Genomic DNA, 107,380 nt, shown 5'->3' with positions numbered 1-107,380 from the left:
CACTTGGCTCTTCAACAGCCTACCCTGGGAATGGGATTCAGCTTACAGACTTGGATATCTACCCTTGTGTGACTACATGTCAATGCCTGCACATGAACTTTATGTTCTGATCCCCATTATAGTCAACAGGGATCTAGTTGATAAATATAGATATTTACTTTAAGGTGAGCTGAGCAGTTTTCTGCACTCTGGGTATCTCACCCCGTAGACTAGAGCTTTATTGATAGTAATGGGAGCTGGACACCTTCTCTACAAGCAGACATCTAAAATGATGTGTCTGAATGTGGGAACTGTATCCCACCTTGAATGTAAGGGGTACACCATGACATTTTTGGAAATTTCAACCCATTTTTTCCCAGGTGAAAGCCCATAAAAAAGATGGTTCAGGATGATCAAAACTTTCAGTAAACATGCTAACTGCTTAAATAAATCAAATCTGGAATGCATTCAGCTCTAGCATCCTCTTGAAATGTTGCATTGGAGGAATCACAGTAGTCTCAGTTGACATTCTTGTGGAGACCAAAAAATTAGGCTGAGTTCAGGATAATTGTGCTTCTTGTCTGTTTCTCAGTACAGAAGGCTTGCTCTTTCAAAAAAGAACATTTAACTTGGTTGAACCTTGCATTATAAAAAGCTGTGCTTGCCCTTGTTCCCTTCTGATGATTTTCATTTCACATGCCAACATGTGTTTTGAAAATATTACGAGTTTAAAGTAACCAACAACACTGAAGAAGAGTGGTGACTTTGGTAAATATTATAGACTTACATTTAGTGATTTAAGTATTTACATGCAGAAAAGTTGTGTGGCTTGTTGTGTCAATGGTCACAGACACAATAAGAGACTAGCTAAAATCCACAGTTTTTAAACCATATCTATTATTTTCTCCTGCTTTGATGGTTTATTTTGTATGAAGCCAGAAATGTTACTGTGTTGGACAAAATTGCTGCTACTGATGTCTTCACTAAAATATCTTTACTGAAAAAGAAAGACTGCAGTGCCACAGGCAAGACTTATCCTACCCATTAAGCTAGATTTAATACAAGAAAATAATTAAATTTATCTACACCTATGTAGCATATTGCCACTGTAACTGGCAAGAGAGTTACAAGCTGAGTAGAGAGTCAAGGGGAGATATATATCTTGTCTGTCTTTGTTTTATTTCTAAGTATCACAGTGACAGCGTAAAGCATATGTTATAACTTTAAAAATCCATATAGATAAGTAGTAGGAGAGAGAAACCATGAAGTATTTCTAAAATGCTGCTGTCCTGATAGCCTCAATATTTCTATGGCATTGACTAGAGTTCAGGTTATTTTCTGATGGTTGTCACCTTGCGAAGAAGGAATCTCTTCCTATGGATTTCAACAAGAAGAGCACCTTACACTAAACAGCATTCAGGGAAGTTTTCAAAATGTATTTAAAATTATGTTGTGGATGAATTAATTTTTATATAGCTACAAAAAGGCAATAGCTTTTCATATATCATTTCATTAAATAATATTCTCCAAATGGCTAGATCATTTTTATACTCTTCAAAATACTACAGTCCAAAATCTTTCCTAAAAATGTTGCAAAATGAAGGTTCAAAGTAACTTCTTAAGATAGCATTTGAAACTTCAATCAGAGGAGACAGGAACATGGAGGTTAAGGAGGGCTGTTGTATTATCAGCACCTGCTTTTATGTGCATATCCTGAGTTAAAATAAATAGAAGTTCTTTCACCAGAAGCTAGAGGGTTCACAAGACAGGCAAACCAGACACTGAAATGATTGATTCAACCTTGATTCAAGGAAGCGAATGTGGGGAATTAAACTGTTACTCCACACAAAACTTCTCTTACATTATATCCCTTATTCCTGTAACTACATCACTCCCCTGGGCTTATAACAATAGGAACTTTACTCTAAATCTTTCAGAAAACAATTCTGAGGTGGTCTAGAAAGTTATGATTTCTTTCCTTTTTTATCTGGTAAAATCATAGAATCATTAGGTTGGAATAGTCCTCTAGGATCATCAGGTCCAACTGTCAACCTGATACCACCACACCCACTAAACCATGTCGACATGTGCTACATCAACACGTTTTTTGAACACCTCCAGGGATGGTGACTCCACCACTTCCCAGGACAGCCTGTTCCAATGTTTTATGACCCTTTTGGTAAAGAAATTTTTCCTCTTCTACCACTAACTTGCGTGATCTTGGACAGATAATTTTCTCCTCACATTTACTTTAAAAAAAGAGAGGATTTTATTGAAGTTATTGAATATTTACCTATTTATGAAATGGAGTTTGTGAAATACACCTTTCCTGATCCACAGAAGTGCTGTGAGAATACAAAGAAAGGGTGGCATGCCCAGGTTCTACAGACAGAAAAGTTAGATGTGACCTGGTACTAAACATCAGGCAATATATGCAAAAAAAAAAAAAAAAAATCCAATAAAATTTTCTTCTCTTCTGATAGGGTGAGATGGGTGTGTTAAAGCTCTGGAATACAAATGTTTAATTGGGAGTGGTGGTTGCTCACAAGAGATAATCTAGCATTTCTGTGGTGTTAGCAGACACGTTAAAGCCAAGGTTAACTTTCCCATTGAGCAAAAGAACATATTAGTATGAGTCACACTTGTTCAGATTTTGCTGAATGTTATGGTGTATGAAAGAGGCTGCTGACCTTTCTCAAGAAAGCACAGAACTGTACCAGGCAGGTCAGGAAAACCTTGGCAAATCTGGAAGGCTACAGCAGGACATAGCTTCCGTTTAAAGCTCGGACATTTTGTAAAGCATCGTGTAGACCGTGGAAGAGCTACTAGTGCATTTTATGGAAAAAGTCACATTCCACCCTACATTTGCTCTCCTGTTAAAAGGGAGGAAAAAGTTCTCCACGGCTGAAGCCAGCACTGTTTCTTAGCTCAGTAACAACCCTGCCACGACGGTGAAACAGTAAGGATACACCGGGGGAAACACGGTAAGAAAAAGCTGAACAAGTTGGTGAATTATCAGTATGCAGGGACACGCACGTGTACCAACATGCTCAGCCTGACTTTGCAGCAGCCAGCGTTTGCGGTCTGGGCTCTAGATGAAACATGCAATAAAAATGTGAAGGGCAACTAATTAAAAAACTTGGAACACTGCACTGAGGTCATTCCTGTTTACCTCCCGCTATGAAAGACATGCCCTCTGTTGCATGCTATATAGTAATAAACATCCCTATAGAAAGGCACTGTGGTAACCAGGATACCTCCTGCTCTAATTCCTGGTGCTATTCTTTCTCCCATCTCTCCTCAATCTCAAATAACCCCTCCTTTCCTCTGCTGCTGCCCCCACCAGCCTTCTTGGGCAGCTACGGGCAAGGCTCAGCTGTGCTTGTCCCTGCCTGGTGCTTCTTAAAGCTCACTGAGGAGAGGTGCCCTTGCTGCTGCTCAAGCAGCAAGAAAAGGCAGTCAGAAGCCCAGTCTTGGCTCTGTAAGAACTTGCAGCACGAGCCAAAAATCCCTGGTGTCAAAGGAAAATCCCAATGTTTGCCTCCCCTCTCTGATAGTGCTTGGTATTCACCCATTACCTGCTCACAGCGGGAACAATTTTGTTCTTGGAGCTGTTATTACTCACATGCCTAAATTGGTAATATCTTGAGTTTTGATGATGATTATCATGTGAGACTAAAGATGTTTCGCAAGTATTACATTATTGACTGGGTTTCAACTTCCTAGTGAAGCAGCAAAACCTTTTATCTCCCTTATTTTATATCAAGAAACTGAGGAAAAGTGTCCGAGTATATGACCAGTTACGTCAATCACAGTAAAGTAAATCTAGCCAAAAAACGCTGAGCCCTAGCATTGAGCTCCAGCTACAAAATCAGGCATTAAAACTCAAAAAGTTGTGGTAAAAATATAATTAATAATAGAAAATATAAAAAATGTAATTCATATAATGTGGTAGAAAATAGAAATAGACAAGTGAAATTTTGGGATGTAGTGTCCCTCTTACAGCAAGGCCCTTGAGGGTTATGGGCTGGTGCAGGATCTGCAGATAAGATACATTTGACGACCAGTTTGACCAATGTTTAGTCTGAACTTTCCTACTAAATCTCATCTCTGTTTAATGTGACAGTTAGCAGAATCAAATTACACTTAAACCTTCTGATATGAAATTACTAGCAAATAGACTGGAAGTTTGTATAATGGATATAACCACTAACTGAGGGATAGACAAAGGATAGGTGCCTTCCTCCACTGAAGGGGCCATAAATAGATGGGGAGAGCACTACTGATTTGTTGGAGGTGTCAGAAAATTCTAAAATAAAAACACAGTTCCTGTTTCTTCTTATCAGTTAGAATTTGCAATTATTATACAAGATGCATGGTACCCTCACACCTTTATTCAGTTACTGTTGACTGATTTTTGTATGCACAGAGCAGGAACTTCTCTTGAGCCAGAGAGAAAACTTTAAGTCATGTTTCTGAACTGTCTTATCTGTTTTCCAAATACCTTACAAAATGCACTATCACTGCTCATCAGAGGGTGCTTTATGTTTAATATTTTCAAGAGATTAAAAGGTTATGAACCAGGAACCTGCCCCTGACATTCATACAAGGTGACAGAAACAGGGAGTGGGGTTAATTTCATCTTACCTTTCAGTATAGAAAATCCACCTTCTGCCGTGCACGTCATACCATAACGAACAGTCATAGCAAAACATTGTGATGAATAGGACACACTCCTTTCTAACATTAACTAATTAATACAAACAAACCACTGGCAGAGGGGCTGGGCAAGCTGCACAGAGGCTCAGCTGTGCAGAAGATAGAAGAGTTGCCCTGGTGTAAAACCCCAATATTTAGAACTCAATCGTTACCAGGTACAGCTCAGCAGATCTTGTGTTTGACCAGGTTGATGCGTACCAGCAGGCAGAGAACTCAAAGAACAATCCTCACGTTGCATTGGATTTTGTTGTGTTGTAGGTCAGCCCAGGGGAAGGACACTTCCAGCCTTCTAAGCGGAACAGAGTCTGTAACATCACTTCAAGGTGATGTAAGGGTGTAAAAGGTGACAAAAGGCTGTAAAAAGTTTAGGGGTATGAGTTTGTCTGTCGTCTCAGTTATTGTCTTTCTAAAAAGAAATTTTAGACACTTTTCTAAACTTGTGTCTGTCACAGGCCACAGTTTTAGCTGACACAGGCACACTTTTGTCTAGGAAAAAGCATAGGGACGTGCTTTGGGAGGTGGGGAGAACAACATTTCAGTTTTACATTTTGGAAATTGGTATAATTTCTCAAATATAAAACAAAACCTCCAGAGCTACCTGTGAAAAACGATGTTTTTCTTCTTACCAAAATCATCTTTTCAGGGAGGTCATATATAGTATTGGTAAGTTGCCACCCATTTCATAACAAAAAATTAATTTTCAAAACTATATGGAATATTTTGAATCTTAGTGATAGTGTGTGAATGTTTGTTGGGTAGAAATGTTAGAAAAATTATAAATTACTTCTGATCTGCCACAAAAGATGTCTTTGTCATATAATTTAATATCTATAAGGATTATTATTTACTTCTTTATGCTCAAATCTTCTACATATTCCGACATGTCTGTGCTTAAGAAATGGGAGTCTGAAACATACAGTAAAGATGAATTTCCTATCATTTCCTCCAGCACCTGGGAAAACCATGCCCAGGAAAGTTGGGATTGTTTCATGTTTCCCTAAAAGGGATTCACAAAGCTGTGCCTTCCCCTTTTCAAAAGAAGTTATCAGTTCACAGTTGTCCTTCTGACCTATATTCACTGAACCAGAGTCCAGCCAAATTTGACATCTGCTGTATAACACTTGAAACATTTTTCCTATTGTCAATGTGACATTTCAACTGGAGTTTTCCAAAAGACACTAACATTTTTTTTCATTCCTTTCTCAAATTATCTCAGTGGCTGATTTCCTTCTTTCCAATGTCTGGGTTGGCAGGATCTTATCTGTAAGACTGTAAGGTTGACCTTAGTGTCAAACCAATTTTGAAACGACAGTGATTCTAGGCAGAGGATTTCTGAAATGCATGCCACTTCCTGAAAAATCAAATATCAACAGACGTAAAGTTATTATTTTTACCTGACAGACTTTAGAAGTTTTCAAAAAACTTCTATGAGTCACTAAGATCTCCTTTATTCCATTTTATATATATTTAAATTATTCCATTATATATATTTCATTTCTCTCTTCAGAGGCATGCAAGATCCAGTCCTTTAACAGTTACGTTTTATAGAACATGTAATGATGAAAGGCCCAAAGAAGAGGAAGACAACTGAGGGCTGTGACAGGGTTTGCCGACATTTTGCAGCCAAACATTTGATACAATTGGTTGTAACATGTACTCGAAAATTCAGGGTTACACGAATTTTGAATACAGCATATTCGTTGGCAAAGCAGAGTAAAATACAATGAGATCTTTCTAAAATAAATTACTTTTCTTGATTACACTAATGATTTCTTATGTGAGGAAGACGTGTTAATTCTAGAGTGTCTGCTATTCCTTAAAGCATTTGCACACTACATGGAGAAATGCAAGTCAAACTGGAGCAGGTGTAGATTTGCACAAATATTGTGAAGGAATAACTGTCCAAGCAAAGGGGATCAGCATGAAGCTTTGTTTAAAGAAAAAAAGGTTAATGTGAAGCAAAAATTTTCTCCGGGATCTGTTTCACTTTGTGAAGGCAGCTGTCCACCAAACAGCCCTAAACATGGCCAGATTGCAAGCTGATGTTATGTCAAGTTGACTTCACGTCAAGCTGATTTTATGTCTTGCGAAGTTGGGTGGATGTTTCCCTGCTGGTCACAAACTTTCTCATGCTTCAAGATCCTTTTCCAGGTGGACCTTTAGGTTCCAAAGCAAAATCCTTATGGATGACCTTGCCTTTAGCTATAACTCGTAGCTGTAGATGTTGGAAGCACTGTGACAGATCCAAACACAAGTGCTACTTAGAAGTAAGTGCTACTTAGAAATTCAATCACCTCCTGATCCAGCTTACTGGATTAATGGAAGTGGCCTTGATACGTAAACAAAACAGAATAGTTTGGCTTTTTAGCTAAACTTGATACTCTCCCACACATGTAGTTTTCTTAATTTTTGCCTGTAAGCTGCTATCAGTAATTGGCATTAGTGTATTTATTAGTTTCAGTGCATCAATCAAAAATGACAAAATATTAATTTACCCTTGGGAAAACAAAGGAGAATCATTCATATAAAGCATTAAAACTCCATTTACTGTGTGGAGTTCCTGTCTCGTGGAATATTTGTTTCTTAGCATTTCATGCCCTGCTCGGCAGGTTAATCACATGAGACCTCACTGGCACTGCAAAAATCATAGGGCTTTCTAACTTTGAGTTTATTATATATTCAAAGCCTGAAAGAAGATAAAAACCATGGAAAACAGACTCCACTGTGCAAGTCATGTTAAGGGGAGATGCACAATTCAGAGACCTTGCAAACACACCACAGACTTTCAGGAAAATGGTGAAAAACCTTCATAGCCATGGGAGAAAAAAAACCTAACAACCCCCAACTAATCAAAACCAATGGACCAGAAATGTTAAAGCAGATAGTGCTTTTCCTGAAAGTTAACTATTTACTGCTCTTACTTTCACTGAAAGGCTGATTTTTTTTTGGATGCACCATTCAAATGTCACTTATTACTGTTATTAAAGGATACTGTACTCTATGTGATTAATGAAAGAGGCTGCCCGGGGAAATAGTGGAATCACCATCCCTGGAGGTGTTTAAAACATATGTAAAGGTGGCACTTTGGGACATGGTTTAGTGAGCATGGTGGTGTTGGGTTGATGATTGGACCTGATGATCTTAGAGGTCTTTTCCATGTTTCTAAACACTTTTGTATTTAACAAGTATCCATGGCATTTGAAGTCTGGAATTTTCTCAAAGCCTTCCAGTGCCTCCAAACCATAACAAGACCCATTCTCTTTGATGAAGCTCATTAGAAAGCAAATTGTGCAGCCAATCAGTGAGAGGACGAAGCCTTGCACTGCTTCTCTGACGACTGGATCCTTGATGGGTGGCACTGAAGTCCTGGAGCCCCATCACTGCTCTGGACTCTTCATATGCTGATTGAACTTAAAACGCAGAAGCTGGAAGCAAAGGATAACCTCTAGGACTCTGCCTTCCTGTACTGATAGCCTGGGGGTACAGCTGGAGAAACCAGTACTGGAGAGGAGCGGTGAGGTGTAGTTCACACAATCCTCTTACTGGCAGGGCTGGCTGGGGCAGCTCCTGAGAGAGGATCCAAATTGAAAACAACCCTTCTCTTCCATGGAAAAATGCAGCTTCCTGCTGGCCAAAACAGTTTGTAAGCTTTTATCAAATCCTACATGTACTGCTGCTGCCCCCTCAAAAAAGGGAAAAAAAATCAGAACTGGGATTTCAAATGCAGGATGTTTTGATTTTCTTAAATTCTGAATTATGACTTCTTACATTTTTCACTCTGACTTTTTAAAAGAGATTTCTTTCCTTTTTCTCCTCAAATATAACACTCTAACACTTTGTTCTGGGGAAAGACGTCTAAACTTTTCTTCTCCCTGCTGACAATATTTTTTAATCTTCTGGGTTGTTTTAATGATAGAACATTAATTTGTTTTGGCCCCAAACCCTAATTATTGCCCCAAACCTGTTATTGTACTTTATCCAAATGGAAAGAAGGAGAAAAATTCCACCATTTGGTTTCTTTCCAAAATAGCTTATCAACAGCTTATTCCCTAATTATGGAGAGCAAGGCTGGGAGTCAACCATTGTCACTGGTACCTGCAAGTGCATTTTGCACAGGCACAGCAGACTGTACTGTCTGCTATGAATGGCTGTACCTTTCTTTAGAGCTCATAAACTCAGTGTCAGTGCAGGAGGAGAGGAGGGCTTCTTGCATGGCAGGTCTTCCAGTCCTACTAAACAAACTACCTTCAACTCTGGAAATGTCTGCAATAAGAAGCAGCAGTGATGTGGGAATAAGCTCCATGTCTGCTTGCACTCAGCATTTAATCCACCCGGAGGCGGGCAGGAACATGTCTACTCACTGCCAGCAAAGCCACATCACCACAGCTGACCTTAGACAAGTGCTTATTCTTGGATATCCCCTGTCACAACTTCATTGCTGTTTTGCCCTAATTTCCTTATTTTCTCTCCCTAAAATGAAGAACCTCCTCTCCCTACCCTGTGTTAACGGATTTATTTAAGTCATACAGCTCTATGTATTGCATCTGACATGAAAAGGCTGGATACTGGTTAGGGGGTCTTTGTGCCACTTCAACAGAAGTAAAGAAAATACAGTAACACAATTCCATCGTCTTCAGCAAAAGACAACTGGATTGATAAGAAGCAGCGGTCGATCTGTTGCCACCAGTTCACAGATCCTGCCAGCAAACACTCAACAAAAGCCTTTGTTCTAGTTTTCAGAAAGAAATTAAGGCGGCCTGTTAAAAAATAATAAAAAAGTAAATGAATAACCAATCAAGTCACCACAGTTCCTAAGTCTGTGATTTTATCTCAGAAAAAGCTGGCAATAGTTCTGTGGCCATTTTATTTTACAAAAGGAATTTGGAATTTAAAACTTCCTTAGAACTTGCACAGTCAATATTTGCAGGAAACAAACTTTCAGCTGAATTTTGTTCAGCCTGTTTCTGCACATGCGTTATGTGCTAGTGACACGACAGCAGCTCCAAGAGGTCATAGACAAACTGAGCCCATAATGCTACTTGGCCCTTTAGCTTTGCTCTCCCATCCTAATGCTGGCCTGATGGTCAGGTCTAGCAAATTGACTGTGACCAATTTTAATTTACAAGATCAGGGTGAAACGTCTATCTGGGCAGAGGAGCTCCCAATGATTTGGAAGGGAATTGCAAGAGAGAGGACTGCATACCTGTGTCATTGCAGGAGATGTCTGCCTCTCATTCAATACTTAATTACTTTTACCTTAATTCACTTTTGATTCATGGTAAAAATTAATTCACCTAGGAATTCCTACAGTGAGGTGAGCTAAAATTTGTATTAACCTTGCTCCTTTGTGCCCGGTTTCTCTTTTTACTCTCAGAAAAACTTATCTTTTTGCCCTTCATCTTCATGTTGTATCATTCATGGTGATGAATTTTCTCCATGCTGGTACGCTCCATGTTTTGGACTAACCCGTATTAAAGCCCTCTGGTGACTTAAAGCGTACCTACAGAAAGAGGCCTGTTTTCCACCTCACTCTGACACTGCCCTGACACAGCCCTAGCCCTGTGACATTTCAGCACGCGGTGTGACAGTCTCCGTGGGGCGCGAGGCCTCTCTTCCCCGCTGGCGATCCAGCTCGCACAGCTGCCACCGGCTCCACAGGTGGGGGTGCGTGCCAGCGCACATCTGCCCCGCAGCTGGGCTCTTCCTGGAGGACCACAGAAGCCCCGCTTGCACTTTGCTGATCGGAGCCTGGGGACCTCGTGGTGAGTTGTCCCCAAATGGGACAAAGGTATTTCCCTAAAGCCCTCCCGTAAAACCTGTGTGAAATGATATCAAACACCCTACGAATGAAAGAAAAGTCAAACCTATTAAAATCAATAGCTATTTATCAAATCAAACGAAATCAGATAGAAATGAAGCCTGGGAGCTTTCAACAGGGGAATTTTTTTTAGAAGCCATGAAAGCTACAGCAGCGCTGGAGCTACTTTGATCTGCAAGTTACACCATGTGCAGTTGTTATTAACATTGACTGAGGATCATCTCTCAATTAAGAGTTTATGCCTCTTGTTAACCTTTTATAATTGTTTACCTTATTAGTAACGCCACCTGTAACAAGACAATGTGAGTTTATGACCAACTATGGTTAGGTATGTATAAAAACCAGACTTTGAACCAACACTCACCAGAGGTGTCAGGGGCAGAGGAATAATTTTGAGGAAACCACTTTAAAATCTCCTTCCCTTGTCATAAGGCGGCCAATGCCATATGTGGTGGGCAAAAGCCTGTATCTTTCAACACTATCAGTTTTTTAATAGTCCACAGCTTCTCTACTTAATCATTCCGCTTCCTCTCCAAAAGGTTAGCGATACTGCTGGTGTGGAAAAGGACAATGAGTGAACGTGACGTTCTGGAAGTAGCTTCATGAAAGATTAAGGTCAGGTAGCCTCTTAAAAATGAGGACTATCCTGCAGGTAGTCTGCTTCTCTTCAGAGTTATATTATATAAATTAACAATCACAGCAACAGAAATACTTCTAGAAGAACAGGAATATTAGCAAGAATTTGGAGAACTGTTGCATCTCTGAGACTCTGTACCAGTACTGAAAGTGAGCAGTAACTGCTGACTGGGTCCTGAGTTTTCGATGCAACATATTACTGAACACTTTTAAAGTAAAAACATAATTTCTCTAAAAGTGAACGTGAATTCCTGAGACAAAAGAATCTTAGACATGAAAAGTCCACTGGAAAACACAGCAGGAAAATGATATGTGGGACGACAGTACTACAAATGAGAAAAAAGTCTGTTTTACCGTAACCTTAGATGGTGACAAAGGATGAGTGAACTCAGGTTACCGAGTAGCTGTAGATCTGGATGTGAACACGAAACAGCACAGCCAAGAGCAATCTCGTTGGTGAGTTCTGGTAGTTTACTCTTGATGCTGCCTCCCTGTCTGGTTTTAGGAATCGGAATTGCAGTTTATACACATGCTCATTACTTGTGACTAATGAGACAGCACAAAAAGAGGTTTGGCATCCTCCCCTGGGTGGTGACCACTGTGAGAGAAATGAATTATTGAGAGCAATTTGTGTCAGAGTATCTCACAAATACTACTGCTGCAAAAGAATTCATAGCTGGCAGATGACAATCCTCTCTGATGATTGCTTTTGACAAAGTTTCCTTATAAACTTGATATCACAGCAACAGCTTTTTATGGTAAATTAAACAGACCATTTTACACTGTGCTAATAAATGTGTCCTAAGAAGAGGTCAGGCTTGGCTGTTATCTTCTGCTATAGATAAGCTGTAGATGGGACAAACATACAGTCCTAAAAAGCATGAGCATGACTCATAATTTTGTTTCTGCTTTTATGGAGCAAAACCTGGAAGATGGCCAGGGCATATCAAGACTATCAGAGATTAGCTTTAACTTCAACAGGGGTTCGTGCCTGCAGAGCCAAGAGCTCGCTGAGGAGAAGGGACATGGGCGGCCAGGATTAGGAAGGCAAAAATGAGCAGGAAATGAGTGGAGGAACTTAATTAGGGAACCACGAACACCCAGCACACAGGGATCTGAATGCAGTGGGGTAACTGAAGCCACACATACCCCAGTGGGCTGAAAGCTCAGCCCAGTGACCGCCGTCTTGGTTGCAGATCCAGCCTAGCTCTAAGGTTGCATCAACAGAGTGCTTTTATGAGGTGGAGGGTGTTTAATGTGCCTCCTTCCCCTTCCACCTCCTCGTCAGCAGGCACGTGATTCATTTGTTAATAATGAACAGCCACCAGTGACCACACCAGCTCAGGGCCCCAGCTCCAGCTCAGAGCCCTTGTCCTCAATGCCAGCCACTCCTTAATGCTCACGCTGGTGCCAGCCTGCAGTGGAGGGCTCTCCCAGCTGAGGAAGCTAAGGCGCTGCCAGAGCAGAGGGGATGCACGTTTTTCATCTGAACTGGCAGCTACCGTAGGGGCAGTCAGACCAAACCTCCTCAAGGCTGCGGGGCGGCAGGATGTATTGGGGTCTTGTGGTGAAAAGTGCTGGGTTGCTGGTGGTGTGGGTGGCATGTTCCTGTGAAATATAGCAACAGTTTTACCATAGCTGCTTTGAAATCACTGGGGCTTCACCACAGTTAAGGAATTTAGATGTATTACCTGCTCCAGGATGGAGGTGTAAGGTTTTGAAAACCGCCAAGTATCTGAGGGACCAGCTTTGAGTTTCTTCTGGTTAATAGATGCCATAGGGAAGTTTCAAAAACTCCCAAACCCCTTATATCCCTTTGAAAAAATCTCCCCCATCAAGTCTAATGCTCATGCAAACTGGAAAGCTATAATAACAGCCCCTATAAGGGAGACTTGCTCTAGCTAATCATCATGGCTGTGTCTCCTTCCTACTTAGTTTGACTCAAAAAGCTGTGCCAATAGCTTCTAGCAATACGGCAAGAATGGAAAAATACTCTTCATTTCCCTTCTCTTCATTTGGCTCATTGTCAACTACATGGCCAGGGTATTAGCTTTCTTCTCTTGGTGTTAAATATGAGGACTGCAGTTTACTATAAACCCATAAAATACTCATTTAGACTGTAAGAAAGAGTTAATTTTTCCCAGACAACATTAGGTCGTCTGCCCAGTAATTCTTCAGTAAAAACTCAATAATATTTCTTCAAGAGGGCTCAAATTGAATTTTTTTCTGCTTTGATCTGAACTATGGTCATCGCAGCAATGCTGATCTCAGCTACAAATCTGTATCCACACCTGGCCCCAACTTCAGCTGGATTTGATCAATGGGATCCATGCAGGAGGGGTGGCAGAGGTCTGCCAGGCAGACGCACGCAGTGGGAGTGAAATAGTGACGACTGTCAGCACTCTCCTTCTTCAAAGGGCTCCAGAACGGTGGATTCTTCATCTGCCTTGAGAGGCTGGGACTTGCTCTTGGGGAGTTGATTTTTTTTGTGTGTGTTTTGGTTGTTTGTTTTTTTGTCAGATATTCAACTTTGTCATTTGGTCTCCATAAAGTTTTTCAACTGAAGAGGTGAGAAAAATTTGGCTTGGGAAGTTCTTATTTCTCCATCCCTCCTGACTTCTTGATGCTGAGCTTTGTTTTTTGTTTGAAATGCATTACTTTTTAATAACAATTTAGAAAAGAAAAAATCCCAGCTATATATTATAAATAATAGAATATAATATAAATTCTACAACATAACACAGCATAACATAAGATAAATAGTATATACACAATATATTATGTATATTCTCTCTTCCCCCTCCCCTTCTCTCTCTGCCCCCCCCCCCCCCCCCCCCCCCCCGGCCCATCTCTCATTTATGACCAACTGGTGATATGTAACGTAAAAAAGCAATAATATGAATATTCTTTCCAGGTGTGGAGCTATGGTGTGAACAAACACTGTTTTGTAAATGTGAGCTGCGTGCATCAGGGACAAAGTATCTCAAACAACATTTTCAGAAGTGACCAGTGATTTTCCTGCCTCGTTTTTAAGGAGCCTTGAAAATGCTGGATTCTTGCCAGGAGAAAAGTTGTTTTAAGTCCCTCTTAGGCTGGCCCTCTGGAAATCAAGACACTCTCTAAATCTGTAGCCACCTTCTAAACTTCAGGCCAAGATATGATTTTGTTTAGATCAAAGAATTTCCTTGTGAGAGAGACTTCCCGTGTCTCTGTAGCAAAAGGATTACCAGCGTGTTAACTAGTCTCCTATATCACAGTGTGGCTGAGTACACAAGGCACCGATGCACGGTGATTCATGTCCCAAAATGGCAGGACAGCATTACACAGAGCTTTCCCTGGAAGTCCTTCTTGGCAGAGGGGATGTTGCTGCTTGCATTCAAGAAAATATGTTGAGAAATACTTAATCCTCGAGGAATCACATTGAGATATAGTGAGTCACACCTATGTTGGGAACTTCGTGGAGAAGGGAGATGGGAAGGACACACCAGAATGGAGGACTGGACTGCTTGCTGCACCTGGAGTAGGGTGCTTTGTGTGGGATCCCAACGTGTGTTTGTGCTGCTCCTGGAAGGACTCCACAGCTGGACTGTGTGCAGAGGCCAAGAAGCTGAAAAGCTGCAATTAAATCCAAGAGAAAATAAATGGACAGTCTATCTGTTAAGAAAGAGGTGGCTGGGCATTCCCCTCCCCTCCACCGCCAGGGTCACAAGAGCACAGGTCTCGTACGAGAACCAAGCCGTGACTGTAGGCTGGGACTGTGAGATTTCCCTTCGTGAGCCGTACCCACAGCCTGAGACCCCTCGCTCTGTTTTAATGATGCGCTTTTTCTCCAGGTGACAGTCCCTGCAACGTGCAACTTCCTCTGCACAAGGTTATTGTTTTGGGGCAGTGGAAGGTCTCAAAGCACAGGAGCAGGACAAGGAGCCAGAACAGTCCATCAGAATCCGTTTTCCTTCTTCAATGCTGTAGCAACTGTGTAGCATTACACGTCTGAGCCTCTTCCCTTGTGTTTCCCTTCCACTGAACACCTTCCGCTTGTCTTTTGCTTTCCCACATGTGGCTTTTGTCCAAATTGGAGGCCTCACATGGATGCCAGAAAGTCAATTTGTGCAAATGAGTTTTTCCCCCAAAAGAGGCTTGCGGTTCACCAACAAAATGTTGCAGTCAGGAACGTCCTTCTTCCTCAGAAGTGATCGCAGTAGACTCTGGTTTGGAAATGAGGACACCTTTTCAAGTCGTGACTCAAGGCCACATTCTTCTCAGTACAGACTCAGGTAACAAAGACCAGATCTCACTTTGTGCTCCAGAGAATTGCTTTAGAAATTACGGTGGTGAAACGAGTGAGACTGACCACAGAAGAATGTAATCATACTGTAGGATTATTTTGTTGCATTGCCTGCCCTCTCTGGCTCTTTCTTTCGAACAGTCACAGAGGTGTTTCACAAACTGATTTATAAACTCCATTATGGTAGTTATTACAAAAAGTTGTACTGGGAACACTTCATCAAAAGTTCTGCCATGGTCCATGGGCACAGTAGACAAGCTGAGTCAAGAGCTATTTTCTTCTTGGCTCACTATTGTCAATGGTCCATGACACTTGGTGACAGGATGTGGAGTAAACTGTCATTTATCTCTGATCCAGAAGTATAGATGGCACGTCTTTCTTCTCTGTTGAGACTTCGTTTTGAGTAGGGTGTTGGAAGAAAAGTGTGAATAGAATTACATTTTTATTACATACATTAATGGGATGCAGCAATGGAATGAACATTACACTACAATAATTACATATTTTTTGAATAAGGAACAAGAAATACCAAATGATCATGTGGAAGGAGAAGAAATGAGTTAACCTTACTAGCCACTGGATGGCACAATTGCTCTATTTAACTATTGCAAAACTGGGTTGTTTTTTTCTTCAGATGCAAGTGAATAAACAAACCAACCCAGATGCAAGGTAGTGATTTACAGCGTAATAAACCAAACTAGAAAACCAAAGTCATACACCAAGTAGGAAGTACAGTTTGTCATTGCGCAATTTATGATGTTCCACAAACGCTACTACTTTGACAGATCAGTCAACCAAAACAACTATTTGAGCAATCGTCACAACACTGAACTTTGCTTTCCCTCCTGTTTATGCAGCTCCACTGTCCTCAAATTTGTGAAAAAAAAAAAAGGAAAAAAATAAAATGGTGGAAAACGTAGAAGTATACAGGTCTAACAAAATGAAATTAGGCTTCCTGATCAAATACTTATTGTTTTAAAAATAAATTACAATTAATAGATCTAAACATTGAAATTATGGAAGTGTCCCAAATTTCCCAGTCGAGTTTTTTGGAACCTCATTGCCTATTTTGTTTCAAGGCCTCTATTTCATGGTGTTGAGTGTACTGTAATGACTTTACTTTTCATTCTTGCTGACATTCTTTGGATCCAGAACTTTTTTCCTCCCTTAAGGAAAAGTGAGGAAGATTTCTATAAGGCATAGCATGGAAGGCTATGCCATATGATGCTTACCTCCAATGAGATGTTACTAGTTACCCCAGCAGTAGTCCAAGAAAAAAGCAGTCATAAAAGGCTGATATTCAACCTTGGTAGTACGATAGTAAAACACAGCAACTGCAGCAGTGTCCTTTTGATAGGTTTTACTGGCAGCCTGTTGCTCAGATGGGACCTCTCCTCCCCAACTCTATTTTCAGCTGTGATTTTGACTGTTCATAGGGAGATATAAACCCAGCGACAACTGCAAAGTGGGTGGGCACCGTTGTTTGCCCAAATCAACTGCAGAAAAAAGCTTAAGAACTGCTGATTTGACTTTTATTGTGGTTTTCTAAAAAATAACAATTAAAAAAAGCAGGAGAGAGATTTGCACGATCACATCGCTTTTCAGTTGGCCAGTTGCCTTTAATAACTTCTGAAAGAAGACAGCAGCCTACAGTTCTTAAATGCAGAAATTTCTCTCGGTTTGGGACGGAATAAAACGGTACATAGGGACACAAAACATGGATACAGCAGTGCCCCCTTACGCTTTCTGAACGCTGGCTATTGCTAGCCTGTTGGCACACCAGCCTGACGATGGGTGCATGCACTGCTTCAACCTCTGGTCTGCCAGCCAAATAAACAAGGACATGAAGGAAGGTGCTGGGGTTATTAGGGAAAGTTGGGGAGGCTTTTGGTGGCTGGAGAGCAACCAGACTTCATCAGATGCATGACTCATACTTTTTTTTTTACTTGTTTTAAAGTCTGAAAGGCACAATCAGATGCATAGTTTCAGATGCACATCAAAAAAAGAGGAAATAAATAAGTAATGATATCCACGAAGGTTGAAGAAGCACAAAGCCATGATGGAAAAGCTGAGAGTAGCTCCAAGGGTTTGCATTTGGAAATGGTGGCATGTGGCCAGTTCCAAATCCCAGGGACGCCGCTCTTGCAGCAAAGCAAATTCTTTAATAGGCATAATTCAAAACCAGAAGAATAAACAGTATTTGTATGAATAGTTGACCAGTTCATGTGTGGAGGAGGGATCCCCTTGACAGGGAAAAGGAGTAGTACCCCTGAGACCTGAAACCACTGGATGAAACTGAAAAAAACATGTACTTAATATTACCAAAGACTCCTACACAAACCCGAGGCATGAGCATAAAGCAAGATCTCACTTCTCTGTAAGGAGAAGCCCTGGCACACCACCAGTCTCCAGTGCACAAGCTGGCTCTCCTATAGAAGGCATATGAGTTAGGGATCCGAATTCTTTCTCCTCACAACATTTAAAATGCAGAGAAAGAGGCAAAGAGGAGTATCATACACTAACAGAAAGAGCAGCAGCTGTTTTGTGTGGGCGCTGCTGCTGCTGCTGAGCAGAGGGACCGGGATGATGGGGCACTGGTCACAGTGCCCAAATCCTGAGCTGGGGCTGGGATTGCCCATGAGGCTTCTCCTGAGCTGGCCCTCACTGGCCCTGGCCCCCCAGCACTGCTATGCTGCTCTCATCCCCCTCCTGGTTTATCAACCAGCTGCTACAGAAAGTGGGGAGGAAAGCACGGTAGGTCAGAGAGGTCCAAGTGAGGCGTTTTGGCTGGGTGGGTCCTACCCAACCCTATACCCTCCTGCCCCCTTGCTGCTCGGCACACATCTGTGCCCATCTATGTGGCCTTACTAAAACAATGGAGAGTGGCTTCCCACCCTGTCACTCTGGGCCACCCACCAAATGCCCCCAAACCAATGCTCCTCCTGTCCACAGCATCCCAAACGGATCATCCTGACTTCGATGGACACCCGCGGCAGGGCCTGTCTTTTTGTTTGGGGCTTGTGTCGCCCACAATGGATGAGTAACCAGTGTCTTGGCTCCTGCAGTGTATCTAAAAACCTGACTTTGAACGGAGTTAAAGGTACACACGGAGTTATTTGGACCTACTGAATCCACAGGCAAAATGAGCAGTTTTTTGGTGTCTCTGAAATTAAAGCTTTGTGGATAAAAGCCTTCCATTCTTTACATCCGGCTGTTACTTCTCCATAGAGAATTTAAATTAATTGTGAAGAGACTAGAGCCCATACAAGAAATATATTGTAGGCCCCTAATTTATTCTCAGAGCTTTATTGATGCCACAGCCCACAAACAGCAACAGATCCCTTCATGTGAATTAAAGCTTATATTCAGTTACAACCATCTGTTTACAGTGCATAGCTTTGAGGCCTGATTCATTATGGCATAACTCCAGGTTTATAAATGGCATCTAGAGTAACATTAGAACGATGCTTGGGTGAATCTGGCTTTTTGATGTTTTAATAGTTTGTTTTTCCTTAAGTATCAGAGTTGTTATCTGTTGAAAAGTAACAGCTCAATGTAACTTTCATGGCCACAAGTCCACCAGAAGAAAAGCACTGCAGGTCTCCTACCACTGCCTAAGAAAAGGACTGTGACTGTGGACTAAGAATTGGAATATGTTACAAAACAGAAGTGTTGGGCAATAGGTTTGGGATAGTTAATATTTTTCGTGCTGTGCTAATCTGTCATGTGAAGATTTAAATGTGTGATAGCATCTGTACTGGCAAGCGTCTTTCATCTTTTGCTCTGAAGCCATGTACTCCTGGTCACTCAAACAGCACATGTCCACCTGAAACAAACCAAGCAGCTCCCCAGGAGGGGAGACTGCCTTACTCGTGGCACACTGCTGTTGCCTTTCCTGCAAACTCTGTGCTACACAGTTTACAGTGAACAACCCCTGTGTCCTGGCTGGAGGCACAAAGGGCTCTTCTGACATCAGTGGCAAAACAGTGCAAAGGAAACCAGTATGAGCTGTCCTTAAGGTGGCTACCTTCTTGGGTTGCAACACTGAGTTTCTCGGAAACCTGATGAAAGCACAGCAATACTGATGCAAGAGATATGCTATTGATTTAAATCCTGCCAGATTTCGCCCTTCCCTTTTACTATCCTGATGCAGCGTGAACAACTGTGAAGTGGCAAGTGAAGAACCTGCACCTTGCCACTATGGAGACCACCGGTCTCAGGAGTGGTTTGTGTTCCCAAGTTAGCCCACACCCTATTGCAGGATTAAGTTGTAAGAAAAAAAAAATTTAAAGTGTCCTTTTTCTCTCTCTTTTTTTTTTTTTTTTTTTTTAAGAACTAACATCCCACATTCAGGTACCTTCTGGGATCTTAAACTTAAAGGAAATATCATGGGTTGAACCATGCATTTGCCGTCATCGTGACCTGCTGATAAAGATGTGGGTCACTGGTCACCTCTCTAAGTCTCGCCCTTGCAGACCCTGCCAAGGAAGTTTACATTGACCCATTAGCCAGGAATACTTGCAAAGAGACCAGGTTTTGTCAGATGTAGCTTTTGCACTTGTGCTTGAAAATGTGGGAAAATGTAAGCCAGTAAGCTGATGACATGTGTTTCTATAAATATATAGCCCATAAAGTAACTGAGAGCAGATCTGGTTTATTTTAACTTTAAACACTGCAAAGTTAATTGCAACTCTATTTTTTGTTAGTTCCAATTCATACAGGTATATACTGCATTATAACTTCAGTTTCAAGGAAGATTAAATTAATATGAGTTGGTTTAGAATTGAATTTATCTTAAAGAACTTAAAGAATGTTTTATTGTAGCCATAAATACGTCCTTCACAAATCAAGTTAATAATGCATGCTTTTGGAAAATATTTGTCTTAATCTTAATCTAAGATTTCTACCTTTCTCCTTGTTTATTAAACAAAACGCAATCTCAAAACGCCAGACAAGGCACAGATGCAAAAGTCAAGTTAAACTCAATATTACTTTACTTTAGCCTCATCCTTGGCATTTTTATTATATAAAATGGGAAATTAACACCAGATTGAGAATTTTTTTTTTTTTTTTTTTTTTTTTCAGTTTCACTTTAGACTGTCAATCAGTCAAATTTTTGACAGGAAAAGAAAACCATTGATAAAAATAGACATATATGTAGTATCTTGTCCTTTTTTTCCCCATGAAATCAATCTACCTTCACTGCTGCAGTATCAGAGTGCCTTCCTAAAGTTATCATGAGTGGCATTTTGCCTTGTTTATAGAAACTCTCTGTTATATTCCTCTGCTTAATATTTAAAATAGCTTGGAGCCTGCAATATGATTCTGAAATGCAATAAAATAGTTGACAGTGGATTAGGCTTTCTCATAATCATACTTTTCCCTGACAAACTATTTTTTTATAAACTCTCAGTCAGCAGTTAAGGGCTTAAGTCTCTCCCTCAGTTACAGTCATCCCTGCAGTTGTTTTTACCTCAAAAATTTATGAGAAGTGTTTTCCCCTTAGGATCCCAATTTAGTAAGAAAAATGTTACTGCTGCATCCCAATAGTTTAGGCAATATTATAGATGATTAGAAAGAGAAAAACAAACAAATAAAAAAGAAAAAAAAATTCTGTGTGACCCTGAGCAACATGCATACCCATTTTATGGTTTCTGTTGTATCTGTTCCCCGTTTTTACAGGGAAAAATGCGATGGTTTTTCCCTGGTCTGTTCAGTGTGTGTTAGTAATGACTTGTGGCCATACAACCCTGGGCTACAATCTCCTAATATCTTAATAGGGTCACGCCTGCTTGGTGCCACAGTGAGTGACAAGGAAAGTGAGGGTTTGGGAGGAGGTGGCCCGGGGTCCCCGTCCCTGGCAGACCAGTGGGGACAGTGCTGAGGCGACGTGAACCAAGCACTGGCCACCAGCATAGAGGTGCCTTGCTCTCTGCTCAGCTGCCGGACTGTGAAAGCCGGTGTGTCACTGGTATTTTGTCTTGTGGCATTACCATCTCTCTAGTTAGATTCTTGCAGCAGTTCAGCCAACAGATCCTTTCTTTACAGCACCCCTTCCTCAAGCGCAGCAGCGTGAGGTGGCGGTGATGTTTCAAGACGAACACGGCTGAGCTTAGCCCGTGGAGACAGCCACGTCTTGGGACAAGCCTGACACAACCTTCGCTGTCATTATTCCACCGAAGACAGAATATGGCTTAACAGTAAGTTACTAAGAGTATATTTTAACTTCAGAGTTTGCAAATACACTTAAGGATCTTCTGAGCTGAAAATGTTGCAGTTGTAAGCAAGGTGTTGCTGTAGTGTAAAAGCAGTCCCTCCTGCGCTGCAAAGCAGAGACACTTGCTTGTTGGGCATGGTTGGGGAGATGAGATACTAGACGATGGGATATAGCATCTCTCCCCTCTCCCCAGCACTTCCCAGTGCGCCTTGTGAGTGGCCACCTGAATAAAACATGGGTGTGTGAGTGTGTAATCTCATCCCCTCCTCTCCCTGCCCTCTGTCCCTGCCTTCAAAAGCAAATCAGACCTGTTTTCACACCCGCTGCAAACACCATGGCAGACAGACAAGGCCAGGAGTGGTTCAGAATGGCTGTAAGGTTCAAATCTCAAGTTTTTATAGTCATACATGAATTATTCTGCATAATCACACATATCTCAAAAAAGGGTGTAGATGCCAGCTGCGTATATTTTATTTTACTTTGCGAGCTCTATGAATGCAGTCTGTACCTGGCCTTGGACACTGCATTCGGAACAGATCTCATGTACATGTGAGACTTTCCTTGGGAATTTTTTTTACACTGGTACTCCATGCTTTGCTGACATATGGTGGACGTCAGTCTGTTGTGAAGTTTCTCATACACGTGCAATATGTCCCCTTTAAATTCCCTATAAATTAACAATACCCTTCACAGTATTTCTAAATTGCAGGGAGAGAAGTTACGCTTTGCAGCTTTGTGGACACGGATGGTGTTACCCTGGCGTAACGGACAAACTTCAGGTTAATGAGGGAGGGACGTTTTCCATAGGAAATGTGAGAATGGACTATATGAGGAACATTTGGCACTTCTCTGATATGTCATATATATTCCGCAAGCTTTTCAAACCCAAATCATGAGTGGGAAGAGAGCATGAATTACAGAACAATTGCATAATATTTGGTCTAATATTGCTGCATGACAGTTTTGGCCTGCAGCGATCTTGTCAATTTGTATTTCAGATTACCCGTGGTCTTTCTCAAGAAATCTAATTAAGACTTCAAAGATGTTCCCACTAAATTGAACTCTATAACTGCAGCAACAGGAATGACATCAGAACCTTTGGAAAGGAAAAAGACGAACACTGCAAGAAAAAAAAAATAGTAGGAAAAAAGCTTTTAGGAGGCTATTGACCATGGGCCAAACTATGCCCTCAGCTATGCATATGCTATTCCCATTGAAGCTAAGGGGATTTCTGTATGCCTCAGAGCAGAATGTGGTCCCTTGCTTTAGATGGCAAAACTCTTCCAGAGCCAGATGAGAAATACACATTCAAAAATCAACATATGCTATAAATTTCATTGTATTGAGTTTCCCTGTATAGCTATTTCTTCAGTCAAGAGGACCTGTCTGCTTTGTAAAGGAGTTTGAAAATTGCAGCTTTTCCTTCCCAGCAGATTCTTAGTAAGCTGTTGCTAGCTGTACTGCTTACCACTTGCATACAGCAAGCCACTTGAAGTAAATGCAGGTAAAACAGGAGGGAACAACAATGTCTTCTTGGGAGTTAACTGGGCTCCACATTTATCACAGACACACAGACTTACTCAGTTTGGAAGGGACCTTGTGAGGTCTCAGTTCGACCTACTGTTCAAAGGAGAGTCAACGCTGCATCAGATCGGTTTGCTCAGGACTTTTACAGTTGGGTTTTGAAAACACTGAAGGACAGAGGCCCCACAGCTTCTCCAAGCAACCTCTTCCAATGCTAAGTTACCCTCAGAATGAAGATTTTTCCTTACATCTAGTCTCAAACTCCTGTTTCAACTTATGTCCATCATCTCACCATGGACCTTGGTGAAGAGGTGGGCTCCATCTTCTTGATAACCTCCCCACAGGCCCTGGCAGGCTGCCCCGTGCTCCCCTGAAGCCATCTTTTCCCCAGGCTGAGCAAGCCTAGCTCCCTTGGTCTCTTCTCACACTGGGCAAGTGCCGCAACCCCAACCATCTCGGTGGCCCTTCACTGAATTTGCTCAAGGTTCTCACCGTCTTTCTTGTATTAAGTACTAAGTGCTGCTAGTAAAGTAGTACTAATGAGTGCTAAGTAAAGGGGGAAAATTGTTTCCTTTGTTTTACCTGTTACGCTCCTGTTAACACAGCCCAGGATGCTGTTGGCTTGCTTTGGTGCCAGGGCTCCCAGCTGTCTCACATTCAGCTTGTGTCCACCAGGACTTCCAGATCCTTTCCGGCAGAGCTGCTCCCAAACCAGGCAGACCTTGGCCTGGATCAGTGTAAGGGGTTAGTCTGCCTCAGGTGCAGGACTCGGCATTTGTCCTTGCTGAATTTCATGAGGCTCCTGACAGCCCCACTCCTCCAGCCTGTCAAGACGTCTACCTTAATCCTGACACTCACCCCGTGTGGAAAAGCCTTAGAGATTCACACTGTGGAAAGTATCTTAATAGATTTCCGCTGACTCTTACTTTCAGAGTTAGCCCAGTAGTCTTTTCTTATTATTTTAATTTTCCACTTCTTGGGATTCAACAAACGTAGGAGTGAATTTGGGCCTGAGCTGTGCCAAAAGCTGGAGGAATCTCTGCCAAAATTTTTACGTTCAGAACTTTAGATTATGAACAAAGCCTAGGAGTGAAATAAGGCTTTCCCAATCCCAAAAGACCATTTTTAAGGTGATAGTCACTATAGTAGATGACATGATAATCCTTGTTTTAACTGTTTTCAGATGCACCCTTGTCTTGTCTCATTTTAATTCTTGTCTTAGAAACAATCCTTCCTGTTGCCATAGTTGTGTCTAATTAAAACTTTAGTTCAGGATTCAGGGAGTCTCACTTACCAAATGACCTGGTTATCAGGTGATATCATTTACAGCAGGACAGTTTATAAACCCATATATAAAAACTTCATTTTCTATGGGACTCAGGCATAATCCTGTAACTCTGGCTCCCAACCCTTGAAACCTTCTCAGATTTCTAGGCCCTTTCTGTAAGATCTACAGGAGTTTGAATCTAAGTTACCCAACCACAGATTAAGGTTGGTTTTTTTTTGTGCCGCCCCCCCCCCCAATACTTTTACAGAAGTTCTGAAGACAGGAATGGATAGATCCCAAAGGTTGCAGAATCAATGCACAGGAAACCAGGCTTAGACACTGAAGGAGCTGTGCTATGAAGCATGGAGAATGGACAGAGAAATTTAGCCAGGAGATAGCAGATTTGCTGGGTAATTGTTGTGATGATGTGGGCACCTTCCTTCCCTATTGTGGGAAGTTGTGGACTGGCTAGTAGGTAGAAAAGCTAAAAAGAAGTAATAGGCCGAGCCAGAAGCTAAAGAACTTTGTTCTGTTATGGGAAAATCAAAAGTATTGCAATCCTTTTAGTTGCAAGGGTTACTCAATCTCACCGTCTCCTTAAATAAAAATTGTTTCCACATCCTTCTTACAACTCTGCAGGTTGTAGAATTAATTCAATATCACATTTAAGAAATTTTTGCTTTTCAAGAACCCACTGTATAGAGCCAAGGTGCTAATTAGCCAATCAAGTAGCCAACCAAGGGCATTCAAGGACAGCAACCCAGTCTGGGAAGCCTTTGGAGGGGGGTGAGTGAGAGGAGGCCAGCCAGCCACAGGTATAAAGCCAGAGGCAAGGTGAGGATGCTTTCCCCTGTTAAGATCAGCTCCAGTACGGAGTGAGTAGGAGTCTAGAAGTGGCTGGACAAGACTTTTCCCTCTTGTAGAGAGACAGGAGCAGAAGAGGTTGATGGCTTTCTGGTTTTTGTGCTATGGGGGGTTGATGGAAGAAGGAGCAGCTGGCTAAAGAGACTGCTTTAGGAATTGCTCTTGCACCTATTCAGAAAGGTGAAAGGAAGGAAGAAGACAAGAAGTACTTTTCCTGTAGGGAGAGAGGGAGACTTATATGAGTACTGCCCCTGTGGGGAAGCCAGCACACGTGTGTATGGATATCAGGGTAGGATAGCTGACCCAGAGGAAAGTGGGCTAATGGAGACATTCCTTGAGGACACACTGAGGTTGCTGAACAGTTTAGTCATCAAAAAAGAAATTTACTTCTGCTGAGATCTAGGCTGACAGAGGAGATATCTAGGAATATCATGCTAGCAAGTGAAAGGAAACATGCCTACAGTAACAGATTTCTCTTACCTGGATTATATATATGTGCCTTCTCTTAATGCGAGTGCCCTTCCGGAATTAGGATGTGAAGCAGGAAGGGAAGAGGGGGAAGATGCTCTCATCTAGCAAACAGATGTTCAGACATAGAGACAAACATACAATTTACCTACTTAGTGCAAAGCTGGTAAACCTTGGAGGCAGTGGGTTGCAACCGGTAGTATTCAGCTGAGCATCAACCATGTAAAGAAACGGGAAGCTAGGAAATTCTGGAGGCAAAAACTTTTGTGCTCTGAAAAAAGGCTGGAGACCAGGACTTTGGTAGGAACTTTCTCTGAAACATACACTGTACCTATGCAGGACTGGAGAGAGAAGTATAAAGGCAAAGCTGTAATGCTATGAGGGTGGTATCTGGAGGAGATTTCTGCTTCACTAGGAATGGGGCTACTTGCAGACTAAGCAGAAGGTGTGAAGAAGAGAGAAAGATTCTCCTTGAACCAACGGAGAACCAAGCTGCTAGCATTTGCATTCAAGATAGCTGTGAGTGATCAGCTTTCCTTCATTCAGTGATGTCAGAGCTAAACATGGTAGGACGGTAATTCAGTATAAGACCTCTGTTAAGGAGAAAGACATGAAAATTCTGTATCAAATGAAGTCATACCAATGTTAGGAAGTGTTATAAAAGGAATAGGAAAAGACTGACATCATTATGTTCCTGTGTAAACAGGTGGTTCGTCTACGTTAATCTACAACTGATTAAACAAACTAATCAGATGTAGGAAATTCCTTCAGCTGAAAAATGGAGGCTGGGGGAAACTCAGGGAAGTAGTATGCTCTTGGAGTTTGCTTACGCGTCCTATGGCAGCTCGTCTCCACTGTTGGAGACAGCTACACTGGGCTAGATGGACACTAGATCTGAAAAAAATCTGACTGTTCTGGGGGACTGATATAAAAAGTAAGTACTTTTGTCAGAACTTGTTTGTGATGCTGTGAGAGCACTCATCACTTCTGTACCCCTAAGGTAAGGAAGGCACAGTGCCACTCACCTTCCTTGTGAATGCTCTAAATGAAAACGTTATTTTAACGTCGTGTAGGGAGGCACCCTGGGGAAATGAAGTACCTGAAAAATATAATTCCAAAGGACATCTCAAAAAGATCTTAATTAAAAAAAAAAAAAAAATTCATAGAATCACGATCAGAGACCTGAAACAGAATAGAATCATAGAATCATTCAGGTTGGAAAAGACGTTTGAGATCACCAAGTCCAACCATCAACCCTACTCTACCAAGCACACCCCTAACTGTATCTCCAAGCACCACATCTAAATGACCTTTAAACACATTAAGGGATGGTGACTTAACCACCTATTCCAATGCCTGACAACACTTTCCGTAAAAAATTTTTTTCATAATGTCAAGCCTAAACCTACCCTGGTGCAGCTTGAATCCGTTCCCTCTTGTTCTATCATAAATTACACGTGAGTAGAGACCAGCACCTACCTCTCTACAATGTCCTCTCAGGTAGTTGTAGAGAGCAATAAGGTCTCCCCTCAGATTCTTCAAAGCAAGTCCCTCATACAATAACCCTTAGAATTAGCAATATTTCAGCTATGTTACACCAGTGACTTCAGGAGTAGCTGTGTATAAATTGACCATAAATTTTATATCCAATAAAACTTCAATAACTCAGGTGTTGTAATCAAAGAAAAATTATAATACTCTCTTCTTCACCAAAGCTTGCTCAAGAATCACAATTCCCTTCTCTTGCTGGTTCAAAGGACATTGCAGACTTCACTTTGCTGGCAAGCACCTGTGTTGGCCTAAGGAGGCAGCAGTAACTGGGCAGTGACCAAGTAGGGAGTAAAATTTGGCAAGGTAACAGCACTTGAATTCCATAGGAATTAGGTCACCAAATGTATCGAATAGCTTAAATGATAGCAATTAAACTCAGTAACACACTTTCCTTCGAGACATTCCGAGTGATGTTAACAGCTATTTGTTAAGTTTTCTTTTTTTTTTTTTTTTTTCCCCCAAAATAACTGAGTACGTTAACACACTTGACAAAAGCCAGCTAACCAGACAAGCAAAATTCCTGGGCAGTACAGGAATTTACAGTAAATTACACATTGTATTATTTTCAGGTAGTTCCAATGAAAACTATTTTTCTGGTGAGTGAAAAGGGGATATATAGAAAATGTAAGAATACTCCACAATAGTTGCTAGCATAAATTCTTTGTGATCCAAGAGGGAACATCAACTAAGACAATAAATAAAGCTTCTTACGTTTTGGCTTGCCAAACAGGTTCTGTAAGCTATCACTTTTTTTGAAGAAGGAATATAACACATGTTACATTAACATTCCTAATCTGTTATATATCTGATCTCAAAGGGGTCCTCATGGACTTGACGTTTGAAGATGCTCAGCATGTTCACTCCTAACATAGTCTTCAGCTGAACTGCAAGAGCCCAGCGATTTCACAGAATTGAACCTTGGACAGAATTGTTGAAACCAAAGGTTTAGGTTTCTTTTTTTTTTTTTCTCCACTGGAAATTTATCTACTTGGTTTTCACTTTAGGCGGGATGAAACACTCTCAGTCTGTCATGAGCATAAATCTTCCTTCTGAGAATGTCACTTTTTTTGGTTTGCAAAATGATCTGTCTGACACATTATCTTTTCTTTCTTTTGACCTAGTGATTCTTTCCTTTTTAAAAGGCAAGACCTCACTTTCAAAGGCATGAGGAATACCTTGGCTAAAGAAATAATTCACTTATTATTTTAAACATCATGATTAGAACCTATTCGTGAACAGAGGATCCCTGTGTAAGGTGCTGTGTCTGTCTTCCGTGCTTTAGGTTTAACGTGCAAGGCAGCAGGCAAAAAAGGTAAAAGTGCAAAGACTCAAGGAGATGAACATTGGGGAACACTTCAAGTCACACTTTTAACGTGATAGCAGCCTAGCCATTAACCAAAAATGGGATATGTATAGGAATTTTTAAAGGAAGATCCTGCTATGCATGAGAAATTAGGGGAGGAATCCCATTTTAAATACAGAAAAGTTATGTAAGGCTTTATCTGTATATATAGTACATGTAGCTATATAATTTGGTCTGACAGGCTATTTAGCAATCGGAGATAGACTTCTTGATGCTGAGGAAAAGTTAATTTGGATGGAATGAGCAGACATACACACACACATAAAGATACATATGAAGAAATATTTACAAATGACAAAAATTGCCATCAGAATGGTAGTACTGGAAAGGAAATGTGTCTCTGGGTTTTGCAGGTTGCATACACCTTGCAGAAGCTGTGAGGGTATCAGATGTAAAGCTTACAGCAGGAGAACCCCTGTGGGTATCTGAGGACTGGCTGGTTCAACAAGAAACGGCCCTGGCTTCTTAATATTGGAAAGGAGCAGAGGAATGTGACTGCATCTGACCAGGTTCAGAGATGCTCTTTTTAGCTTTGCACTACAGACTTTGACTTGTTCTTGTCTCCCCCAAAATAAAAAAGGTCTCTTCATCAGCTCTTTGCTGATGAAGCCCTCTGATTCAGTGTCTGCAATTTTCAAAGCAGGCACAGTGAGGAAAATTTTCTCTGATAGCCCAATTTAGATATGGAGAGATGCACAAGAAGATGAGAAAGATGGGAATTTTTTTTTTTCACAGGAGCCTGGGTGTAGCTGCAGAATGACAGAAGCCAACCTTAAACACTTCTCAAGACAAGGATAATCTAGAGAGCACCATAATTAAGTTGCAGAAGTCTCCGAAATTCCTGCTTTGTTCAGAGCAGAGTAAAGTGAAGGTGTGCCTAAAAATTCTGTGGAAAACCCATCCACTGACATGTCCCCTGTCTCCTCAGCAGTTCAGCCACATATCTTACAGCCTTGGTGAAGCTTTCAGAATAATGCTATGGTCAAAGGCTAAAGAATCAGAAGGGGGTTTGTGGGAAAGGTTGCTCTTGTGAGAAGTTTTGAGAGCAGAGGAACCCCACTCAGGAACAGGTCCTGGGCTCTCTAGATTGCTGAGGCATAAACAAGAGGCTTAAGGCCCCAAAGGGGGACTTGGCAAGCTGTAAAGCCGAAAGAAACACATCACATGCACCGATTTCAATAAGCATATGTGACATAACTTGGCAATATTATGCTTTTGTGGTTAATCATTCAGTTTTATCAGCTTGCATACACATCATCTTTATCAAACAGTAACCGTCCTTCATGAATCATGCAGTTCAAGGCCAAGAAAATAATCAGAGGCCATGTTATGCTCTGGGCTGAGCAGATGATAGAATGGTTTGCAAAAAGGAAGACACTGCTTTCTGCCACCCACCACAGTTTCCCCGGGATGAGGGGCCAGGAGATGACTCTTTAGTGCTAATAAATCAGACTGGCAGTCTATATCTGGGTAACGTGAATTCTGTACAGTCTAACCCAACTTGGACCACTCCAAGACTCCTAAGCAGAAGATGAGCAGCCAGGAGCCCCTGCACTGCACTGACAGTACCTGTGCTCTAAACACAGCTTCAGACCATTTGGGTTTCTGTAAAACTAGATTTTTTATTTAATTCATACAATACATTTAGACTGTTTGCTTTTAAACCCAGGGCAGCAGGAGTGTATTTCCAAGGTTCTTGTCTTTGTTGTAGACCTGAAAGCAGAAGAAACCACCACAACACTTTTCAGATTAACTCCTTACTAGTTAAAATCAGTCTGTTAACAAAATTTTTATTCTTAACTCTGATCATTGCCTTTTGGTTTTCACCATGCATATTCAGATCTTCACTCAAACCAACTGTCCCTAACGCCACCCTCTCTCTATATTGGATCAAATTCTGCACCGACCACAAAGGGAATCATGCAGGGAGAGAAATTCTGTAATAGCATGCACCTACATGACTGGTGTCAAAAAAGTGGCTGAAATCAGGATCTCTTTCCTCCTCCGGCTTTAGAGGCTGTAACTTAGGTTTCTTTCCTCTCTGGAGAGACTGAGCAGCAAGGCTTTTTCTTGTCAACGGTATCTGTAACAAAATAGCAGTTGCGTTACTTTAGAGCCAAATCAGGGCACTGCTGTGCCCTCACGGACAACTTTATGGATGTGAATAAAAATTGGCTGAATGCAACGCCACTAGTGTCAAAACCCCTATCTGCCATTATCTAGACATTTTAAGGTATCTAGGCATGATTTAATTGTTGGATTTCAGGACACAGAAAGAAGGAAAGACTTCATACAAATGACTTACCATCCTTCCACAACATACAGGGTATGCAACACAGCCTGGTGCCAGGATCACTGTCTACAGGAGACTTAAGTGTTAACACTAACCTTAGTTTTAAAATTACTATCAACTGGCAAAATGAAGCCCTATGTCTGTAGCTCAAGTTGTGTGCTTAAATTATATGTCTGAAATTCAAAGCTAGGTTTATGTTTACTCTGCGTTGGGACAACATTAGTGCTCCCCCAATAAAGAGCTTTCAAGGAAAATGTGTGTTTCTCAGGTTGTAGGACTGGTTGCGTGTGCTTGCTCTGTGCGTCAGCGGAGGCTGATGACTCCAGCCTCTGTGAAAGGAAATTTCTGAGCCTCAATCTCATCTGACATATACTGGGATTATGTTCCTTGCTTTGATAGAAGCAGCCACAAAGATGAACAGATTGTCCTTGTGATAATTACTTCGTTTTCTTTCTAGTTTTGCTTCACACCTTTCCCCAGATTTTTCTACTGTATTGTTAAGTCCTGGACACTAAGTGACGTGATGACTGAGTATATATCAGTTGTCACTTGATTCTAGCTCACTCTCTCATCCCCCAGGCAAAAACTGGATGATGCTAGAAGCACGAACAGCTAGTTTGACCACTGATGTCTGTCAGGTGTCTTAGTGCCACCACTCTCTCTTACTGAGGCATCACGGTCCTACAGCATGAATTCTGAATGTCCTTACACACAGCATGTCTGAAGTCCTTTTCAAGAGAAATTTCATGGCATTGTGCAAAGCAAATCTTGCTGATTCTGCCGGAGAACAGAACATGTGTCACCTTCCCAACCTAGCGACGCGTTTTCACCAGCGCTCGTAAAGCAACCTAAGCCTGCGGTGAGTGGCATAGATGAGGCACCTGCGGAGAGATTTACCCATTCCCAGGAAACCAGCTCCTCTACCCCACACAGACCAAAGCAGAAGAAAGGCTATCGTAACCACCTGTCAATCTATAGATTATATTTCTACAAGAAGTATCTTCTTGTCCCCTACAAAGTGCGGACACCTCCTGGTGCATTCATTCATCTTTCAGTAGGGTTGGGCAAGGTAAACCAGCTGCACCCCCAAACTGCTGTTGTGTTCCTTCCCACCTTCTCCAAGTTCACCCTGAACGTGCATTCCTCTGTTTGCCTACATCTGGTAAACACGGTATTCTCTGTATTTTATCTCTCCTGACACAGTATTTTTCCATTTAAAAATGACTGTAATCATAACACTTCCCTTTGCAGACATTTGTGCACCTGAATGAAAGTACTTTATATTCTTAAAAGGAGGTGAGCATCTCTTCCTTATCACAGACATATTAAACACCAAAAATATGAAAAATCCATATGGATTAAATATTGATTTTATTTTTTAGAGAGCAAGTACAATGATGTTGCATTAAAATAATGCTATGTCATAGTTGTTACAGCTCTGATTGATTGATAGAAAAATAAACATCTCAATATACTACAGTGTCAACTCATTAATAAATATCAAAATAGAAGTTAGTAGTCAACCGAAATTAATAAACAACTATAAAAGTATACTATTTTAAATAATAAAATATTCAGTATATTTCCAGACAAACAAAAGTAGTGATTTAAAAGCATCATTTAAAATGTAAAATGAACAGTAAGAAGTTATAAATTCATTTAAAACCTCTTCCCTTACTAACATTCTCTATGCATAAAATCTAAAGAAACATTATTTATCTGTATACACTTTTTTTTACAAAAGGTAGTATATGTTAAATAGAAAGTTAAAAACTGTAGTATTATTAATAGCTGTCACACCATTGCTAAATAAGACACTTTAAAGTAGCTTTATTTTTTGAAGCAGTAGTAGGTAAAAGTGAAGAAGATATTAGCACAGTGAATTCATCCAACACTAAAGCCTTCCCAAAAGAATCTTTCATCTTTCAACATCTCCCTTCAAAATATAACTGAAACAGCCCAAACACAATGCAGGTATCAGGATGAAATGTTAGGACTTGGGTAGAAGCCATTATTTTAACAAATACAGACATTTAACTTTTTTTTTTTTAATAAGTAGGTACCTTTTTTTAAGAGTGTGTGCAGAAAAGAAAACAAAGAGAACAAGCAATCCAGAGCAGCATTTCTGAAGCTTAAGAATCTACTAATTTTAGGGGTTTTCTTTTTTTTTCCCCCCCAGAAAGACAAACCATTCTGAGCTGGCTTACACCGAGTAAAACCCCACTGATTTGGCTCACTATAGAAATGCATTCACGCTGGCTAATTTTAACCTTTTTTCCCTCTCCATGAATTTCAATTCTCTAAGAATGCATGGGACGTCTGTGCATTGGAGCAGCGTCAAGATCATCGTTAAAAAGTAGTGTTCTTCTTAACTACTGCTCCATCTCTGCTCAGCAAACAAATCTCTCCCCTCTCTCGCAAATGGACAGCCAGAACACTGGCACTACGCTTCGCCCCTAGTCAGAGCAGAGTAAGTGTCGCCCAGCACTGACTCAGCCCAAATGCCTCTAGAAGTGCCCTCTCCCAGCTCCAGGTTACATTCCTCAAGGCTGGCTGGTGGAGATCCTGCGGCTGGTGGGAAGTCAACGGGCCAATGCCCAAAGACTTCCCAGAAGCTTTCATGGATGTCTGCAGCATCCAAGTTTAGAGTACGGTCCCTTGCTGGGCTATGTGCGAGGAGTTTTGGATGAGTGATGATGCGAGAAGCCTGCGGTGCTGAGGACAGCGTGTGGCCAAGTGCCTAGGGCAGGAACCGCACCACCTCTGCCCAGCCAACCTACTTTGACGAGACTTCTTGCCCTGACAAATGGAGATGTGTGGTCTCACAGCACCAGCTCCGTAGGGATGCTGTGGGCAACTGTAGGACGCGTCGTGCCTGCTGAGGCTGCTGTCTCTCTTCAAGTCCCTGCCGGGGCAGCAGTGCCCTTGCGCCTCTCTGCCTTGGGCATCACTAGGCCTTACGGCTTCTTTAGGACTAAGGGTTGCTTGAAGCCACTTCAGACGTTCACTCCCACAGTTTGCAACACACGTACATGTAGGTATGCACACTGAGCAGGAAACAAATATTATATATGGCCAGACTGGGAAAATAATTTTTTTCCATCGCGGTCTGAAGAATACTTTACATAGCAGGTTTTCATGACACCATAGAGAGGAAAAAATAAATCCAGTTGAAAATAATGGATAAAATGTAAACTATGCCTACACAAATGTCCTTCCTTTTTAAGGTTCACTTTCAACATCCCTTGCGAACGTAAGGGAATTTCAGCTGGGCACAATGAAAATTCCTCGCATACCATGTGCACGTTTTCTGGATGAAACAGCTATTTTCCCACACGCTTCTGTAGCAATGCTATTAACGTACTCGTGATGCTCAGAAATAATCAATTCACAGTATTTCTTCATTTTAGGGTCTTTAAAAAAATCTGAAGTAAAATACATGCTTTTTAATTGCATAAACATGTAACTTCTGAAATGTTAGAGAAATAACCAGTTAAAGGTAAAAAATGTGGGATAAGAATTTGAAAATTATACGTACGGATTTTTTAACATTAACAGATCTGCTGTGAAAAGTCACGTACATGCTCTGTTTGTGGGAGCAAATCTAAAAACAACTCCCAAAACCAATGATGAGATGCAACAGTATCTGCCAGTATATCTCTGGGTATAGGCAGGCAGTTGAATTATCTGACTTTTTTTTTAATTTTTTGAAGAAGCCTAGTATAAGAAGTTTTATTTAAGAAGTTTGGAACATTCTATTCTGAGGCTAGATATTTTTTCCCCTATTTTTACGAGCATCTTTGATGCACAATACATTGAAAACTAATATGAACTAATTTGACTTTAATATCTCCCATATTAAGCACTATAGGAAGCAGAGTCCTTCTGCAATTGCTGAGGAAATTCCTTGTGAATTACAGGCTGCTTTCTCATTTAAGGTCATGTGCTGAGGGAACACAGCTCCCTAAATAGTGAGGCTTTTGTTGGGCTATTCATCTCCTGCAGCAGCTCTTCTGAAAAACATGGTCAAAGGCAGAGGGAAACAAGTACCAAGCAAAGCCAGAGTTTCTCATGGATAGATTCCATCCCTAGAAACAAAGCCTCCTTCCAAGGATCCTGCTCTGTATAAGCTCCCCACGGGCCTTCTAAAAGCCTTGACCTGTCACATTAGCAGCAGCTTATTCTTTTTCACCAGCCTCCTCCACCATACAGCAAAACCATGAGGGGGATGCAAGAAAAGCTTTTTTTTTTTTTAAAAAAAAACCCACTTTTTTTTTTTTTTAATATACTTTTTTTAACCTCAGGACAGCAAGCTGCTTACAGTGCAAATTATCCTGTGAGCCTGCTCTATTTGACCAGAGCATTTTAAACATTCAGGCAGGTGTCTGATGGGGAAATACTGGCCGTGCCCCTTCGCAGCAGCACGGCAATGCCAACTAAGGACCACAGAAGAAAAGTAGTAGCAGCGTGATGTGTCTGGAAGATGGGTGTGACAGCTCAAATCTTTCTTCCACAAAGAACTCAGCTCCATTGTCCCCATCCCACATAATTTAACTCCCTCTAACAGTGAAAAATAATTTCTAAAGAGAAAACATTAGCTATCACTTCAGTAAATGCTTTAAAGATCATGATGGGAAATAGTATTCTGAGCAATCTTTTTTTTGTAAAAAAAAAACAACTGCACTGTTTAAAAAACATAACCACATCTTTTGTTACATAGTCAGATATTCTCCACTTAACTTTTAGGTTTGTTTGTTTGTTTGTTTGTTTGTTTTTTTAAGTGAAACAGACCAGAGACCTTGTTTCCTACTTACTTAAAAATATTAATGAATTGTGACAAGGACAACAGCAGGTAAAACTTGTCAATCTTTTCTCTTTATTCCACTGAAATCAATTGTTTGGAATCTGTTAGTTTACGTAGGAGGAAAATGATTCTGCATATTTTAAAAGAAAATGAAAGCTTAAGGTATCCTTGAGAGATTACAGAATTAATCTGTAACTAAGATATTACAACTGAGCTATCACTAAAATCAGGGTCACTGTATGAAACCCCCCTTTTCTTTAAATGAGACACTTTTACCTGTATGGTAAAAAGCCCAGGGACTACTCTCAAGACTACTTTAGAAACAGTTTACATTTTTTTAAAAAGCAAACCCTAAAATCTAAAGCTTTTACGACAATTTAATGGAAAGCCCATTCTCTCTATACTGTTTTTCTCAATCCCACTTGATCCATGACACAAGAAACTATGAACAGTCACATCACAGTCATTATTTGTTCTGCATCCTGCCTTCCTTTCACATGTATACTCCTCAGATTTCAATGTGAATTTACAGAAGAAACAGACAATAGGAAAAATGAATACATACTAATTTCTAAAAACTGCATAAAAGAGGTCCTGCTTTGTTTTGTAACTCTTACCTATGACAAGTACAGACCAATATTTACTAACAGTAAGTAATGTTGCTAAAATGATACACTGGGTGCTGTCTTCTGAGATGATTTTTCTTTTTGCCAGCAAGATTTTAGTGCATTAGAGGTTGATCAGATTTTCATAGGGGTTTTGGCAGCATAGTTAGTAAAACAGACTGTTGGCTGACTCTTCCAACTAGCACATAGCAATAACACGTCTTCTACCACTATAGTCGGTTTCAGGGGTAAGAAAATGTTTCTGCTTGACCTTGTAGCTCAAATTCTGCTCTCAGATAAGCTTATATTGGTCCCACTGTGTTTAGAAGAGTTTTGCCCATTTCTGAAGGCAGAATTTGATACCACATTTATCAAGTCAATTAATGTGTTCTCTTGAGAAAAAGACTCCTGTTTTCCTCACCTTCTTCCAAACTAAAGGCTCTTTTTCACGTCACACTGGACACATTTCTCAATGCGCAGTCACAAACATTGAAGTGGTTACATAAGAATTCAAAAACCCTAATCCTGTCAACTAATTTACGCAGAAAAAAGATCACGTGTGTAAAATCAGACTTATGTCTATTGTATGACATCATACAAAAAGAACAAAGCCCTTATTTGGCAAAACACTGACATGTAGCTAGCAAACCAAACACAGCTCTGGTGCAATTTATCTGCTTGCAATGGGGTTGATGCTGCTGACTCCAAAGGTGAAGTCAGCCAGCAGTGATCATCCTGTAGACTATGCTGCTGGACAGAGGAACCCTCTCGTTTTCTGTAGCCACTCAGTTTCCAAATACCATAAAATTTGTATAAAAGTTTTTATGTTGAAACAAGTAAAAAAGCTAAAAATTACTCTTTATCAGATATAAATTATCTTTAAGCGACATCATACACATAAAAAACTATATATATAATTTACCTCTGTGTGTGAGCACGCATGTGTGTTTGTATACACACACAACTACACACCCACACCAGTAACTAAGCACTCGTTTAATCCAGTCATTTTTATTAAGGAGAGGAAAAGCTAAGAGGCTAAACCAGACAAATCAGTGGAATCTGTCAACTGAGAGAACTATAAAAGTACCATTTACTCTATTTAAGAGCATTGGAATAGTTTCATCTATTGCTATAATATACAGCAATGTTAATATTTCAGTCACAGCTTTTGTCCATTCCCACAGAGCACATCAGTACTAGCTACATGTAGAGTGAGATCAGTGCTTTGTCAGACCGGTTCATATCTACATTCTAGGCCATAACTAAATAAATTAGATTATGCTAAAGTGCTACATCAACACTAATGTTCCTGAACAGTAGTAACGCACATTTCTCTTTCAAAAAAAAAAAAAAAATACAGCAGCTATAGTTTCAAACATAGTCACATTATGTGAATATGCTTACATGTCACTTTGTTACAGTATTTAACAAAATGCAGGACACAAAACCATACAGGAACAGTCAAGGCTCCAACAGAGTACACAAGGTAACTTTTTAAAAGTCGAGCATGATGGAAATAGGTATTTGCAGAAAACACACTGTCTTCAGAATTCACACTTGAAAGTTTCATTTAATCGTAACTTGCTGATGTCGATATTTATTTCCTCTGGTTTGTCACGTCTGTATGTTACTGTTCTTGTACAAACAGTAGGCAAAAACATCTTATCCTTGAAGGAGAAGATACAATTTTTATCAACAATTAGCTAACTTTATATGCAAGAAAAAGATTACTGAATACGATGGCTCTGAAATCAATTACCTTCTTTGTTGCAGATACTCTGTAATCAGCTGAAGATTTAACTTTATTGCTACTCCCCTGCAGAATTATCTGCCTGATGATAAGGACAACAAGCAACCCGATCAGAAAGGTAACTATAAAGATAATGGAAAAGACTCTAAAGTAGCTTCGTCCAGAGAAACATTCTGCAACAAAAGGAAAACACAAGTGTAAAGCCTAACGTACGGAACTGGCACATCCCTCAAACACAGGTGTATCTACCACTGCACAGTCATGTTGCATAAATGTAACACGAGCCTGATAAAAGTTAAGGAAAAATACGGGAAGTTACGGGGGAAAGTTGACATAAGCGAGCTTTTAAAGCGGGGCATATCAAGAAAGGCAATTCCGATTAAGATCCACTGTAGAAACATGGTGAAACTATTATTCCTTTAACCTACAGAACTAAGACTCAGGCTTAATTGTGTTGGCCACCGTAAACTCTCTGTAAGCCGGTGAGTTTATAGCTGAAATAGAGAGGATGAAGTGTTAGAGACGTATGGAGCCAAGACAGTTTAATCTTCACAAGATCAGAGTGCAGATCATTGGCGAAATATGAAAGAAAACGTGGTTTATTGAATCCTTGAATTCTCACTGGTAGACCTTTCTCACACAGTGAGCTTCCCTTAATTAATACTAAATTTATGAGAAAAGTATTCACAGTTAGTTTTGTCATTTCTGGACAACTGTAAGGTAAAAAGATGCACAAAAAAGTGAAGTGACAAAATGTAACCATTTACCTGCATTTTTGTCGCAGCTTGGACTGATTGAGGTTTATGAGATTTTATTTAAAAAAATTTTATTCTTCCACTGCCTCAAAATTGTGCAGTTTTTTATACTTGACAGGAATATTTAAATATTACTGAACGTGAGGTAAGCATTCTGCTTCATTCTTCCTCGTTTCTGGTAATGTCAAATAATGTAAGCATATCCAAAGTAATAAAACATACAGATGCCATAACAATTTTTATAAATATTTCTTTAAGCATTGCTCAGGCAGGATTATTGGATGTGACTTCTCAAGGAGCTGGGAAATCTGATTTAGCAATGCTTGCCAATCACATTTCCTGTTATTTGCCTTTTACTTTCCCTGAAGCTATGAGTGATTTTTCTCTTTTTCCTGCTTTCTTTCTTTGTTATTGTAATAAAACGACACGCTTCTGAAAGACATTGTAACAGCAGTGAGTTTGATTAGTAATCCCAACAGATTTTCATCTCTTATTAAAGTTACCTAGAAAATGTCACATACCTGAAGTTTGGTCAATATAATGCAGCAGGTAAGTGCATGAGGTTGCGCAGTGGTCAAGTTTTGCTTGAGATGCGTTGTTAGAATGATGGCACTGAACACAATTCCTGTAAAGTAAAAATGTAATGAAAAACTTATGCCTTTCTCTGCACTCCCCTTAAAGAGATTGTATCAACAGTCTGACGTATCGCTTGCACATAATTCTTTTCCTGTTGTTAGTAAAAACATTGCGACATTTATTTATTTTTTTCTGAAATGTGATGCCTCTCTCAGCATTTTATCCCTGTGATGCTTCTCAGAACCAACTAGTCAGTAAAGTAAAACACGTCTTTGGCTTCGAGCCACCTTCATCCGGCCCCTGCTCTGCACTTTGTGATGTGAGTGTTTCAGGGAGTGTAGCTAAGGTTCCAGCAGCCTTTCTGCAGCTATCAGCCTCCAGTTCAGTCCTAGTCTTTCCTTCTCTATCAGTCTCATTAGGATGCACGCTGGAACTGAAGGGCAGAGATAGGTGGAGGAAACACAGCTTTGTGAGTAATTTTCGGATGCGATGTTAAGACAAAGCCACCGACGTTCCCACTGCTGGGCAGTTCAGAGGGTCAGCAGCACCGTGGGAGGCAGCGCTGTCAGTCTTACCGTCTTCACTGTACAGCCCTGCAGAAGATGGACATCACAAGTGATCCTGAAACAGCCCCAACTGAATTTTTAACAAAGCTATGCCAGCTCCTGAATTCATTAAAGCCACACATTTCACGGCAGCTTTGGACAAGGGTAAGCCAGCAAGGCTACCTGCATTCTATCTAGCGAAGGCTCGGCAGGCTCTTTTTCAGACACGGCCCAGCTTGGCTGTCCAGCGTATTCACCAGAGGAGCTATAATTCAAGTGAATACAAATAAACAACAATTGTGTTTTAATCACAACTCCCTTTGCAACGGAAGGCTGATCTCTCACCCTCTCAGCCACAGTGGGATGCAGAACATTACATGGGTGACGAGAGGGCAGAGAAGAGCCGTGCCCCAGGATCAGGTTTAATTGAGTCTTTAAGCCAGCACCACCCAGTGCGCCACTGAAAACCTGGCCTAGCTTCTCTCCTCCTTGGGCTGCTCATTTCATCCTCCACATTGTCCCCTCCTTTACATGGGTAAGGGAAAATGACATGCTTTAAAACTAGCATGGCAAAGGCTAAGGGGTTTAAAACTGAGTAATGGAGAATGTTGTTCCCTGGGGAAGACCAGCTCTGCTCTGCTGACCAATGGCAATGAGAATGCGCTTCTCTTTCAGCTGAGAAGCACAAGCAGTGTGCAAAAACAAATTTGGAGAATATTATTGGACTTGGTGGGATTCAAGAGTAGAATCTACTGTCCATTTTTAAAACTCCGAATTTAGGGGCTTTATTTCCTACCCTGAAGATTTCATATGAAGAACCATCTTTTAATAAATGTATGAAAAAATGATACTCATAGGATACACCTCCTTTGATTTCAGAAAGCTGAAAGTTGGACACAGACTGGTGAACACAGATACAGACATGCAATTCTCTTAATTGCCAGTGTGAACTCCTCAGCTACATAGAGAAAAGTCTCAAGTATGAATTGTTTCAATTTCCTACAGTCTAAATATCTAAGAAATATAGCACACATCCAGCTAAGCAGAAATGTTTCTGTTTCAACGCTACACAGTTAAAAAGTCAAGTCTATCACAAGAAACATACCAGTTTTCTTCACAGGCTTTGTTACAAGTAGGGCAATATTCACACAAACGGCCAAAGCTTCTTGGATCTGTGCACTCACACTTTCCACAAACGCATTTTCCTCTTCCACTGCAAATCTGGCCCTTTGAATTCAGGCAGCGCTTTGCTGATTGTAACGAGCACTGGCAACGGTCACCTTCCCAGCCAGCAAAGCATTTGCATTTACCATCTTCACATTCACCATTACCTACGACATCAGATAGTCTTGAGTCATACGCTTTCATGAAAACACAGAAAGTCAATTTTTATATGCATATGTTTGTACTGCTGGTGCTTTACATTAAACAGAGCTGATTTAGACCTTGGCTTGATAGTTAGTTTTTAATTTAACAATTTGGGCTGAAATTACCATCATGATACATATTTATGGCTGCTCTTTGTGATTAAGTTGTAGAAAAGCTGTTACCTTGATGTCATCCTAAAGCCTTTTACTAGAATTTTTCCCTGTTGCCTTGGATCAAAGCAGTGGGGATTAAAAATTACACACAATCAGGGAAACAGTCTTCAGTCAAACTAAAACTTCTCTTTAACAAGAAAGCGTTCAATTCAAATAAAGAGCAAGATTCAGTGGAGGAAGGAGTATCATGACAGGTCTCTTCTCTTCTCTTCTCTTCTCTTCTCTTCTCTTCTCTTCTCTTCTCTTCTCTTCTCTTCTCTTCTCTTCTCTTCTCTTCTCTTCTCTTCTCTTCTCTTCTCTTCTCTTCTCTTCTCTTTTTCTTTCTCTTTCTCTTTTTCTTTCTCTTTCTCTTTTTCTTTTTCTTTTTCTTCTTTCTCTTTCTGTTTTTCTTTTTCTTTTTCTTTTTCCTTTTCTTTTTTTTCTTTTTCTTTTTCTTTTTCTTTCTCTTTTCCTTTTTCTTTTCCCTGCATGACAGCACTGCTTTTCTGCCTTTCTAAATGACAAATGACTGAGCTGGACAGGTGGTTATGCTGCGCTTACGAACTGTAGGTTGTTCAATAAGAACTTAAAATGCACAGCCTCAAGGATTCAAAGACTATGACGAACCTCTGGTGGCTTTTACAAGTTTCCAGGCAAAGCAGTGAGAGCTTTAGGGCAAAATCTGTATGTTTTCCACGTTGCAGCACATTTAGGCAGGTGCACAACTGACATGCTGGTAATGTTTAGCCACATTCTTACAGCCAGTGAGAGCACCTCTAGGAAATACAGAAATAGAGACCGCATTAAAGCACAGACAGGTCTAGCAAATCTCATGAGGTCTCCTCAACTATGGCTCAGCAGTACCTAAGTTTCACACAAACTGCCATGGCCTTTCTTGTGTTCCAGGGATCCACAGAGCAGCTGCAGGGAGATGGTCCCACCTAACAGACAGGATCCCCTAAAAGGGGGGGGGCTCCACTTTTTTGTCTGGGCTGTGCAAAATGGAGGGGGGAAAGGCAACATAGGACATATCAGAGCAAGGCTCTGCACTGGAAAACATCCCACGAAGAGGCACACTGCTCAGCCACGGCCCTGGGCATCAGGTTCCCCTTGGGGTACCCTAGGGCAGGACTCCATCAGAGGTGACAGTCTCCAACACCTCTTAGACAAAAGTCTCCCCGTCTCCTCTGCCGACTGGGGCACCACATCTCAGGCTTTAGGAGCTTCTAAGTTTGAAAGCTCTGCTTATGGTTAAGAAACAGTAAACTTGCGAAGTGGGTTGGGAAAAAGAGTGAGAAGATGAACCGTAATTCTTTGTGTCGGAATGAAGTATTTAAAGAATTAGGTAGCGTTATTTCTCTCCATTTTATGTAAAGTTCACAGTCACCAGCAGAGCAAAACCAAAATAACTTTATTAAAGTCCATAGTGTTACTCTCAATTTAGCCAACTGTGGTTCAAAAAATTGGTCCTTCAATTGACTCATTGCTCAGTATACAGTGAAATGAAAGGATGCAGGACAGCAGTACAGATTTTAAAATATTTCATTACTTCTGAGGGGAAAAAAAACTCTGGTAGAGATACAGTAATGATACTGACTCAAACCCATTTTTCCTTAATTACACCAACCTAAAAGCACCTATTCTGTATTTTGTTCATACGCAATTTTCATTTGCATGCTTCCTTTAGAAAATATGAAGTAGGCCACAAAAAGAATAAGAACTTCTATCAAGTCTCCCTGTTTATGTTTCACTGACACTCTCCTTTTTTGGAGCAGGTGTTCTGAACAGTGTTACCATACATATCAGTATTTGAAATCAAGTGTCACTGTATCTCTCACAAGGCTGATTTAGGGTGTTAGAAAATCAGAGCCACATCTGGAAGTTATGATTTCTTCCTAATATCTTAGTATCTCATATTCCCATTAGACTGAATGGTATCAACTTACTTTCTGGAACAATGTCATTGTTTTATCCAAGATATTGGTATCATTATTTCTGAAGAAGTTTGAGATTTAAATCTTAAAATAGCTAAACTTAGAAAAAACTCAATAAATCCCCTAAAAAGCAGTGCTGAAGTTCAGAAGACAGGGCATACCTCTGTGGTGAAGGAAGCTCAGGAGCACGAATTCCTACCAGGCTGTTCAGGACATTTCACACACTAATTCTTCACGCACAATTCTTGTACTTGACAGCCTTATATCATTGTTTTCAGCTGCATCATATATATAAGCCTCAGAAAACAAAACAAAAACCAAAATACAGACAAAACCACTGCAGCTTACCAGAACACAAGTTTCCCTGGTGATACGGGCAGGAAAAATCATCCATTTCACAGTACTTGCCATACACCTTGCCCAGCTTGTTTTTGTAGCAGAAACATTTTCCATCTATGCAATTTCCTCGGCCACTGCAGATGGGCTGGTCCCGGTGTTGTCTGCACCTCTCAGAATGAAGCGTATCTCTATTAGAGCTACAGTTATTGCCACTGCAATGGGACTGTCTGCCATCAGAAAAAGTTTCATCAGCCCATACTCTTTTGTGCCTTGCACTGTCTCCATACTGACAGGCACAGCTTTTCTGCACGTTCACGATGGTGGTTTCATTGAAACCAATAGGCTTAAGTATCGCGTATTTTCTTCCTCCAGTTGTATCACATCCTTTCATCGTAACTGATACGTTGAAAAGTACCTAAGAAGGAAAGACAGATTTTCCATTATCATTATTTTTGAAAAAATCGCTTAAATTTTTTTTAACACAGAAATAAAGCAGCATCTTATATTGTATACGAATGGGCACTAGCTAATGATAACAAAATACACAGTGGTTGTTTGTCAAATGTAATATATTAGTAATGACAGGCATCACAAATACAATTAAAATCCTAACAATAGAAGACTGACAGCAGTCTACTTCTCATGTTAAGAAAGCATAGTTGCAAAAGACAAGTTTAATACAAGTTAAATAGCAATAGAATTACCATCATCATCCTCCTGTTATTATTTAATGTGTACATTCTGTCACATATTACAGATGAGAATTGGGACTAGATTGAGCAAGACAAGACACAAACAGAAACAGAGATGCTTTTCATCAAAGAACCTATAATGAATGTTCTGGCTGCAGAAATAGTCTGTGCAAATAGAAACCACACAGGTTTTTCGGATGGCCCTATCTACTCCTACTAAAACACAGAAATGGCTCACATCTTCATAGCAGCTTATTTTTCCCAATTTTTACAATAGGGATGGAGCAAGAGAGTCTTGCTGTGGTTCTGGGCAGACCAAGTGCTGCTTCAGAGTGGACCCAGCGCCTAGCTCCTGGCTGCATCATGGCCATCACCACCATGCTCCAGGTCCTCACCCCAGTAATGCCCACTGCAGTAGAAGCCCCTGTGGCTTTCCAGAGTCCTGGCACTCGATCATTTTGGTGCTTAGGTGACTGTCATAGAGTTTGCATCAATCACTACCAAAACTCTTTCACAGCTTTGACATGTGTGATACTTCCACTGGATAGCAACCTTGTATTTCACCATTGGTTTTGGGGTTTTTCTGACTGGTAGACTTCTGACAGGGTAATCTCACTAAGGCTGTTCAGCCTGCTGACAGAAAACAACTCTTCCTTGCCTCCTCACAGGAAAAATATAACCAAGAGGAAAAAGTGAGAAAAGAGCCCAAGAGAATCAAATACCTTTACACTTTACCACCAAAGAACAAAGATTTTCAAATAAAATAATAGAGAAAACCTTAGAAACTGATTACATATGAGGTTGAAGTTACCCACAAAGACTAAGGCCATTCATTTCTCATCACTGTCTCTCCCTCCCGCTGCGCCCCCACACGAGAACAACCGAGCCCTTGGGGACAATGGTGGCTTTGTGATGAGCAGGGCTGCGGCTGCCTACACGGACAACAGGAGAAGAATGCTACGCAGAAGCATGCACTTAATGTCGTATCGAGGGGGCACACAGGCTTTGTCTCACCCTTTGCTTTTCTTCTTCTTGTTTCTCAAATGTGCCACTATGCACATAACCCCTTGGTTGCCCACACTCTCTGTGCATGAGGCTTCTACCCTTTGGTTACGGGGCGAAAGTGTGGCTGTGCAGTCATTATTTCATGTGGCAGGTGTGTATCACGCGGGGAGGAGAGGCTGCAGCTACAGAACGTGCTTTTTATTTAACGCAGAGCCCTACTAGAAAACATCATCTTCATGTAGAACACAGTAGTGGAGGAATGGCAGGGAGACGGGAGGGAAGGGCAAATCACGTCTTGTGTACGAGTAATGAAATTTGGTGGGTCTGAACGCAGCAGCAGGAAGATTGATAGTATTGTGACTAAATAATTACAACACTGTGAACACTGATACTTGCTAATAGCCAAAGTTAGTTCTGCACCCTGAAGAGGCTGTAGGATTCTTCCAGACTATAATACACTTTGTGTTTTGGTAAGAAAAGGAAGGAAGAAGGATTAGACAATGAAAGGAATGTGAGAATTAAGGAAAAGCATTTTGCCTGTAAACAAATACTGAAAGGAGGATTTACGGTTAAAACAAATTAATCTCTTGAGGATGGCTCATTTTCAATAGCAGTAGAGGTTTAGGACCACATGCAATCTTTTACAATCAACTGGCTTGGCTTTTTATTAAAAAGAAACAGATATAAATATTTTTCTTTTCATTAAACAGAACAAATTCCAGCCCTATTTCTTATGACATGCACAGGGAACAACACTGGAGAAAAGATGAGTTAAGAAGAAAACCAGCAAATCTCCCTTAAACTGCAGAAGCTAATCAGCAGCAAGTCATGCAGACAAAATTCCAAAAAGCATAAAATACATCTAAATGACCATATTTAAGATTCAAACATTTAATCTACACTACCTTTGCTATTCCTGCACACAGACACAAGTAAAATCACACCAGCTGAGACATATGTACATGTCAAGAAGGAAAGAACTCCTTGACCCTGCTCTCCAGAAACACAGACTTCCTGGCAAGCTAAATGAATTACTCTGCTGGTCCAAGCAATTAAATAAATATATCAAGGCACAGAGAAGTTGTTCTGGGAAGAAAACCATGTTCTTTATATTAGCCAGACACCTTCCACTGCATTTTCGTGGTGCATGATGCTCCAGTTTTACAATCCGTTTCATTCAGTAGGTGGCACCAATCCAAACGAGGATAAATAATTTTATTAATCTGATTTATAAAATAAACTAATTCTCCACAACCACGATTGTGCATGAAGACTACTAGAGCAAGGAGAGGGAAAGGTGGCATCCAATACAGACCCAAGGAATGCAAATTCCAGTGATTCTTTTCCACCCAGTCATTATCTTTCAACCTCTTTATGTACAGATTTCATCACAATTAACATGGCCATTGTGCGCAGTGGAGGACAAAGCAAGAGAGTTCTAATGGACGTTAGCTTTCAGGAAAAGCTTTGAGCCTTAGTTCCGTAAGATTAGTGAGAATTAAAATAAGATTCAGGAAAAATAAACCCAGAGAATAATAGAGAGTCTGTGATCATTAATCACATAAATCCATTTTCAGTTTAAGTAAATCCCTAGAAGATTTCACACCATTGAAGCCCAATAAAACAGAAATATAAGTATTCTAGTTCCTCAAAGAACAAGAACTATCAACATACTTCTTCATTATATCCCACATTTTTACATCCTTCCATGCCAGTTTTTTTACTTCCATCAGGACAGACTGCAGTGATATTGAAATGAAGACCTTGGATCTGGTTATCCACTTGAATTTTCACTTCAGAGATTAGTTTCTGTAACCAGAACACAAGTTTTAAGTTTTAGTTACATTGCATCTCAACATATAATGTGCATTAGTGACTACCACCAAATACGGCTACTATGTCTGACTAAAAATGAAGCTTGTCTGTGTGAATAAAGGGATGAATTAAAGCATTGTTTCCCATATAAAGACCCGATTACATTCCAAATATACACAGCCAGTGAGCTGGTAATTCTGATAAAGAGGATTACGTTTTCCAGATAAAAACATTTTCAGCTTTTCTGTAATGGTTTTGAGACTGTATTTTTCGCAATTTGAAAATCTATTCTAACAACCGTGCGCCACAAAAACTGCTTTTTGTTTGAGAGACTACACTGCCTTTTAGCCACACATGTAAAATAAACCAGTAACCATACATACAACTATTGTTATCCAGCAGAAAAGGTTCCTCATTGACTTGACACTTTATAAACTTCTGATGTTTTGCATCCGTCTTGGAAAGATTTTCTCTGAACAAACCTGAGGGTGATCGAAAGGCTATTGGGATTACTCTTACTGATTTATGAGGGTCAGCTAGGGCTACATAAGCCAACAACTGGTTGACTCCCATTAGGGCTTTTTGCAATACAAAATAATGAAAAAGCTAGCTACTTTGTAACTTGTATTTACTGCATGCTCTAAAATCCTACTTCCTTCCAAGAAGGAATATTGCTTCTTGACCTTCTAAAAATTTATTAAATCTCTGTACAATGAGCTGAAAATGGCACAGAGAGATTATTAAAATTCCTGGCATATTACTATTTAAAAAATCAGTTTAGTGGCATATTCTTATTGCTATAAAAGGAAATTTAATTACACGAATCTGAACATATGTTTATCTCAGTAACGTTTTGAAAATTAGTGACTCATTTTTGGCTTTCTAGCCAGGGATTTTCAGCCAGGGTTTTCCACAACTAAGCCTAAGGCTTCCCTGCCTAGAACAAGACTGCAAGAGGCCCACTATCATTGAACATCAACACCAAATTTGTTTTCTTATCTAAGTACTTTTGCTTTCAAGAAAGCAAAACATTCAAGCCCTGTTCACTCGGTGTTTGTAGATTACAAGCCCCTAAAACTATGATAAAAATCTCCAAGTATCAAATCCAATGAAGTTTAGGATGGGAAGGAAGATACTGCCTAAAAAATGAAAACAAGGCAAGAGCAAACTGGGGGTGGCTGGAGCAGGAAAGTCCCACAGAATCTTCCATTGAACTAAATAATTATTTTGGAAATTTTAGTTTCCTCTCCTTGAATGTTTGTCCTGCACTGTGCTCTAAAAACCTGGATACAATTTAGGAGCACAGTGTAAAAGCAGCATACGAAAGGATTATGATCTTCAAAATCTTCTGCCAGCAATTTCCTGCAGACCTCCATATTCAAAATGAGATTTCTCGATTTTGTAAGAGAAAGTACAACATCAGTGAGAACTTCTGTGCAATCTGACTACTCCTAACCTCCTCTGCTTCTGAATGCCTTTGCCTTCTGCACAATGTTTCCAACGTGACAGTGAGAAAAATGTGCACAAACCCACTCTAGGAACAGACATGGGACTTGGCTCTTCATTATAGACAATTTGCTGAATGCAAATAGCCCAGTTTAGACGGTTAACCTAGTACAATGAGTAATTTCAGCCTCCCATGTCCAACTAATTAAAAATAATGTGATACATGTGGATACCTTGCATATAGCTTTGTAACTGATTTTTCAACTTTTAGAACTTCCATGTTTGTGTAACTTGCACACCTTAACAGCATTCAACCATCTAACCCATCTGATGCTGCTCTACGGGCTCCCTGTGCTCCAGTACATCAAATGTATACTGCTTGGCTTCATTTTCAAAGCTGTTTGTGCCCCCTTTTAGCAGGCTATCTTGCATTCACTCTCAAGATGCCAGTTTCTACTTTCAAGCTGCTACTCCCTGTCAATCACTTGTGAGAAATTACTTTATGCTCTTTCCTGGACTATTACTTTCAGCTGAGAACTCCACGATAGAGTCCATTGCTCTTTCCCAAATCCCTATCAAAACTCTTCTTCGCTGCCATGCCTCAAAACCCTGAGTCATTATACTGCTTCGTGCAGTGTAAATCCCGCTTTCCACAATATCCACTGTTGTCAAATTACCTCCTTGTAAATTCCCACCTGTTGTCCATTTTCTAAGAATTATGCTGTAAAACTCTCTAGATACTGCACTATCTTTTTGCTCTGCATTTCTATGGTGCCTAGACAATGGTGTCTGGTCCATAACCAAAGATCTGAGATGCCAAAATTCAAATAAGGCAGACATGTCTTTGAAGTTACATGGCAACAGGCGCAGAGAATCAAGCAGCATATGCAGGAGCATCCTTAGAAAAGAAAAAGTGCTAGCTCTTGGCTTTGAGATTCTGACAGCCTGGGAATTTGAGAGCTATCGTGACACAGTGCCACCCACCAACCTGGACATTCAGAAAAGTAAGGAACTTATCCTTGTCGACTTCAGTTAGGAGACAAGATCCAGGAAATTCCAACTTCAGGCTATAAAAGGTGAAAAAACCCTGTACAAATATGGCATACAACATTGTCACTCTGATCATACCTGATAGGCTTCTACCACCAAATCATTGAGATTTGCTGCTTGTGATTCTATCTGTCTTGCAACAGTACCAGGCAACAGAGGTAACAGGTCCTATGAAAAATACAACAGTTTATGCATAGTTTTAATTTCTAACATAAATATTGTGCTTTCAAAATTGGAAGAAGAAATCATGTTTCTAACCTACTTTATACCAATGGAACTGGCTTCCTTGAACTGCAAAAATAACATTGATGTTATTGTCAATCAGTTTTTCAGAGAGCTGCCCAAGAGATGGATGCTCCTGCAAAATACAACAGAAAAGAGAAGACTGCGGATTAGTAGGGAAAAAACATACATTTCACATATGACACAATACAAGATTCCTAACCCACGCCAGTCCTTATTTCTGAATGTACACAGAAATGCTAGGCCTACATCCAAAAGGAGGTGGGACGACCCAAATAAACAGATCGTGAGAAAAAAAAAAAAGCATCAGGGCATCAGCCAGACTGTGACAGGTTTATCTGACTGTTGCCAACTATGCAGGGGTGCTGCACAGTAGGAGGACTCACTCATACAGCACTATTTTGGTGGTTTGAATCTGATGCTTAAGAAATATGGATATGATGTTGTCCACGGTCCACCTAGAAGAAGAACAAGATTCCTGAGAATGATAGGTGGGCTCTTGTGCAGAAGTCAGGAAGAAAGTACAACACGAGGGCACTGAGATAAGGCGTGCTTTTGGGAACAGCAAGGCAAGTAAAAAAAAAGCTTGTTTCTCAGAAATGTATTTTGGCAACAAGGATCAGACACATCAGCTAAATGCAGCCACTGGGTCATGTTCTAGCAAGGCCAGTATCCTGTACATATCTCACTTATGGCTAACAGCTTTCTCCTCCTCTATATGTCCGAGATCTTCCTTAGGAGTGATGCCTCCAGTCCTCACAATGATGACCTGCTACGTTTTCTTAACCACGCTTGTGCTTGAAGAAGGTAGCATGAGTTTCACACCTCTGTCCAGTAATGACATTGCTCTATTTGGTGAAGCACCTATGACGGCATGTCCTGTGCCACTGACCTGCCCTTTTACTCCTCTCATTGAGAGATGTCACATGGATTCAAGAACAAGAGGTGCATTGCTATCCCTTCATCTAAGACCTGGGGAAGCACAAGGGTGTCTGTGTGATGCCAGGGGACTTTGTACACCTGAGCTATGCGAGATCCCTCCAGCTCCAGTCCTCTAAAACAACCTGCATCTGAAAAGTACCACTTATTTATCATACATCTGCGAATACTTCTCAAGAAGTAAATTCAACACTTAAAATTAATGACTAAATATGGAGAAGTGACTGGGGCCTTGGCCTGTGTTTCCCCTTACAGAGATTTCACCTAGACTTCTCCACTTACATCAGATCCTTCAATCTCTTTCCTCCCGATACTTCTGCTATCTTTCTTTTCCTGATCTTTTTCACCATCTGCCCCATATTGTCTCTCTCTTGCAGAAACACATTCTGTTGCCCTGCATAATTGATTTCTTCTCAGAGTGCCACTTGTAACTCAAGGCACCCTGTAAGTTAACTCCTTTCCTAACAGTAATCTGAATGCCAAGACAGCTGAGACAAAGTTATACAAGGGGGCAAAATCCTTTTCCCATCATATTGCACTATTATAAAGAGCCTCGTATAGAAAGAACAAAGGAGTTTCTTGCTGCAGTTTGATCTTAGCCAGGGTCCACACCTCTCTCAACTTCTCTACCCTTCTGTAAGAGATTGTATTCCTTAAGATAAGTGATGAAAGGTAGGTAACACAGCAATAAATGGGCCTTCTTCCAGCTCCAGCTGGGGAATGTGCCATACGCGAGTATCCAGTGAGTATGCATTCCCGCTACACGGCAGTTGCGGGTGAACTGGAGCAGCAGTGGCTTTGTTGCCGTTTCAGTAGCCTACAACACAGTACTAAGCCCTCCGTCCTTCTCCATGTCCATAGAGCACAGTGGTGGGGCCTCCATTGGGCTGCACAACCCTACAGGCCATGGGCAACTGGCTGGCAGATCACAGAGACACCAAGTGGTCCCAGGACACAGGTTAGTGAAGCCCGATGTTCTGCAAATACCTCCTGCACCGTAAATGTGTGAATGAGGGGGAGTATTGAGGAATCAGGAGATAGTGGTCAAATAAGTCAGTCTTCCCTAACATGTGACACTAGACATGTCCAAATTCCAGCAGGGTGGCCCCTCAACATCTGTGCAACTAATAGCAGAACTCAGGTATCAGAAATGGGTTTCCAAGCCCTCATGAAACAAAAACTTATTCAGATGGAGCTTACTGAAGTCAAGAGATGACATGCAGGGACTGGATCCCCAAACTACCTAGTTTGCTTACAAGTAAAGCTGAACTTTCATCTACCTGTCAGCATTAACTCACCAGTATCCAGCTTGGTTAGTAGTACATTAAAGTCTCAATTCAGCTCAGAAAGAAATTTTTTCTTTTTATTAGAAAGGAATTTTTTAAAAAAAAGCATCAACAGACCCACACTGCCTTTTTCATTTTAAGCACGTAAAGAGATAACAGAAGGAACTGTTGGTCACTCACGGAGCCTCACTTTGCTTGCTGTGAAAACCTTGCTGTACTTTATTTATTTTTATCTTATCTCTTCCCACTATTGCTCAGGCGAATGTACTTTCGTTTTAGATCATCTTTCTTGTTCCGATTACATCATTCATTTTATTATTTTAACCTACTGTGTTAAGCTGAGAAGATAACTAATACAGATGTTAAGTATTTTGGAAAGGGAGTTAACTAAGCGCAGATCTAATTAAAATGGACTAGATTTGTTTCCTGTCTTATGCTTTTTTGCTGACCTCTGTGTGACTGCTTAGCAAAAGTTAGAAAGAAACAGGCAGAAAAGTGACTAACAGGAAACATTTTTGATGTAAAGGTTAAGCTTATATAATAAATAAAGCAAAGTCCTCTTAACTGGCACAAGGAGGAAACAAAAATATGCCAAAATGAAACCTTCTCAAGACTACCAGAAGCTAAGAATCAAAGTAGGAAAACAATGTGATTACAGATGGCTCTTTAATCTAGCACAGCACAACAAAATTGCATTGATAAAGAAAAAAGCGCAAAAATATGTTTCATATGACACAGTTTTCAAAAAGCTGACAGAGTTTCCTGACATTTCATTTAAATAGCAAAGAGTCTTCTTTTTTTTTTCCCCTGATTTTTCTTGGTCATTTGAAGCTTCTTTCTGGATCTTTATGACTGAAAAAATCACATATACCATGGAGAAGATAAAACAGCAGGAAACCAGTACCCTTACAGACACTATTGTATTATCATGTTAAATCTACTTCATATCTAATATCTAATAATACTCCATATTTAACATCAAATACTGAGAAAGATTTCCATTCTACCCCTATCTATTACTAAGTGCATGCCCACTGTTACATGTGGGCATGCAAGAATTAGCCCCTGGTTGAAAAAAAACATAGACTAGCAGCCAGAAAACGCATGGGCCAAGATGTGCCACCGTAGACCTAAGCATCTTTCAAGGTAACTTCATAGGTGGCTAAAAAGACTACCTCATTTCATAAAAGGCATCAACAGCAATAATCGTGGAGATTTCTTACTCTATACCGGACAGGAAAATCATGATTTTTCAGACCAGAATCCAAAATATCAGTTAAAACTCTTTCTTCAGTCAGCCATCAATCTAGCATAGTTGCTTAGAAAGAGATTAATTAATTTTGTCTGTATTTTATACTGGTGAGGTTTTCCAGCTGCAACAGAAGTTAATTTCTCAAGTTGAACAGAAAATGAATATAGGGTGGTTTTTTTTTTCTGAAACAGACAATATCTTTATTACCAAAGGAATCCTGAACACCAGAAAAAGATTTGTACCTTCAGCAATTGTTTAATAAGCAGAGCAAAATTCCTTTCATTTATAGCACTGCAACTAGGGAAAAAAAAAAAATATAATGAAAAACAGAGATAGAGACACCATAACCTGTAAGTATGCTCTGCTTTGGGAAAGGAAAGTTTGGGGATTATTTGCTTTAAGGAGAATAAAGGAAGGGGTTGTTTTTATCCCTGGAACACTGTAGAAATGCTGAAACTGAACAGACTGGCTAGAGGGAAATAAATACTCCTGACAGCTGTGAGGGAATATCCAAGAGGTGACTGCGGGAGTATATGAATGCAAGAACATCAGTTAATTGGAAATCCAAACAACCTTCCTGTTAGCACACGCTCAGCTCCCTCCTCCGCTCAGCAAGGTCCCGAACACCCACTGATTCCCAGAAACCTCCCGTATTTCATGATCACACGCTACACGGCGGCCACTTCCTGCTGCCCCACCATCCTTGTAAACACCAGTTGCCTGGATTGAATTCAGATCCAGCCGAACTTAGACGTAGCCCTCAGTGGCTTCACTGGCACATTGCTGGCTTGGGCTGAACACGGGCTATATACTTTAATGAAGTGTAGCCAGCACTGAGAATAAAACTGCAATGTGCTCTAATGACGCCACAGTTCATATTTCTGCTTTCTGGTGATTACATGGCAATTAAGTCGTGATTCATGTTTCTTAAATAAATGATTCATATTTATTTACGGAAATAGCCAAAGCAATTCTAAACTACAAACCTTAGGGAAAAAAAAACGCCCGTCTTCAATCACTCATTGACTACTTTATACATTCTTCAAGAAATTATTTTGGAAGTATCTGCTGAAGGTGTGTCCATCCTACAGAGGACCTGATGCAACTTTTTGCACAAGTACGTATTATCACACATTGGTTTTACACTGTGCGTTTCAAATGTATTTAATGCTACATTACCACAGCAAAGCTTTGTGGCACAAGAATATTTTCTAGTCCATCATGGTTGAATTAGCTCATTGCTGTTGTACATCTCCTGTTTTACTCTTACTAAGCCTTTTCAGTCAAGGCAACTATGCATTTTCTGACCATAAAGCATGACCATTACCTTTGTCTCAGTAGGAGGATCATACAATTCTTACATGTGCATGTAAGAACTGCTCATCATTATGAAACGGTAATAAAAAACCACACCAAACCCAGGAACATATTCTCTGCTGTGTCTCAGACTCCAAAATACTTTAGCCCAGACAAAAACAACGTCATTATTTCCAGCTGACTGATTCTTCATTTCACAACTTGCCTACCTGGAAAAATACTATTCTAATAACTGAAATAAACGTAATGCTTCGACAGCAATCTAAACCCCTCCTTTACGCAGTTTCACACCGCTTCTCTGAAGGCAGAATCTATGACATATACCTTACCATACTCGTAGCTTTGACGTACACATTATCTTTCAAATGACAGTTTCCATCATGGGGAATTACAATCCCTGCTAATTTACTATCAAGCGCCAGATGGGAAGTTTGATCTGTCATCACAAGAAGCAGTCGCTTTGCTTCTTTACGCCATCCAATATGGCTCTAAAAAGAAAACAAAATTAAGCATAAGAAAGCAGTAACTACCTATTTTTTAAAATCATAAATAACAAAATGAAAAATAAATGTGAAAGTCTGCTTTCAGATATTGCACTGCTTAGCAGAACTGAGTTTAAAGCAGGCTACTGAAAGCATTTTGTGTGGAAATATATATCATGTCCTACCACTGCGAGTCAGAGATCCACTTAACATTTGCTTTGCTTTTTAAAGAAAGATCTCTCAAGTGAGCTTGGGTAACAGCTGCCACAATGTGCATGTCACTATTAAATACAAATGCAAATGCATAGCAGTTGTAAAATTCTCTGGGATCCAAAAAGCGTTACAACCAATAAATACACATTCATTTGTATCGGTACTCGGTGCCCTTTTCTATTTTTACTCTATCTTTATTTACTTTCTACTCTCATCACTCTGTAATTTCCTTTTCCTACACAGCTTTCCAGAAGGGACATTGGCATATGGCCTATCAATAAACTAAAGTCTGAGTGTCTTCATGCACCTGCAAATTGAGAAATTCCTTATTATGCAGCAAAACACTACATCTATCCACCGTCTTAAGGGATTAATAGCAAAATGGCATCTGCAAGGGCGAATTTAATGTGGTTTAGGAATTCAGTGATGTGAAGGAGGTAGCAGGGCAAGCTTATATCTAAACTAGGTTAAATATCATGTATTTCCATAACATTTATTTCCCTGCAAGGAATAAATGGCCGCTTTAAATCAAACTTTAGAGGCATTCGTGAATCACCTCATATTCATTATTCTCCCTCCCAATTATTCCATGTTCTTCTTCACTAATTCAATTTTTCTTCCTTTTTCCTTCTTTGTTGCTTTTCCTTCCTACAGCACTACCATTTCCCTTAACACTGCCAGGTAGCTTTCATCTCATGTGAAACATGTACCTGCAATACAGCCCATGTACTCAGCCAGGCTTCGTGACTCACTCTCTACCTTCCTTCCTTCGCTTGTCAGAGAGGGACTTAGCTCCCTTCTCAGGCTCATTCCCTGCTAGCTCTGAATGGGGATTAAGTATCTCCTAACAGTAGGGATAATAAATACAGAGGGTGTAGTGTCTTTTCCAGCCTACATGTTAGGCATCAGCCTTCCTCAGACAACCTTAGACAGCATTCCTCTAAAGAATTGTTATTTTAAGTTTTAAACACGTTATGTCTTAAATAATCCCAAATTTTCCTCCAGCACGATAGAAACTTCCTGCTCCTAAGATTCCATCATTTCACTTTGTCACCTCCTACCTACACACGTCACAGCAATCAGAACTTTAAAGCCATGTCCTTCATGCCCTAACCTGCTACCTCTTGCAAAAGCGATGTATTGGTTAAAGCAAGATGGAGCAAGTTATAAAGTTCTATTGTAGGCAAAATGAGTGCACATTAATATAATTTATAGTTCATGATGGTTTAAACGAATTGCACATTGTTCTCATCCATTTTGGTTCATAATTCAGTTAGCAGGAAAGCCTCCCCATGCTCATGAATGTTTCCATTCTGTTGTTTTTGGAAGCATGTATTATTCTAGAGTTGACATGTCGTAAGTGTGGAATGTGTCCAATGAGAAACACTGAATTTTAGGGAATTTTTCCAAAGCTCCAGAATAGTTTTTTACAACAGCTGTGATCACAGTGTCTATGAAAAGTGGATTTTATTTACCTATTTAACAGATCATCAAAATTTGAAAATAAAATTGGGCCAAACTATTCATTTTTAGCATAGTTTGGAATATTTTTTGTCCTTGACTCATTCTACAGCTCCAAAAAAAAGAATATGAAGATGGGCAAGATAAAAGAATTATCCTGACATCATCCCAAGAGATGAGAAACACACCAATCCTGTGATCTGGACAGGAGTTGAATTACTTTCTTTAAGAGAACCAGAAAGAGTATCACAGAGCATTAGCAAACCCATGAATCAGCCCGCTTTCAGAATTTCTGTCACAGTGCTATGCATAGAAGAAAAACTATATGCAAAATAGCCCTTTAGAGCAAAGAAATTCTTATTATTTAATAAGCTTATAGCTTGGAGACTACTGATGCAGATCTTTTCCATCCTTTTCTGCATGAGAGAGATGGTGATGAAATTTTATGAATATACAACAGTTAATTTTTAATTGATTTTTATTGGTTTTCAATATGAATGCTTTACAAGTGGAGGTAACATTGAAGTGCATTTGTTTTCCTTACCTACACAAGCAGATATGCAGCTGATCCTTCAGTTTTCAAATACATTCTTAAGTAGAAGAAATGCCAAACGGTATGTCTTCACTTAGGAACACAAGGAGGCCTTTAATAATTTTTGAAACTAATTTTGTAACTGACTGAAATCAATACACATGTTTGTTCAAGCAAGAAGCAGTTGCTTTCATCATCCATCCTATGTGGGTTAGGCTGGTTAAAGCCAGAATTTGAAGAACATCATTAACCAATACTGAAAAATATTTCCTTATGCTCTCCCTTTCCACTTCAAGAGGAAATAGAACTGTAGAGCTAAGGGGGAACTAATGGAAAAGGCTGAAGAAGTCTTAGCATCATCAGGCCTAGAACTGACATTTTGAATTCAGGAACACTGAGCACTGTTGTACCAATATTTATATGCCTGTGTCTGAACTGCCATTCAGTCTTTTGTTAACAAGCTCCTTACCTGGCACACAGCTGCTTGGAGCATCGCATCGAAACCCCCTTCAGGTGTATCAATATTCCCAGAAATTTTTTGTTTATTCACTGCATTTCTGAATTCTGCTATATTGTCAGTCAGGGAGAGCACGTGAATATAACCATGAGGAGGCATACAGTCTAAATTATAATCACTGTAAAAAAAACCCAAACAAAACAAAAGTCTAACACATTCCATATTTTCCATTTGAAGGAGATGTAAATGCATCCCTATTAACCCATAAAATCCTGTTACTAATGAAGATGTATCTATGTGCAGTAAAAAAAATACTTAAAGAAAGAAGAATACCTCCATTCAGTAGGAATTAGTTCTAATTTATGATGATTTTTTAAAATAAATTTTATGGAAATGTATATACTATAACTTAGTTAATGTAGTAACAGTACATATGTAGTGTTTCTGTACAGAATGAAAAGAAACACAACGACAGCGATGGTATGATCAGAGAATATATGATCCCTTTTGGAAGTCTGCGGAGTGGTACAGTTTTGCTTTTCATTATCCTGAGAAAGGGCTATCACACTGCAACATTAAGATCCTTTAATAGCTCGATACACAGGCTACTGGGTCAAAACTAAAATAATATTTAAGTTCCTACATCCACTAGCAGTAAGTAAATGTACATAAAATTGACGTTGAGATTAGTGACAGTTACCTCATTATAGGGATGGGGAACTCCATTTTCAGTAACAGCTGTAAATGATAGTTTTTGAAATTATGTATAAGGAGAAAGTATGAAGTTTGACATAAGTAAGCTAAAGCCACAGCACTTACACAGGTCCTTGCTCTGCAACTCATTTATGGCAGTGGAATTTATGGCACAATCTGAAGTGCTCATCCGATTCAGAGATGCTGAGCTGGTTTCAACTCACTCAGCTTCTGTTGCATACAGCGCAGGCATCCAGGCTATAACCTGCCCACCCTCAACTCCATTTACAGTCAATGAAAAGAAACTGGCACTGTAAGGATTAATACCTCCGCAGTTGCCTACTTTTAGGCAAAATGAATCATGTCCTAGAAATGCTAATTGATCTCCACTCACTATACAGACTGTCTAGACAACTGCTTTGTACACAGACATTTATATCTAATGAATTCCACTACTAGTGCCTAATTCCAAAATCACTGAAGAGAAAGACACTTATGGACTTCACAGAACTTTGGATCGTGTCTTCCCAGGAAAGACAATAATGAGCGAGAAGGTATGAACAGTGAGTATTCACTTTTCCAAGTATTATGGTTTATACAGATTCAAATTTGTTGTGATTAATCTTATTCTCCAGAGGGTTTTGGAAGTGATCCCTCACTTTATGTAAGTGTTGGATGCAAGGTATAAAAGCCATGGCATGAAAAAAGAAATGCAAGCCAGAACACCTTTCTTATTTAACATGGGAGTTGATTCATGTTACAGCTGTGGAATTAGATCAGAGGATTGCTTTCGTTCAATAAATGAGCTGAAAGAAACTGCATCACATCGACAACAGTAGAGTTCTAAGAAAAGAGTTAACGATGACCATACACCAGAAGAGAAGTCCTAGGTCAGAAAGTACAAAACCTTGTGATGAGTCTAGGGAACATATATCCAAAATAACTAAGAACACAACAGTTGACTATAAAATTAAATGCAAAGCATATTCAAATACACCAAAGCAGCATGTTGTTTGGCCTGTTTTGCTAAAGAAAACACAGCGCATTTTTTCTGAGACAGAAACAGTTTTTCACTCACCAGCTATTTCAGAAGTAACCATTGTATAATAATTTTCAGCATTTCCTTAGGAACTTTTCTGGAGAACCAAAGTATCGTGAAATAATAGAGCTTTAAAAATAAATATGCATATGCATATTTGTGTAATTAAATAACTTGTCAGCGGTACAGTAAATACACAAAGACTACATACCTGCATTGGTTATGGATTCTTCCTGGATGAATGCTAATATAGGGTGACACAGTTTTATCCACATAGGATCCAAATCCAAGTCGAAAATCAAGAGAAATGTTTGCCATCTTTTTAGATAAAGCAAATCCAACGGAATTTAGTTTTTCTATATTGTTGTGCATAGAGGCTGAGACATCAACTAAATAATAAAGATCCACAGGGTATTTCTCTAGAGGGCGAACTTTTAACATAAAGTTTGCTTCACTTCCTGATTCAAAGGAAACAGAGAAGTTTATTTACTATTTTTGAATGGACACTCTTAAAAATAAAATTATTTTTGCAGCGACCTCAGCACAAAGTTGTTTGTGTCAGCAAGCAGAAAAACAAACAAACAAGAAAACCTCCCAAGAGTAAATGAAACCTTGAAGCATCATTCAAAAATAAGCCATAAAGGGGCTCTTTGTAGAACATCTTGCTTTTTTCTCTTGCAGAAGCACTGTGCAATTTATTGTAAAAATCTGACTTCTCCCCATTTTCTTTTAAATTCCTGGTTATGCAATCCCTTTGGCATTATACCAAAAAGCAAAGGACACAGATCTGCATACAAATTGTGGTCAGTCTCTTCAAGGTTGATACTTCTAAGTATGTAAGTGTATCCTGCAAATAGTTTGTCATGAGTCTAAAACTACATACGTACCATGAGGCAGCACAGCCTGAAAAACTCATGTAAATTATGCTTCAAGTTTATACCAATCTACTTCCAAAGATTTGATGAGAAAACTCAGCAGGATTAAAATATTTTTTTTTAAAAAAACCCAGGATTTAATATTGAAAAGATCCATCTTTTGGCATATACAAACCAGAACTTTTATTTCAGGATGACAAATGCCTGTCTCTCCTGCAGAACCGCATCATGTTCCCATATGTAATAAAAATGTTAATTAATTGGAACCCACTAAAAATAGTCCCTACATTTTTGCTTGTCTAATATTCACAAAAAGAGTGAACGGGCAGTGTAGGGACAGTAACGCATGACTTCAAATTGTTCATTATTTTATGTCACCCAAAGTGTGAGCTCACAGAATAAATGAGGGAGCAGGATCTTCACATGAGTGTAGAATCTAATTATGTATCATGCAATGAAGATACAGCAAAGGACAGGGGGAGCGGAGACATTACGGAAGAATCATGCAGGTTTTCAATAAAAGCTATCTAGACACATTCAGAAACAGACTCACTAAAAAAAACCCTGAAATGTGACTTATCTATTCACGACATTTACTAATGCACATGACATTGCCGGAGAGCATAATTAAAGTACACGTAACAAAGACCTGACCCAGAAAAGTTAAATATGCAAAGTACTTCTTCGAATGGTCTTTGTACATAATCTACCTGAAAATGTCAGGATTTGTCTTGCATGAAGAAAAGAGAATTTTAGTGTGCTGTATCTTATGCGTTTCCTCTTTGCCAATGTAAAACAAACTACTTTTTGTAAGTGACCCTTGCAGATCTCCAGTTTGCATGCAGCGAGATGCTGAGCGCAGCTTTTATTTTTTTCCCACGTAAATCCTGACAGTTGGGTATATGTAAACAATGACAAAAAAACCCAGAACCAAAACAAAACCATCTTTGTCTGCATGATTATACTGTATCAAATTTCTGTTTTGAGGCACAACTATAGCTGTATATCTGTGTATTTCCCTGGGGAATAAAATACAGGCAGGATGTCTATACATCAAAAGTTATTTTTCTGGAGACCTCGGAATTTCAGTCTTCTGCCTCCCTGATGCAAGAACTTCCACAAAGCATATGGAACCCCAAACTTAATTTCACTATTTACTGGTAAAAAGGTTCATTAAATCAAATTTTAGAAAGCTAAGTTTTTTCTATGAATCCAGTACGCCTTTGGAAATAAGTGTGATTACAGACACATCTAGAATTAGCTCAGTTCCTGAGACCATTTCTCAGTACAAAGCAGAGTATCAGTCATTTCTTTGGAAGGAGAGTGGGGAAGGAAAGGAGGTGCTGGTGTTACTTTCTCAGTTTTATTATTATGAAGATGGAAACCCAGGGTTTCCTTGTGCTTCACAGTCATGCAGATCCTTCCTTTTTCCCTTGTAATTGACAGAAAATTATATTTCGTACAGTGAAGATCAGAAGACACTTCTCCTGTTCACTTAATGTTTTTCTACCATCCCTCTAAAATGACATATTTCTTTCTCCAACTATCATTTTCAAAATAAAGAAATAAATTGAATATTATGATATAAACAAACCCTGCAACCCTTTGTACCACCTTCCACTTCTGCTGTTGGCTACAGCTATTTTAGAGACAGAGAACATACACTGATTTAACTCAAGTTCAGCTGAGGGCAAATAGAGATATACTAGGAAATCTCAGATCCATAAAGGGATTTGTAGATTCTATTAGGGCCAGGTGTCGCACATTTTATATATGAAATGTTAGGCAGTGAATACCTAACTCTCCTTTAAGAATCCAGTCCTTCTTATAGACTGCCTTTAGTGTGTCTTCGCAGTTGTCTAATCAATACACTTAAAGGTAATCAAATCAATCCAGCAGCTTATCAAATGATGAATTTAGGAATTCTAACTCAATTTACTTTCAGCAAGGAATACGGTTTATATGCATGTAGGGGAAAACTATTTGTGTAAGTGGCTGAAGAAAAAGAATCAAGAAACCACAGGAGAAGACAGGAAAGACTACCAAAAATCCCTTTTCCACTTATTACTTGCATTATTCTGACCTTCAGCTGTGTCTAACAGAAATACTTCTTGCTGAAGACCGTACTTGAATATGGGTGTAACACCATGATAGTCCTACAATATAAAGTTACAGCATTCAAAATAATGATTCTGGCTGCTTCTTGACAAAATATCTGTACTTAACAGTATTGCATTTAGTTTAAATTGACTATAATATCATTGTGTTAGGGACAACCAAACCTGGACGCAGCTGGACTGAAACTTTTCCTGGTGTCACTTGTGTATTTGTTTCATGGTCACTGGGTATTGTGACATGAACTGTGGGATTTTCTACAAAATCTGATTGGCAGCCTCTTCTCATTAAGTTGAAAACAGTGTCACAGCGTCCCTTCTGTGTTGCGTCGGCCATGAAATCCTGTTTTATAAGAGACAAAAAGTACAAAACAATCTGAGCTGAAAAAACCAACTGTAACATCTTCAAAGGAAAGAGAAAAACAAAATAATAGTCTTTGAAACAATAAAATATGCTACTATAATTGCATAAATTGTAGAATGAGTTCATGGAAGGCACATGTTTTTAATAAGGGCAATGACAAAATATTTAAATTAGAAGTTAAACCTAATTGCCACAACCACTTTTTTCTACAAAGGACAAAACTTTTGTATGAGAAAGAGGATCTTGCACAATCAGAACAAGCTGACTTTGGAGAAAAAGGAAACTATGTACTGTCACTATGTCACTAGAAAAGGTCTGTGCTATGCTATTGAGTTAGTTATAGCAAGAATATACTCACACGACATCAAAACAGCTTAGTTTTCAGAGGAATCCCCCAGTAATGTTACTCAGGCTAATATTTAAAAGTAGGAGCAGAAGTCAGCTTTAGATTTCTCTAACCTGAATTTGTCTATCACAGATTAAGTTTTACCCCATACCCTACACCAAATCCAAAGACCATCTGGACTATATAATTTCAGTCCCCAGAAAGAGGACGCTGTGTACTACAGGACTGGGCAGTTTAATATGTCACCAACATAAAATAGCCCCTGTAACAACAGAAAAGTGATTAGTAGTAGGATGATCTCAGAAGCAGCACATTCCTTGTTGCAGTGAAAGGGCAAATTTGCCAAAATTTTGCCAACATGATCCCATGCAAAATTCCCTCCTGACCACAAATCTGATGATTAACATGATCATGCAAGGGAAAAAAGACAAGATCCTTTGTACTCTTTCAAAGCATTGGTCCATCCCAGCCACAGCTGGAGACGAAACAATGGACAATCTCTGATATTTCAGAGGCAGATGGGGAAAATAAACAATAAAAAAGCGCACACAGCCAACTGTGTATTAGAGAGTAAGTAGTCATCCAGACCCTGAAAAGACCAGAGAAAGCCCCTGAAGAATGAGACTCGACTGTCATGTATCTTGTTTTCCAAGTTCCAACTCATTTTTGTAGTCTAGCTCTGATATATTTTTTCCATAACCTTCTTTAACACAGATGACTTTTTTAGGTTACTGCTATTTATACACCCTTTTTGACGTATATACATTTCAAAAAGGTAGATTTAAAAAAGTATAAAGAACTTGGCTACTCTCATTGTTATCACTAACGACTGATAGATATGTAGCATTTTCTGAAGTTCACTGTGTGTGGGTATAAAGTCAAAGCATCTCAAGTGTTCCTCAGGGCCGATTTTCTCATCAAAAATATTGTTTAGATGAAGCAGGCATGCTAAGCTGAAAACTGCTCACGTGATTTTACTCCGGAAAATTTCTATCTGCATTAATACGGGTTTTGCCATACCACAACCATGGGGTGCACAGATGAATGGTCTAAGAGGGTTTGAGAAACCCCTGGCTTCCATGAACAGCTCTCAGGATCGACAGGACAAGTGATGCAAGAGAAGCAGAACAGAAGTGAAACCTGGTCAAATCTGAGCACCTAGTTAGAAGGAGACCTACAGGAAAGGCAGCAAGTGCTGTTCCATGCAGCAGGATAAACCTGTGCCTTTTGTAAGACAGGACAACAGGCCACAAAGATGGACCACTCCACATTGTAATCCATTGTGCCATCTACACACGCCCTAAGGCTCCTGCTGGAAAACAAGCCCTCCATGCCTCTATTCATCCTCCCATTAGCTATCCTTACACTTGTCGCAGACTGAGTTAATCATTCCAAGAAGCAGTATCTCAGATAAAGTTACACCAGTGCCTTACACTCCTTATCTCCTCCAGGCACACCCTAGGAACTCATATCTACCTTCCCTGCTAACCTGAAAGCTACTACAGGTAATTTGCAGGTGACCTTCAAGAGCATATGAGCTTGTACTTGTCGGTGACATTCTACAAAACCTTGCTCCTCTGAAGTGCTTAAAATGGTCCAGCCTTACTCAAAATCATGTAATCAACTCTTTTTTTCTGTCAAAGAAATTCCCATATTCTTACAGTTTGCAAAGCAATAGCAATTTCAGAGTAATCCTTGCTACCTAAGATCTATCTTCTGTGATAAGTCTCAGAACTGAGAGTTTCAAGTGTCAAAATAAGAAAACTATAATTTTTTCCATTTGTGACAGGGTCATAATGTATGGTGAAGTCAAAGTTAACTCCACCGTTAGTAAAACCTTTTGCTAATGTAATAGGCATATATGTACAGACTTGCTCTGATATATAATGAGGACTTAATATAAATTACTGATAAGTAAGTTTGCTTTTGAAGCCAAAAACTGTTGAACTCTCAAAGCTACTATATGTCTGCCAAAGCTGTCTACAAAGCAGATGGAATGCATTAAAAAGTTCTCACTTTATTTAAAATTACTGCAATTTTCCAAAGAAAAGATTGTGTTTTCTCCTTTGGAAACAAAATATATTTCACATGATTTCTCATGTTCTGTCTCCAGGGGTAGTTTAAAGATTTTCTTGCTATTTCTCACCATAATTTTCACAGTTTAAAAGTCTTTTATCTTTATAAAGATCAGAAGCAGCTAAAATATAAAGTCAAAAGCGAATAAGCAAAACACCATACCTCTTGAGCACACCATCCACACTCTGGACCCAAAGCAAGACACTTTGTGCATGTTACTGCATTTGAAGTGGCACATCTGTTTTCCGCTGCAAAGAAATACAAAACCAAACATTCATGATTTATGATGATATGCGGGAATTGTAAAATACCTAATTTTAAACCAAGATTTCAACAATTACTTCACCAGATTAAGAGTGATGACAACGTATCCAAACAGAAGTAAAACAGAACAAAGGCAGCTTGGTGAGGGAATACTTGCAGCATTTTTTTTTATCCACAGTCTAGAACTATATGTACAGAATGAATAAACTCCATTCTCAAGGCCACATTTTTAAGATCCTGATTTGAAATTAATTTTGAAGTGAAAGTTTATCTTTGGCATGTACCTTGATGATTTACTCCCTAATAGAAAAAAAATTTACCAGGTAGCTTATCAAGACATTTTCTTTTTAAGCAATTTACACTGGACCGAGTTATTCATTATTCACTCCACACGGAACCCAAAATATTTTCTCACCTTCTATAAATATTCCCCCTCTGCATTTTCTGGAATGAATAGTTTCCCAGAAGAGGCAGATTATTTTTTTTTCAGAAGCGAACATAAATTTATCCAACAGTACGTGTGTCACAGATTGAAGACACATCACTCTGTACTAAGAACTGCAAAAATTGTGCCTACTAAGAGGTCTATCAGCAAAGTCCTTCATATCTTTTTCCCATCTTTGTTTTATAGGTCATTGCTTACGTTACTGCTCTTTGCTAAGAAACTCTGGCAGTTGGAATTAGAAGAGAGATCCTTTTCAAGGGACTCGATCAGCTGAACTTGAATGTCAGGATTAGGGTACCCTTTCAGCACGTTCCACAGAAGTCTCTTCCAGACCAGTGTGCTTCTACACGAGACAGAAGTTGCCTGCCAGGAGTTTTGCAGAAGGCACATAACACGACTCCTCAGTGCACAGCACAGTGGTAGCGCTGTTTAACAACACTGCTTGTGGCATATTCAGCATGGTGTACTATAAAATATACTGGAAACAAAATAAAAGGAATTACTGCATACTGGAAAGGCTACTTCTGTTAATTGGTCCATTGTGTGTATCATATCAAAACAGTCTGAAGAAAGGTTTGGTTTTCATCCAAAGTTTTGGGTACATGTATGCACTGCCTCTCAGATTCTTTCTTTCCAACCTGCAATATGCAAATTATCTCTTTTTTTTAGAGTAATTGGAGCAACTTCTCACAGTGAAAAGCTGTATTAGGAAAATATGCACTAAATTATCTTTTTTTATCATCATTTAACTGAGTTCAGCTACAGAATTCAAAGATGAGATCCTGTATCACATGGAGAGTTAGTCCTCAATAGGTCACTTTGAATAACTGATGATCCAAGGAACTAATCACAGCTTGCAAGTTATTAGTATCAACAACACACATACCATTATCAGTATGAACAAGACAGAAAAGCCTAGTACAGCACAATTGCAGCATTATACTGGTAACATACAGGTTAGTGGCAATTTCATGAATTTCAAAGGTCAGACCTGTATTTCTGTGTCATACAAACTGCTGTTGACATTTTTTGCCATGCAGGTAAATGTGAGAAAAGAAATGTATACAAAAGGGAGAGACTCTTACAGGTATAACAGAAACAATAAGCTGAAAAGCAGCCCAGGAAGGTGCTGGAACAGAAGGAAAACTGATTAAAGGTTGAGAGAGGTGGGCAGGGATAAACAAAGGAGAAGTTGCTAAGGAGAGAGAAAAGAACAAGACAAAATCCAGAAAGTTTTTGATTGTTTGTTATAAAAACAAACACAGCAAGTTTGACTTGGATGTGAAATGACAGCAAGCTCATTCGGCACTGACACAATAAAACTCCTTTGCATTTCTAAGAAGATGGCAACAGAACTTTATGTTCTGCAATCTTAAAAAGCAGACCTGGAGGCCATAAAAAAGTTACCACAAACTGCAGGAGAGGAGAATGAGGATGAGGATCCCAGGCAGGTACAGATCCCTTCCTAGACAGTATTGGTAAAGTGCAAAGACACAGGATGAAAAGTTGTGGAAGGAGTATAAATAGCAGGAATGTAATTGTTCTTGGCACAGAAACACCACTCCCATCTTCAGCTGGATACCAAAGACAGCAGAGATGAAAGGCATTAGAAGAAAATGAGTAAAGTGATGGATTCAGTAAAAGTGTCAAAGGACAGGAGAGATGACGCTGATCTGCAGCATAATAGCGGCTAAAGACCACCATGGGGCAAAATAGGGAGGAGGTGACATGAACTTCGAAGTTACCAATCAAGTTAACATCTACCATAAGAGACAGAGCTGTTCTGGTAAGAACATATAGTTGACAGGAAGAAATGGGGGACCTCCGTTTCTAGCTATACAGATAAGGAATAAGTCAAATTAATTCCTGGTCATCATAATCAGTAAACCAAAGTAAATCAAATAATGAGTTCGGCCTAATTAATTTCCTGCAGTAATGTCTGAGACTCCTTTCTTAAAATGTATACTCCTACCTGCATAACACACATTTCCCAAAATTAAATGCTGTTGACCACGTAATAAAACATTAACATCCCATTGTATTGTGCACTTGCTAAAAAAAAAAGAATAGTATGTGTCTATGGCTGGAAGAACTGTACCATATTTCCAGATGCATCAGAAAACTGACCGAAAAATACTCGTCCCAATTTTTTTTTTCTGCATGGTGAATTTATTGAATTGATTGAAGTTTGATTTAATTTATTAATACAGCCTGTCTGGTAAAATACAAGGTCTTTCTTAGTGTCTTTCTAAACTGCTAAGGCAGAAGAAAAGATCTTAAAATCCAGTTTGGGTTTTCTGTGTGATCATGGCAGATGAAATGCCTTAACAAATGAGATATACAGTATTGCTGGATGCAAATCTCTTTGCTGATAACTCTCCAGTCTCAAGAGTTCCATTTTCACAACATGAAGTCACAGATTGGCAATTGACAAGCTTGGTACCATTGGCTCGAAAAGTTGATTTTTTTGGAATAAAGAGAAACTTGAAAAAAGGTTTATTAATGCCCGGGACACGTTCTGGCTACATCACTACTGTAGTTCCCAAGTATACAGTCCCTTATAGCAGTAACATTTATGGACACGCTTTCATTCACCAAATATTTATTATTTAGCTATAAACCTACTCTAAAACCATAACTTATTGAGTATAAACTTCTCAGTTTCTTTTAAAAATCATATGCTAAAGCAAGAAACATTTTTTTATGAGTTGGCTCAAAGAAGAACCGAGATTTTTCCTGCCACTTCACCAAAAACAGAGCCCAGACAAGACTGAGTTACTGTTCAGCCAAAGCTAAGGGCAAGTTTCTACTGGCTTAGTTATAACTGATGTATGCCAAAAGGTATTTTCAATAAGGGCCAAATTTTATGCTGGGAACTGCACAGGCATATGCATATAATAAAAATGGAGTGCAGCAGGTTAAACTGCACTTTTCCAGCCTCCTCCACAAAATACAGCCGTGTTCCAACGACTGCAGCTATTTACAGCAGTCACAGGTGTGGCAAGCCTAAACTCTCAGCAACAAGAGGGATCAAGGCAAGACAAATACCATATATGTTATAATCATATCCTGCCTGCCTATTATGAAAATAACTTTATCATGATCAGGGTATTTATCTCGGAGATGGAATAACAGTAACGCACACTGGCGTTTGAGAGGGGATGTTAAACAGGTTTTCAAACAGACAGCACTTTGTTCAAGTACAGCCAAGAATTCGGATTTACATCAGCTTCACTGTTGGTACACGTTTGTGCTGTTTCTGGAGGGTGTACCATTTGCTTTCTTAAAAGAGAAAGCCAAGACATAACTAGCTGCTTATACTCCCTGATCATGATCCTCAGGCTGTTGAACACTAGTTAAGGCAAGAAGATCCAAAATTGTCTAGCCTCTACTGAGTTTTTCCTTAAATTCTGCATCCAATCTTGTTCTAGGGCAGCACTCAGCCAGGCTGTTCCTCTCCACAGATAATGTGGCCTTCAGGAAGTTGTATGTAGCATCACTTATGAGGAAAGCAGCAGCTTTTATGCAGTGTCCTGCAGTTACCTTCACCTTTTGGTCTTCAGGAGCAAAGCAATGTGATTCCTGCAGAGTAACCCTGCCAGTAACTGTCCCAGCTAACACACAGCTTCCCAATTCACTCCGGCTGAACGTGCAGATACAATGAAAAGCATTGTAAAAATGCTACAGAGGGGGATTTTTTTTCCCATGATTATTGCATCTGACACTTACTTGCTCAGATTACAAGGAAAAAATGACTGCCTGTGCTTTAACTGCCAATCCTAAAACTAATCCTGGAATTAGAGTTTTACCCCTCTTTTTTCCAAACAAGCAGTAATTCTCTCTACCCTTTGTGCACAATGCCATGCTTTACAAACACACTTTGTCACTAGCATTTTTTCCAAGAGGGTTAAAAGGTACACCTCAGGATCAGCTTTAAGAGGTCCTCACCTTTGCCCAGAAAAGGAGATTTCAGCTTGAAAACTGTACATCTATTATGCTTTATAATAAATTCCTAAGATTACTTGAGCAAAAATACCAGACAACTTTTCTTCCCTCTTCCTTTTCTCTGTTATATACTGGATTTGTTAGTTGGTTGCATTTCTCTATTAATACTTGTGCACTTTAATGTCACTATTCAGACAGGAGCTAAGCTGCACAGTGATTTGAAAACATCCTTTACCAGCAACAGAAGCAGCAGTAAACTAAAACTCAGCATGTAAGAGACACATGTGTTCGCTAAGAAAAAGAAGATGTGAAAAAGAAAGGTGCAAAACATGACTGGCACTGTTAAATCCTGAGCCTTGGAAAAATACTTCTGTAAACCTGGCAAGTGAGTAAAAACACCTTTCCATTAAACCAAACAAGCAAATAAACAAAAAAATATCCAAATCAAAAAACACCCTAGACCTTCTTCTTCTTCTAGCATTCAAAAAAAAAAAAAAAGTGTTACAGTGTTCCTAAAAAGAAAAATGGAGTATACTGGAAGAGATAAAGCATAATGTGGTTATAGAGAGGATAAGCGATATGAAGGAGACATAAATAAGAAGGACACACGCACATCTGGACAAACGCAGTGAAAAGCATCACTAGCAAACAAGTCCTGACGACTGATATGGTCTCCCATTCATAACTCCGTCAATATCCCACTGGTAATTTTGGGGTTCCCCAATTAATCTGCATTACCACATGAACACAGTACCCTATGAAGAGGATGGGCATTGCTGAGAGTGACATGAACGATATAAAAAGGCAAAGTACTGCAGCAGTCTGCCTCATTGTATGGGAGTTCATGCCTTTACAAACCATGCAGCAAAACAACCAAGATCATCTTTTTTGCAGTGATGTCACTCGAGAGGACCGATGCTGGATATCAGCTGAACAAGGCAAAGGGGGAGGAGGAAAAGGGGGAGACCTCTGCTGACACAGCATTAGGAAAGCTCTGGCAGAAAAGGGCAGTCATAGCTGATGCTGGAGGACAGCAACTGTGTCAGAAGTCTGATGTGTAATGGCAGGTGGAGGTGGAGTTCCCAAGCAGCGTACGGACACTTCCATCATCAGGGAATGACACAGACACTAGGCTTCAAGGAGGTACTCCTGACGCCTCTCTGCGCCTACATATGCCTTTCTCAGCCTCATCTCTCTGAAAAATTCCATCACTTATATGAATGTTGCCCATCATTTGAGAGGAAAACTTGGAGAACAGAAGCCTCCCACAGATGCACATAAACTCCAGACTTTCATGTATATATATCAATATAGAGGATTTTTTTTAAAAATTTTGTCAGAAAGATGCATATAACAGCAGTTTGGAAAAGGTACCACCCAAAATAGCTACTGATACAGCAGTTAGGACTCACAAACACAACATTCAAACCACAGCCTCAAACATGACCTTGACTGTGGGAGACAGAGCTATCAGCTACTCCAGGCCGACTTTGTTCCCAAGCCACAATGCAGAATGAAAACAAGCAATGTAACCTTGAAATTTTTCACAACACAATTTTTGTTTCTTGGCCAACTTTACTTGTAGCCTCTCCTTTCTATGAAACTTCCTGCTTTTACAGGAGATGGTTAAATTTTGTGGATGCAATCCATGCCTGCAAACAGTGAGTCAAAGACTATCTGGCTTCTGAAACCAACCTATTCTGTCTCTTGCAAATAAAAACATACCGGACAATTTACTTTGATTCTGTCATTAGAAGAGACTCATTTCCCACAGCCATTAGCTTTTATGGCACAGGTTTGATGGTCCTGTTTGCATAGCTTTGCACCAATAAAAATGCAAAGCATATGGAACCCGAGAGCTTACATCTTTTCTTATGAAATCCCTTGATTTAAGGGGAACTTCAGGATGCGTGGAGCTGTGTTAATTCCCTTATTTCATAGGATGGAACATGGGCATAGGAATCATTATACTCGAGTCATTTCCAGCTGCTAAAATCTCCCTTGGAGTTGGCCAGCTTGGATACAGTCACGCTGCTTGAGCAAAGCCTGGAACGGCTACTGCTGTATTTCATTGCTAATTTAATTTCTTGTGTGTTAGCAAGCAGCACATCAACAACTAGAATGGTCAGTATATTCCTGTATATACTACAAAGTCTTTACCTAAATATGAGGTCATGATGAATGTAAGAGCAGACACAAATGACTATTTTTTGCCTGCTTAATAAGTTCAACCTTGAATAAAAGACAAACCCAAGCTGTATCTCTCATCTACAGCTCCACCTCCTCAAACCAGGCCCTCAACCCTGAACTGCCTCTCTAATCCACCTTTCTATTGCGTACCCAGCCTTCACCAAATTGTTGCTTTTCCTGGCGCTGCACCTTCATTCACAAACCCAGAAGCAGTGCAGAGGATGGGCAACAGCTCAGAGCTATTTCTTCTCAAGGAGTGTCACCATAGACCACCCGATCCACAGGTTCTTAGTCCATAGCAATGCAAACAGCTCAATTCGCTTAATTTTGTCTGCATATATTGTCAGTTGGAACAAACCTACTCTGTATTTCAGACTGTAATTCTCAAAGCTGAAAACCTAATGGAACCAGTCCCTCAATTCTGAACATAAAACCATGACCGAATTGTGCTTTTGCAGAAGTTTTTCCTGAAACAACCCAAAAGCCCCAGACCAAAAACTGTGCATATGAGTACATTAGGAAAGTGTGTCAGGGCTAAAACAAAGCATTGCACCCATAATGCATATTTTACACGGACTGATATCAGAGAGGATAACCACCACCACTCCTTAAGGACTTGCAGTATGAGTGCACAAGTTTGGGGAGAGGATTTATTCAGCAAGGCTGTTTTAAAAATGCTATTGCCTTCTGGAATACAAAGTGTTTGGTATTTGTTATTTCAGTAATTTGCTTTTCAATAGGGTTTTCAATCTCCAAACATTGTTATTGGCCCCGAGATAAATGGAATGTGGTAACACTTTCTGGGATTTCCTTCTAAATTATTTTTGTTTCTCTTATGCTGTTTGAAGAAACTGTTAGATGTCATATTTTAATTAACTGCGTGATAACAGCACAAAAGACTCTTAAGAGCCCACTTGATGATTAACAGCTGAATTACAAGTCCTTGAAAGGTGAGTTAACTACAGTACTTCTCTGAATATACAGACCAAAAATGGATGAACACAAAGATCTAAGAAAATACTGAGAAGCTTGTTTCTCAAATAGGAGACACATGCATTGTTCACAAGCATTCAAAACAATCCCCCAAAACCCAACCATACCCGTCTAGGAACACTGGCCAACCTCCCTTTTAGGTTTCTATGAGCCTGTTTGGTTTTTCTAATTTGGGGGCGAAGATTACACAAAACATGACCGCAGGCTATAAAATGTGCAGGCTCGCATACTAACCCTAACTGCTGGTGCACACGCACTGCTTGAATGCAAGCTTCTGCCTGCGCTTCTGCAAGTTAAGTATTCACATATGTTTATGGTCTGCAGGTGCAGTTTAAATGCTCTGTAAGGGACAGCCTTCAAACACGCAAATTCATGATTTTAAGCAGGTAGTGGTTTATTTAATGTTCTGAAGTAATGCCACAACATTTTTGACAGCAAAATGCAATCCAACGGTTTTGCTTAGTTTGGAAGAGCGTGCTTGCTGATGTCATTACTTTTATTTAGGTAATTTTGCATCATTTGTGCCAGAGTGTAAGTTGTTTCAAGTTTTCTTATTTCTTGGGAGTCCTGTTTGTACAAGAAGATGGGATCTTGGTTCAGCTTTCCAGCAAGAAGCTCCCATCTGAAAGAAGCAAATTGTCCTCAGCACAGTACTAACCTCTGTCACCCTGCAGAGATGACATGGAAATAAATCGTACTCTTAAGTACAGCAGAACCAGTGGAATTCACTTAGCCTAATCCCCTTGAACACCAAGCAGGAACAGAATTTATTTTGGAAAGGGCAGTTACTGGTGTAATCAGACTTGGACTACTTTTGTGATGCCACCATACATCATGCAGCTGTGTTCATAACACAGCTACAACAGCAGCAAATTACCAAAAATACTTAAGTTTTGCAGATTTTAAGCCAATGATATACTGCTGCTATCAACTTAACTCCCAAGCGAGTGGGCAGAGAAGAGGCCTGAAGAAAAACAAAAATCCAGCATCCAGGAACATCATTTCACCTGCCTGAAGCAACAGAATTTCCCTCCTTCAATAACTGTAGTTAAAATATCTGTCTTAATATCTTTTAATAAGTATGAATACTTCAGACTCATTCCTGTCACCATGGGTAATAGCAGGCAGAAATCACCACAGGCATATGACAGTGAAGTCATGGGAAGCACAGAAACATATGAAGAAAAAAAGTCAATTATGAGCTTTGCAAACTTTTGAATGTAGACAACTATAGTCTCAGCTAGAAGTTGTCTTTTTGGCAGCTTTCTAATGCTGTAAATTCCGATCATCCTGAAACACTTACATTTTGCTCAAGGGGTTATTCTTGTTCTGCCACCAGAACAAGGGGGAATCCTGAATGGCTGGCAAGAAGCTTACTTTTCTTCTTGAAGAAAGGTTCCATTACAGTGGACAGTGAACTAATTCATTAGAGCCCTACTTCCTTCCCAAAAGCTAAACTAAATAGCCCAAGTCCATTTATGTAAACTGCCAAAAGAAAAAAAATTATCTTTTAATAAAGTTCAAGTGCTTAGAGAAGAATAACAGACCATATCCTACTTTGTCTATCATAAATTATGCCTATTTAAGCAGATCAGAAAGAAGTATTACATCTTTCCACTGGTTAGACAAAAGTCAGCAATTAGTAATGGACACATATAGGAGCTCTGAAGACAGATTTTGTTGGAGGACACAAGTAGAAAGAGAAACACCGAGGCCTTAAGAATTTGACGAAAAAACCCCGAAGAGTTTATGAACACAAAGGAATTCATATTCATCTCCGGAATTTTGTTTTCAGTATATTCAACCTGAGAAGCCAGACTTATACCAAGATGTCTGCACTACCAGTTACAGTAAAAGCACAGGATAGTTCACATACATGATTCTTGAAAATACACGGGTTTTAAAATGTACATTGGTAATAAATAAAATAATTCATGTATGTAGTGTAGATTTTATTTGTACAATAAGGCTACTGTTTCTTACGTCTGGCCTATTCTAAAGAAGTGAGATCCCTAGCTTCTAAGGACTTACTCCCCAAAATAATGATGATGAATCTGACTTCCTGAAAAAGTCTTGATAAATATCGACAGCCCATGTCAACTTAGACAATTTGTAAATCTAGTATTTTATGTTTCTCTTCTCATACCTCCTACTGTAGATTAGTAACTAATACAAATTGTCTCAAATTCAAGACACAATTAACATGGACATGTCATCATGTGTTCTTTCTAGGGACTTGAAAAATATTACCAGCATTTATGCACTTTGTGAGGTATAGGGGAGATTATAATCTGACATTTTCATGTCCTCTTGTTGCACATACAACCAGATGAGGGTTTATTTGATGAAGATTTTCTTAGGTTTCCATAAAGCTCACATTCTGACATCTTTCCACTGCTCTGGGGAGGTAAATTAAACTTAGATTGTACTTTAATGGAAAATCAAATTTATTCATTCAGGCCTCTTGACTAATGAGGTATAATTCCTGTTTACGCAGTTGTTGCAGTTCCAGCCCTTGAAAGCTTAAGGACCAGAAAAGAGCTACTTTCTCTTCAACCTGCCATACGCAGTACTTCCGCTGCACGCAATCTTCAGGCTGCCTTCACAACTTCCTTCAGCCACAGCATGTCCTAAATGACGTCGAGACAACCTTCCCAGAGGACCAAGAGCACGGTTATTGCCCTGCTAGTTGGTAACCAGCCCGTTTCCTCTCTTTTCCCAGTCTCACCTCATCTCAAATACCTGTAGCATGGAGACATATAAATACTATACATGGAACCACCAGTATCATTCAACTTGCAGAAACCTTAAAGTAAAACTCCCTCCTGCATAAATCTCCTGAAGACACATGAAATTGCAACAGGTTATGAGGTGTACAATCTGTAATGCAAATTTAGGCATACCATTGGCACAACATGCTCCTTGGGCAAGGTGCAGATAAGCAAACCTCCCCCTCGCTGTTCCTCAGAACTGCAACCTACAGCCTTCTCAAACACCCAGGCTGGCTTTCCTGAAGATGGTACAATACCCCTAGGGAGCAGACCACCCACGCAGACTCAGGAAATTAAAAATGGGTTTTCTCTTCTCCTCAAATTGTTTTAAGCCTTAGGAAAAGCAGAACTGTCTCAGTGCTGAGTATCCCAAGCTTCTTCCACTGAGCCTCAAAGGAAATGGGCCAGCACAGAAGAGAAATCAACAGTCAAACTGGTTAAAGCTACCGTGTTGTAGCATTTACTTCAGACTTCTTTTTGTGTGCGCAGGGACATTCCTGACCACCTCTCTCTGAGAACAGTTCTTCCATGGGTGGTTTGAACGCCTTTTCCTATTCCTTTGAGAAGTAACACAGTAATGATTTATGAAACTTTCTAACTAGAGGGAACACAGATGAGAATCTGATGTGACAAGACTGGCAAAACATCAAAGACTCAGATGAGGGAACATTAATGAATCTGTTTGGCATCACAAGTCATGTTATTGGGATAAATCAATTAGCAGTTGTCCCTGCCATGATCACAGATCCTCTAACTTTCCCCAATGCCCTAACTGATCTCTCCAAATGACACTCTAAAGACCACTGAAAATACCAACTTTTAAAGGGTCAAGAGATTCGTCAACCATGACTATGTAACAGAATTGTTGTGTGACTATTCTCCAGTCCCTTAAATTAGGGATAAAGATTTTCACACCATCCCATCCCTGTGTGCAGATCTGTTTACTTGAGCTTCATAAAGCAATGACTACCTAGGTATTTCTGAAAGCACCAAATACCTTAGTTTTCAAATTTTAATAGATGTAAAAACTGGTTTTGAGACACTGCTGAGATTCAAACCAATGTCCTCTGTTAACCTCAACCAATCAGCCATTCCTCAGTATATAAGCCTTACATATTCCTTGTGCTTATACAGCAGATAAAAACTAAAGAGTTTCAACAGTTTAGGCTCTGAACAAGGCAAGGGAACTGACTGTCTCCACTCAAGTGAGCACTTACACAACTGGTTCACATAATGCACACACGTGCTCTTGCCGTAGACTCCAGCTTCTATTCAATTTACATCTTCAGGAGTTTGTCAGGTTTTAGTGTTCAAATATAAACTGGGATCTGTAGAAATCGCTATGGAACCAGCTCCATTCTTATGTCAGGTATTTGTTTTAGTTGGCTTAGTGAACTGCAAGTTTCCTTTGGTGAGACTTACTGAACAAGGGACCCTTTGTAGAAGGCAGCAACACTAACCTTTTTATCTGAGCTTACAGAACCTTTAATTTGGGACTTGCAATTTTACAGCATTGTGAGATTTCCTTTTGTGCTCCCTGAAACCCCAAACCCAGGGCCCGATCCTACCTTTACTCATCCCCAAGCAGTAACTCATATCTCAAATTGCAGTTTGCAGAACAAACACTCAGGTAGCATCAAGATGTCCATTTCTTCAATTAGAAGAGCCACAAATGCTCCAACAAGAATGAATAAACTTGAGTTCCATGTACATGTCATATTCCAGTCTCTGTTAGAACTGGAGATTCAATGCAAAATATAAGCAGGTCCTGCCAACTCTGGGCATAAACTGAACTTGCTGATGGCACGGGAACAGTGTGACGCTCTTCTCCATGCCCAGCACTGTCAAGGCATAAGCAAAGAGGAGTGGCTGCTTCAACAAAGCCGTGCTGCCAAGTAGCTGTACATGGAGCTGCTGCCCGGAGTCTCGCTCGGAGCAGCCTGCAGAAGTTCAAAGAATCCAGGTGGTGCTGCACCAGCTGATAGGGCTATCACAACCAAAAGTAAAAAGCACACAACAATAATAATGAAAAATTTCATGTGTTCGCTCACAGGAAAACAAAACAAAACACTCTTCTTGCTTCAGCTGTGGTTCTAGCCTGTGAAGTGATTATGTATAAAGGAAAGAATTCAGTGTGACTTTCAGCTTTCATGAATTAGCAGAGGTTTCAAATGAAGAGGAAAAAAGAAGGTCTATCTGAGTTACAGCCTGCCCATTCCGGGAGCTGTTGTCCCAATAAACATGTAACCCACGACACATCACCCATGTATATTTTCACTATCAAGCACAATGAAGAGAAGCAGCATCCTTTGCTGCAGAAGCCCCACGGACAATGTTCCCCTATGGCATTCTGTTCTGGTGCGTTACTTGCACTGCTGTGCACTCAGGAGCTACGCTCATGCGCAAGCCCAACACTGCACTCAGGCACAGAACTATCCTCTCCATGAAGTTCCAATTAGCCTTTCAACTCAATTACACTGCATAAAAAAGAATCTGGGATACCAAGTACAAGATGTCATATTTCATAAGAAAGTTAATAATCTTATATTTTATTTTTCCTATTGACATTTAGTTTGGTTTTGAATTCAAAATATGAAGCCAAAAAAGCAAAATAAAGCATCCTATGAAAGTTAACAAATTATTCCATTGTTTTTAATAGCACTGGGCAAATCCCTCTGAATTAGGCACGAATTTGTCACATATGCAATAAAGAACTTAAGACCAATACACTGTTCCCATTGTAAATCTTATTTTTAGAGGTTACATGTTAACATTTTAAATTAACTCCAGGCTTAAACTTGGAACATGCAATTATTCCACAAGGGAAAAAAAATGAAATAAGGAAAGGTGATTGACAACTTGATCTGCTTTTCTGACCACGACTAGTTAAATCAGATGCTTTATGAAACACTTGACTAACCTGATAGCTCTGTCTGATCAACTGCTGTATGATCTAACGTACATTTGCAGAGACTCCTCTCAGCCTGCACGCACCAAAAGTGATGTCCGGGGGTTTGGGAAGCCCTTCCACAATTTGAGGGTTACCCACATTTACCAGAGTCTTTGCTACCACCAGCACCACAGCTCCCGGGGGACTGTTACCCCAAGGTAAAGAGAAGACAATCTCCCCGTAACTCTGCCGCTAAATGCCGTATAAAGGATGTAAAAGCCAGTGTTTTCACTCCAAAGACCCGTCCGTCCGCAGTCGGTGACCCCCGGGGGGGGTCTCTGCGCCGCTCCTCGGAGGCTTGCAGAGGGAGCCGGGGCAAAGCAGGAGCCGGGGCAAAGCAGGACCCGCAGCACCCCGGGCCCTCCGCGCTGCCGGGGGACGGAGGGGGGGGGGGGGGGGGCTGCCCCGGCTCCCTAAAGGCTGGACGCCCCCAGGCTGGAGAATTAAACCAGGGGCTCGCACTAGCGGTACTCAAGCAGTGGGAAGCCTGGGCACGGACGAGCCGCTCCAGCCCGGCTCTCCCCGCAGGTACCTCCGCCCAACAGCTCCGCCCGGCCGGCCGGGCCGGCGTGTGCCCACGGCGCCGGGCAGCCCCAGCTGTCAGGGCTGTGCCCCGGGGGGCAGCCGCCGAATCCGGGCATGCCCTCCGCCCCCCGCACGTCCCCCCGCGCGAAACCCAACCCCAAATCGCCAAGGGCAAGGGCGAGCAGCCCGAGGGGCTCGGCAACTTACGGCGCTGGCAGAGTCCCGGCACGGCCGCCAGCAGCCGGGCCGCCCCTAGGAGAGGTCCGGGGCCGCGCTGGCACTTGGGCACGGAGACGATCCCCGCGGTGAGGCACGCCAGGAGCGGCACCCACATCGTGCGCCGCGGCCGGCACCGCTCCCGCTCCCGCTCCCTCGCCCTCTCCTCGGGGCCGCGTCTCGGCGCCGCGGCGCGCTCAGTCCCGGCCCCCGCGGGGGCGGCGGCGGCGGCAGCGGCGGCGGGGCCGGGGGAGGGGCGGCGGCGGGCCCGGCACAGGTAGGGCGAGCGGCAGCGGCGGCGGCGGCGGCGGCGGGGCGGGCGCGGGCCGCCGCATCTCAGGGGCAGCGCCCGCCGCGCCCCCGCGCCCCGCGAGGGGCGGCCCCCCGACGGCAGCGGCGGCGGGGCCCCGGCCGAGCGCGGAGAGGGGCTCCCTCCATCTGCCTCCAGCCCGGCGCGCAAGGGGCGCCCCGCCGCACGCCCTGCCCGGCCCGGCCGCGGGGAGGCACTTGGCACCGCGCGGGGAGCGGCGGCGGCCCCGCACCTCCCTCAGGGAAACAACCGCCCGCCGGCTGTCCCCGCCCCCGCCGGCTGCCGCCCCCCGCCCGCCCCCGCCGTGCGCTGCCCGCCGCTGTCTCGACCCGCCGCGCCGGGGCCGCTTCTCCGCGTCGCGGGGCCGGGGTTGGCGGGAGGTGTTGTGGGGCTGGGGGGGGGGGGGGGGGGGGGGCGTGTGACGGGGACGACAGGGCCCGGAGCGCGATCGGCGGCGCTGCCGCCCAGGCCGCCCGCAGAGCCGTCGGGCCCCGCCGCGGTCGGTGCGCGCCGGGCCCGCGGGTCCCCCCGGTTGCTAGGAGACGGCAGCGGGGCAGGTTCCGCGGGCGGAGGCGGGGCCGGGCCCGGCGGTGAAGTCACCGCGCCCGCCCGCGCCTCTTTGTTCGGCGGCGGCTCGCGGCGCCCATTGTTCCCACCGCCGCTGCCCCCCCCCCCCCCCCCCCCGCCGCGGGGGAGGCGGGCGAAGGCCACGGACGCGGCGCTGCGCCGCCCCGGCCCGTCACGGCGCGGCGAAGGACGGCCCTGTCAGCCGCCCGCCGCCCTGCCGGCGGTTGCGGCCCTCTCTGCCGGTGTAGCCGGCCGCCGCAACCGGCCGCTCGTGCGACGCCCCCCCTCAACCACGCCGCCGGTCGCTGCCTCCCGACTTCATAAACACCTCCGTTCACCACCCCTCCCCCCCCCCTCCTCCTCCGGGGCGTCCCGCCGCCCCGCTACCAGCAGCGCCCGGCCCCTCGGGCGGGCCTGCAAACCGCCCTCCCACAGCGCACTCCCTCACCTTCCCCCCCCCCCCCCCCCCGCCTCAGCCTCGCCGCCGCCGATTACTTCACGTTACCCAAAACTACCTCCCCTCCTTTCATCGCTCCTTTCGCCCTCCCCGAGTATTTTCTGCTCGGAGTTTCCACCCCTTGGGGCGAAGTGGGAGTTACGCAAAGGTTAACCGTGCCCTGGGCCGGGCGGAAAGTACCTCGCAGTGCGGGCCAGGAAAGCCCCGCCGGGCCTAGGTGCGTTCTCCTGCCCGCCCGGCCCCTCTCCGCTTCCCGGCTCTCCTGTCGTTTGTTTCAGCGTTGTCCCCTCGAAGGCTCCACTCCCCGAGGGGGTAGGCGCTGGGTGGTGTTTTCCCGGCAGGTGAAAAGCACCTGGGCACCTCGTCCTGTCACACCGGGACTCAAAATTGTCTCTCGACGGAGCGGCCAAGTCGGCCTGTGCAGGGGACAACGTTAGTAAGTCATGCAAACGCAACGAGTGTAAAGATTGTGAGGCTTCACAGCCTTTACGAAAGAAAAGCGGCTGAAGCATTTTCTGACCCGGTGCTAAACCTCACGGCGCTGAGATAAGGATGGTTTATCGACTGCACGTCAAAGGTCAGAAACTGAACACACGCTGGGTTTGCTCAAGGTCGCTGAGGAAGAGATGGCAATGGAGCAATCCTGTACTCCCATCTCGGGAGTTTTTGAACGCTGTATCATCTTTCTGCTTCATCTCGGAAAAATCCCCCATTTCAGACATTGGAGTGTCACTCATCAGGCGGCCACAGCCCAAATGGGGATATGGGATATGAGAAATCCATATGCAGTGGTGGTGACATAAAAGGGTGGCATCTACATGGCTTCAAATATTGTGGCATTCTTGACCTAAAAGCTCTATGAGTTCAGAGGTCGCAATTTCAAGCTAGTCAAGTGGTGAGCTGCATATCCCATGAGAACTCACGGGGGTGCTTGCTGTTCTTTGAAACGGGATGCACTTGTGACAGGTGAACTAAACTCGATTTACTCCAGTTTGTCACTATAATGTCTCACTCCTGGGTCATGAAGTTGCAAATTCGTGGCGATTCAAAGGTATCTGGAAAAAAGGGTCCATGAAATTCAAGGAAATATCTTTAAGCAAAAGTTGCTGAAACTGAGATCTCTCTACTTTGGGGTTTTCACCTGCCTAGTCTGAGTAGTGCTGATGGGAGGAAGAATACAGCTAAGACTCCATATGGATATGTTCCGTATGACTCTCTTTATCAGGTCAGAACTTAAATGATCATAAGCATCATAAAGAAGATGGCTCTGTCCTAAGCAGCTTGAATTACCTTGTGAGTTTCTAAACATAAGCTGTTCACCTTACAAATAGGAAGTGGAGTCCTTAGATGCACTGCTCCTGATGACATCCAAAGATTTGACATTCTGAGTAGAAAGGCAGTCTTACGTGGAAGAAAATAATAGATAATTTTGAATATAAAATCCGAGAACGAGGTAATCAAAATGAACACACTCTAGTCATTAATTCAAACGCTGAGAACATAATGAAAAGGGTGCCAGTATTGGGTGAGAACTATGCACCCCGGGTAGTAAAAGTCACCAGTGTCGGCAGTAACAAAGAAGCCAAGAGCTGAAAGTGCCGATAGTTGAGGACTCTTATCAGATGAGGCCGCCGTAACCGATCAAAGTATTCTGCTGGTTTATGTGAAGTGTACCTTCTCCCTATTTCTTTAGTTTCATTCCTCCCGTGGTGGAAGCCAAAGACTTTAAAATATTTACTTTGCAGTGATGGCATCTTTAAATATGTTGTTGTTTAGGCAGTGTTTATAATGCAGTAATATGAGCCGCATCTCAAAGAACATTGTGCAGGAGATTTGAATAATAATTCTGGATTTGCAAGTGGAGAAACTGAATCATCTAAAATCTCAGAAGAGACTTGTAATAAGGAGTTTAAGACCATTGGAACTGGATTTAAGTGTCAGTCCAGTGTCCTATCTACAGGGCCATGAATGCTTGAAGTAATGTGGTTGTGGAATCTCCGTCCTTGGAGCTCTTTGAAACTCAGCTGAACAAGTCCCCAGGCAGCCTGATCTAGTTGGCCCTGTTTTGAACAGAGGGCAGGTTGGGCCTCTGGAAGCTGTTTCCAACCCAAGTTATTCTACAGATTTTTATGGTGGAAAGTGTGTAATTCTCTGTTCTTATATTACATGTGTACCCAATTTCTTGGAGAGAGATTACTGACCTTTCCTTCCAGCATTTACACTTGATTTATTGAAAACGAAATATAATTGTCTATCACAGTGCTGGGGAATAGCCTCTCTTTTCAGAAAACAGTTTTGAGAATGTTGTGTCCGCAATGAATGTTCACTAGAGCTGGTCAAAAAACCCAAAGCATTTCTTACAAAACCTACGTTCCTTTTTTTGGTTGAGTATTTCCAACCATCTTTGATGTGCCATTTCAATGGGGGACAGTCCAAACCGAGATTGTGAATGGAAGGGTGATGGTGGTTTACAACTTCTAATATCAGAACTTTTTTAAAACGAAAAATGCATTATGTGTTCATCGGCCTGTCACGTGATTTCTTACATTGGCATCTTAGACACAATTAAAATCCCCATAAAAAGCATTTTGGTATACTTAAATTAATTGCAGTTTTCTCCAGCTCCCCTATTTTAATAATTTTAAATCTTGCTGGAATACAGTAATTGTTTTGGATTTGGTGGCTCCACTTGCTCCTACTGACATGCAAATTGTATTTCTTTGCTATATAACTAAATAAAAGGATCCCATGCTTGTCTGTCAGATACAATTGCATTTGCTATAGCTTGGGTTGTTTTTTTTTACACAACATTTGAATCTCAACTCCATCTGTTGCATATAAAGAAGTCTGTATTTTGCAAATCTTTCATAACCCATCAATTTAAAATGATGGAACAATTCAAATTCAATAGCTGTTCCCAAGAAACATATTGCCAAGGTATCATAGGCCTCTCCCCCAGCAATGCGGACTATGAACAATCCACCTATGCTGTATTTTATGTCCAGTAAAATTCTATATAAAATTCCAACTGCCTTGTGCAATACACAAAATCTTTAACAAAATGTAATTTTATCATTTTGACAAAGTCGTGATGCGTTTCCTTATAAGATGTTAAACGTATGCACATTGCTTCTCATTTCAAGGCTCAGTTCTCACTATGAAAACTGGTAATGTCCACTTTCAAAATAGAATATTTACTCCCCAAAACAGTGTTTTTCATTATTTTTTTCATTAATGCCTACGTTAGATACCAGTCCACATACTGAACTTCTGATGCACATGGCACAAAGAGAAAATGGTGCATCTTAAGGAAAAACGATAATCCAAAATGACCAATACTCTAGAGTTTTTCTTGAAGGCTTCCATTGATTTCACACGGGCTTTTCATGCCGACCTACAAATCTTGCTTGGCTTTCCAGCTTCGGTGGCTTCAGCAGGCTTGCACGAAACAACCTGGCGACAGCATTACCTTTTTGCGGTTACCTTCTTGACGCTAACAGTTTGGTCAATGTTACACAGACAGGTGGAATGACACCGTCTTTTTTCCATACATTCATCCTGGTGTGACTCGTGGATACTGTGTCTAACTGTTGTTCTTATTCGTCATTTATTTGTGTGGCTTTAACTATAAGATGATTTTTTTTCTAGTCTAAGTTCCAGCAATATTCCCCTCTTATGCTTTTCTGTAAAGAATTGCAAAACCCCAGCGGTACACTTCTCTTCCTTTCTTCTGTAACCAATCGAATTCAAAAATTTGTATATTAAAACCAGAGTATGTAGTCCTCTAGAGATCCCAGATCTTGATCTTGTGCTGCAGTGCTTGCCAGCAGCCCACTGAAGAAGTGTGTGTTATAAGACAATAAACCTGAGATACTTCCCACCATTGCAAGAAAATAAATTGCACTGCGGGTGGTTTCTCAAGCGAAATGGTCAGCACGCAGTTGAGACAGAGACAACAGTGGGTTCTCAGGTGAGAAGGTATCAGTCTGTTCAGGGTGTACGAGGTCAAAAGCAATGCTTTAAGCTCTACACAGACACTCATCTCCTAAGACATCTGTAGTACAGACAGCTGACCTATACGTTAGCATTGAGGGGGGCCTCGGTGTCCTTGTCCTCTGTTTAAGAAAGAGTAGGATGATTTTTCTAGAGACAAGCAAGCATAAGAAATTATCTATATAATCCAACTAAGATGCTCAAGGGCATAAAAACATGTAACAAGTGGTCAAAGCTTAGGGTTGTTTATTTAAATGCTCTAATAATCTCTTTCTGGAAGTATTTACTGAAAAAACCCCAGCAGTATATTCAGTTGAACAGATGTATTTTGGAAGAAGAACATTTTAATTGTTGTCACATGCAGAGTTTTAAAGAACACTCTTACACTGAGATGTTTCAGTACTTCCACTATGCTTTTTGATGTGACGGAACTGGTATTTCAGATAGAAGTGTTTTCTTCCTTTTGACAAACAAACTTGTGGTGTGCTTGGAGAGCCTTTCTGACTTCAGACAGAAGAGCTCCCCTGTGGCCTGTCTTTAAAATTTACCTGGGGTTCTTCTAAATGCTGTCATTAATAGTTCCCAGATATTACACCATAGATTTACAGGCACTGCAGCTTAATTTCTGGAAGGAATGGTAGAAGGGCAGTGAGCTGGAGAAGTTATTGCATTAACCTCATTTCAGTGGGACTTTTGCCTGAAGACCAGACCCCGTGTTGCTAATCTTTGTGCCATTTTCCTGTTTTCCTTCATTGACTAACAGAGAACAAAGAACATATAGTTTTACTTAGTTTTATATTCACAAAGATCTGCATCCGGCCCCAAAACAGTTGTCACGATTTTGGTGCTAACTGTATGGTTTTCCAGCTCCATGGGGGATGGATGAAGACCAAGTTTCCTTTTGGTAGATGTAGGTGTAGATGCACCGATGCTAAGGCTGCTGAACTCTTCTGATACATTTCAGAGGGTAGTTTGTGACATAAACAAAGAGCGTTTTCGTTCCTCCAGAGGAGCAGCAGCCACCGTGAAGTTCAGCAGCAGCCACGCACTTTTATTAGATTTTTTTTTTGTATTATTGCGAGCTGAAACTGTCCACAATACACTGGCACTCCACGTGTTTTTCTTTCTTTTACCTCCACCCATTTCCTTCTGTTCTTGTTGCCTGTCTCCTACCTTTCTCTCTGGTCCTTGAAGGAGGAATGTAATCTCCACTTACTGTTGAGAGCCAGCTTAGGTGCCACTCAAGTGACTGTGTTACACCTCGGGTTTTTCCTTTTCTTCTTCCTGAAAATCTAGTTTTCCCTCTTTTTTTCATCGAAGACTGTTGCTTCCATTCTGCCTCCCTCTTCACCTGTTTTAAAATTGTTTTTTTTTTTTTTTACTCTTTCTTCTTTTTTTTTTTTTTTTGCCCTCCAGTCACTTCAGATGGATCCTCAGATACTCCACAGGCCTCTTGCTTTCCCCATCTACTCCCTCTCTGCTTCTCTCACTTCCCTAATGGAGTCCCAAGGTCACAATTGCTGCTGCTGCAGCTATTTCAAGCAGCGCTGCCATTTCTCCCTCATCCTCTTTCCATGATGATCTCACCCCTTCTCTGTCCCCAGGATCTAAGATACTGGGTTACCAAAGGGGGAGATGAAATATTCCATAATAATACAGCAGGCCTGACAACATTTTGGAAAGTTTTCAGAGAAAATTCCCGGGTAAGCCCCTGTCACCGTTAACTCACTCGTATTTCCCAGAGGTTTCCTATGTAATGGTTTACAAGGAACTGGTAGAAAGAAAAAAGGTAGAATATAGTGCAGAAATAGTAGGAAATATTTCTCGGGACTTCTGAAAGATTAAAGTTCCTCCTGAGAAACTATTGAGGAAACTAAGTGTTAGAGGTTGAAAGGGAAAGTTAAGTTGTGGTTTAGAAACAGCACTAGTATTGTTTAACAGAAATTAAAGTTCATTTTTAGCACAGTATAGCCTCTATAGGGCAGGCTCAAAAGTATCCTGCAGTTACAACACAGAAGTTTGTAACTGGGTGACTGAGGAGTACGGATCGTTTCGCCTGTCCATAGCTACGCTGCTCAATCTGATGCATTGAGCAGAGGCCAGTGAGTGGAAAAATCCCGCAGGCATACTCTGTGTCTGTTTGGCAGAGGGGGAAGTGGGAGGGCTGGGGAACAGGGACGGTGTGTTTTTCCAGAATTATCAAAGCTTTTGAGCCTCTCTGATAGGATTTCATCTGCTTTTGTCCTCAGTCTTGAAGTGTGGCGTGCACATCGCAGCCAGGATGCTCTCTGTGGGGTATTTATCGGCATATCCCCTCCCCTCTCTCACCAGATTGCTGCTCAAGACTCACTGCTAGCGTGACAACTAAAGTAAATCAAGAAACGTTTAATGGCAAAATGAGAAGGAATGGAGGCAGATGGGGACATTTGGAAATAATAAAAAGACCCGTTACTTACTGATTTTTGTAATTGTTTCAAATATGTGTCTGTATATATGTCTCCTCACCTCTCACATCCTGCTTGCCCTTAAATTGTTATCATTTTGGCATAGAAGCATGTATGTTTGGGCAGCACCTCAAGTTCATCCCTACTTCTGAAAGATATCTCTACTTCTGAAATTTTTAAATTCATATCAATAAATCTTCTCTTGTCTAATTCCAGGATCCAGTAGAGCTGTGGTTATTTGTTTTACGGTTTTTCCTTTATGCTGTAATAAAACTAAGATTCTTTTGGAAATAATGTATAATTAACTTGTGGAATTCATTGGCTCCAGATAAGAACTTCGTAGGATTTCAAAATAGGTGAGGTATTTATATGAATTTTATGTGCCTTTACACTAGCCAGGGTAAAAGTTTGTGACAAAGGCAAGCTTTTATGCTTCAGAACAAGAACCAACCACCGTCTGGGGCTGCAGAGAAATTTCCCCTGCAGCCGTATAGCAATGCGGTCCTTTAAAGATGATTTCTACCTTTGCTGAAGCATGTGGTACTGACTGTTACTGAAGTCATGATGAGGCATGAGAGGGACTAAGGGATTCATGGATTGCTAAGGAACAGACACCACTTTGTTTGGGACAGATGCTTCTAGTCTGAGTTGAGGCAGTCTAGGATTAATTGAATCATTCAACAATATTTAAAAAGTCAGTATAAACTGAGAACCAAAAGTAAGGTCATGCTGTTGGCATATACTTGATAAGAGCACACAGCTACCGTAGGAGCTGCCAGACCGTATCTTTTTATCGCAAATGGAAAATATTTTGCATAATTAAGTTACAGACAAACTGGTAATTTGTTCCTTTAGATTTTGGTTAATGTGATACTGTACCAGCAAATAATCCTTATGTGACATGACACACTAATGAACACTGAAAGGTCAGGGGAAATAGAAGTTGCAAAATAATTTAGTAAGCCTGTGTTTGAAGAAAAATGTGTCTGATTAGACTTCTTTGGCACCGTTTTCCATCACGGGTGGTCTTTAATTCAAGACCAAAGGGTTGTATAAGAGACAGACTATAGATCAAACGGAAGTGTTAAGGTTAATGGAGAGATTGCTAGGTGCAGTCGTGCAGCCTATATAACAGGTGAGGTCAGAAAAGATGATCATTATAATTCCTTCTCAATTTAAATTCTATCAGTCTTCTAAGCGCCCACACTTCTACAAGTAATTAACAAAACTGTATGACTTGGACTTGGAACAAAATGGAACACAAAGTTTTAATTTGCAGGAGGTATGTCCTGCCTGACTCTGAAACAAGTAAGGATTATATTACATCAATTTAAACTAAAATGTCACCACGCTCAATGGAAAAATACAGGTGCAAAACTGAAGTAAAAGAGCGAACAGCTGGCACCATAAGCGGTACGAATACCAGTGACATGCGCCTTACCTATGCACAAACCATCAGCATAATAACTGCCATGGAAGGTTATGATCTCAAGAGACATGATTAAGGTAACGAACTCAAATGTGACTGTGTGGGCCACAGAAGGCATAGACACATGGTCCGCTCAAAAGGACGGAAGAGACTGAGCAGATCTTTTGCTCTTTGCCATTAACCGTCTCCCAGTGAATACTGCAAATACACTGTGATCACAGCTTGAAAATGCATGGTTATGAATTTTCTGATTACTTGTGGGTTTTCATTTTTACAATGGGGGCCAAAATGATGCTGTCGCTAAGCTTATTCCCATGTGTGGGTGGAAACCACTAGTTCTCTGTAGACTCTTCGTTTATTTTTTAGTGCATCGTTGTTGGATGGTCAGTCCGCTTCCCTCTAAGAACATGAGAGGTCTCATTCCTGTAGGAGGAGAGGGTAAACTGAAAATAAACCAGATCAGATCCTGTGGAGAGTCAAAATGGAGTTGGATGTGTAAATCAGGATTAAACTTCAAAACTAAACCCGGCAGAAATACAGTTCTTTGTTGTGCGGAAATTCTTTGAGCCTATGATAATATTTTTTTTTTTTTCTCTTGAAAGATCTCCTACTTAATTTATTCTTTTGTTTGCTGTTTGTGCTCCAGGATGTGAGACCTATACGATGAACATATCACAGAAATGATAAAAAGAATGTGCATTAGCATTAGTCTAACACTGAAAAGTTGAGTAGAACTTCATTTCAAACTAGAGGTTGATTCTTTAGTAGTTTTACATTTATAATATGTGGCCACATCACTTCAGAGCCCTCTTTCTTCTTGTTCAGATCCTTAGTCTATGTTCTACAGCTTACCAAAAAGTCTTGATGAGATCCACTTATATAAGAAGCAAAACGTAACATTCACTGTATAATGTTATGAATTCTAGATACACAGATCCATTAGAAAAAGTTTTCCCAACATACGGTTTCATTATGTAAAATTGATAGTTCATTGAAACTGAAAATTTTATAATAGGTTCAAAATATCTGTGGAAGAAGTTCGTATGGCCCACCTAGTACAGACACTGTGAATAAGAAACAATGATTTTGAGTTAATCGGTGAGAATTATAGGTGTAGCTGGATAGAGAATTGAGGCAGAATTCTGCCTGTTGGTCCAAAAAGGAGTCAGTGGCCAGGGTTTTCTTTTCCATCTGAGCTCCTGCTATTTTCAAGCATCTTGAATTTCTAAAGGGTGCCTAGAGAGAGCAATCTCTCCTCTGCGGAGAGCATAAGACCTACACAACCTGCTTGCTGCCTCCATTGCGTTACCCAAATGGTGGCTGGACCCACCAACTGCTTTAGCTCGAGCCATCTGTTGCTCAGTAGCTTATGCTTTTTTATATTGTTTCTTTGTTCTGGCTTTCTTCTTCTACCAAAACCAAGTAACGTATACTATCTTTATTCCCAATTTTTAGATTTGCTTTCAAATCCAAAGTATATGCAGAGAGAAGAAATCATTCTTTCTGGAGCACTGTTGGACTAATGGTTTTTTTCTTGCTTTGTTTTGTTGGTCTTTTTCTTCTTCAACAGCAATTTTCTTCCCTCCCCTTTAAGCTCTTTCAGCAATAGCGACTGTAGAGGCTGTCTGTAACAGTAGTAGGCAAGGATTTTTCCATTCCAAACACAGGAATGGAGTCTGATGGTATCCCCCCTGTAAAAGAGCATATGAAACCTTTAGGTGGCAGCCAAGGGCTACAGTTTGAATCCCTAGATTTATTAGTTGGGTGGTTTGTGGTCTCTGCTTCAGGTGACAAAGAGGAGATCATGAAGAATGAATTTCTAATGGATCCAAAAGTAAAGCAGAAGAAATATCACAGATAAAAATATTTTAAAAGCTGGATATGTCTGGATATAGAGGAATGCACTTGGGAGCCTTCTCTGTGGTCTGTTGCCCTTCTGCCACCCTCTGCCTCCTTCAAAGTACTCCTAAAAGGACACCCTAAAGCCTAACATCTTAATCCCATTGATAAATTTGTTATAAAAACCGCATTCAATATAGTGCTTGCGTGTTGTATTCAGAACGTGAATGATAACGTGGGCATTTGGGGTATCTGCATCTCCAAAGGTGGCCATTCAAATGGTGCCTTCAGGAATTAGAATTCAGGCTTATTGTTTATCCCCATGCCACCCTAAAATAGAGTTTTGTGAAAATGTTGGGTTTCTTTTTTCATGAAATGGACTTGTCGGAATCCCTTGTTTAGTTTGCTGCAGTTATGCAGCAGTTATGTTGAGATTCTGCTGAAATATATTCTTACAATATGTTAAGTCACATAGAGATGTCAAAATGTTTGTTAATGAAGATAAAACTATTTGAAAGAAACTGTAGACTCCAGAGATTTTCTCTTAGGGAAGAAAATGCATTTTTGTTTTTACAAATAACAGCACAACGATATGTTTTGAAACAGAATTCACTTTTTTTTTTTTTTAAACTTACTGTCATTTTCATGCAAGGAAACATGGCCGCATTTGTAGTGTGTATTTTGGGAGTTAAAACCAGAAAATGAGAGATTTACAAATAACCTCATCTGTTTATTGTACTGCTCCCAAAGTTTTTGTGTAATTAACTATCACATACAGCTACGTTGTTTACCTCTGCAGTCTAGTGCAGCATATATCATCTCACCATCCCACTGACAGGCTGAGGTATTCAAGTATTCAACACTGAGGTGCCAGAAATCTATGTATGTGCAGAACAAATATCCAAATTCAGCAGTGAGACAAGTAGTTGCAGCCTGATTACAAACCAGATGTTAAAAATCAGGTAGTTTAACTTAAATGACTAGTGATTCAATGACTAACAAGATTGGCTTACATCAAGATTTGCATCAGAATATATAACTTTCTTTTAAACAGTTTGTGAATGTGTAAGGTCTGTCTGAGTATGTGGGTATTATTTGGTTGTGGTTTTTTTTTTTTTTCTTCTCTTTTTTTTTTTTTTTTTCACATTCTCTGTTTTGTGTTGAACCCATGTGAATGACTGGGGACATACGTAAACCCCATTTCCAGCATTTCTGAATCTTCAGGTACAAGGAGGTGTCTCCCCAGAAGACTTACAGCTGCGTAACACACATCTGGACTGGGCCTAATATATCTGCCTCCCTGCAGAGCCTGTTCACTGGTGTCTAGTTAGCTCTGAGTGGAAGCAGAGTGGAAGTAAAGATGTAAGCAAGCCTGGCTTTTCCCACCTGTGGAGAGGTGCCATGCTTTTCTTATTAAGGCTGTTATCCCCTTACTCCCCTGTGTGGCTGCATACTGGTTCACCTCCTGTTGTATAGAAAGGGCAGGCAGCAAGCTTTACAAATTCTTTGCATTTTAGTTGTTCACTGCCATTATCTGGCCAACAATTCCTCTCATTCAGGTCCCTGCTTGACTGGCTACAAGATGTCTGCAGTCACCTCCAGGAAGCAAAGAAGGCGGCATCTAATTCACATGGTTGAAAATACTTAGTAAACAGAATGATCTGAGCTGATGTGGAATACAGCCAAGACGCTATAAAAGATGCCCTTGCTATTCAAGAGGCACCAATAGATGTTTACATGATAAAAAGAGGTAAAGACAAAAGTTTTCCACCCAAGAGACACCCACTCCTCTTCTGTGTATATTCCTTATTACTGGCATTTTCTTTGTTCATATAACAAAACATTGGAGGCTAACTTACTAGAAGCAGAGTTACTAAATGGTCCACTTACTTTTTAGTTAAACAATTTATTACTGCATAAACATTTTCTTCATTTAAAAAATGCCCATCCATCTCCTATTCAGCTGTGCAGTCTCTCTTGGGGTAAAATTTCTCTGGAGGCTCTGCCTCATAATAATGGTTTTCTAAGTGTCAGTGACCAGCTGGGCATTTATGCTGTGTCTCGTGCTGAGCTTCACTAAGATGTTTTGTGACACATTTCCCTGCCCGGGGAATAGTCAGGATATGGGGGTGGTTTAAAATATTTGTTTGGAAGAGATGAAAAATGATCTCACAAGTTGCCGGAAAGAAGGGGTTTAGTGCAATGGGAGGTGAGAGAGGACGTGTCCAGTATGGTGAAGAAGGAATTACACATTAGCTCATATAAATAATAATAGCAGGTGTGGGTAATTGCACTTTAGTAAAACAGTATTTGAAAGCAGTTAAGTTGTAGTTTCCTAGCAACTGCTGCTGACAGCCACGTTTTAAGTGGCCAAGGCTTTCAAATTAGGCAACACCCATAGCCTGCTATACAACTGCATTAAATGGAGAGAGACACTAAAGCAGAAGTAGTTCTAGTCTCTAAACAGAAACACAACAGAGGGCCAGAGCCACAGAGGAGGTGATGAAATAGAAAAAGCAGAAATTACGTCTACATTTCTAGGTAAGCCTTTTCAGGAAGAACTGCTTAGGAAGAGTTGTTACTGAGAAAGGCATGATCCATAGACTTCTTAATGCAATGGGCAGACTTTAGGGAATGTTAGCAGGGGCCTGATTTGTATTTAGGTGACTTTGTTGTTTTGTTAACACATTCTGTTATGTTGTTTTATGTATTTGTTGTGTAAATTCTATGTATGTGTATGTAAGGGTGCATGTAAAGGATCTTATTTTATGTGAATGAGTGTATCTGTGTTTAGTGTGAAATGTAAATCTTGTGTAATGTTCATCACTTAAGACCACGCTGCAAACAAGATGATTTTGGATGTTGGATAAGAACATTTCATGGAAGAAGGTTGTGCTAAAGCCAAACAAGATGAGATGAAGGAGCGTTAAAGATAATGAGTCTGGAGGGTTCATCTTTTTGGCTAGTTGATGCGAATTTGCATTTGGCTAATTCATCTTGTAGTGTCTGAGTTGTTTTGAATTCCTTATGGATGCTCCACTATTTCTGATTGTTAATATTATCCCGAGTTAGCTAGTCCTATCCTAGCAGCTGATAACATCCTCTTAATTCATTATGCATAGAGCCAGCAAAAAGTTCTTAACTACGTTTTTTTTTTCTCTTTTGAAACCAGAATGTTTTCTGGCATACATAGGCTTGGATACATTGTCCTGGGGAAAAGTTCTCCAACCCAAGATGGAGAAGCTAATGTATTCAGTAAGGCATGCCCTGGATTAACAAGCTTGAAATTCTGGGCAAATGCTCTAACTTCTGGTTTACTATTTTGGCGAGTGGGGCTGTCAATCTATCTCTTACATGAATGGTATGGTGTATTGTGTCCTTACTCCAGCTCTGTAAAACTCTTCTTACTTTTTAAAAGTAAAAATTATGTACGCAAGAGAACAGTGGAATTGCCTTCTGCAGGTTTTAAAACACCTTTGATATTTCCATATTTTCTTCCAAGTGCAAAGCATATTTCTCTGGCCTGGCTTTCTTTAACATAGGTATATAGAAAAAACGTGTGTGAAAAGAACCTGTTCTAACATGACGTGCCACTGTGTCCTTCGTGACGACAGTGTAGTGTTCATTTAGAATGAGATGAGGCTGTACAAAATCTACGCAGTACCAAGGACTGGTAAATAATAATATGGTTCATTTTGCTCAGTTCACTAGCTGTTTAACTTTCGTCCTATGTATCCTCATATGACCTCTAGTATGACATAGATTCCAGTGTAACCACAGTTAAAAGTCATTTAGTTGTTATGTGATCCAAAACACATACAGTGTTCCCAGGGGCTTCCTATGATGTCTCCACACATTTAGAGACAGTCCTTGGATTTGAAGAGAAGAACTTACTTATCCATGTCTGTTTGCGATTAGATGGCGAGTCTCCAAACATCCCTTGTCAGGAAAAAGCTTTTAGATTTTAACAACATCTCACTGAAGTACCTATCCACCAGATTTAAAAAAACCTGCATGTGAGACTTGCTGATCACTTTAATTTGTTGAAATTAGTCCAATGTTATGTTTTTGTTCTCTGGTTTCGGTGTTTTTTTCCTGACTTGCTTGTTAATTCTCCTGTTTCTCCATGTGACACAAAAAACATCTTTCAGTACTTCACTGTCTTGTTTTTTTTTAATTTATATTCCACAGAGTTGATGAATGCCCATGATTTTCACTGTGGTATGGTGCACAGATGTTACACTGCAGGATATATTTATTGGCTTGAATTTTAGGACAGAAAACACTAAAACTGCATGAACCTGAGTAATAATTTGTCTTCAGTACCTTTAATTCTGATGAACATGCCACTCTTTCTTTCTGCAGGTGTTCATAGATTTTTCAAGCAGAAGTACTGAATTACAAATATGAGTGGACTCTGCAAGTGAATATATACACTGCTATACACTGAACCCAAATTTTCAAAAATAGCCTGGGATTCAAAGTACCTCGGAACTGAGCAACACAATTTTGGATATCTGATTTAGGCGGGAGCTGATTTTCCCTCTGGTTCACACTGAAATCAAGTGGATTGCAATCTGGAATCTGAAGATGGTTGGCTAGTTCAGTGCACACATTGGAATAATAAAAGCCACACATGCCACATGGGATTTTTTCTTACAGAAATCCAGTGTTGGTTCCAAATAAAGCTGTCACCTTTTTCTATGTTATTTTTTTTTTCCTAGTTGAACTAGGAAAGGTTGGCTTAAATGATTAACGACAAATCGTCACAGATACTGCCTAATTTCTTTTTTTTTATACTTCATAGAATAGGAATGTATTTCTTTTAGTATTTTTATTCAAAATTAATGAACCATCTTTCTTTACTGACTAGCTATTTCTCAGTTATTTTTGTATCATTCAGGTATACTGCTGAGTGATATTCAGAAACCATTTCCATAACTGTATGTCCTGTTTCCTTATGCCCTGATTTTTAAAGCTGCCTTCATTGGCTGATGGCAGGGCACCTATCCCACAAATGAACATGTTTTCGTAGTTTAAAAGAGATGATGCTGTCTCTGTACAGCCTTTGTCTATTACTGCGGATTAAATCATTGACACTTCATTTCTCTTTTATTGTCTGTGATTGAAATGCAGCAGTGACTCACTGTTACATAAAACAGGTCCATATTTCCTTCTTTACGCTTTTTTTCAAAGTATGGGCGTGCCAGCTCTAATGTGCGTGTGGCATCACTGGGAAAGAATTTGGAGGCAGAATAAAAGTATTCATTCCTTTCACCAGAATATTCCACCTATTTAAAGATCTTAAGGCAGGCAGATGGGAAATGCCTTAAAAAAATACAAACCCAGGGGAAGCAGAAAAAGAACAGGTTGGAATGGACCATCTGTGAAAACTTTTTGAGTATCAGATATAAGACTTGAGTAGCTGGCACAGAGAACGAAAGCCGCATTACCTCCAGATGATGCAGATGCTGGGTCTGCCTTAAAATATTGCAGAATTGTTCAAAGTTCACAGCAGTAATTCTGTAAGTTGGTAAGTTGGATGAATGGCATTATCTGAGCTGGATTCAATAGGCTGGCACCACCCGAGCAATTCAACAACACACGGGTCCGTCCTTTTATGCCAGCTTATATGCAGGATTTTCAGTCTTGCTCTATTGTGCAATGCAGGAAAGCTGACTTTGGTCAGACAAATTTGGCAACTCCATGAGAATTCCTGAAATTATTTGAGTGAAAAACTAGCTGGATCATTTTACTACTAGACTTAAAAGACCCACCGGCCTATAAAAACTCATGTTAAAAAAACATACTCTATAATCAGGGATAAATTTTTTTCCTCTTTTTTTTCCCTCTTTTTTTTTTTAAATTTATTTTATTTTCCATTAAGTTCTGATGGCAATATCCTCCCTTTTTTGGGGAGAGAAAAATCCTGCCTTTTCTGATGGAAATTTCCCTTTTTCTTGTGGAAATATCCTCCCTTTATTTTCTGAAGAAATGAAGAAACATTTTTTTCAGTAGCATTAATGCTAAAGAGCAGTAATCTTTTTTTGAGACTTTTTTTAACACTGTTGCCTTGTAGCAAGGAAGAGTTCTCAGCCATAGAGTCTTTGGCTGAGATGAAAGACAGAACAGTTAGAAATATGAGCAGGAAGTTATTCTGGCTGTAGTTTAAAGACTACTAATCAACAATATTATTTTGAAAGTCATTTTATAGTCATCCTGTTCCCTTCCCCCCTCTCCTCATGAGATTTTTGTTTGTTGGGGTTTTTTTGAGTGAAGATCCCAGTTTCTGAGTAAAAACTTGGAATATGTGTACATAGCAACATAATTAGTGAATACAGTAAGTGAGCCATTCAAATTGGAATGAAAATTTCCCCACCAGATTTTATAACAGCTGCTGAAGTCATGTGGATAAGCCTGCTCCCAGTCTGAACATCACGGGAAAGAAAGATCAAAGGATTGTTCAGAGCTAACCATGTCTAGAGTAGGGTAAAAGAAACAAGAGCAAAACTATGTTTACTTTTTGAGTTTTTTTAAAATTGCTTTTGTCCATAATTATTTTATAGAGAACAGAAACCCTGTTTTAAAAATTTCAGGCTCAATTTGAAATTATTCATCCAGATTCTCCACAGGAACAAACATGTTGCTATGGAGATGGACCAGAGCAAAGACAAAATATAGATACAGATAGATTCCCCAGAGGAATGTAATTCAAGGCGTAAACTGTATAAACACTGCTTAAACTGTATAAACACTGTCCTGGTATGCTGGTATGCCTTGTTTTCTCCATCAAAAGTACAATAAAATATCCCTAATCCTAAATGATCTGTTGTTGGTTTAGGAATAGCCTTTAAAAGATTAGTCTTTCTTCTAATATTTCTTTTAATATTTTTTTTTTCATAAAGGACAATACAGAAACTTTTTTGTTATTGCCTAAGTGCTGTTAAAAGAAAAGGGAAAATCAGCAATAAAATGGATAAAACTCTACAGAAAAAGCAGTGGTAAGGACTTTGCTGATGCAAAGAGATCCTGCTTGCTGTGAGTTCAGCATTCATAACAAACGTGTAAAAATGTATTCCTTTTTCTTCGTTGCTATAAAATATGCTGAGCCCATGTGGAACTTTGAGACAGAAAGGAAGAGTGCTTCTGTGCTGAAACCCGTGCATCTGCCACTTGGCATAAGCAAAAAATCTTCATTAAGCTTTTGGATAAGAGGACCTCTAACAGTAATTCACCAAAGCGAAAACTCGTGCCAAGGTCAGCGCTGCATTTATTGAAGGGCACTATTTTACCTGCACTTGCTGTCTAAAGTCATAGCTTCTCTTTCAGATTAAATATCTCATTGTATGATCACTTTCTTTCAGCTCTGTGTGAATATAGTAAGAATCCTAGCACACTATATCAAAAAAGGATAGGTTAAAACCATTCCTGTACTTTTTTCTCATAAGCATTATTTTCATAGGTCTCATTTGGCTTGCGGAATTCAATACACATGGCCTATTATAGCATTGCATCACTGTGTAGTACCACAACATGAAGAAGAAAACATTCAAGCTATAAATTAGATAGACCTCCTTCATGGATACCCCATTCTTAACATTGCATCTGGAAGCTGTTAAAGCAAGTGGACTTCTCTACAGGGATGTTTTAGAGAAAATAAGGCACAGATTTTTAAATATTTCTCTACAGCTATGACCACTAGCCAGATTTTTGAGTGAACTTGACTGTGTTTTATTACAGAGCCTCTATACTGTGTATATTACCTAATATAGATGCGTATCTGTGCTCAGAATTAATCTCATTAGAGAACTCAAGTACTTGGAAGCCCTTCCAAATAACTGCTAGATCAAATGGGAAGTAAGTACCAAACTCCCTTCTCCAGAGTGCTTCTGTATATGCACAAATACTTCTTTTTTTAGTAAGTTCCTTGGAAACTTAACGGTTTAATGTGAGTTTCCTGGATCTCTTGCATTTTAATTTCTAAAAATACATTTTTGGAACACACTGACTTCTGACTTTTTTTTTCAAAAATGGTCACTAATACTTGATTAAGATGGACTGACACCTCCTCATTCAGTTCTGGAGGCATCTTGTGCCCTTAGAAGTTCAGAAATATTGTTTGAGCCTATTCTTTACCTAAACACTAGCTGGGCTATTAGGGGCTCATTCTTAGTAACTTTCTCACTAGTGAGGTGTCCTGGTTTGGGCTAAACCAGAACTAATTCTGTTTTAGTGCTTTAACTTTTCAGTTAAGTCTCCTCTAAGTAACGGCACTCTCTGAAACAGCAGCACGTTTTCCCAGACAGTGACTGCTCCCAGCGGTGACACCCCCTGATGTTTATAGTTCGTACCAAGGAATGGGACGCAGAGGGGCCCTGGCTTAGACTTGTTCTTATAGTGACCCAGGTCACTGCTGAATCTTGTACTGCGTGTTGGGGTGCCGGGGGTGAAAAGGGTCACAAGCACGAAAAAGGTCGCCCCTGCAGGGAGGAGCGAACCGGACAGGTGACCCAAACCTGACCAACAGGGTGTTCCATCCCATGGACGTCATGGTCAGTGTAAAGCTGAGAGATCACGAGGGTCAATCTCTCTTCTTCGATGGCCGACACTTGAGGAGGACTCTGTCTGTCCTTCCGTCGTCGATCACGATCCGTGCATCCCTGAATCCAGTGCCTGAATCCAGCTCCTGCATCCCGTCCCTGTCTGCTGCCGACTCCAGCCTGGGACAGCCCCAGTGCCAGCCCTGCGGTGTGGTGGTGACGTGTCGTCATCAGGGTGGGGGGAGTTGGGTTCAGTATTTATTTTGTATATATTTGTACATGTTGTATATATTTCATTATTTCCTTATTCTTACTATTATCTTTTCTTTTATTGTTATTGTTTCATTAAAGCTGTTTTAGTTTTCTTTTCCAAACTGTAAAGTCTCTCTCTCCCTTGTTCTCTCTCCTTTTCCCTGTTGAGAGGGGAGAGGGGTTAACAGAGAGTGTCTGTCATTTGTTAGTGGCCGGCCCAGCCACTAACAGAATTAGTTCTGGTTTAGCCCAAACCAGGACATGAGGTCAGGTTTAAAAGAAATATGTCTACGCTTGTGAAGGTTAGTAATAGATTAATTTCCAAGAACTACAAGTGTTCCCAGTGCTGTCTGAAACAGGCTAGTTTATGTGTGTGACATGATAGTTTGGTCCTTGGAAATAGACGAGGAATTGACTGAAGTTTTGGTGAAGTTCAAAGGGTAACCAAGTTTCTGTAACCAGGGCATAACTAAGAGCTTAAACATGAAGGGAAAATGTTAATGCTATGCAAAAAATAATGAATTTGAAAGTTTTGCTTTTATTGAGAAAGATATATACGCCACAGAGAAACAGGGATCAAAAAGAAACGTGGCGAATCTAGCCTCTGGGAACTAGGAAGAGTCACAGCTATATTAAACCCCCATCAGCAAAGAATGCACGCTCCATGCTGCATAGATAACAAATCAGTGGACGGTGACAAGGTTCTTCAGGCAGAAGCGATGCATTAAAATGATTACACTCAGGCAAGCTGAGCTACTATATTCAGAACAAATGCACTTTCAGTGTTAGCAAGACAGACATCAAAACCAGATGCTTATTTCTAAATAAGCTGTGTGGCACCACCACGTATTCGGGATCATGTCAAATTTTTTTAGTGGTGGTGCAGAATGGCACGTAAGTGAGATATTTGACAACATAGAATAAGATAACTGGAAGCCCAGGAGCTGGGAACGGGAAGGTAAGAGGTGATGCTGGAACCTCTCTTGCATTGCACAGAGTGAGCTCCCCTTTCAGTTACTTTGCTGTTACTGGTGGCACTGGTCTCCCAGTCAGAAGTGAGGTCTCCAGGGCTGATCCTGGGTGCTTCCAGGATGTGTGAAGAGCCTGCCAGGTGTCCTTTCAGTTACTTTGCTGTTACTGGTGGCACTGGTCTCCCAGTCAGAAGTGAGGTCTCCAGGGCTGATCCTGGGTGCTTCCAGGATGTGTGAAGAGCCTGCCAGGTGTTTGCACAGTGGCACAGCTGGAATTGGGCTATTTTGGCAGGGCCATCATAGTTCTTTAGCTTCCCTGGGTAGTCTCAAGGTAGAGGCTTTTCGGAATATATAGCCCTCTGTCCCTCGTAGGCAGACGTGTAGAGACAACTACTGGCTGGTGTACCCCCTTCAAAGCAGTATTTAGGGGCCAATGCTGTCTTTTGTTGAAAGCTAGAACAGCAGAAGCATTAGGGATGGCTGCCTTTCTGCTCTTGCATATTCATTTTCTGCTGCCTCTAAAAAGTTTCAGCAAAATACGTCATTTGGTACATATGAAACCTAAAGCAAGTTTCCCAGAAAGAAGGTATGAATAGTCTCTTTACACACTCTCAATGGGGAGAGAATTTTTAGTATTTTAGTTTAAAAAAGTGCATTAAGCTACCACAAATGGAGGTTCTTATGTTACTTGGAGTATGTGAAAACAGAATACTTTATGAAAACAAAACCACAAGAAGGCTCTACCTGCCTCCACACACAGTCATACGCAATGACCAAAAAAGCTCCCCCGTGCTGAAAAGTACAGCACAATGGTTTGCACACAACGTAGGTGATAAGCAAAGCAATTGTAGAAGATGAAATCATATCTGGAGATGAAATCTAAACCATTGAAATATAAAAGTCTTACCAAATGGAAAACAATTAAGTAGAAACTTTCAAAAGGAAATGACGGTTTAGTGACATCTAGTGATATTAATGCTTGTCTAGATTTTTCCATCAAAATATGACATCAAATATTGGTTTGGGGGAATCCATATTATACTTTAAAGGAAAATTTGGTTTGTGCAGGTGTTCAGATTTCTACTGGGAAAATCCGAATGATATATATAATGTTGGGGTTTTGTAGTTTAAAATGTACTTACAATTAAAAGTGAACTACAGGGAAATTTGGTTCAGCCTGGAATAATGGAAGTGAATACAACTGAGCAAAACAAGATGTAGGCAAATATAAAAAATGGAAAATGTAGCTGGAGCATGATTTTACCATGAAAAAAATCCCAAGGGGAATCTTCTACTCTTAAGCTTGTTGAAATTTGATTACTTAGGTGTTCAAATATTTTATAAAGGCAAGTATACATGCTCTCTATTTTCTAGATTGAAAACCTGAAGCCCTGAAATGACTATGTCATGTTTTTATGTTAGCAACAGAGTCATGAAACGAATGTAAGTATTTTTATTCTCTATCTCCAGAGCCCCAAGGACTGGAGGCTATAACGAAAACACGGAAGAAATTGAGTAGTATCACTTTTCTTTAAGACTGAGTTTTTGTTGGAGTGATGAAAATAATACAAGATCATTTAATCAATTTTTTAAAAAACAGAATTTAAAATATTGCTAAATAATTAGAATAATTAGAAGATACTGTTTTCCTACAACTGCGCTTTCTCTTGCATGCGAACCTTGGTCAAAAAAACACCATTGTAAAATATCTGAAGCCACACAATGAAGTATTATGTCAAGGCATGGGTCAGAACAGATTAGACTCAAATCAAGCAGTATAACTTCCTATGTCATAAAAGGGGCCTGAGACTGAAGCCACTGGGAATATTGTTTCAGCCATATCACTGCTAATCAAAGAGAAGACAATAAATGTATCAACAGGTGTTTCACAATTGGATGTCCTATATGCAGATGTCAGATTGGAGTGTAAAAATATGAGAATCAGGAACAATAAAGTAGACTCTTTTCATGTTCTGCATATTTCTGAGAGCAGATGATCACTCATAAATAACCAGCCGGTCTCCCCAGAACTTTCACATCTCTACCTCATTTTTGTATCCAGATTTTTGGTTCCCTGTCTACTGCAGTTACAATCTTTCCTTCTTGTCTCTTTTAGTTTTTAGCGGTTTGATATGTTGTGGTTTCTTTATCAACCAGGTTCGCTACCATCTTGAAACTTTGACATCAATAAAAAATCTCACATTTTTTGCTAAACCAAGGGGAAAAACACAGTTCTTTAATATCAGGCCATAACTTCTCTATTCCCAGAGAAGACTCATTATTTTACTGCTGAGGAACAAACATATGGTAACTACATAAGAAAACTGAACAGCTATTTTCTAGTTCTTAAACTGCTCTTATTTTTTTTGGAGGGGGGGGGGGATAGTTGTTTGTTTCATTTTATCTAAAGCACAGGTGTCACCAAGCACCACTGGGCATGACACCCTTTGCTGTGATATATAACATGAGCTAATGATGTCCTGCCCAAAGAATTTCTTGGGAAGAGCAAGCTGTCAATGTGATTATTGAATGCCTGCTTCACAATGTTTTTACAGGGAAAAGTTCATATTTCCATATATTAGCACAAAACCCAAAGCATCTAGATCAAGGACTATTGCAGGACTCAGAAGAATTCATGTGTGCTGTAACAAAATAGGCTTCCAAACCGTCTGGGAAGGTAAATGCAGATTTGGCGTTGGGAAGAAGTCAATATCTGATCAGTGAAGCTGGAAACTGGAGCCAAGATGAAATGCTGTATATTGTATACACAGGCCCGTTATGCAGAAAAGCAAATAAGGTGAGAATGACAGCTTGAAATTTTCTGATATGAAGTTTTTCTATTGGAGAAAACTATTCTGCTGAAAATGAAAATATTCAGGGGGATGCTGATCTCTGCAGACACTTTTTTGGCTTTTTTACAAAGTGGGTTTTAAATCTTGAAAGCTGAGCTAGGCATCAAGATTCCAGAGTTTTCATCAATTGGTTCTTCAAAAACTTGCTGGTTCCCGAGTCCCAAGAGCTCAGGCCTCCCAGGCTGCTGTAATTCAGCGTGTGAAAGGACTGGGAAGCTCAGAGCCCCTGGGAACTCACGGCCCAAACACCCACTCACTAAGGAGCCCAGGCAACATAGCTGGCTTCAGAAACATGGACTCAGCCCTTGGAATGTTTTGCTTTTTAAAAAAATATAGCTTCTAGACTCCCATTTTTTTAAAAAAAATATTACCTTTCAGAATTGAAATCCTTGATTTGTGATTCTTAAAAAGTAATAATTTTTTTTTTTTTGTGGAAGCAGAATAATTCTTCCTGACCAGCTTCAAAGAGAAATGTTGCCTCAAAAAGGACCAGAGATGAATGATGGGAAGACAAAATGAAAAAAAAAACCAAGCCGAAATATATGAAACAATATCTATGACAAAGCTGGGAAAGCTAAGTGGAGATGGACAAGCTGGAAATTATTATGATGATTGATCAGCTGTGTATTAAATGCAATAAAATATATTAGTACTAGCATGACAATGCAACCCTTGTAAAATATTCATAATGGCAGGTAAATTGGAGCAATTTCATATCTGTGTTTTCTTTTTGTCTTTTCCCTTTGCATCATTATCTGTTGTATTCAGCCTAGAGTTGCATGTTCACATAGCATTTACTAGTATAACACCAAGGGCAGGACTACTCACAAAAAGATAGTTCTCCTAGGGTGCCTCTCACGATTATCAGCTTTTTGGAACAAAACCCAGTGGTAAAATTCTGGCTTGATTTATATCAGTGACTATTATTTTTAATGAGACTATTATGGCATTTTATTTTCTTTTTTTCAAATGTTATGCAGACCTATGAAATTAAGTAGTCATTATCCTGTTTTTGGAGTCAGCAGATCTCGTTTGTTACCTTCAAGATGACCACAGTTTCTTTCAGTTATTTCTTTTCTTTCCTGTGATTTCTTTAAACTTTTATAAATTGTTTTTTTTTTGGCCATGATGCAAATTTTCATTCCACACAGCTTTTCTGTGAGAGGGGTTCCCTAGACTGTGATTATAATTTCTCTGCCTATCTGCCCTTTTATGCAGAACTATCCCGAGAAATCCCATTTTCATTCTATGCAGTAGTCATTCTTCTGCTCTCCTTGCTGGCCACCAATTTGACACGTACTTTGTGACTTGCTTAATCATTGTCTTGTTCACTCAACACTGCAGTTTATTTAGCATATTCCTGTTGCGGGGATTTTCCAACATCTCATTCTATTCATCCTGACCACTACCATTTAAACCAACATTGTTATTCACAGTCATCAGCCGTCAGCTGAGGTATTTCAACTCCCATGTGATCTTTATACATCAGCTGAAGTATTTGAATGCTTGTATGATCTTTACATAACTGAATTTTACTGGGCTTTTTTTGTTTTTCTCATCATAACATATAATTATTCTTCTGCCAATCAATTTTTAAACCATTTTCTTCTCATGTAGATTTCTATCAGTGTAGATAAGTTTTCAGTTATCTACTTTCACAGTATAATATAATTGTAGACTCACAGAAAATTCTGCTGGAAAGAAGCCTCAGGAGGCATCTAGTCCAGCTTCCTGCTCACAGCAGCTATGAGGGCAGATCAGATTGCTCTGGGCTTTATGGTAGTCTTGAATACAAAGGATACAAGGGATGGAGACCGCACACCCTTCTCTTAACCAGGCAATCTGTTTCAGCTGCTTGTCTGTCCTTGTGGTGAAAGTTTTTCCTTATATCTTGATTCAATTTTCCTTTCCTTGATTCAGTTTACACCCATTGTCTCTCATCTTCTTGTATGTGGTCCCTTCGAAGTCCTCTCAGCAAGATATTCTCCTTTTATTTGGCTGCAGGTGGCCACTGAACCGAAACCTTTGTGTTGTTTGGTTGTTGACCATCATCTTAATAACCTAAAGTAATGCCCGTATGTGTGATTGTCCTACTGCTTTACCCTTTGCTGCAGTCACTTTGTGTCCTTTGCTAGCCTTTTCACACAGATGTCGATTAATTTACTCCAGTCAGCTCTCACAGGATCGCTTTGCCATGTTTTAGACCATTTTGTCTTATCAGGAGGTAGTCAGACTGGGAAATGATGGCACTGTTGTTACATTTAATTAAGTATCACCTCCAACTTTCTAATGTGTATTGTGGCAATAGTCAGGTGCTGGACCCTGACTGACTTTCTCAGGGCAGCCTCCTTTCTGGTTCTGAAGCCAAGACATTTACTACAGACCTTGCTGTGTTTTCCTGGGCAGCCTATTGAGATCATCAGGCACTGAACCTCTGGGATTTTATGACTCTTTTAGTTCGGCTCTGTCTTCAATTCTTCCTCTTTCTTTTCAATATTATGTATTTTTTGAATTTTATTTTGATTTCTTTTCCCCCAAGATAAAGATTGAGGTATCATATGTAATATGAACTTCATCAACCAACCAACCATAATATTTTTGCTTGGAATTCATAGTTGTTCTTTTCTTAGGCAGATGACGTGCTGTACCTGATGTCACAGCTGCGCAGATCTGGTTATAGAGCACCACATTTTTTATACCTTCACCTTAGTTTAGATCACCTCCTATAACAGGGAAAGTAATAGAAACGTAGTTTGTCTTATGCAGTTTGCCACATTTCCTAGACATAAAACTATTCCTTAAACTTCCTTCGGCCAGTTTTCTGAGGCACAGCTAAGAAAACGTGAAGCAATTTATAAAATTTATCTTCTCAGATGTCCCCAGCCAAGGCAATAGTCTGCCTTTCTTGGCCTGTGCTGTGAGTCTCCTGACTTTAGGAATCCTGGAGTCAGGATTAGCAGAGTGCCATGTGTGCACATGTAAAACACATGGCTCAGAAAATTTTGATCCATCTCATCCGTTGGCTATTCACAGTTATACTGGGTGAACCACAGAAAATTCCTTCAGGATCTCCAGGAGGAGTCAGAATATTTTGCTGTTGACTTTGGTATGTTTAGGTGTAAGACCTTGTCAAGAGCTGGTGGACGGTTCTTTCTTTGTATATAAAGACAAAGATATCGCACCTTAGAATCAAACCCTAAGATCTGTGAGGGATTTAGCAGGCAGGCAGGTTCTGCATGCCAGCTGATGAAAAGCTTCATTACGCATAATGAGAGCAGGTTGTGATCAGGTCTACAGACTTTTGACCAGCTAAAAGAGTCAGCAAGCTGGTCATGAAACTGTGGGGGAGCTACTTTAGGTGCAATTTGTCCTTCTCACCAAGTCTGATTAGTTGATTCATTAATTTTAGGCCCAAGCTGTGTTTTTGCTTTGTATAAATTCCTGTTACAATTGTCTTAAATCATAAGCTAATGACTTACTTTCAGAAGGTCACCCAGTAGGTGGCACTCCCCATCTGACTTAAAACTGAACCAGGAGCCAAGAAGGGAGAACCCATGGCAGATATAGGACAGGGCAGCCCTGTCAAGCCTCACATCCTGGGTGGTAGATCCACACCTTCGTCCCCGTCCCGGCTTCCCCACACAGCACAACATGGGGGCATCTTTTGTGCCTTTTCTGTTGCCACGCTTGCAGAGGAACCTTTCCAGATTTCACATCCCTCTCTAGCAGCTTTATGCTGTGGTTTCTTCCCTGTTGCATGGCCTGCTGCTAGCCTAGAAAAAGGCTGAAAAGTCAGACTGGCGCGAAGGACACTGGAAGTAGCAATGACCAGAAAAGAGCTGGAGAACGTAGCTGAGCAGTGATGTGGAAGTCTGCAAAATGCCTGCCTGAAGAAGGCTAAGATAAGCTTGGCAT

At 40.5% G+C, this 107,380-nt stretch overlaps 1 protein-coding gene across 2 annotated transcripts; it reads right to left on the bottom strand.

The window, feature by feature from the left end:
* Positions 1 to 17,422: 17,422 nt before the first annotated feature.
* On the bottom strand, positions 17,423 to 79,929 carry ITGB8 (integrin subunit beta 8). Of its 2 annotated transcripts, XM_086468102.1 has the most exons (15): positions 79,803 to 79,929; positions 65,675 to 65,760; positions 62,895 to 63,069; positions 59,949 to 60,195; positions 58,018 to 58,183; positions 55,190 to 55,348; positions 50,086 to 50,181; positions 49,902 to 49,991; positions 47,187 to 47,321; positions 43,825 to 44,230; positions 41,128 to 41,353; positions 39,423 to 39,526; positions 38,156 to 38,319; positions 30,649 to 30,774; positions 17,423 to 17,596 (listed from the first exon to the last, which is right to left on the bottom strand). In XM_086468102.1, the coding sequence occupies exons 1-15, from the start codon at positions 79,927 to 79,929 to the stop codon at positions 17,423 to 17,425; spliced, it is 2,481 nt and encodes an 826-aa protein (XP_086324228.1). The 2 variants fall into 2 exon arrangements, with proteins under 2 accessions (XP_086324228.1, XP_086324229.1); XM_086468103.1 differs by lacking the exons at positions 17,423 to 17,596; positions 30,649 to 30,774 and adding an exon at positions 37,941 to 38,063.
* Between the last annotated feature and the right edge of the window lie 27,451 nt (positions 79,930 to 107,380).

Source organism: Leptosomus discolor, chromosome 7 (assembly GCF_034619465.1).
Source record: "Leptosomus discolor isolate bLepDis1 chromosome 7, bLepDis1.hap2, whole genome shotgun sequence".
NCBI lineage: Eukaryota > Metazoa > Chordata > Aves > Leptosomiformes > Leptosomidae > Leptosomus > Leptosomus discolor.
The sequence above is the reverse complement of the archived record's forward strand: the minus strand, read 5'-3'. Positions and strand labels throughout refer to the sequence as shown.

Coding starts and splice junctions, on each gene's coding strand:
- ITGB8 (XM_086468102.1), bottom strand. CDS start 79,929: ATGTGGGTGCCGCTCCTGGCGTGCCTCACCGCGGGGATCGTCTCCGTG. Junction 41,354..43,824: donor CCAGGGAAACTTGTGTTCTG/GTAAGCTGCAGT, acceptor CTGATGTCGTAG/GTAATGGTGAATGTGAAGAT. Junction 39,527..41,127: donor AAAGCCTGTGAAGAAAACTG/GTATGTTTCTTG, acceptor TTTACTTTACAG/GAATTGTGTTCAGTGCCATC.